The sequence below is a fragment of the Cuculus canorus genome, chromosome Z (assembly GCF_017976375.1).
Source record: "Cuculus canorus isolate bCucCan1 chromosome Z, bCucCan1.pri, whole genome shotgun sequence".
Lineage (NCBI taxonomy): Eukaryota > Metazoa > Chordata > Aves > Cuculiformes > Cuculidae > Cuculus > Cuculus canorus.
The window spans coordinates 41958002-42100939 of record NC_071441.1 but is presented as its reverse complement, the minus strand read 5'-3'; the positions used below and the strand labels follow the sequence as shown (position 1 = coordinate 42100939).

Genomic DNA, 142938 nt, shown 5'->3' with positions numbered 1-142938 from the left:
CTGTATTGGTAGCAGTAACAAATAGTTGTTCTGTGCAAAGCAAGAGATAACTTTATTTGTAGTAATATAGTAGAGAGGAATAAGAGGCCTGGTGTGATAGCAGAGGCCTCGAGAAGCGGGTACACAGATACAGTGTGGAGGAGTATGGGCACAGAATGATAAGAGCTGAGACATGTGCTGGTTCTGAGGCTTCCAGCCCACCAATGACCAGGGAAAGAAACTCAGACCTGCAGCTGGGCAAAGTTCTTTGTAGAAGTAGGAAAGAGAAAAATTACAAGTATTTCACATATATAAAAATAGTAATGTATAGTAAACTCAGATGTAATATTAACTTGCAGACCAGCGAAGAAAGATCAAGGTGTGAAAGCATAATAGAGATCATGTAGGTGACAGGGTGACAGAAAAAGGGAAGGAGAATAGGAAAGAGAAATCAACATCATATGCCTCCTGGCAAAGGAATTTGGATGCTGATGATTTACTCCACCCCTTCCTCTCCAACTAAGTGGAAAACATTGACATCAGGACCCAGAGGAACAGTAACAGTGAGTGTAACACCAGGAAGAAGCCTAGAAACTAAGAACTATGTGTTTTACATTTTAAACTATATTATTAAGGAGACTCTCTTCTTTTTTTTTTTCTTTTTGTAGTAATTAGATTTGGGCTGATAATAGTTTTTTGATTAGACTATTAAGGTTTCATTTATCCTATACATAAATCCTTATATTTACATTTAAAATGTATTTACTTTTTTCACATAAGATTTTGAGCATAGCTTATCTTAAGCGTGACCACTTAACAGAACTTAATCACATCCTGCCCGGACTTACCTATTGGTGACCTCGGCTATCTGGCAAGGAAAAGCTTTGTAGAGACTCCCTGTGCATGGAACTCCAAAATAAACCTCTTAGATACAGGGAGGAGATTTTTAGTCTGCTGATGGATGACAAATGCAATTAGAATTTTTTGGTGAGACATCAGGGGAGATAATTTTACATTGGTTCAAAATTATGGCAGTGAACCTCCTCATATGATTCTGCTTGATTTTCATTATAGCTTTTTTCCTATAAAGTGTTATGCAGGAGGACTTCCTGTGGCACACAAGGTATAGATCAGAGTAGAAATACATACTATGCTTCTGTTTCGCACTGTCTCTACCTACCTGAGCTTCCTCAGTTCTCCATTTAGCTTCCAGTAAATTCTGAATTGTTTTCCAGGTACTACGTGTTCTTGGATGAGTTTTTGAAGCATCACAGGGATTCAGTGCTTTGATTTCCATTAAAATTAATGGTTGTTGTGGGACTAAAACCCTGCATAAGAAATATGGAAAAATGAAAATATGTCTGTCATCTTAAACATTCCATTTATCTTTTTTTTTTTTTATAAAATGCATTTATACACAGCTAGAAAGAGACCGAGTATTTCTCTTTCTTTATGAGTTACTAGTAATATAGCGAGGCTTTTAATACTTGTGGTTTACCTTAATGGCATCTGTTTCTGTGCAACATCTTAAAAAAGTTGGTCTTCCTGCTATTTCCAGACTGATGCGGATCAGAACCAATAATAAAACCATTTATACAGAACTTGGGAAATAACTTTCTGTACAATTATATATATTCTCATAGGACCATGAGGCCCATTAAATCAAGCCCTTATGGTGCTAGCTGCTGTATAGAATAGTAAGACAGCCCTGGCCCTGCTAAAAGGTATTAGTTGGATATAAAAAGTACGTGTGAGGAAAGATAAGGCACTGAAATAATAATCTGCAGATCTTTTGGGTTCTCAAGACATGCAGTTCTGTGCTGTATGTACTGTCTTACCTGAAAGAGCCTCCACATTCCTAAATCTTTCCTCCTGAAATACCAGAGCTGAATGAATAGCCATGGCAAAGGGGAACTCCAACAGTATATCTTCAAAGTCTAAGGAAAACTAACTTCATCACTTCATCACTTCCCAGAAACATGCTTGCAGTTAGATTTCCACAGTACAAGTACCTGCAAAATCTGTGATTCACTTATTTCCCACAATGGAAAATTAAAATCCTGATTGTTCTCATAGAACATTAGTGGGCCTACTTGCTCCGGATAGACAGGGGTAAAATTACTACAATGTTCTACATGTGTACAAAATCAAGACTCTGTTATACCATAAACACAAATCTACGATAGCCAAAAGCACGTTTTAGACACATAGAAGGTCTGAGACACGTTCTTGTTGCTTAGTTACAGAAGTTCTCCAATAGAGAACAGAACATGTGACTCCAATGAACATGACTATAAAAACTGAATATTTGCCAAACTAATCCTTGGCATTGTGCCACCTGAACCCTAAATATTCAGGAGAGTGTGAATAAAACTTTGAAATATGAAAATTAACTCTGAGCGTTAAAGACAGATAATATGCAGAAGCTAAGTTCATGAGCCTGTTATTTGTTACAGAAGCAACACTTTCAGACTGAAAAAAAGCACCATGAGTTGTTCTCTAGTGCTCCCTCTGTTTGATACCAGGAACTGTGGCATCAGGGGAAACACGTTTGTAACTGGAAAAGGGAGAATAACTGAAATTTAGATGAAGTGAAGGGCAAAATGTGAAAGATAACAAAACTTCCTGAAAAGCCAAAGGTGTTATTTTTCCCTTGGAGATAAATTATTCCAACAGGAGGTGACAATCAAACCTGTTGAAGCAGAACCTGTTCCAAGACTAAACTTGACCGCACCCACACATGTCCTTAATGTATGATTAATGAGCCATGATAGACACATATCAGGGTCAGTGATGCTGACACTGGCAGATGGAGATTTTTTTTTCTTTAACAGAACTCCCTGAATAATGGTTCATCTGTGGTAAATGCAGCAGAAAGGATTACATTTCACTAAATGCAACTGGACGTGAAGAGTGATAGGAATGTGCTTTAAGGGATTGACTCATTTATTCACGAGAAGGAAATTAGACTAATCTATTTTTTTGTTTAGTATCCATAGACTTTTCCAGACTTATATGTGTATAGGGCTAACCTGCTTATATGCTTAAGACTTGAGAAATAAACCCAAACACAGGATGGGTCAGAAGAAGAAAAAAAACACAAATTCATGGGAACTTGTCGCTCACAGGAACTCTGGAGTTTATGGTTAAGCAGCTCTTTTTCTGCCCACCTTAATATGCAGCCAGAGGCCCTGGCCCTGTTTTGGCATGCTTCTGTGCTGGCAGATGTGAAGGATTATGTTGGAGAAAAGAATGTTATGGTGTATGCAGGTAATCCCAAAATGTATGTATATGAAATAAAAAAGTATTAAGGGGCTGCAGCAAAGGCCACATATTCCCAATTGTCTTTGCTAGCAGGTTTTTGTTTGTTTGTTTGTTTGTTTTAGTTTGGAATAAAAAGAGACTAATTACTCACCTCAGCATAAGGACAATACAAGAGGTGTTTGCACCATTCTCCTTGTTCCAGTCTCCTTGTTCCAGCCTCCTGATTCCCTGCCACTGATTCAATTGCCAATTTAATTTAATAAACCAGCAGCAGTGGTCAGGTGTATCAATGAAACTGCAGTAACGAGCCAAAGGGCACAGAGGAGTCCTCCATAGCCATGTTGCAACAAAACTACCACTGCACAACCTTCATTGCCACTCAGCCTTCCACCATTCACCACGTTTGTGAAGGCACTAGAGGAAGCACTCCCCTGTTTGAATAACTGGATATTGTCTTTGCAGTGAAGTTTGACAGCACCATTCAAAGCAAGGAGGTTTGGAGCCCCGAAGGACAGTGTTTGGCTGAGGTGAAGGCAAGGATATACATCAAGTGACTGTGGGATGCCACATATGAGTCCAACAAGTATAACCAGTCTAATCATCTTCTGGAGACAGTGTGCTGTGTCTGTTTGGAATCAACACCTCCTTCCACTGTGAGTTCAGACTCTTTGAGCTAAAGATTAGCCTCAACCACAACATATTTAAAAGACAATACCTGTGACTGTGGCACTCCTGAACTTCTTGGAGAAAACAGCTTTTAGTTCTAAAGGTGCCTTTAGTGTTTGGAATCACTCTGCCCAGCAAAGCAACCGAGCCTCTCTAAACAGTTCTTTCCATGAATCGTGTTTAGATTTCAAGAGGTTGTCCAATCGTGTTTAGATTTCAAAAGGTTGTCCTTTTGGTTTGCTTGGAAAATCACACTGTGAGAAAAAAAAAAAACCCCTACAGGAAACAGCTGTTGCCCTGATTTGGTAGGTCTCTTGAGTGCACCAGGGTTGCTATTAGAAAATGTCATCAGTAAATGTAAGGCTAAAATCTTGCCTAAGTTGAGATCAGGCAAACAGAGAGATTTAAAAGCTTCTCTTTTTCCACACTGCTTGGAGTGTTACTGCTGAAAAAGAGGCACTTTAAAAGCCCTGGGCTACTAAACTACTTTTAGACTTCATTGTAGAGGACAGCCTTTAAGATACTGACAGAGGCAGATGAAAACCCACAAGCAGTTGTGTCAGTAAGTCCTGTTCGTCCACCCACTGCAAACCTTGTATGGTCCCACCACAGTTCGCTGAAAGCACTCTCCAGATGCAGATCACAAAGTGATCCTGCTAATAAACTTAGGAGAACTACAGGAACACACTCTACAATATCTCCATACCCAGGCTGGAGAACCATGTTTACCTTTGGGTAAAAGCACAAAGCGTTTAGGAGAATGAGGAGGTCGAAAAGATTTTAGGGAGATATTCTAGAACACTGAACTAGCTTTTAAAATTTGGCTTTTCAATCCCAGGAAAACTCAAATTTGTACCTAACAAGTAGGTCGTAGTTCCAAGATGATGCCAGCATGTTTCAGAACCCATTTGTCCACTGCTGCCTCTAATATATATTACCTCGCAAACCAGATGCCTTTTTTGGTTGTCTAATGCTGAAGACAGAATTTTGCATTTCCTTATTTCTGTGACTCAAGGCAGGAAGATCTAGTTCTGCTGTGTGGTCTCTTCCCGCACTTGTAATAATAAAAGAGTTCTCCAGTGAGGTTACTTCAGTTCACAGCCATTACACAAGTGCAGCGCGCTGCCTTATCGCCCAGCAAAATGCAGCCACTTCTAGGTTGAAATGGAGGGAGTGTTTTAACAGCAGAGCACAGAGGATACCTGAGAAGACATCTGAGTTAAAAAAAAAAAAAAAAGAGAAATAGCCTAAGTGTGTATGAGGGTAGCATGTACCTTGAGCAGCAGTCTGCCAGCAGTAGCTACAGCCAGAACCAATAGTACCTCCATGGTGATTTATGTAAATGCAGATAGCATTTGGGGGTTTTGCTAAAGAAGGATCAGGAAGGGCCAAGTAAGTTCAAATAACAACAAGCACTCTCGACGCAAATCGGAGCTCCCAGTCTTCTAGGAAAAACTGGAAAGATCAGAGATGCAAAATGTGAGAAGCAGTTCCAGCAGAGCAGATACCTGCACGTTAGATCAATGAGGAAAAGCATGAAAGTACAGCTGCTTCAAACAGAGCAGGTATGTGAAGCTCAGGAAACTGGAAAATTCTCAGCGTGCACTGATCCTCAATATAACACACTTTGTAACTGTCTGACAGGGCCTTCTGGTAAGAGCTGAAGATAATCTAACAGAGCAGCTGTAATTATGGTACAAATACTTCAGGGAAAAGGTACAGACTTGCTTCCTTTTCTTGTTTCCTGGGCCATGCTAAAGTGAGCAGGCATTTGGGAGGAGCAAAACCAGGGCAAAAGAGACATTTTTATTGCCATCCCCACTGGCATACACTTCAGCTTGGCTACTTGCATTGCAGTCTCCTCCCCATCAAGTACCATGGTCGGTGTTCTTGCAGCTGTAGGACCAGGAACACTGTAGAACTTTTGAAAAAGCTGATGCCTCCAAGAGATATTTAATCAATGGGCATCATAAGCCACTTCTACGTGGAACTCACCTGCAACGGGATGATAGTGTCAGCAAACATGGACTGGGGCTACGCTGAAGGAAATGAAGTGTGGGTACTCACCAGACTGCACCTATTTATATATAGGCCAGACTCCATCTATTAATTAAAAAAAACAACAAGACAGCAGTTTTGGAGCTCTCCAGAATGGAACTATCTTTCTTCTTCTGTCAGCCACTCAGTAGGGATGTGGGTTAAGTCTGAAAACTAGTGACAGTGAGTCTGATGCTGAGCTGAGTGTGGTTTTGGAATCTGGTTCACATTTCTTTTGAAACCTGAAAAGACATAGAACGCATGTAAATTCTTGGGTGTGACAGATGACCTATTACACAGACGTGTTGGCCTATTGAGCCCCTAAAAACTCATCATGACTTTGGAGATACAGTGCCCTAAGTAAAAAGGAGATTGAGTGAGAAACAGCAGTAGAGGGGAAGGGTGTTGCTTCCCTAAGGTAAGAGTGATGCTCAATTTCATCCAGTAGGTTAAGGGGTAGAAATGTTCATAGGTGGATGTGAGATTATAGCCCCTTCCTCCTGTTTTCTCTAAGTACAAGAGATACTAATCTGCAAGAACTTAACCAAAGCACATGCAGCAGATGCATGACTCACCCCATTTTTGCTACAGAATTAGTTCTGTGCCTGTCTTGTGTCAGCCTGTTCTGTGAAACCACTTCCTTAATTTACTTTGTCTAGATGTCATGGCTTAATCACTTGGTGTTGAAACCAATCTGGGGTTACAATAAGTCATTCACCTTATGTTTGAAAGCAGGCTGTGTGCGCAGAGTAAATTAGAGGGAAATTTTCAGATTAGCATCCATATGACTTCATCAAGAATAATGTGCTGTGTTGCAGAATACATTTACATTATGTAGGGCGGATTTGTTAAACAGCTTGGTGCTAAAAAGCTCTGGAGCTCACTGAGCAATGGGCAGCCACACGTTTGGGAGGATATGTAAAAGACTGCACCCTCTCTGCTCTGCTTTGTGCTCTCCTCATGATGCAGTGAGCAGAGCTCAAGAAAGGATGAGGATCTAGCCCTTAAGTCTAGCACTTATTAGCTGCCAGATAAGAACTGAGACCTGAATTTAATTTCCATTAGGTATTCTCTTGCACACTTACTTACCTCCCTTTGTCATGCTTTTCCAAATACTCTTCTGTGATTGCCTGGCTCAATTGTTGATGTTGCCATTCTTGTATCCCAGTGGTCTTCCAAGTACCACAACTTGGAAGGAGGCTTTTGTGCAAATAAAGACCTGTGGTATGACAGACTTGCAAGCACTGTGAAAGAGCAGGCTGGGGGAAGAAGAAAGCTCTATGGGGCAGTCAGGAAGTCTGCAGCCCTCTATACCCGGGAGGCCTAATCTCCTGGATGCTACAAAATGCTGCTTGCATCTGGCAGGAAAAATTGACTCTTGGGAAGGAAGAGGCAAGAAGGGGTGTTTCCTGAGCAGCAGGAGAGTGGTGGAAGATTTCTGAGGTTCTCTGAAGGCACAGGGTACATGTGAAGCAGTATCAAGCAGTACTGGGACATGCTGAAACCAACTGAACTATGGGTTTGATGTGCTAAATCGAGCAGATGATTATTGTCTATGTGGCTAGAAAGCAGAAAAAACTAGTGGCCTGTGAGGCACACGGTCTTGCAACAACTGTGGGCGGCCCGTAGTATTCAGTGACTCCAGTGTTTCCAAGGTCTTACCCTCAGGTATCAAAGTGAGCAGGCTTCAAATCTAACTTAAAGATCAAGACTTCTGTCTTGAAGAACAGAGCCACTGAAAAACAAAATCTTTGCGAACTATCTTGTGGCTATCTCACTTGAAAAGGCCCAAAATTAGCCAATACATCTGAAAACAATGGCCTTCAGGTTCTTCGGATTAGGCTGGACAGACTAGATAGAGGTGTGTGCACTCAAAAGGAAAGCTAGTTTTTGAGGGATTCAGGTTGTTGAGTGCAGATATCACTCCGTTGTCCTCTTTGAGGCACAAAAAGCAGGCAGAAAGAAGAGCAATGTGTAACCCTTGAAAAAGAAGTTATTTCTCCAAGTGTATTGCTTGCATCATCCGTTCCTGGCAGTGGAAAGACACGTGCCAACTCCATTTTGTCCCTGCCTGAATACTTGTAGAAATCCTCTAACAGTGAGAGAGATCATAGCAGGAAGAGATTTGTCAGAAGACAAAAACAGCAGTATGACGCTTAAATAGCTGCAGTCAGGTATGATCAATCTGAAGGTGACAGAAACAAAATTCTGCTTAAACTAAACTTGTCTTTATAAAGGGTCTGATTTTAATGGGAAAGGTCAGGTCAGGCCTTCATCGTATAATGGGGTAATAAAGAGGTAAACAGTAAAGTTAGTAAAGTTAGGGTGCAACTTTACAGGTATATAACAGGTAAACTGCAATTCCTAATACTTGAGATTTTCAGCAGTAATTTCAGCCAGATCATCTCCTCTCTTACTGACTTCGGTGACAATTTAACCATGGATTCAGGGAGCAAAGCATGGTGATCACTTCCAGAAGTGGCTGCCCAGCTTTTGTACAAACCCAACACCGAATCAGTGCCCTGAAATGAAATGATAAAATGTCTGCCATTTACCACTTCGGACTGGATTTAACATCAGCTGCTCCAGTGTTAGGAAAACGGATTGTAAACACTTTAAGCCAGAGCTTATTTTCAAATTGTACTGTGAGGTATCCAACATTTCTAAGGGTGCTGTTAAACAGAAATGATATGCTTTTAGGAATGCTATTGTCTGACCGCCTGGACAAACATGAAAGGTTTTGAAAGAATACGTTCTTCCCTGCACACTTTGAAGGTTCATATCAACTTTATCTTTTCTTCTCTATTGAAATATACTTGCAGCCTCTGTGCTGTCCTCTGGGTCAGTTGTGCTGTTTCAGCATGTTCAGATTATGGGAGAGCAGGGCGTTCTGTGAGGTGAAACACACTTATCTTCCCTAGGACTGGGCCACAAAGTATCTGGAACAATTGTTTCTGGGGTGAGGCATCCACAGAGAAGACTAGTCGACCTAGGAAAAAAGAAAAGCAAAGTGCATGGTGAGTTTTCATTAAAGAAACAACAAGGCAATGTCAGTCTGAGAAATGTAGACCGTCGCTCCACACTTAAAACATAAAATGGAAGAAATTCATATAGATGTAATTGAAACATAGGGACCAAGTGAGCAATGGCATCATGTTTTCTCCATGTTGTTACTGTCTTCACACCTACTGCAGTTTAAGACACGCAGTTAAATCACGCAACGACCCCATATTCAGTCAGATATGTGTTTTGAGATGAAATCTGCCCAATGATAACCTATACCTTGTGTTTACAGAAGGCAGAAGCGGTGGCATAGGATAAAACCACCAGGGTTTTCACTCATGTAGCTGTCTGTACATGTGTAGAGCACCTGCAGAGTTCCTGGCACTGTAGTTTTGTTTGGTTATAATAATCACTATCCCCTATCTCTGGTTATACTCAAGGCTCAAAAAAAAAAATATTAAACCAATGCTCCCTGTGCTCTGTACAGTTTGAAGCTTGCAAAAGCTGCAATAAATTATTCACAGTTTATGGGAATTAAATTCCAGAGGAGGGAGAGGAGACTGTGAGATGCTGCAAGCCTCTATTACAGCATCTGTGCCTTGCCATTCTTGACATTAACCACCCTCCTCCTCTCTCGCAAAACAAAGGCCCCCTACAGCACTGCGCAAGGGAAAAAAAAGCAAGGAAGCTGGAGATCTCTTGGCTTCCCCGTGGGATGTCAGGTTTCTTGCGCAGCTGTTTACAGAACAGGCTGCTTCCCAGCTGGAGCCCTCCAGTCCCATCGTCACTCCTCCGCTGGCTGGCCCTGCTGTGGCACGCCAGCTGGCCCCGGGCACCAAGCTCCCCGGAGCAGTTTTCAGTCCTTAAAGCTGTTTAGGAATGTGAACTCTAGCACCTACCATGCTGACTATTATATATATGTGTATATACATATATGAGTATACTCCTATAGACACAAATGCATACATTATAAAATTCATATATATGTATATGAGAGTTGACGGCTCCCTGTCACGAGCTGGGAACAGTAAAGCGAAGGTCAGAGCCTCTCTGGGTCAGTACCAGCATGAATGACCCAAACACCTCAAAGGAGAGCATCAACGGATGAACAGTGAGCCTGGAGCAAAGCCATTTGTCTCGTTTGTCACCTTAGATACCAAAAATCTCTTAAAACCCCAATATATTCGTTAAAATGACACAGCCTTGCCATTGGTAAGAATGGCTTACAGAAATTAACAGCTAAAGGAAAGGGGGGGGAGGGACCCCAGCACCCACCCACCGATCGCCCCAAGCGTGGGAACGGGCAGAGGGGACAGGAACGACCTGCGGGGGGAGAACGGGACGGAACGGCGATGGAATGGAATGGGATGGGATGGGATGGGATCCGCGGCGGGAGGGCTGGTGGTGGTGGACGAGACCTGCGGGGGGCGAGTGATGGGGACGAGAGGGGACCTGCGGGGGTGGGGGGGGTGGGTGGCTGGGTGGCTGGGGGGGGTGGGGTGGGGGGGGTGTGTGGGTGGGGGGGTGGGGGTGGGGGGGGGGGGTGTGTGCGCGCGCGCGCGTGTGATGGGACAAGATGGGACCAGCGTGGGGGTGATGGGACGGGACCTGCGGGGGGGGACGGGGAGGTGAAGGGGACGAGACTGGACCTGCGGAGAGGATAGGAGTGATGGGTCGGGATGGGACCTGCGGGTGGGGATGACGGGGACGAGAAGAGTCCTGGGGAGGGGCTGTGTGGGACGGGACGGGACCTGCGAGGGGAAGTGGGTACAGACAGGCCACTCCCCCCGCCCTGCATTCCCCCCCCCCGCATCCTGCCCCCCCCGCGCCTGCGCCGCGGCCGCCGCGGGCGCTGACACCGAGTTACCTCTCCCCCAGTTGGCGGCGCCGCGTGCCGGCGGGGTCACTGCCGGTCAGGCTCGGCGCTGGGCGCTCCCCCCCCGCCCCGCACGCAGCCCCCGCGGCGCTCCGCGGAGAGCGGCTCTATTGCAGTGTCCGCCGCGCCTCGCTTCACGTTAACCGCCCTCCTCCTCGCTCGCAAAAACAAAGTGTTCCAACCCCCTCAAGAGCACTGCGCGATGGATTAGAAACAAAACAACAAAAGAAGCTGGTGGTTTCTATGCTCCCCCGTGGGACGCCAGGTTCCACACCCGCCCCCCCAACCCTGCCTGTACCCCGCCCCAGAAACGCAGCCCCCGGCGCTGGGACCCGCGGGGAAGGGGCATCGGGGCGACACGCAGGTGGCGGTGTCGCTTAAACGGGTCGCGAAGGCTGCGCAAAACACCCGATGGGAGTTTGGCTGTTCGGCTATATTGGCTGTTTGGGCGCCCCCGCCCCCGCCTCTCTTTATTTTGCAGCTGAAAGGTTAGGCGTTCGCAGGGCTCGCACTGCAGATACCCCAGCGCTTGCTCATCCCGGCGCTGGCAGGCGAGGAGCGTGTTTTCTCGGCTGGCTCATTGCGGCTGTGCGGGGTTACTGCCGGTCACTGCCGCAGGGCGTGCGCGCCGCCTCCCCGGCCCTGCGGCAGAGCAGAGGAAAGGGAAGGGAACTGGGAGGGGGGTGGATTTCGGCGCCTCACATCCTGCACATCGCGGCTTCTGGCTTTCTTCTAAACGCTCGGGTAGCCCTGAGCCCGGCCCGCTCCACACAATTACCTTGCGGAGTGATTTTCGGCAGTCCCAGGGATTGCGCAGCGTGAATGGGGCTTGTGTTGCCCGCAAAGGTCGTACCAGAGCCGTGTGGATCTTAGCGTGAAAGGATTACCTCTAGTAAGAATTTTGATCATGGATCGAGCTCAAAGAGACTTAAGAAACCTCTAGAGCAACGCCAGACCGTTCTTTCTGACCTGGCAGCGTGTGATGGAGAAAGGAATGGAATCACAAAATCACAGAATCATAGAATCATAGAATAGTTTGGGTTGGAAGGAACCTTAAACATCACCCAATTCCAACTCCCCTGCCATGAGCAGGGACACGCCCCATTAGATGTGGATGCCCCATCCAGCCTGGCCTTGGACACCTTCAGGGATGGGGCATCCACAGCTTCCCTGGGACACCCGTTCCAGTGCCTCGCCACCCTTATTGTGGAGAAATTCCTCCTCCCACGATTTTATGCAGTCTCTTCTAGAAGCAAACTGAGATGATCACTCACACTGGAAGAGCTGGGTGTTGCTACAGCCCTAAAACCGCAGTACAGAGGCATGCACAGCAGTCTTTAAAAGAGGGAAAAGAAGTTATGTTGTAGGTTCGTCTACTGAGAGCTGACGTGTGCATCCTGCAGCTGCATTCAATTTTGTGCTTGGAAGGCTAAGTACATACTGTTTGTAGGTCTCAGTTGGGCCACTTGCATTTATTCTATAACTACCTTGTGCTCATTAACTAGAAAAATCAGATGAGGAGTTTGTTCCTCTGTGTCATATGTAGTTACAGCACCAGCGTTCTCCGTTTCAAGGACGTTGTTGTAAATGATGGTGAGGATGACCCTAACTCACCTGCAGACTGAATACTTGGTTTGTCCTTGGGGTTTTTAGCTCAGTTTCAGGAATGTTTGTAGATTATGATGATTCTGTGATCATTGTCCTCGATTGCTGGGTTACAAATCCGACTTTTTGTTCAACATAATTACTTTTTCCTTTTTAACTGTCTTAACAGCAGGATAGACTCTCAGAGCACAACCCAGCAGTCCTCCCTGGGTCTAGAAGAGACCAAAATTGAAGGAATTTAATGCTGCCAAAATTTGTAACATGATACACATTCCCATTGTCTGTATACCACTGCATAAAAGCAACTTAAGTACAGTTTAATTCTCATAAATACCTACAAAAGAGATGCATGATTTTTTTTTCACGACTTACAGATTGTTCCTGTTTAGCTACTTAAACTGTAGCATGCGCTTACACAAACTACATGATATTGCACAGCGATGTAAAGTTAAGCATTAGCAAATTTAAGAAGAATGTTTCTTTACTCTTAGAAGCAGCTTTGTGATTTGCTATAGAGTTAAATGCTTCCATTGTTTTTCCTCCCCCTTTTGGTTATTTTTGGTGTTTTTCACTGGATTCCTGCCCATTGTCCCCGTGCAGACTTTCTTCTCTCTGCTTCTGAAGCACTGGTTGAATTCTCTCTCTCTTAGTACTCTGTTGTTACCAGATTGCTGAGTAAAATTGCTTAGTGGTCTTCTCTATGCTGTACGAAGGCACAAAAAAATTAAGGAGTAGTTAGATTTGCTATGATAAATTGGAGGGGAGGGGGAATTAACCATTTTATCACTTTTACAGCCTTTGAAGTTACCTTTTCCACTCTCGTCACCATTTACATTGCCCACACCTGTTGATGTAGATTTTCCACCTGCATTTGTTATCTTTCACTTCAGAGATATTTAAGGGAAACTGCACAATCGCTGTTTACTGAGTATTGAACTCTCTGGGGGCCCATTATACATACCAGTGAATCTTCTGACTTCCTCATGAATACAAAGTTAACCAAAGCTATATTTTTTCTTTCTCTAGTGGGATAATGAGACTATTTTACTTACATTTACTCACACAGTTTTGTCTCCTGAATTTTGTAGTAGCTGTGAGCTTGTGGGCTTACATACATACCAGAGAAGAAACAGTTTTTATACCTTAAAGATAAGAGAAGTGTCAGTGTGCTTGAGAGGACAAAATTAAGAGCTAAAATGGGTCTAGATACAGCGATCTTTTGAAGATTAGCATATCAGAGCTAGCACTGCAGTCCCTTCCAAAAGACCCTGACATCTGTGGATTACCTTCTGGAACTGTTCTTGTGCTTCCTTTCCCTTCTTCCTTGTCATCTGTCATTACTCTTCAGGTCTTTGTCTCTCCAACTGTGACTTCAGTAGTGACTCAGAGTTGCAGCCAGAAATCTCAGACTGCAGCAGCTGAAGATGTTGTGCTGCAGGCAAGAGCATCACTCCTCATCTGTCTCGAAGTGTTTGTGTTTGAAAAGCAGATAGACACATAGACAACACTTTCAAATGGCATTCCTGTCCTCCTGTATTTTAAGATGGTTTTACATTTTAATCTAGACAGCTTAAACTGCAAAAGAACTGCTCTTGAAAAGGGTATTTTCTGCCCAGGGGTAGAAAGCTCATGCTCTTACAGTATTTCTAACAAGATCAGACATGTCTCCCCAGCTTGGAAACTAAGCCAGTTGAGCTGGAATTTTACTGTAAACTGGATTGTCTTTAAAAATAGCACAGATTTCCAATTCATTTTCTTTGGAAGTGTAATTGGAGGCTTGTGTAATGGAATATTCATTATGTGGCCTACAAAGGCAAGAACTCCGATTATACTTCGTGTTGTGACACCTCAAAAGTCCTGAACAGTGAAGACAGCAGTTAAGATCCTTTAAGCGTTCATTTTCGGGTTCCCTTTTAGAACTAGGAATTTAGGATTAGGAACAAGAATGACACTCTCTTACCTCGAATGTGGGAGTATTTTGGTCAGATATTTCCACCATTAGCAGGGGGGGATGTTGTCTGCCTCCTCACGCCCAGGTTAAGACTTCAGTCATGTAACTAGGATTTCATAGGCAGATTTCTAGTATGATTTAATGAAATCATATGTGTGATAAATAAGGCTGAGTATGGAACTAAAGTGACTTAATTTTTTATCAGATGTTCACAGTCTGCAAATGCAGTGCTCCAGTTATGCGAAGAATGTTTATATGCTGCAATAACTGTCTTCACAGTTGGTATTTACACAGTACCTGATTACTGTCTGGAAGTCTTTTATATTACTGCAGTAAGTACAATAAAATGTGGCACCTATCTTATGTAATAGGGATAATAATAATGATGCTTTTGCATCGGGCTGGCGGTAAAATCATAAATATCATGAAGAATGCAAAGTAAAAAAAGAGAATAAGTGGAAGTTAATTGTTGTACCATAAGCTTTTGTCTCCAAGAAAAACGGAGTTCTCAGTTTCTTTGCTTCCAAATGGATGTCCAACATACGGTGAAGATAAGTGGTGACTGTTTCTCTGTATGTGTGAGAAACTGAGTACTTTCTCAATGGATCTCCCTTTATAATTTCTTCAAATGCTCAGACTGCGTCCTACAGTATACACACAGGCATGAGGTAGTGAGACTGACAAGCATACATCCGTTTGCATTTGATTGCAGGAGTAAAGTTTTCAGACAATCTGTTTTTGTTGTGCACGGCTGCTGTTTGGTGCTTGTGAACACAGTGGTTAGCATGGTGGAGATCTAAAATAACAGTAAACTGCAGAAGCATGGCTATGAAAGCGTTCTACCTTTTAAATAATTCTTCTATTAATACTGTTCAGCTTTTTTTTTTTTTTTCTTTCATTCCAAAATGGTAACATGAACAGATGAGCACAATGAACAAGCTAAATTCTCTGGCACTAACTGTTCCTTACAGCTTACAGATCTGCCCTGTGTCTAAACAGCCTTGTGCTCTGAACAAAAGCCTTCCTATGGGAAAAGTAACTCCCTTTGACTTCAAGAACTGCACTGAACTCAATAATCTCTTCCTGTTTTATGGCTGATGAATTGAGAGGTTTAATATTGAAAGAAGACAAACAAACAAAATCTCTGCAACAGGGCAATTTGAAAACACATCCTTATTTCAGTATTGAAACAAATGTGGAGCCCAGCCCTCTACCTAGGAAAGCAAGCACGTTCATTTTTATGACAGTAAGAGCAGGATTATTGCTTTACATCATATGCTGGTTATTATATTCTCCCTTCAGAGCCTGTAGCATGCTCTGGGCACTATGTAAATAACAATGTATGTAAAAGAAGCGCTGTTCTTTTTACATGTAATTACCTGTGAGCAATGACTTAAAGCCTCTGCCTCAACCTGAAACTAGGCTTTACAACCCCAGCTGATTAAAGAGACTAATTAGTACACAGACAATAAAAGCAGCTATCTAGGAGTTGAAAACACTGGGATTTTTCTTTTCTATAATGATAATATTGTCTTGATAATTGTTCCGATTGCCATTAAGACATACAAATTGGACATTTTAGCACTGAACTGAATAAAACTCTTAAGTCATATGGCTGAATTGCTATTCTTTGAATTCAGCCCAGAGTCTGCAGTACAATACAGGCAGAATCGAACAGTCTCAGACCTTTGTTCCTCTGATTTCCGTCATCATGGCACTAGTCTGAAGTCATCAGAGCTTGTTGTGTCGTACCAGGGACTGTTTCAGTTCAGCTATTCCTAAAGGAAATACTGGATAGGTGGAGAGGAGCTAGAATGTGAATGTTTAAGATTTGTGGGTTTAATGTATCTTTCTCTTATTTCTATTCAGTTGTTGTTGGGGAGGGGGAATATACAATGTTCCCGCTGTTACATTATCTCATTATAAAGCATATTAATCCTAAGTGTGGTGCTTGATACAGTCAGATGCAGGACATGAGTCTTGGCTAGGACAGTTCTACGTGCCAATGTCAGTGCCATTAAAAGAAAGGTGCAGTATGTACATTTTTCTAAATCTGATACTAACAAAAACAAAGATATGAACCCCAATGCAAATGGGTGAAAGGAGTCTGGGTTTGGCTGCTTCGCTGCACGTGCTTCTGATCCTATTTAATCTACAATTTAAAGATGCTCTAATTACGAGTAATTTTTGGCATTCCTGACTTATTACCTAAGCAGTTCTTTGAATAGGCCTCTAACATGCTAAGAGTGTACAGTGAAGTACATAAGAAGCCTTCCCAGTTGTGTCCCCCTCAGGGTCACCAGAATGCAAAGCAAAATTCTTTTCCTTAGGAGAAAAAGCCAGCAAAACTTGCCTCACCTGAACATGCCCAAAGGAAGAAACTGATGCCTTTTCTGTGATTCCTGCTAAGAAAGAAGGATATTGACTTCTGGCTGGAGATACAGGTAATATTGATTACAAAGGTTGTCTGTCAGAATGATTCTTCACTGTCAGAAGATTTTATTTCTATTTTAATAGTAGCCATGCACATTTTGAAAGAGAAGTTCTGCCCGGTTTTAGGCCACAGAGGCATTTTGAATTAAGTGGTGCTGAAGCCTTTGGTGGCAGTTACGTTTTGCATTTTATAGCTCAATGCTTTTTTTCCGTACCTACACCAAACAAAAGCAATTAACTTGCTTTGCTTGCCTATGTCCATCCTGAAAAGTGCTAACTAGAAGTGGGTTTTATGTAATTCAAGTTGATCATCTCAGAAGCTTAACTAGGAATGGAACTGCACTCTTCACTTATGAAGGGCACACAGCATGACTAAACAAGTGATGATAAAGTTTATGCTGTTTTAACATATTCATGGCCTAGTGTTGTGTGCGTTTCTCTTGGTGAGAATGAAAACTCCTCTGTAACTGATGCTAGTGGAGTAGGGATATTTTTCAGACTATGCTGTTATATCTTGAAATGATCACCTTCCCATTGAGTATAGGTCTTGAATTGCAACCTTGTTTTGAGAAGGTTTAACTGCCTTCCTTAGTCAGTATTAACTCAGAAAGGATATGACAAGAAGCAGAAAAGGAAGAAAACTTGTCAAATGGGGCATAGAAGTGCTGATGTGTAGAACAGCTAACCTGAAGATAGGAGAAGAGCCAGACCAGTAAGAAGGGGTTGGTTGATAAAGAACTCTTGAGGTGAGTTTTAGGAAAGAGAAAGATAGAAGGTCAGAGGATTTTGCAGTGCAGCACAGAAGAGGAAACATCAGGAAAGTTTCCCTTTGAAAAATGCAGTATTTCTGTTAACAGCTATCTGACTAACAGGAGAACACACCTTGTGTATGCACGTGTGTGTGTGGTACAGTGAGGGGCTTTGTCCAGCCTGTTTAGGAGTTAATCTTCCAGTAGTTAACCTACAATCTGTTTCACAAACTACAGATTCATATCAAGAATAGATTACTGTGGGCAATAACCACAACTTTGCAGGAAAGCTGTGGTTTTTCTTTCTAAGATCATCACTGGATCTTACTGCATTTCTTAGGTCTTGTCAAGAGAAAAGAGATAAGACAGTGTACTCTAAGTAGATTCTCATCCATGTATAATTTACGTAGTTGCATTAACACCAATAGATGAGCATTCATCCACTTATTTAAAGCTCATTAAACATATAAATAATTATTCAAGGTTGTTAGAATTAGAAAAGCACAAACTTTGAGGGACTTTGTTTTAGCCATCTCTAATGTTTTTTGTAGCTAGCTAGAGGCGTGCAAGATTTGGATGTCATTTGCATGTGGCAGAAGGAAGCTCTTCACATAATTTGGTTTGACAGAGAGTTTGCAAAGATTTTCCCTTTAGTTTGTGCACGTAAGGCTCAAGTTCTCTAATGCAGCTCCATATAAATCAGTAGTGTAGATGATGAAACTGCAATTTTTAACTAGCAGAAAATACTGCCATCTTGATCTATGAATACATGAAAAGCTGAAGTTAAGTTTAGTGGCAGTTTATCAACTAGACTTGAACTGATTTTGTAGGAGACATAAGGGCTGACTTTGAGGAACTTGTCTCAAAGATGAGTGACAGTGATTTGTGGAAGTGCCTGAAGAGGGGTCATGTCATGCATTGCTTTGCAGCCTCTTTCTCCTATACCATTATCTGTATGTACTGTTGCATTCAGTCTCTACTTCATGGCCACACACGGCTCCAGGTCAGTTGGTGCATTTTACAGGAGGGAGAGGGGTCTACCATCTGCTCCGTACTGCTGCTGCCAAAATTCCACAGAATACTAACAGCAAGACAAAGCTGAGCTGCTGGCAGTCTGCATCTAGGAAGCAAAGGGGAATGCAGGTAAAAAATTACAAATACAAAAAAATGACTGCAAGTCAGTCCCGGGAATAAAAACCTGGAAAAGACAGAGTTTTGAGATTCTTAGGAATGTCTGGGTAAAATAAATGCATGCAGTGTTTGCAAACAGTTGTGATAACTCACTGCGTGTAAGGAAACATGTAGTGCAAAGTATATTACTGTTGATCTTTGAAGACACGGGTCAAAAGCAGAGTTTTGTTGCTGTTGTTTAAAAAAATCAGCCTTTCAATATGTCCACCAGATTTTTTTTCCGACAAATGATTTAGGTGTGCAGGCCTACATGTTCTCAAATTTTAGGCAAATGCTAGAAGATTGGTCAGTGAGGATGTTCTCCTCTAAAATTGCAATATCAGTGTCAAGGGAGCGTGTTCGACTTCTATTACATGCCAATACCAAGCGGGTAAGCTCCATACATTGAAAAAGTTTTTAATGCATGGCAGGTAAACTATCAAACAGGGAGAGCATAGATAGACAGCGGTGGGCAATTCAAGTCTCCAGGGTCAGTTCCAGTTGGTCGGGGAGCCAATAACTCCTGTACTGATAGTAAAATTTTGAAACCTGAATTGCAGAAGCTTGCATAAAGCTCTGTTAGTGGTGACAGTAGCCACCTGTAGCCTTCAGGGTCACCTGCTCCAGGACAAGAGCAGCTAAGCTGCTTAATGCATAGAGGATGCTCAGTTCTCTTTGAAAACTGACCCAAAGAAAACCCTGAAAGAGCATTTCTTTTTTTTTTTTTCCTCTCTGGAAGAGGTTTGTTGGCAGGATTGGAATGCATCCACAAATCACTGCTGTTTTCATTTGTCCACATGCAACAAGCTAATGAAGAACAAACTAATCAGACAGAACTGATAACAAGTTTAATAATTCTCTGAAAGCTCTGATTTGTGGTTAATGCGAAACCAAAAAGTTTGTTACTTTTAGAGGCTTTTCCTGTTTGTTTGCCCTCTTATTCTTCCTAGCTTTTCTTCCTCTTCTTTTTTTTTTTTTTTTTTTTTTTTTTAATTATGTTAAAGTGGGGGTGGCAAGGACAAGGGAAAGGGAAAGAAAGAACAAGGAAGGTGGAGTCCTCTTATGCCTGTGCTTAGGATTAGAAAATATTTTTTTATTCTGTAAACCGCAGATATTTTTTCATTCTTGCTTTGCTAGGAAACCCATCTCCCATTTTTAGAGGCCAATTTTGGGGACAAAAACACTTTAGTGAATTTCCCAGTTAGCTCTGCAACCTTGGTTCCATTTTTGCAGCCTAAGATTTCCCAGCTGTAATACCCTACGGCTCACATTGCTACATATGATCTTGTATGCAGGAATCAGTTTGGGGCACAGTATTACTTTATTTACGCAGTGTTACATGCTTAAATGTCTGAAGTGTAATTGCATAGGGAGGAGTTTTGCGTAAGTTTTCTCCCATCAGAGATTTATTTATCATGAATACTGGAGCATGTATAAACAGATCATTAATATTACCTTTCAACAGTACCCTAATCACTGTGCACAATGTTTAGAAGTAGAAGATGAAACAGGTAGAGACATTGCCAGAGCTATTACTCCAGAGTGTCCCAAAGAAATGCTACCAGTTGTTGACAGTTTTGAAGGTACTCATGGCTAAGAAAATGAAGACAACTTAGTAAAATTAAACTTGAATGCCCAAACTCAAAAATTTCAAAAGCAGTGTTAAAGATCAAGAGTGAATTTCTGAACCTGTTGCTTTGAGTAGATTCTTTAAAGTGGCTTCAGAAACTGGGACAACCACTGCCCATTTAATTGAAGTCCAAAATCACCAGGCGGCTTTTAAAATGTAGCCTTAATTTGCTTTTCAGAGTCAGTAAACTGCTTTACCTTGGCAGCAGAACATGCAGATGGACTGTGTAGAATCTTTCTGTTTGTGAGAGAAACACCCTAAAACTGATAAGCAGCAGGTTGAATCTGAAGATGAATAAAGTTCATCTGTGCAAGAAACTTGTGGATAATGAAATATCGTAAGCAAGATCCCTGCTGTACATCAATAGGCACCCATGTAGTATCTTGTCTTTTTAAGACAAAAAAGTGGTAATGGAATGGAGAAAAAAAAAGTTAATAATGACCACATGGGCCTGGTTCACCATTAAATATACTCTGTGAAGAAACTGTGGAACTGAAGCTGAGCTACTGAAGTAATAGTTAATCAGCCTAGTCTGTGTTTAGAGGGAATACAATCCTGTATGAATGGATGAGACCCAAAGCCCATCTAATTAATCTCTAAAAGCAGTAAAAGCCAGATGTGTTATAAAATGGCATGTAAACACTGAAGTAGCTCTACGAAGCTATTTTAACTCCTAACTCCCTATGATTAGCACATGTTATGTATAAACTACTACAAGCTCTACTGGAAAAAATGTTTTTACAGAAATGAGATTGTATAGGATTCCTCTATAGTTTTCTTGATCATAGTCTTTTATGAGGTAACACTGTTTCTGGTACCTGGATTGCAAGAATTTGTCAAGGTTATATTTAATTGATTTTAATAAAGAAAATAGAGTATAGCAAAACCTAAAATGCGTGTTCATCTTGTGGCTAACCTTAGGAAAGCTTTTAATGACAACACAGGAATTAAACTTGTCTTATATCTATCTGTATGGTTTGCATCCTCTCCTCTTAGTGTTACATACCTATCAGTTTTCTCATGCCTTCCATTTCTTAATATAGCTCTTTTGGAAACTAATAGTTTAGGGCTGATTGCTAGGAATCATTTTCACTGCAGATTTCTTTCTGGTAGGCTGCACTGATGGCACGAGCCTACACACCACCAAAGAGGAGTCCTGGAAATCTCGATCAAAAACTTGTCCCTGACCATTACTTCCTTTGGAAGGATATGTAAGTCAACCCTGAGGAGCAGCTTAGGGAGGAAGCCTGGGCAGAGATCACAAGATATGGCAATTGTAATAAAATTCTTTCCAGAATGTGCAATAAGAAAGTTTTTTACAGCTATCAAGAAAAACAACACCGACAGTTATCTCATTGCTCTATCATTTTGATGTGGCTAATGATGAAGATATTGCTTTTCCCAAGGAAAAGAAAATATTTTATTGGCTGCCAAGGAAAGGCCTGAGCTAGTGGATTCTGACTTAGCAAAAGAATTATAGGAGTGTTTTGTTCCTTTCAAGATAGTAGAGTTAGTAAAGCTAACTAATTCCCGTACAACTATGTGTGATGTTCTGAGACATAAAAAATGGAGGAGACAGATAATTGGAGAAATGGGAAGACCCCAAATACTAGTTTTTATGGGAAGTCTGGCAAGCATGACCAATGAGTGTGTAAAGACTTTGGGACAGAGAAGTGGAGGCTGATTGTCTTGTCGTTTTCCGTAAGTGTTGCGTTATTCTTGCTGCAGGCACAGGTGGGAATGTGCTGAAGCAGAAGTGTCAAAGTGAGAAGGAGGTCCTCTAAGCTGAAGAGACACAGAACCTCTTTCAAAGAAGAGGAAAAATGCTTAAAGTCAGTAAGTTTTGATGCTAGACCATAAAGAGAAAGCAACTCACACTTAGGCATGCTGTGTGGGAATAAACACGAAAATTGTCCAGGAACAATAAGAAAGGATGTAGCTTAGGTAGAGGAGCCCCTGACCCAGGAACATTGTTGATATCCTGACCAGTGGCCTCAGTCTCTGGCACCTGTACTGGAGGCAAATTAAAGAGAACATTTGCAGCAATGGGATTAATCTCTCCAACTACCTAATGGGATCACACAGTAATGGATGGGACAGATGGAGAGGCACCAGAGAAGGTTAAACTGAAGCATGTCCTCTTGCTGCAGATGCTGGGAAGATAATTAACAGGCACAGGGATTTCTTCTGATTAAGACAAAATGAGCAGAAGCAGGAACTGTCCCATTTCAGAGCCAAGAAGGGGACTGTGTCTGCCGAGCAAGCTGGCTACACCCTAGATCCAGCCCCGGATGCCTGCAAGTAGATAGAGAATGTAGAGGTCAAACATGCTGCCTTGATAAAAGAACTGGAAAAATTCAGAAAGCAGAACTATGTCAACAGGGCAAAATGTAACAGCCAGCAAAAGCTGCCTGTGACTTTATGTAAAAGCACAGTGCAAAGCAAACCCCAAACTGAACAACCTAGTGACACGAAAACTAGTCGGGCTCTACAGAGCAGACTGCAGTGAGTGTAAGTTAGTGTGGAAGTCAGCTGGCAATTTTGGACAGCTCTGGAAAGATTTTGGTTTGAATAGAGATCCTTCATGCTGCAGTATGAGTTTGAGGAAAACTCAAGATTTGAAGATACATCTTTAAATCTCAGCTGCAGAAGGTGCTTCTCCAGCTGTATGAAGAGAACAAAAGCAAAACCTAGTCTCAGTCCTCAGTGGAAAAAGTCACTCCTGGAGAAGGAGGTGTAAAAGAGGTGTTTCTGGGCTCGTGGATAGCAAGGATGGTATAAGCTTTCAAATGCTATGTAATGCAGGATACCCGTGAGCTCAGTAGAGGCTGCAGATAGGAAATGAGAAGGAAATGGTTCTGACAGAAAAAAAAAGGAAAAAAAAAAAAGTGCAACTCTTTTTTTTAAGGGCAATGTAGTTCATGGCAGACAGGGTTCCTACATCATCCCTTGTCATAGATGTGGAGATGCTATCAGGAAAATGAATGAGATACTTTTTTAGCTCCATCCTAGATGTTTGATGGGTATAGTGAGCCGGAGGAAGATGCTGTCAGGCTGAAGAGCCTAAAGGCAGACCTTTGCTTGGGTGGAGGCCAAAGGGCTCACTGGCCTGTACAGGCAGTGAGACTAGGTAAATAAACCTACCAGGGCCTGAGGATGACTTGCTCTGAGTCTACCTCTCCACCACTCAGAGGTGGCGGACAGTATACTGTCCTCCACAGCCTCTGGTCATAGTGGTGATGAAGCAATCTTTACAGTTACGGAGCAGTCCCCTCCTCCCTTTCTTCCTGGTTCACAGGCTGGTTTTGAACGCTTGACAGTGCATTTCCTTCCCTTCTTGTGTGTCATTATCTAGTGAAGGAAAAAAACATCACTTCCTAAAATTGCTCCCCTTGGCACTGAGATTTGCTCTCAATGCTGTTGTCTACAGCTCTAGAGAAGAAAGAAGATTTGAAATCGAGGACTGACTTTATCTACAGTTAACCTTTAAAGGGGACACTGCCAGCCTCTTCATTCAAATTCCCAAGTGCACATCTCCACTAATTTAATGGAGCTACTCTAATGCATGTTCCTTGTGTAAATGGCTGAAGCTTTACTAGTAACAAGCCCAGTGTAGGAATTCTCATTCAGGTAACAGTTCCGTTGAGTTTCATGACTATATTACATAAGGATTTAAAACACTCACATTTTGATTTCTCTTAAATCATTGTTTAAGAAACTGGATGTGAAGTGATGTGAAATGGCTTTTGTCTGGCCACAAGGAAATTTCAGGAATTGAACGTTTTAACTTACATCTCAGGGATTAAGTTGGTGAAGTTTACATCCTGGTTGGTCTATTTTACACCAATAAAGATTTGTCCATCAGTACCTAAACTGAGGTTAGATAAAATCACATTGTGTCCTTTTATTTGGCTCTTACTGCATTTCATTGGATTTTGTGTCTGCTAGGATTCACTTCTATTTTGTGATGATTTTTTGCTCCCTTGTTCCATGCCCTAGAGATCCTATTTGCATGAATAATTTTCATGGGAAATGAAGTGCAGAATTTTTAAAGCATAGACTTTGTTTACACTGAGCTTTTACACTCTGTCTATCTATCTGTCCAATCACACTGCTTGCACAGAAACCCTGCTTAAGCAGGCCAGTATATCTGTATAAAAATTGTCTGGCAATACACATGTAATGCAGATGGGAATGTTTCTGAAGGAATTCTGATTTGGGCTGATTTTTAAAAGACAGATAATTGCACAGAGGAAGGTTGAAATGTTAACACAAAAATACCTACATGCTTCATGCCATTATACAGTATACATCTGGAGAATCTGAGAATGGAAGAAAGTATAAAAACAAAATTGCTACCTCACATAAGCTTCCAGTATTTTAATTGTAAACTACATATTTTCTTTGCTCTTCAAACTATAGGTTAGTTCCGTGGTTGGGAAAATCAGCTTATTTCTGGCAAAGTCACAGAATTTTTACCAGCTAAGTAATTGGTTGCATGTGTATTTTACATACACAATGTTTTAATTTTGTTATCAGTGAACACCACAGTACCTTTCTGTGTACAGATAATTGCAGGTACAATTTTGCTTATATTTAATGTTAAGGGTTTGTGAGAAATGTCAATGCTATCCTTGTGGCAATGGGCTCTTCTTTAAATAACTGCAGTAATTTGGCAACTGTCTCTCACCAGAGATAGCTTTTAAGTTACTGTTCTTAAAAATGAGATATGTAAGAAATGTTACATGTAACTGCTTAAATCATGGCTTGTTCATATTTGAGCTTCGATATATACATTTTATTTAAACAACTCAGAAGCATCTTATTAATGACTGAAGGCAGTTTGAAACTTTTGTTTATATTAGAAGATGGAAAGGATGAGAGCAAGCTCTTTTGCCCTCACCAGGCATGGCACAGGCCTGCAATGTTCTTTGTCCAGAGGACAGTAAGTTCCCAGAATCACTGCTTCGGGTAGCACAGATAAGCACTTCAAAGCTTGCCCACTGCAGGGCACAGTGGAGGATGTAAGGGACATTAAACCTTAGCTAGTGCTTCTGGTTCTCTCCATGTGGAACAACTAAACAGCAACTACCTGTTAGCTAGGGTTTTTTTTGTAAATAGAAGGATAGGAAGAAAAGTGATTGTGGCGGATCGCAGTAAACAGCATGATACAGTCTCTTGTACTCACTGGGCTGTAAACCAGGCCGGAATGACTAACTCCCATGTTAGGAAATGGAAATAGAAATAGAAGCTAGGATGCTCAGTGAAAGCCTATGTTGCTATAAAATAATAACAAGGCAATTATTTCTTACTAAAAGTCAGGAAGCTCCTTCCAGGAAGACCTTATGAAAGCTGCCACCATCCCCTGACTCAGATATTGCAAATCGAGTGAGAGAGTAAAGCAAGACAGAGCAGATGCTTGAAAAGCATCTTCAGTGTATACCCCAAGATAGAGCAGTGAGGAATCTTGAAGCTATGGTTGTGCTACTAAACTGTCAAGTAATAGAAAAGAGGAAAACAATTTTATGGATAGAAGTGTTACTGATCTGCTATATTTCCTGCTTCTTGAACTTAATCCAAACTAGGTCATCTAGGTCTAAAAAGAGCTTGGTTTTCCAGACAAAATATCTTGACAGCTGACTGCAAAAGGTCCGTTAACCTGTGGCTTTCTTTACTGCTGAAGTCTGTCTTAGACCTCCTCATTTTATAGCAAGGCGCTTCTTGATGTGATTGACTAAGTCCACAGTCTTCTCTAGTACCCTGATGTTAGGAGCAGACTCCACAATGGTGCTTTTTGCCGTGCAGAAGTTACATGTTCAAGGAAACAACTTCCTCCTCAACAAGAACACAGCGTGTATTCCTATTTTCAGTTCCACCCTTTCATTCTGTGAACAGCAATTTACATGTTCTCTACCCTCTGAATATCTGGACCAGCTAAAGGTCCCTTTGCAGCCCTGTAGCTCTTACTTTGCACCCAGCTTGGGCCCTAGTGTGCCCCAGCTTGGGTAGTTTGTTCATACTTAGTAAAGGACATTGTAGTGAGGGAATAGGTTTAAGAAGACTAACTTTTGGAAAAGAAGAAAGGATCAGGTCTAGTTTGAAAGTGCATGTCATGTCAACTAGGTATTGGGCATACTGTCAGGCTTTTAGTAGCAGAGGCCTGCAAGAGAGGAGGCCATGAACTCTGTGCCAGTCACAGCTGCTTTTAGCTAGCTTTGAAAGGGATGAAAACAACCCGCAGTATCCCAAAATCTCAACTAATGAGTGCAGGACATGGCATCTTTGCCCAAACATATTAAAGAAAGAGCAGCAGCCTCTAGGGCAGGATCTGTGGGGAGATGGTGGAGGAGAAAATGGAGAATACACATGGAAGAGAGAGACACAGTATGGGAAGTAGGCAGTCTATGCCAGAGCAATTACACCTTGGAGGGCATTGTGCTTGATGGAGGACCTACTGTGAAGCACAGGAGTAGTAAGAGGTGAGGAGGGCTGGAGGAAAATGAATAAGAAGCAAGCAACATTAGATGGAAACCGTTACAGACTGGACAAGGAAGGGAGTAGGAAAGGTGCTTAACTGGAGCTGAACTTGGGGAGGGAGGAGTTTCCTAGTCCAGTGGACACAAAAGGCAACATATTTTTTGTTGTGGATGTAAGACCTGGGAGGTACAAATATCTCTGACAAATCTAACTTGGGAGCTGCAGGTGCTCATTCAATCTGAAAATTCAAGCCACCCAAATACAAGCATTGTCAGTGGAGGGGATCATTAGTCTTATAAACTATTCCCAGTGTGACTATTGACTTTGTACCACCAGCCTTCGGATCTGACTGCGCCCTCTTCCCTTGTCATCCTTCCTTGTCAGGGCTTGTCTCTCAGTGACCCGATGCCACTGTCATGCAACCTGGAGAATGCAAAAGCAGAGAATTGCTATCCAGAGGTGCACAAAGATGATTTCCCACCAGCCTACAAGTATTTTAACAGAGTGAACAACACTACATTTGCTTCTCATGACAGCTGTATATTAACTACTTTATTGGAAAATGTTGTCAAAATGCTTTAACAGTTAGCACAGATACTAATCTCCAGAATTTAAAAAATACAGCCTTCGATGATATTGAAAAAGCCTAAACTTTTGTTATAGGAACTTGGTTTAAAGAGGCACCAGTAGCAGGGAAATTCTCAGCTCTTTGGTGTTGATGTAGTGCTGTTTCCACTGATGTCAGGTCACTAATTCTTTTGAAAACCCTGTCCAGGTACACCCCGTGCTCTTTCAACCTCCTTACTATGTGGGATGAGCTCTAACATTCTGCTGATAGTAAACTAAATGTACTCTTTCTCTGAGTAAACATGCTGAAGTTATTTCTTATACAATTTGAAATCCTGATCCAGTAGATGTCTGGAAATGTGTAAACATGGAAAGCTCTTGTACATGGTGAAAAATGCAGCTGCATTTCTACATTAGAGACACAATTTTTATTTCAGTTTCACAACCAAATGAAGGTACAACCAGAGTGAATTGTGAGTGCAACCAGCGTTTAAGTCAGTGAAGTTACGTAGCAGCTACACTACAGAAACCAAGATCTGAACCAAGAGCTTTTTCATTTTGTCTAGATCTGAGCCTCGCCGTGAAATGGTGACTAAGGGAAGGAGCTTGGGTCACTGCAGAAATGAAAGTGTCAGCTTTCATTCAGTGTAGAAGGGTCTGCATTATTGATTTGAATATTTACTGCTATCTGTGAGATTCCAGTGCATAGTATTATTTCAGATCACAATCAGTCCGAGCCCTCTGGAGTTTGCTTTCAGGAGTTGTATTCCTGTGCCACTCAAATAAACACAATGGTGATAGGCTCAGCACTGAAACACAGGTCAGGAAACTGGAAGATGCAGTTCCTTCAGTAACCATGTATCATCCAGATTGCTTATAATAAGGCAAAGCATTAACAGCATGCACCATAACATCAGCCGCTTCACAGCAGAAGAGCAATGGCAGCGTCTGTAGGAGAACCATAATTTAGGATTGCCCATTGTGCCTCACTTGTATTCATTCACAGAGCATTTTATGCATTGAAAGTGCACTTTTATACTTCCAGAGATTGCACTGCAGTGTTTTTAAGTGCCCCTGCTGTGTACCAAGCAAAAAATTTGGAAGAGGTTGTGTGACGGGTGATATTTCTAGGGAAGGAACCCTTTTCAGAGGACAAGAAACTATGACACTCAGCCATCTGAGAATTTAATAATCGCCAAGATCAATAACACAAGCCATTTCTCAGTCAGCTAAAACACACCATTGTTTATGGATTTTGCCTTTGCAGGAGAGTGTAAAAGCAGAGAAACGCTATCCAGAGGCGCACAAAGATGCTTTCCCACCATCCTACAGATATTTTAACAGAGCGAAAAGGCACTGTAAACCTTTAAAGATAAGTAGAGGGTTGGAATTTTTTAAGATTGCGAATAGTTGTCAATTTTTTCAAGAAACGGCTCAACTGAATTCAACCTCATTTACTGCGAAGTATCAAAGGACTGGCTTTCAAAGTCCCTTGCCTTTTCCTTAGCCTAAGCGACACGGAGGACAAATCCTGGTCCTGCTGAAGTTGGCTATCAAGGGGTTGGTTCCTGCCAGGTCAGTGCTCTCCGTACACCCTGCAGCCGGGCAGATGGGGATGTTTTGAGCCCAACTTCTGCGAGCTCAGCTCGGAGGGCGCAGGCAGCGGAGCAGCTGGGAGCGCGGTGACCTCGCAGGTGAGTCGGTGCCCGTGTTTCTGCTCCTTCTGCCCTCAAACCTCGGAAGGGCCGGGCAGTGGACAGGCGTAGGAGGCAGATGCGAGGGGCTGCGAGGTTTCTCGCACGCCGGGGAGCTCGGAATTCCGCAGAAAGCCGAGATGCCACGCGTGTCTCCCGGCGGCGCGTTCGGCTTTTTGGCTGCAGCGTCCGCGCCACGAAGCTTGTTTTTGGCTGTGAATGTGCCCGCCCACATCGCGTCCCCGCCCTCCCCTCGGACAGCCGCCGCTGCGGAGGGAAAAGAGGGGGAAAAAGACGAATAAAAGGAAAGAAAAGGGGGAAAGGGGCAAAGGGAGCAAAAAAGAGGTAAAGAGGGGAAAAAGGGGCAAGATTTAAAACAAGACAATGCAGAAAGAAGGGAGCAGGCTAAGGGGAAGGCGTGCGCTGGGCGGGGAGGGGCGGGCGGCGCTGCTGCCGCCCTATAAGAGGCGGTGCGGGCGCGGCGCGGGCAGCGGGGCCGGCGCTGGGGCCGGAGCGCGACGGGCGCAGCATCGCGGGGTGTCGGCTCCCGGCGGAGAAGAAGGTAGGCGGGCGGCTTCGGGAAAGGCTCCCCGCAGTCCACCAGGAGCGGCTTCCCTGCTCTGCTGGGAGCGGCCGCCGGCTGCAAGCCGGAGGGGATCCAAAACCAAACTGAGTGCGTGCCGGGAGCGCGGGATAATAGTGGCGCGTTTGGGTTTGTGTTGGTGGGTTTTTTTTATTTTTTTTTCTGTGTGCTTAATATTTTTTCTTTTTAATAACTGTTCATTTTAGTTTGCCCTGAGCGAGGCGCCCCTGGCCGGGCAGCGCGCTCGCAGAGCATCACGCCTTGCCGCTGCCGGCTCCAGTCCTGGTGGGTGCGAGAAGAAAACGGGAGGGTTTTTTTCATCCCCTTCGCCCCTGTGGGGAATCCGATGAAGTCGCGGAGGGCCTTGGGCTGAGGGAGGGTGGGGGGCGGGGGATGTGAAAATAAAGCGATGGATCAGCTGCTTTTGTGTTAGGTGGGAGATTCGGTTGCACGCGACGAATCTTGCTTGCGCGCTCCAGTCGGTGGATAAGTCTGGGCTGCTGCGTTGCAAGCTAAACCCGCTACAAGATACTGCTGCCTACTTCTGGGGGTGCCCAGATGCTCAAAATGCATCAGGAAAGACAACTCCAATGATAAATAAAAAGTTCACGTTAAGCAGTGTTTTTGTCTGTTTTAAACATGAAGCAAGAGTGCCCCCTTCTCCGCCTCCCTCCTTCTCCACCCTCCAGCTGTTCTGCTGGGAGACTTTAGGGTTGTACAGATAACTTGCTTATAGATATATATATATCTTATAGATAAGAGAGGACCGAAGTTGATCTTCAGTGTGTTGGAATAGACCTTACTGAAGCTAGAGTGATGTAAACACTTGTTTACGTATTTTTAAATATGTTAAAGTGAATCCGAAAGAGGAGATGGACTTCTTCAATGTTGCTGATAGGGATTAACATTAAAATCAAGTTTGGAGAGTCAGTTGGTGCTTGTACAGCAGAGAACAGACAAGTCTTGGGGATGTTCCATTAACAACAGATGGCCAAGTGTGCTGTCGAAAGGCTTTTGTAATTGAGCAATCTCACTCAGTTTTGAAAGGGGGTCATGGTAGTAAATATTCAGTGCAAACGTCCTTTGTGCTTGGCCCTTATGGCACAGCTTGCTTTCCTAACAAGTGGGAACAGTGGTGTGTGTGGACACACTTCCTGTGTGATCAGTGAGTGATTCTGTGGGCTCTTGCTGTGTGTTAAGCTACATGGGTACTGCCTGGGACTCTTGCAGTATGTTAATCGATGTAACACGTCAATCCTGTTAGTGGGTCTTCACAATGCATTGTGCAAATCTGAATTGTGATGTATGTAAGGATGGTGAGGTGCAGTCTGTATATGGCATGGTCTGGACCAATAAGGGTAGGAGTCCAGAGGCTTTACTCGTGACATGGAGCACCTTGTTTCTCATACAGTCATAATTTTGTAGGGCGGATTATTGTAAGAAAAGTCAACTCTTTACTAAGAGCAGATTAAGGTTTGGTAATGTGAAACACAAGGTGTATAGTAGAATTTAAGTTGAACTTTTTAAATTGAGAATGCCTAGCTTTAAAAAAAGTAACAGACATTAGTTTTTTTTAATGCTTTTGATGCTATTTTATGCTCTCTGTAGGTGTTCTGAGGACATACCTGTTGGCCTCTGGGTTGTGAGTGGTCACAATTGCTGTCATCTGGGGCTAGAGGGTAATAAAGCAGCTAGCTGCAAGCATTCACAGTAACTTTTCCCCCGATAAATTGGTGCTTACGTACACTTAGACACGTAATATTTACGTGAAACAAACAGCTTGGGTGCAGCTGTGCTGAAGATGCTGGCATTTGCAGGAGTCATGGTAATCTTCTGGTTATCAACTCAAAATTTCCTCTGTATGTGACTGCGTAGCAGTGCAAGCAGGTACATTTAAAGTCTCTTAAAGATTTCTTCACCCAGTGAGACTGAGGCAGTTAATCTGAGTTAATCGGTTTGCTAGATGCATCTGCTGACAAAACTTTTTTGTAATGCTAAATTTGTTTTAAAAAATTAGTAGCTCATTGCTATTGGTGTGAGCAGAGACTAGGTCAGCGCCTAATTTGACATCTACAGTCACAGCATAGATAAGAGTGGCTCCTGGTGAAATACTGAACTACGGAAAATGAAATGCAGTGAGTTTTAAAGAAGGTGAGTAAAGCTGTTTTGGCCCTTTCCAAAAGGACTAGCCTTTTCTCCAACATTCCTTGGGCTGAACTTCTCTCTGCCTGTGTGTGAGTGAAACAGTCTTCAGTGGTGGAAGCATAAAGCTCAGTGGCTTGAGGAAAATGGGTTTGGACCTTCTAGACAGATTATGGGCTGGAGCATGCAATGTCTCATGCATTAATCAGATTGAAATACAGAATTCTGGAAGCAAATTTTTCTTTCCCTTCATCTCTACAATCCTGTTGCTAAACCAATGAGTTTAGCTAGTAGCGGTAGACTTGCAGACAGAGCAGGAGCAGTCCTGAACTCATCCATCTGTGGCCAGATGTGATCAGCTCTGCTAGTGTTTATCACATGCATTGCACCATGCAGGCACAGTATTTCTTAGGGTGTGGTTTCTGCAGAACTTTAATCCAAAGTAATTGAAGGTTGCTAATGAGCAAGGAATGGACCTGCTTGGTTTTTACCAAATGCCTGTTCTCATTTTCTCTTACCTGTTTCATCCTCCTTGCTTGTGCTGGAGTTCTCCAATCCAGCATGAGTAATTGAGAACAAACTCTCCTCTTTTTGCTTGGTGATTCTGTGTTCAGCATCCTGTGTTCACAGTCCTCTTAGGGCTTTGAGCACTAGTGTCAGCACAAAGATGATGACAAGAGCAGAGCAGAAAGGGAACCAGACTACCACTTTGTTTAAATAACTATGGAGCAAGCACCCTTGGTGTTTATATGGGTTTCCTAGGCTAGGTTGGGCAACACACCAAATCCTGAAATAAGTCTGGAGGCCACGGCTGACCAAACCCCAGTGTGTTTCCATTAGGCTGGTTGTTCTTGATGACTCCTGTTTGAGAGGGGCTAGAGTTGGAACCTACTGTTTCGTAAAACATGTTCTATGCATATAACACATTTTTGTTGTTCATCTGAAGCAGCTAGGACTCCACCTGCTTTCTCTAGGTCTAACACAGTAGGAATTTGCTCTCTTTGAGGTAGTCTCACATATATGCCAGCTGACAATTCGAATTCTGAACATTTGAAAGTTTTGCTGTGTAGTTAAGCAGCATGCATATCTGCAGCTACTGATATTAAGAGTATAAATAAAAAATTAGCATGGTAAGGCTGTACTTCTATTCAGAAGATGATCACCACAAAGTTATAATATTTCATATTATGTAGCTGCATATCTTTTCTTTCTGTTGGTCATACAGAACTCATATGGAGCAACTGAAGAATTGCCATGATTTGAAATACTGACTGGAGTATGCTGTTCTCTGTTCTTTGATATATTTCCCTAAAATAGGTAGCAGCAAAGCTAGTCTTGTCTTTTTTAGCATTTGTCATTGGGGAAAAACATGTGAGCTTGCCTCAAGGACCAAAAGCAAGACAAAGTAGGATGGAAAAACGTTGATGCAACTTTCCTGCTACAGCAGGCTAGCACTGTAGGAAAAATCGGAGCATTCAGATTTTTATTCATGGAGTTATTAGTGAAAAATCTTGATCACAGACTACAAGAATGCACATCGGTTTTAATAGCATGAATATCCATATACAAACTGACTTTTTTACTCTTCAGTTATTTTCTGGAGGAGTGTTGCTTAGCAGAGCGTTATCTAATGTGGTAAGAGATCAGTTTGCATTACACTAACTTTGTTAGGGAGCAGTTGGCATTAGACAGGAAAAGGAGAGCAAAAGAGCGTTTCCAAGACTGTTTTGGTTTGGGCTAGATAGCAAGGTCATTCTCCAGGAAAGAATAAACAGTTAGAGCCTTTGTCCACACAGTTCAGAGATCATTCTGGAGGTCTGGTTTCCTTTTAACAAATGGCAGTCACGGCTGTGTAGAAGGTAGAAGTGGCCAAAGCCTGTTACCACCCTGTTTGCTTGGCTCTCTGAAACAACCTGCGTTTTCACTAGCCTGTTTCCAAGTGAATGATTGTGACCGGGAACAGGAGAGCAACCTATATGACTAATATTCATTAGTATTCTTGGTTGTTACCTTAGTAAAAGCCAAAGTTAAGCCCCATGGAAGATCTCGGAACAGCAGTGGTGGTGTTATAGTTGACAAGATCAGGACTAGGAACCAGGAGAACATGACTCCTAGCACTTGTGCCTGTTGCCTTTCATCCTCATCACGACAATGAGATGACAAAAGCTGGTACTTTTGACGGTAGTGAAGGTATGTTTTTTCACCTGCAGCAGGTAACAAATCTTTTAAAGACTATAGGCTGTGTTACTAGTTTCAGCAACCTCGGTCAAAGTCCTAGGGTTTCAGTGGTATCTTCCGTTTTTCCAGGTGAATTTTTGTGCGTTCAAAAGAAACAAGCAAATTAACACATATTCATGGGTAATATACTGATATTCTAGGGACCTGTTGGTGGCTTTTTTTCGCTCTTCCTCAAACGGTTCCCTTAGCAAGAGTTTGGCTATGGCTGCTGGTAAAAGCAGAATTGGCACCAAATTTGAATGGGTTAAAAAACCCGAAGGTCTCCTCACGCAAGCAGTAAAGCAGCACCAACTTTTTCTGAGTGCAAACACACAGACCTTTCATTCTGGTATCAGTAGTGCAGTCAAAGTTCAAAATTTACTCCCTTAAATGAAATGTTCCTGTTTAATAAGCTAAATGGGGAATGTGTTTTTTATCCAATTTCTTTGTATTTTATGTGTTAATTATTCTTTACCCTTTACCTTTATTAAATTAGAGTTGCAATTCTTACAGCTTTTTTCCCCAGCTCTCTCAAACCTGTATTTTCTTCCTAAAGTAAGGAATAAGACTTTTTCTACTGTCTTTGAAGATATTTGGATCCACTTCTAGCAAACTGATACCATCACCTTTAGATCATCTGTTTTCAGATTTCTTCAGGTCTTATTTTTCCTATGTTATTTTTTTTTTTTTGTTCTCCCAATTGTTATGTATTCTAGAGCTTCATTCTGAGTTCTTGTGACAGGCTTTTAGTATTCCACACCACTACATCTATCTTCCCAATTGTATTTGTATATAAAACCAGATGTAATTGCAGTCAATTGTTTGTGGGAGTATGCTTTGACTCCAGGGGAACTTTCTCAGTGAGCACCCGTAAGGATATCCTAACCTAAACAAGAAAAATGTATGTTTTGAATCCTATCTCCATTAAAAACTTGTAAAACTTTTGTTCAAATTTCTCTCTTGCAAGCTAATTGCTTTTTCTCTTGGCATTTCATACCTCTTCTGTGTGTACCTGAAGCGTTTCCTGTCTGGTTCATTTGGTTGAACGAGTAGACTGCAGCTCTTCATTTCGGTGCTTGGTCCTTCAAAACTACTGGAGAAAACTAGCAGAGCTGTGTCCTGAATCCTTCTGCATCAGGAGACACAGCTTAGGACATGGATAAATTCTGTCATCCTTACCTCTTTTAGTCTTGATTGTGAGTGATGTTAAAATTGGAATATCTTAGCTTGCTTTGCTTGTGTGTCATGCTGACCCTAAGGATTGAAGTTTTGGCAACATTGTAAGGACTGTGCAGCTGGAGCTAAAGAATGTACAGCATGTGGAACAACTGTTCCCTCTGTGTGTTGGGCAAAATGAGAAAGATCGGCGCAGACTGTCTGTCAGCACTCCTTGCTAGCTGCCCTATGCCACACCTGCCATGCTTCCTTATCACCTGGGCCAGTTATTTTCATATTCTTCTATCAATAATTGTAGAGGTAAGTGGTTGTTGAACTGTGTCTGTTGCCAAGACTGATCAGAAATTCATTCATCTTCATAGCTGACACTCACTGTTATCAAAGTACTTGGACATCTGTTTATCACTTTAGTCAATGATTAGATTCCAAATCCTTTCGGGGAGATGGTAGCCTTGTGGGAGCCAAGATCTTCTTGTGGGTATGTGTGTTGTAGGCTTTAAAGGATCAAATTATGCTCAAGCTGACAATTGCTGACAAATACTACCTTTGCCAGCTTTTTGCTTTTTTCAACAATGTCACTTCCTTCCATTGTGCTAGAGGCTTTTTCTTGGCTGATGTTTTTCTGCATAGTTCAGGGATATTTTTTTCATCTGCTGTTACTTATACCTATGCCACAGATATTAGTGCAGTTGTGTAGATATCAAACTTAAAAGTTGGCAATTCACTGGCACAAAGAATATGCAAAAGCGCTACGTGGATGTTATTCTACAGTATAAGTCACGTTGTGTTCTGCTCTGTTACTGAGTACATGCACTGGTTTATGGCATTATGGTCCCAAATGGCAAAGATCAAGAGGCAGGTAACAGTAAACTTTCTTTGGATGTTATAGGGCAGGCATCCGCCTCAAACTTAATTTTAATCTTGTATTGGGCATAGTTTGTGTCCATGTCTTCTCCCAAGACGAAGAGCATGCTACAAAAACAAGACATAGGAGAAAACATTCCCTTGCAAAAAAATCATTTACCAATGTGGTGGCAAAGCTGCAAGGCTAGGTAACTTTGCTCAACAGAAGGTACAAGCCCCCCAGTAATGCTTCAACCACTCTGCAGTTGGACCATGGAGTACCTATTGGTGTTGCACTTTGTTGAACTAGATCTATTGCTGCTTTGTCTAAAGTGATTCAATGACCAGGGTGTGCTGTGGACGGGGTTGTGGTCAAAAGTGTTTCTGGCTTAACACCCTCTGAGCTCGTGGATTTCTCTTCCTTAAAGCTGATGAGGCTGATGGCTTTCTTTGGGGAGCCCTGCCTGCCTCCTTCCCCTGGAGGATGCAGCCAAGCAGGAAAGTGCCTTTTGCAACGTGAAGCGCTTCACCTTTTTTTCCCAGTTGCAAAGATAATGTCCTTAAACAGGATACATCATCAGCTGGGAAAAGTAACTGAGGCTGTGTAACAAGCTTTTTTTGCAGACTGTGTACTGATGATACTATAGGTGCTCAGAGATCAAAGCTTAATAGCATGAATTGAGCTCAGATGTCGCAATTATTATTAGCAGGATGTTCTATTATTACTAGATTCCACTAGAGAAGAGCTCATTCTTTCAGAGCCGAAAAAAAAAATGCTAATATGGACTATGGATTTTTGGACATTGGCCGTGATAAAGCAAATCGGCTTTTGTTTGCTTTTACCAGAGAATGGACTAGATTTTGGCTTTTTTGTTATATGAGGAAAGTAGGGGACGTTCAGTTGCTGAAAGCTGAAATGCTTCACGTATTTCACAACATCCCAGTGGAAGCTGTGTTTTTTTATAGATGACTGCATTTCATGTTGAGTATTATACTTAACATTTAAACAATTCCTGTTACTGAAGTGCACATCAGTCCTTTTCTTTGGGTTGGTCCAGCTGTGGCGCATGCAAGCTCAACTTCTACCATTCCACTGGAGCTGTGCTTGTTTTCACCAATGAGCCCTGTGAGCATGCTAGAAGTAATAAGAACCATTGTGGTCATTCTGGTCATTATGTCACCTGGGACACGTTTTCAAAACAGCTTGGCATATTGTGTCACGAGGGAAGCTTATAAAACAGCAACCATTCCTGCAAGTGTGGCTTTGTATAAATGGCTAAGGAAGTACTGAGGGCTTTGGAAAATGTATAACAGAGTACTGTGTAAGCTAACACTTGACTCTTTGGGAAGCTCTTCCCAAACTGATTTATTTCTGATTGTTGGGGATGGGCCCATCTGTAATCCAGAGATTTGTCTTAGGTGTTGGGCTTAGAGGAGGAGCATTGGATAGTGTGAAGAGTTTAGAGTCAGGCATTTTAGTACTCATGATGATAGTTCTTGGCCAGATCTTTCAAAATAATCATCTACTCAGCTGTTCATAATGGAGCACTCAGAAAGGCTCAGCATGTAATATACTGACTTCTGAAAAACCCATTTTTTCAGTCCTGCTGCTGAGGGTAGATAGCTTTAGAACTCCCCTGCCATTTTGCCTAAATAGTTGGGAGGCCAGATTTCTGCCCCTAACATCCCACTATTATTAGCTCCAGCACTTGGTAGAACAAGGTCCAGGCTCCATTCTCTGTGTTGTACCTTGTACAGCAGGCTCAGCCTAATATTTGGGCTCAGGTTACATCACTAGTTGCTTTAATAGCAGCATTTGAAGCAGGTTGTGAATAGATATTCTCTTGTCAGCTTTTGCTAGAAGTCCTTTTCCACTAGTTGTCTCCAGTCTTCTGTGAGGTCGGCCCCCCTTAGACAACAAAGGGAAGCAATTTATTTGGTGTTTTATAGCTGTGTGCGTGCTGCCTTAAGGACTCTGTGAATGAGCGAGATGGTGTGTTTTGGTTTTGTCTGAATCTGAGGTGGCAGGTCACTATAGGGATTCCATGAGAAAGATTCATCAGCTTCATGCTTCTCAAGGAGGGAAAATGAGTCAAACTGAGGATTATTATGAAGCTGGATCTTAAAGTGCTTCTGTTGTATGAATCATTGCTGTTTAGAGGGCAGACAAATGGCCATGTTGCAAGCATTGTGCCAGTTGCTTTCACTGTTAGTAAGCACTGGAGAAGAAGGCCAGAACCTGGTTGTTAACAAACCTAAGGCCAGGTAGTCGATGTGTGTAAAGTGATGGACACTGCTAGAGGATTTTGCCAAGAACTACCACCCAAATATTGTTGTTTGGGGTTCTAATTAAATTCTTGCCTGCTAACCTAGATGCTCTCTGATCACATGGTTAGTAACAAGGAGTTGGTGTAAGCTCTGCAGTGTGAGCTGGGTGATGTTGAAGAAAGCATTTGTAGTGGAATGAAACTTGGTGTCCAGTATTCGTTTGGCAGGTGGGAAAGAAATGGAAGTCCTTTGTAGGGAGATTACGAAAGACTTACTTTTAGTGTTTGTGTGGCTCCACTGATAACTATCCTCTGTCCCAGGCAGCAGGCTGTAGGTTCAAAGCTCACGCATCTGCTGCTGATCCTGCATTGCTTGTTGCCGCACAGTCTAGTGGTACTTAAACCAGGAGACAGACGTGTAGGATCTGGTGGTTGTAATCTCATCTCTTAAGTTTGCTTTGCTTGTGGTCTCAGGTGAGTTACTTGAACTCTGTGCTGCTAACACGTTTCATGGCACCTTTTCGTAACTTAGGTCAGGCTCTTTGGGTTAAAAGTTTACTTTAAAAGAGCAATACTGCTATTCCTATGAAAGTATCATCGTTTGGGTGTCAGTTTCCACTCTTTTCTAGGGCTCCAGTAGATGTAAAGTTTTTTTTTGACTTCTTGAACATTCTAGAGATGGCGGTGTCAAACTTGCTTCCATGGATTTTGCAGGCTTTGTGTGAGTTGTTTTGATAGTCCAATGGACATTACTTCTGATTCTTTGTGCTCTGGCTGTTTCTGCATTTGATATTATCTTCAATTAGATCTTTAGCAGGAGGATAAAAAAATGATTGCATTTGTCTGCAGCTGCTCTTGATCTAGCCTAACATCAACAGAACTAGGATTAATGTTGTTTTTCCTCCTTCTTTCATCTCATTTGAAGTTGCACAGATGCAAAGTGCTTTTTCCTTTCTAGGAACTGTGAAGATTATGGTGAAGATATTCTCCAAATACTTAGACCTTGAGAACTTCTTATAGCCTGGAACAGTCATAGGTTGCCCATAGATGTAGTTGTGTTACAGTAAATCACTTGGTTGTGACTACTGTGCTGGAAGAAGTGAAATTCTGGTACTCCGCAGGGAAGTGTCCAAGATACAGGGCCTTAATTTGGGAGATGTGAATTGAATTTTAGACTTCTGGCTTAATCTGCTTCTCTGTTGCCCAAATGACCACCTAGGCCACTAATTCTGTGATGGCTTGTTTTGTGTGAGTCAAAATGTCAGTTCACGAGGCAGACACTTTTGTCCTGCCTTAGTGTTCACAGAGCTCATGGAGAGATAATCTCAGGTGATGGAACTGGGAGACTTTGGCCTTGGATCTGGGCTTCGTAGTGTTAATGTGGCTCATGGTATTGTTTGCGCCACAAAATGCAGCCTGATGCTGCCTAAGGGAAATGAAATGTTAAGACATTTCTTGGCATTCGCGAAGAGGGGTAATTTCTCCTGAAATCTGTTGTTTGTGCTTCAGCTGCCCCTTTTCCTCTAATGTGACTCTTGTTTGACTTGATTCCTACATATGCAAAAGCTATTGGAGTTTAATAGATGTACAGCTTTTTATCGGAGGCAGAAAGCGTCAAGTGCTGTTCTATATCTGCTTGTGGGAGAGGAACAGCACTGCCTCTAGTAGTTCAAACGCTCACTGTGCCCACCAAATGCCTTTTTTCCGCTCATAATGGCATCACCTCTAGATATTGGACTGGTACTGTCCATGGCTGCTTGGTCTTTGAAGAGCTGCCAGTGACGGTAGGTTTTGTGATGTGGAAATCTGACCGAGATAATGGGACAGAGGCCACTAACAGATTTAAATGGAGGAAACTTAATCAGGTACTGAAGTTAGCTCTGGTGACCAGGACTGGGTTTAAGCTATTGCTGAGGACACAAAAGGGCTGTAACCTATTGCCAGAATCCTGAAATGTTGCATTCTCATAAGGTTTGGTAAGTTCATTTTGTTCCCTGTCTAACTAGTGATTTCTTCTCTAGGGTTAAGGTTTTTTTGCCCCCAAAAGAAAGCAAACAGCTGCATTGTTTGCAGAGAGCTGCTTTTGAAGGCTGTTTTATGTTTACTTAGTCCGGACAACAGGCATGGGGGTGGGGAATTGATTCTCTGCCACTTGAGCTTTTTTCTTTTTAAATCTACAGCTGTAAAAATGTATGGCTTTCTGCTTAAGATGGATTGAGTCTGGAGACTCTAGGCATACTTGCTATTGGGCAGCATTTCCTACTTCCAAGCGGTGGATAGTAGTGATTTAGAAAGGGTTGGTCAAAGTATGTGTTTTACTCTCAGCATTTTCAGAGATTGCTTTAGAGGTTAATTTTTTGCTCTTAAGACAAATTTTCTGACTTGCATGCTGAGATGGAATTGCAGCCCTAATGATGTGGAGACCGAGGTTTCTGCAGGAAGGGTAAATGCCATGTTCAAAGAATCTTCTGCAATGGCAGGCCAGGGAACAAACATGTGGACATTTCGCTTTAATTGTGCTGGTGGGTGTTGTGGTTGCTGGTCTGTATAAGAAGTGAAAGTACTGGACCAGGGTTTGAACTTCACTAAGAACAAAGCAGGAACCCCAAATCGGATGAGAAGGTATGTGCAAATTGTTCTGACTTCCTGCCCGTCCTCTGATGTCCACTGATTCTGCAGGTTGAAGAAGCTTTTTTGTAATTGTAAGGGTCAACTTCTCCCTAGAAAAGACTAGGGAAACTGTCAAAAGATCTGGGGAAGTATTTGAATGCCCCTGTTACTTGATAGTTCGTTTGGAATTTGGAAAACTTGAGACACCTAACTAATAGCATGTCAAGTGTGTACAAGTCTGAGTGGCGTGTTGACAGAGCTGGATCCCCACCATTTTGTTGTTGGTAAAATAGAAAATGGCTTCTTAGTACTTACATTTTTGCTGGCTGGTTATCTGCGTGCTTATTGCTATATCTGTGTTGCATATGGCATATGCCTGGGCTCGGGATATTTTTCCAAACGTGCGTTGCTTGCTTCAATTAGTGGACAGTTCTTTCTGACTATACCTGTTTATTTGTGTTAAAGTAGCAGTTTGAGCGTGCATCAGAGTTACTAGGGAGCTGCCAGGTGTGTGCCAGAGTTGCGGGGCATTTGAGTCTCCCCCGGTGTGCTCCATGTGTTTTAAGCTGTGCACTTGTGTTGCATATGTTGATAGAGGTGGAGAAATGCTGAAGCAGAGCTGGACAGAAATAGATTTGTAGGTGATGAGAAGTAAGCCTGATGCCTCTAGGCTCAAATTAACTGTATATTGGTATCCGCCTCTACTGGAGAACTTGGAATGTTCACGCAATGAAAAGATTGAGTGCGTAGATTGATGTCTTGCACAAAGACGTCTCCACAACTAAGTTGCACTCTTTCTTGGGGATATTCTTTCTACTTTCAGGGAGTAAGGGCTTTATAAAAGTAAAGGATTGCACTTATAAAGAATGAGTTCAATACTGGCAGCTATAAACCCCCATTCTCTTCAGCAGAGCTATGGTACACGGAAGACTTAAGCTATGATGATGAATGCAGGCAGCTTTTCTTCTAGATAGAAACAGTAGTACTGTTTATCGATGGTTCTGGGTAAGTGTCAGGAGTGATCACTGTACCTGTTGTTGGTCTTGAGCTGTAATTGCTGGTAAGCATTAGAAAGTATGTTGTTGCGGAGTAGTTGAAATTTTTGTAGAAAGGGGAATATGGAGTGGGTACTCTGAACACCCTTCTGAAGATGAAATCTGTTGCATTGTAGAAGGTTGTGCGAGTCCTCTCCTGTCCTCTACTTCTGTGTGCCAGACTTGTTGCATGGCTGCAGGACTGGTCTCGGTGAGAAGGGCTTACGTTGCACAGCAAAGGAAATGGAGGTCTGTGACCCACAGACCGGTATCCTTCCAGAAAAATGCTTGGAGAAAAGCAATTTTTTTTTTTTTTTTTTTGTGAAGGATTTTTGCGTCACGCTGTTCACAGAGCACCTGTGCACTATGTAAGTACCAACCCAGGTTGCTTATTAGGGCAAGTAAAAGTTTTCTTGCCAAATCCCCTGAATCTGAGCAGAAATGGGTCAGTGGAGGCGTACAACGGAGGGGTGATAATAATTCCTACTTAGTTTATCTGGGTTATATGTCAGTAACAGCTGTAAATGTGTAATACTGACATACAGAGAAGATGCTTCAAAGCCCCCTTGTATCCTAGCCTGTAAGAAAAGTTCTGCTTTGGGTCCCTGTGTCCGCGCAGTCTTGGCAGACAGGACTTGTCCTTTGAGAGTGTCCGCAAAGAGTGAGTTTTATTTCCCTGCTGTGGATGTTCTATTAGCCTGTGAAGTACCTCACTCAAAGCGTGTCTGGGAATTGACTGTCTACCAGCCATATCTGCAGGCAGCTGGAATGTGTTATGGTAGGGGAGCTCCATCCAGCAGGAAGATTTGGGCAGGGGAGTAAGGCTCTCCGGTTTTATCAGTTGAGCATGCCTCTGAAGATGAGCATCTGAAGAGGTCATTTCCGTGAATTATGGCAGTAACTAGCAGAAGTTAATGAACCCGTGCTGACTGTACGCTGAACTGCCTGTGTACTGACATGAGATTCAATTTGTAGGTTTTTGTCGGCATCTGTTACTGTTCTTTACTTCCCTGTTTTGGCATTAAGAAGAACAGTTGTCCTGTTGTGATACTACACTGTAATTATCTGTAGATTTTGGTGTAATGGGTTTAATTGCTTTTTAGTCATGTTAGGGATGTTTTTTGTAACACATCCTGTATTATTAGGACAAATTTTTATTTTTGGATGACACTTAAAGGCCACATTAACTCAAGGCTCATGTCCAGAGTTGCCATTTATTATCTACTTATCATTTATTATCTATCTTACTGGTCAGAGCATTTCCTGAGGAGGTCTTAGGTTCTTAGCACATTTATGGATTTTGGAAACCTTTTCAGTGCAGTTTACAATCAGACATGCGTCTCTGAATCATTGGACTAGAGTACTGGTATGTGGAACACTAGAATCAAAAACATGTGTTCCTGGCCTAACGGATGTTGGAGGGAAAGAGTCTCACTGTGTGTTTGAATAGGCTGTGAGCTGTCCGGTTAACACTAAGCCAGCCTGTTGACACACTGTATTCAAGTATATAAATCGGAATTAATTTGATGTGGATTAGCTAAATCTCTGTTTGGACAGTTAGAATAAAATATAGTTAATATGAAGTGTCTTAAATTGGAAACTAAATTAAGCTATGCTATATTACTTCTGGGGAAAAAAAGGTTTAATGTGCTGTAAACTCACCTTTCCATTTGATTGAGTTTTCCTGGAAGTCTGTATGTACCCAAGCCTATACTATGCAGCTGTTAACAGACACCAGAGACAAATGTGTATTTCAGCCCTTTATACTTTCTTATTCTCTCACAAGGTGTATACTGAATGCATCCAATTCACAACCATGTTGGAGGCCAGGTGGTTGCAAGATCTGACACTGACTCAACAGCAATTTTCCATTCACTTTATCCAAATATGAATGGCTGCAGGGCAATTCTTAGTCACTTACCTTCAAGGAAATGGACTTTTCTTGCTTTAAGTGCAGAGCTTTTTCTTCTACTAGTGGTGGTGGTGACTGGACTTCAACACAAAGTCATTCCTGATTTAGCAGCAGGCTCTTCATTACAAAAGTAAAAATGGAAGTTCACCATCACAAAAGTAAAGATGGAAATAAGCTTTTTAAAAAAGCGTTGTATTGTGCAATTCAATCTCATTGGAGAAGTCTCTAAATTGGCTTTCAGAGCCTACAATTTTTTCCTCTCTCTGGGCTATTCTTGGAATTTTTGGGCAGGAAGGAGGAAGATTGTTGTCCTGTGGGCATTGCATTCTTTTGTGCCTCAGAGCTCTGAGGTAAGAGACAGTGAGTCTAAGTCTGAGCTTACTGAGGCTCTGCTGGAATGCCTGTAGTGAGAAGGTAGCAATGGGGAGTACCATAAGGGTCTGCAGGGTTACATGGGGTCACAAAGTGAACCCTCTGCCCTTCCCTGTTTTTTTGCCTTTTCTGAATAACAGATATTTCCTTTCAACAATTTTTGTTTGTTTGTTTTTGGTTTTCTAGTTAATGCCCAGCCACAACATCTCTGCTGTGTACTGCCACTGCTTCTGCACGGGAGCTCTGAGGCTTTTCTAAAGGAAGATGGCTTTTTGGACACAGCTGGGATTGCTGCTATGGAAGAACTTCACCTATAGAAGGAGACAGACTGTAAGTATTAGCCGAAGGGCTGCTTGAGGTCTAAATTGTACTCTTATTGCATACATTTCAAGCAAACAGGAAAAAATACTGTGTCTTGATGTTTTTTTATCTGGTGGTCCCTGGTAGAGCAACTGGTCTGCCTTCGAAAAGACCTGATTTAAATTGAAGAGTGGTAGGTGGACAGTAACCAGAGAGCCTGGAAGTGCTTAAGACTTCTGTCCTGAATCCCATTGTTGAGAGAGTGTTGGAGTACTGAAACATGCATGTCAGACCATGAAGAGGGGGCGCATGACTGCCCTGTGCAGCCAGCGTTATGTGGACTGGAAACCTGTGCTGTGATCAGCTCTCCTCTGCAGGTGGGGCATTGCCAGGCTGCAGGGTTATACACTTGGGTCTAAAAGCTTTCAAATTCTGCAAGCTGCAACAACAGCAGCAGAGTTCTGCCATTTGCTAATGGCAGAAGTGGTGGAGGCAATAGCAGGCATCTTCAGTCTCTTTAACTGGAGGGAGAAGCCTAAGCCTATTGTGTAACATTACAACAGGAGGTGTAGTTTAAGTGACTGTCATGAAATGTGTTCTTACCTCAGCATGGAGACAAATCCAGCCGACAGCGATTTTTGTACAAAGGTGCATTCTGCTTAGTTTCAGTGCTTACCTCACCATCTATTACCAGTGTGGGAATGTACCTGTTCAGATAGACCAGATGCAACAGGAGTTTCTCCTTCTGGTGGTATAGGCACAGGTATATGAATCCAGTATGGTGTTCTTAAGATTATTCTGCCTTGACATTAGTCAGACCTTACAGGATGCTGTAGCCCCTGCAAACAGCTAAGAGCTGGAGAAGTGCTATTTCCTCTCCAGGAACTTAGGGGATAACTGTGTTGGACAAGGGCATGTCCTGCGCAACAGGCCCATGCAGAAGATCTGTCCTGTTAGATCTGACCTTGAGGAGGTATGAGTGGGGAATGCGAAGGGAACATGAGTTACTGAGGTGGTGAGTAGAAAGTGGTTTCACTGATAAGCTTTCTGAACCCTGCAAATGTCAGGGTGCTTGCCAGCTGGCCAGGGCTGGGTCATTTTAGAAACTCTGAGTCACAAGGGGGGGGGGGGGGAGGCTATCATATTCACCACCGAAGATATTGATATGGAGAGAGATGGAGTCTCTAAAGTCTTTGCTCAAGTGTCTGAGGCTTATCTTCATAGGCCTTGTTTCCAGTGAATTCAGAGCTGGAACTAGTCCGTTCTTAAATAAAACCAGACAAAGGGGGCTAACGGCAAGTTTTACTTTTCCTGTATGCTTTTTCTGTGATTACAGAGCTGCCAGTGATGGCAGGGAATTGTCTTTTACATGTTTCTGTCCTTACCCTGGAAGCTTTTCTCTCCCAGGACGGCTCACCTGAGGGTCTATGGGAAGTGTCAGCCACAAGGAGGAAGGCTATGTGCTCTCTGGGCATATAGGCCAGTATCCTGAACAGCCTCATAATTTATGAGGATGTTGCAATGGAGCTGGGGAAGATGGTTCAGAACTAGCTATAGTCCCTAAAAAGATGGGCAGTAGTTGAAAACAGCCTACTTAGCCTGGTCTTTTAAAGCTGAAAACAGTCTTCCCTTGCCGCTAGAGATGTTGTACTTGACCCCTCTCAAACTGTCTTTAACAACTAAGGGAACTGGTTTTCACTGCTTGGAAGTAAGGGAGCTCAGACACTGATAGATCATCTGGAGCAATACTTAAACTGGTTAAACCAGGAGGAGATTTCAGAGGAGTTGAATTTTGAAGTGAAGGTGATGGCTTATTGAGGGCCTTCTGAAATAAATGCATCAAATTTTGAAGGTTATTTGAAGAGTTCTGAGTCTAGCATGACATGTCAAGTTAGCTATAGGCTAGCTTGCTGGATAGCAGAGGTACGTTCAGATCCTTTGGTGGTGCCACAAAAATGTGGCTAAGCATGTGTCAGTGAAAGAGACCTTCCTGCTTGTATTCCTGTTAAGATCTTGGATCTGCTCAGCTATTTCTCAGTACCTTCTGGCAGACTCTGTATCTGTTTCAGTCAAGTTGCCCAAAGGGCATAAGGCTGCTCATTCTCTGTTCCGCGCTGATATTAGTAAATTCACAATGAAGGCCTGAGACATAGCTTCGTTTTGTGTGGTTCCTATACATATCTCTGGTTTTTTTTTCTTGTTAACCTTTCCCATTTGGGCTTGAGCTGAAGATGTTAGGAGGGGAAGACCACTTAACAGAAAATGGCAGAAAAGTAGCAGAACATCTCACCGCACTTACCATGACTGCACAGTCATTCATCTATTTGCGTTACAGTGAGGAGACTGATGTCCTTGAGCCTAGGTGTGCTGATGGTGGCTCTCTTCTTTTAGTACATACTGAAGACGTAGCCCAGAAATTGTTTGATGGTGTGGGTTAGCCTTTGCCTTCCCACTGAACATGCTCCTTGGCTGCTGTGAAATTTTTGGGTTGTGTTGCGAAAGCTGGGTTCAAAGCTCAGCCTGACGTGTGCAATTTGAGCGTTACTTTGTACTGAATAACTTCCAACAGCACTGGAATGGGGGGAAGGAATTTACAGGGCAAGAGGATGTAAGAAAAATCATGTTCAAGGATCACAATGTGAAAACATTTATCTGTCCCTGCTGTCTTATAGATGAGGAGACACCTCAAATTCACATGGAGAGACTGGTGAGCTGCTGGTAATTCCATGCATTGAAACTGTACTGTAAGGGTGAGGAGGATGGTTGACAGTGAGATGAGGTGATAGTTTGGTTAGTTCTTGTTTAATGGATTTCCTGTTGACAAAGCGTAGATCTCAATATTTAATGGTATCCTGCATCATCAGCCAACTGGTATTATATAAACTAGGCATGCTTCAGGGACTAGCCACATTAAAATTAGGAGTAGTTTGTTCTGGGCCAAGTGCTGCCTCTGAATTAACCTATTGTGTGCAAATGGGATGGTTCCATTCCATGGAGCAGGAATGGGCGAGGTCTTGGAGGTTTGAAGCTTCATTTCCCCATTTATCAGGCTGGTCTAGTAGTTGCAGCAGAGAAACGGGTAAGGAGACTTCATTTTTCAGTATCTACCTAGTATGAACCTGAGTGAGACATGTATGCTTTAGTATCTCTGTGTCCTCCTATGCAAAGGCCATAGAGTATGAAAAGCACTGTCACAGGAAAGTCAGGAAGCAGTAGGGGAAGGAACCTATTATTGACCTTTAGGATCAAAAGGAATAGAAGTCAGTTTTTGTTGAAGAGCACAAGAGGGTGGCCAGGGAGTCCAGCCTCAGTGTTGAAATGCCACTGACATGTTGGGCTTGACCCTGTGCAAGCCTCTGGTGCAGCAGTTACCAGCTGTCTTTTGCAAAGTAGCGTTTCAGTGGCTGCCGAGCAGCAGTCTTCAGCTGTAAAGGTGGAACTCAGGCAGTCCAAACTGCATCCATCCTTTCTCTGTCCTCCCTGAGCCTGTCAGTGTGCAAAGCTAGACATGTACATGCAGAGGCATACAGCACTGTGCATGCAGTCCACGCGAGTTCAGCTTCGTGACTGGTTGATGGAGTGGCCTGTGGTGGTATGTTTCAGAAAAGTCCTATGCCATCCTGGCAGCAGCTGTGAGGGGATCTTGAAATGGGAAAAGGTAGAAAACCTTTGTGTCCTAGCTCTGAGCATCTCTGACATCTGGCAGCCAGACTAGTATTTAATGCAGAAGACTGTCACTGTGGCTGTGTGCAGCCACTACATTGTTTATTGTAAAACGAGAGATCAAACATACTGAGGCATCTTCCTAGTGTCTCTTTTTAGCGTGGTGGCCTCAGTGGAGTTTCTTATCTAATAGCCATACAGTGTGTGCATGAAAATAATGGGTCGGAAGCAATATCCTAAACTCATCCTGCAGAGTCTGACAGTGTAACCAATGGGGCCTGAGAGAGTCTGATGCGCAGTTTGTCTTTTGGATAGGGTCACCATTTGGTTGCCTGGCAGCCATTAAGGGTATCTGTGAAGAGCTATCCTTGATGGTTTCCTCTGCTGGATCAAGTGGTATTTGTTACAATTCACTGTTTTTTACAGTGAGGGATTATTTTGAGGTACAGTAGTCACTTCGTCTAAGCTCAAAGTTTGACTGAAGTGCATTGTGCTGAGTATTGAGATCTAATTTTAGCTGTTAATGGTGTAGCATGGGAAAACACACCTGTGTGTAGGAATTCTTTCTCCCACTAGGGGTGCAGATCTTGTCTCATCTGGCTTGTAATAAGAATGATGTAGGCATCTGATTAGAAAAGACTGGATTTTTCTACGGAAGAAGGGGAAAAGATTTCTCTTTACATTCCAGTTTCCCTCTCCCAAGGGAAGGGAGGAACATGAGAATTGCAACATAAAAAGTTTTCAGCTCTACCTTGTCTCGTATATTACTTAAAATGCATATTTAAGCAACCTTTCTGGAGTAGTAAAGGAGGGGTATGGCTGGTGAAGCTCAAGCCTGGGAAACTGCAGCTTGTGTCTCAGAAGATCTAGGCTGTAGTTGCTGCTTTGTTCGCATGCTTCTGTGGGATGCAGCTCATCTCAGAGTTTTTCCGTACTTCAATTTCCTGTCTAAAAAATGCTTTGCATTTACAAGCAGGCCTTTTTTGTATTCTTGTCCGGCCCTTCTAAATAACAAGAGTCCTTTATCCCTTTACCTGATATGCACTGCCTAAGTACTCTGGATTACTGGGTGCCTACCTTTGGGAACAAAATGTACATTAGAACAAGACGGTAACTAGGTGTGAGCTTAATCTTAGTAGCTCTGCTTTCCTGATACCAATATACTTTTGCGCCAGTGAAAAGGAAAGATTTTTCATAGCTGCTCAACAGCACAAGTTCCATGCCTGATGTGTTAGGATAGAAGGTCAGTGATTTACCATAAGAATGGGATGCAACTACCTTCCACTACATGTAAAATGTGAGGCCAAAATTTCAGCTCATCGCTGAGAAGATTTATTGGGAGATTTCTTTCAGTCAGGGGATGAAGCGAACTATAAAAAGAAGTCAAAAATAGTCCTTAGGCACATCCCATTTAGTCCCATAACTAGCACATTCCAAGGAGAAAAGGCTCATAATTCTTTGCTGACTGTCCCTTGAATCTGGAGGAACACAATTCTTGGTCCTGGAATGCCCAGGCAAAGTGAAATGAGGCGGTGCTTGCAAAACTGTCCTGGCTTATAAGTGGATTGTACTGAAACTTCTGTCCTGTATTTTGAACGTGACATCTTAATACTTTGTCTTTATTGTTTCCAGTTCCAGCTGCTGATTGAAGTTGCCTGGCCTTTGTTTATCTTCTTCATCTTGATCTCTGTAAGACTTTCATATCCGCCCTATGAGCAGCATGAATGTAAGTACCAAACACAGCAGCTGCATCCAGAGTAGTTGTTGTTTTATGGTTAGAAAATGACTCTGCAAATGACAATCTTTAGTCTTCATGTTGATTGCCATTTGGTTTAGGAATCATAACTTGTTTATTGTCAACATGGTTGGTCTTACTGGGATTTGTAACAGCCTCCTGCTACCATTAGCTGACTGTGAAAGAGCTCTTTGTTTATTTCCTTTGCTTGATTACTGCAAGGTAAGGGTTGAGGGCCAGCATGATATAATTCTCCATGGCACTTCGAAGTGCTTCATTCTAAAGAACTAGCTCTTACAGCACTTAGCCTGTGATTCTTTGTGGTGTTCAGGGTATTCTATGCTGCTTGCTAGTCATTCAAGCTAGCAGGGATCCTTTCAGAGCTGAAATGTTGATGTTTGCAGTTTCTCATTGCACTTCGGATACTGCTGGTCCCATGTATGACCTATCTGACTTCCTACAGTGCTTGGCAGGATAATTGAAGCTTCCTTAAATATCATCCTTTGCATGACTCTTGAATTGCCTTTTCTAACTGTTACAGTGGCCTTTGGAGAGACACCTGTAATAGGGATTTGAGACTGAAGACAAGCAATGAGCAGTCTACTCAGCTGGTGTAAATATCCAGCAGCCTCAATGATCATTCATTGCAGCTGTGACAATGCTGTATATAAACTCAAAACATAGCAAGAGTGGCCTTTTTATAGAGCTGTTTATATTGGGCTTGTTAGTCACTAGCATCCTTGTAAATCCTGTGCTCTGCCACCCTGGTAGCGCAAGCAGAGTTCCACGTCTTTCACCTGCAGCTCTTTTTCCTTCCTATTTATGTTGACTGTGTCTGCCTACTACTTGTGTCGTCATCAGGAATTGTAGAGTGTAGAGCAGCTGTTAACTTTAATTTACTTTTTTGGTCAATTCCTCCATTTTTCTAAGTGCTTCTGAGAACAAGTAACTAAATTTAAGTCCGGATTGGTTTCATTGAACATTCATTCATGTGCTGACAGATAAGGCTGTGTTGTGTAGTGGAACATGTTTTGCTGAACTATGAACAGAGATAGAAAGAAGAACCTTGAGTTCGTGATGAGCTCTGTGGCAACCCTGTGGATGCCTTGAGGGAAGCAGGATTGTTATCTGTAGTGGCAGTGCTGTATGCTGTTATGAAATGACTTGCAGGTAATGCCTGATGATAGCAGTAACAGCTGCGTGCAAGTGCTTTGTAGCTTCCAGATAGTCTCAGTATTTTAATAGTATAGCTTTTTTTCAAGAAATAGATTTGCAGTTCTGTCCTCCTAGTTAAGGAAAATAGAAGCACCAAGGATTGGGCTGTTTCCATGTTCACTTCCTAGTCAGCTTTTTTTTCTAGGAGCTTGGTGTGGTGTGAGGAATACACATGGGGCAAAATTTTGGTTGCCCCTAAGTGATAGTCACAGGGCGTTCACCAGAATAGCCAGAGAAGACATCTTAGATTGCTTTTAAGCAAAATTGCTGACTTATAGAGCTTGAGTTTCCTATTCCTGTGACCCTTTAAGTTATTCAAAATACACTTTATTTAGGAGAAAAAAAATCTTGACAAAAAGGGGCTTTAATCTGTACTGAAAAGCTAGATGTTTGCAGCAGTGTCATTGAAAATGGTATGCTATTATACCGTGCTTTCTGTGCAACTCAGTGACTTAAAACTGGCTGATTCCTGCTTTACTCTTTGAGAAACTGTTGCATGGGTTGCTATGTAAAAAAGTTATCTTGAATTCTTGTTCTGCCTCACTCTTTTCATATTGCTTTTAATAGTTTCTTTGAGTCTTCAGCCATGTAAAGTAAAAAGCATGGAGGAGAGAGGAGGTGCTTATCTGAGAAGTTTCAGGAAAAGAATCTGAAAGTCTTAGCATTTTTCCTCTTTCCTCCCACCCCCAAGCCCCTCTGCCAAGAACAATGAAAAAGCAAAATGAAACAAAAGCCAAATGGCTCAGGTAATAGTTTTTCTATTTTGAAGAGAACTGTGAACAAACAGTCCCCATGGTATTGGAAACAATGAACCTTCAGTTCCTTCACCTTTCTCCTGAACCAGAGCCCTTGGCTTTCTCCAGAGAGGGCTGATGAGCTCCTAGTCTTTCTTCAGCAACCTACATTAACCAGCCTTGCTGTAATTCAGCAGCTTTGATCTCTCTTCCTCCTGGGGGTTTGATATCTCCATTGCAGCTGTTGAGGTAGGGTGCTAGCCTCCCACGTGATTGCAGAGATGCTGATTTTGTGAGGGCAAGGTGGGCACCAAAGCGGAGAATGTGCATCTTGTGGTCAAAGGCTTGAGTATCTGTGAGGCCCTGACGGACGGGCAAAACCTTCTTCCTTGCTCTCCTCCTTAGTGTAGGGATGAGGAATTGAGCTCATTTACAGAAATCAGCCTGATGGCTTGTTTAACTTGCAGAATTATGTGAGGGAAGCTTTTCTTCCCTTATCCTTGGAAGGTAAGGGATTTGCAAGTGTCAAAGTGATTTGCCAGTGGAGATGTCATATGGGTAGTTTGTTAGTACTTTAGTGCTTCACCAGAATGCAGAACATAAACAGAATGTAGACTCTGGGCTACAACCTAAGGAGGTCTTTCACAGCAAGACTTAGACTGTGATGAAAAAGATTTGAAATATGACGGCAGGTGCTTAAATGTTTTAGAAGACTGTCTGGAAATCAAGCCAATATGAGAGAGGGATAACAAACTTGTCTTAGAAACCACTGTAGGAACCCAACCGATGATTGCTGACCCCTTGTTTGGTGTTCACAGTGAATGCGATTGAGGTGGGCGTTCCTCAGCAATACGTACTGTGTTTTTATTAGTGTGGCCAAAAACAATGGTGCAAAAATGAGAGTAAATAGAACTTCTCAATTAGTGTTGCCCTCCCAGATGTAATGCTATGTAGCAATGGATTCTTGTGTTTATCTCCCAACTTCTTTGTGTTTCTGTTCTAGGTCACTTCCCAAACAAAGCTATGCCTTCAGCAGGAACCTTGCCTTGGATACAGGGGATCATCTGCAATGCCAACAACCCTTGTTTCCGCTACCCAACTCCTGGGGAATCCCCTGGTATTGTTGGAAACTTCAATGCCTCCATGTGAGTTTGCCTCCATTTTTCTCATCTCTGTTCTTTGGGGAACACGTGGAAAGGGATTTTTGGAAATTGCCAGCTGCTTGTGTAACCCTACACCATTGAAGACTTTTCTGTTTCTGCTGCCACTAACGTACCAAGCTCTTCAGTTAGCAAATTTGGAGGGGTTTGCAGAGAGCTGGTAGGTGTGCAAGTCCAAGCAGTTGAATCTCATGGTGAATGAAAAGCTCTGCCTGAATGAGGACTGAGTACATTCTCTTATCAGTTGCTTGGAATTGAGAACACAATAAGACAAGATCTAAGTTCTTTTTTTTTTCCAGGGAGCCTCTTTTCATGGCTAATGAGACAGAGGTGGACAGTGGAGAATGAGAGACAGTCTCAGAGTGGGTTTGAGGGACAGCCTGACATTTGTGTCATTTATTACTGGCTAATGTGTTGCAGAAAGCTCAATTTTCAAGCCAGCTTCTTTATACTTTGCCCAGCTTGCTGCATTCATACTCTCTGGCCAGTTAGGCCTAATGAGTAAAATGTGTCTGCAACCTGGGGAAGCATTTGGAAGGGACAAAGACATACCTAAAGTACTGAGTTTCTAAGAGGAAGCATTTTACAGGAAAGGGGAGGATGTTTCCATCCCAGTCTTAAATAACCACTTTCAAATATGTGGAGGTTCCTAATGTTACTTTGTTTGACCTCACATTAGCAGCCATCTTTTATTAGGCCCCTTGTTTTGTCCCGGGGTGGTCACTGAAGAAAGCACTCATTATACTTGGGAGGGCAGTGGCATGGCTGAAAGTGCCTGAAATTTGGAACTGGTATGTAAAACTGTGGATGCTGGCTCTAGAGCTGATGACAACTGCTGGTTGTTTTTGTGTTTTCCCATCACCAGTGTTTCCCGCCTGTTCTCAGATGCCAAGAGGTTACTCTTGTACAGTCAACAGGACACGAGTATAAAGGATGTCCAGAAGGTCCTGGGAAAACTGCGCAAGTTGGGAAACATCTCTAGCTCAGGTAACAGCTTGGTAGAAAGAGCCTCGTACATCTGGCATTTCTGATCTGGCTAATTCTGCATGTATGTAAATTCATGAAATGTGCCATAATGGAGAGATGCATGGTTATAATTTACAGCTCATCTAACCCTTTCCAATCCTGCAGAAGTACCTTACGCCTCTCCTGTATCACACCTTTGTGTGCTGTTTACCTTCATTTGTGGAAGAGAAAGGGAGTGGTCTGTAATGCCAAGAACAGCAGCTCTTTTGGATACGAAATTACAATCCTGAGCCCACTGAAGTCAATTAAAGTGCTGACTTTCTTAAAGGAGTCTTAAGTAGTGTGTTTTGGAAAGTGCTAGTTATTTGGTTATGTTGTCGGTGGATTAGTGGATGTAATACATCTACAATTTAGTGCTCTGCCCCTGAGCCTCCAATGGGATGCGTGCTGGAAGGACACAGATGAGGAAAAGCTGATATTGGCCTTTGGTTTAAAAACTCAAAGCTGATTATTTTGTGACAAGTCTTCATTTCCCTCCTTGGTTTTTTGTTGTTTTTGTTTGTTTGTTTGTTTGTTTTGTTTTGTTTCTGTGTGGTTGTTTGGTGTAGGATAACTCATCCTGTGCTATTGTCTGGCAGGATTTTGAATGGCAGGATCCAAAAGAAAATGTTTTGTCTTTGGGGCTTACACAACACCATTTGCGATGAAAACTGAGAATCCTTCCATTTTTAGCTTATAGTCTGGTGTATCTTCCTGTCCTATGCAGAGGAATAAGTGACCTGCTGGGTTAGTGCTGCATGCTTCTACTGGAAGTGATGGAAAGTAATGGTTTAGAAAGAAATACAGCAGAGAAATAGAACACGGAACGTGGCCATTGAGTGTCTTAACCTAAAGCTGCTCTCCAGGCATGTGGACCTCTTTGGATGTGAGTGGTATTTAAATGTTCTGTGAAAGTTGTCCCTAGTTTTACAGTTATGGTTCTTCCTAGCTGTCCATTTGCATGGCTTAGGCAGGCTCCTGGAAGAAAAATCTGTCGTGATGTGATTCAAGTAGTTCCATGTCTGTGTCCTCAGCAAATTTTTAAAGAGATGGTATTTTTGCATCCTTTCCTACATTGCTTACTACATTGCAGGTAACTTTGAAATAATCTGTGTTGACAGATGTGTGCTAGCTGTGTGTACAAACATGAACAGTGCAAGGGGGTTTGTTTATCTTGGGGATATAACTGTCTCCCCTTCAGGGCTGTGCAGAATCCTGATGTGATCAGATCTGCAGGTGTTACTGTGGTCTGCTGACTTTCTTTCAGCATTAGCTGATGTTTGCCTTTATGTATAAGGACCACCCTTCCTTGCTGAGCTCAGTATTTGTATCGCCAGTATCCCCTTTTTTTGACTCTGAGAACTGGTAAGTGGCATTGTTGTGCTTTTTACCTGATTCTGCAGCAGGCTTAGGTGCGAGATGATGAACCTGCTGTGCAGAGGTGGGCACACAATGAACACAGCCGAAAATATGTAGCCAATACAATGACCATTTCCCAAGGACGGTTTTAATACTGTTTTGAATGGAGCTCTTCAAACCCTTGGTTTGACCTGGTGTTTTTGTGGGAAAATGACAGATGGTGGTGTGACCAAGTAGCACACAACTTTGTCTCCAGTAGTAGCTGCAAGTTTAACTTCTCCAAAGAGAGCAGATAGTGGTGTTTTGCATTGAAACATGCAGTGAACATCATACGTGGATGCTTTCAAGAAAGCTATCAAAGCCATAAGCTGAAGCTGTCACTGCTGGGAAGGTTTGAGGGGGAGGAGTGATTCCAAGAAGCATTTTGCATAGGGAGTATTGTATAAGTTGAAGGTCAGAAGGCTCAAGTTCCTCTAGACTATAAAGACTAGCAGACTGCAAAACTAAGTCTCAGACCAGTCATCAAATATCACATTTCTATAGTAAAATATTCCAAATGTGTAATAAGAAATCAAGCCTCTGTGATTAGAATGACAGACTGCCCATTGTTGGTAGGGCTTGTAGGGAACAAAGCCTGTTTGTCCCTCTTATGATACACACATCTACAAAGCCTCCAACATGGGGGTCCCTGCTGTCTGCTTTTTGGCTGCCTGACTCGTTTTCTGACAGCGCGCATGAAACAGCATCCTGTAATGTTACAAGTACTTGTGTATTTATGCTTAGCAGTGCTTATATCCTTGTGCAAGGAAGGGAACTACAGGTCAGCCCTTCAACTGCCTTTGACAATGAGATATGAGATGCTTAAATCCTTTACTCTCTGGGGCTTTTCCTCCAGTGACTCTCGGGACTTAAGGAGACAGTAGAAGTGGATGTCAGATGTGAGTACACCTACAAACCTGAAAGCACTGCCTTCGTTCATGTATTTTCCCACTTAGCAGTAAGGCTAATTATGTGATGAGTTAGTAATCGAAAACACTAGTAACGGTTTGTCTGGTCTAGCTCTGGCCTGTGTCTGAAGCCATGTGAATTGGTGGTGCAGACATGCAGCTTTGCAGCTCATGTTTCACCAGTGGGAGTGACTGTATGCTCCCTGTTGTGTGGTATGGGCTCTGGAGTTTCTGCGGCTCTTATCCATCACACTGGGATGTCCTGCTTCCACACACAATTCCTACTGCTGCCTGATGGCTTTGAAACAGGCTTCAGGAGGTGATCTTCCATAACTAGTGTAAAATTGGAGATGTAGTATAGATTTTGGTTCTAACACTAGGTTGTTCAGAGCAGACATGTCTGTATTTGGCTTCGGATGTTTGAATCTCTTTAGACAGTGTTTGCCAAAGTCCTTTCACTTCAAGGTTCTTTAATACAACCCGAACAAATTAAAGTCCAAGTTGTGACTGTTAGTGTTGTCTGATCTGAAATTAGGCATGTGCTGAACCCTGAGGGAGACAGACTTGCATAAGATGGCAGATTGCAGGATTGCCTGCAAGTCAGTGTCTTAGTTAACAGCTAGGTAGGGCACTAAGGTTGTTTATGTGCTCATACCGACAGGCTTTGTATCTCAGTCATTTCTTGATAAGATGGGAGCTTAATCCTTGTAACAGGGTTGTTTATCCAGGAGTTTGAGGAGTGGCTCCTGTTCTCTGCTGCTTTACTCTAGAGGAGTACTTCAGCAGAGAGAGGGGAAGGTGTTATCAGTAGGGAACAGCCTATCCTGGCTTCATGTAGCGCCCTTTCTGGCCAGAATGAAGTACTAACTGGTGGTGTGAGGGAGTTCAGAAGAGGCAGCTATCGCACTCTAAGGACACTGCTGTTGCATAGCTGCTTTCAGCAGGTCTTGAGCAGTAAAGTTTACATGTAGGCACACATGTACCTTAACATAATCAGTCGCCAGTTACCCTCTCCTTCCCAGCGCTTGTTACATCTCTGTCCAGCAATGTCACCAAGGTCTTCAACACTCACCATAAGGCAGAATGCAAATAAGAACTGAGTCAAAGACCTTGGTGATGGCACTTCGAAGAGTATGACGTGGCTGTTGGTACTGCCACCTCCAGTAGGCTTACCTCACTGCTTGCAGGCACTGAACTTGCAACTGGCCTCAGTGCTGTTTTAGCAGAGGATAAAGTGTTTGCAAGAAACAAGCTTTTCTCCTCTTTTGAAAGATGGAGATGCAGCTTGTGGTTGGCACCAAGGCACACTTTATTTCTTCCTTGGTTCTGCAGTACTGTGGGGTAGTAAATCAACAGGTAAAATTAAAGCCACCTTCTTTGGTTGTTGCTGATAGTTGCATGTGTAAGCCAGTCTAGCTGGCATTTACTTCATTGCTGTAGGTTTTCGGTGATCCTGAGCACGTTTGAAGGGCATATTTTTATTTTTCTTGAAACCAACCAAAGCAAACACAAGTGGAACAATGAAATAAGCAGAGGGAAACAAACACAGCCTAAGAAATTGCATCAGATCTCAGGCTATTATTCCACGTACCCTGCCTTTCCCATTTGTTTGCTGGGTTAGTGTTGCTTATGGTATAGGAGAATCAGCTGAGTGGCATCCTCTGCCGATGTTACACCCTTCTGCCCAGACAGATGTTGTGGCTGAAAGAGATTACAACTTGTCTGGTCAGTGCTATAGTGCTGCTTTTGTTTCAATAGGTAAAGAATGATGAGGGCTTGGGCTGAAGAACAGTCTTGGGAGAGGCCTTCTGGTGGCACGTGTCCTGCTGTATGGTTATCAGGGTGCTCAGGGGAACAGGCTTTACATGGTCTGCTAGATGACATTAAGGTGATAGCTAACACCTTCCTTGGTGTCTTCTCCCTAATAAAAATGACCCCGTGTCCTCAAGCTAAGCATTCAAATGGATTCTTGTATCTGCCTACCCCTCCCTAATGAAGCTAGTCTTGTTCCTGGCTTCTCCTGTGAAGTGTCCTAGCAAAAAACAGTCATTCTACAAAGAGGATTAATAAACCATGTGTCCAGGTGGCCTTCACTCCTGGAAACACCTTCAGACACCAACTGCAGGGTGGCATTCCTGCCATTGCACAGTGGCCTGAAAATATGCGTCTGGACCCTCTGATACTGTGCTCCATAGTGAAGTGCAGGTCCTTGCCTTCCTTTGGGCTGGGAAAAACGTTGCCAAAACCACTGCCCTATGGTATCAATAGAGAGATCTTGACCAATAGGAGTGAACAGGAAAGCTGTTTTACCTTTGTCTTGTCAGTATGGATTACTCTGTGTTAGCCCTCTGCTGAACTCTCTAGGGCATTCTTGGCGGCTGGCCCTCTGAGCCCAAAGTAACCATCCAGAAAGGGGAGAGCAGGGATTAGGATTGGGAACCAATGTAGTTTCTGCTTGGCTCTGATGCAATCTGTTGGGATGGAGCAAGTGGAACAAGCTGCCAATGCTTGATACATGGATTGCACAAGGCATTTTGTATTGTGCCATGTTGATCGGTCAGTTAAGAGATTTGGGTATACGTGGCAGTTTTCCCACACTTGCCTAATTTTTTGTTCTTCAAATCACTGGGTCACTGGGCAGGCACAGACTTGAGTGCCCTTAGATTTTTTTTTTTTTTTTTTTTTTTGTGAGGGTGGGTGGTAAGAATGAAAGTTGTGCAGGCAACTGCAGGTCTGGAAAAACCTTTCCAGAATGTTCTTGGATGGGCACTTAAATCCATTACTACAGGCAAATATGTGAATCCAATGGGTCCATTACTTTTTCTGTCCTGAACTAAAACCAGGAGGTTGACTGTCAAGAGATGTTCAAAGGTAGAGAAGACTTATGGTGGTGTGGGTCCCTAGTGGTATGTTGGGCAGTTAGCTGAGCTGCTCTTATTAGTGAGGTGACACGGTATTTGCTGAACTACTTCTGTTCAGTTACCACTTTCAATGGAGTCTAATGCTTTCCTTAACATTTTGAAGCCAAAGATGAGGTTGAAGTAATAAAACTGTGTTGATAGAGGTTTAGGCACGAAGGTCTCCTACAGCGTTCAATCTGTTACCAGGAGAATCACACTTGTTTCCCATGGGGCTGTCTGTGAACTTCCAGAGGTTTCTTTGTCTGTAATAGCATTAGTTATGTGATTTTGCTTAGAGCTTGAGATGGGTGGATACAGCATGACGTGCATCGCTGTCCTCTGATTCTGCTGAACTGATCTCTGGTGCCGGATTTTAGTCTGAACTTCCCTTCTGCTGAGATATTTGTTTAATGAGAGGTTTAGAATTATGCCGTCTTGGATTCTAGGTAGGTGTGTATGGATGTGGAAGGAAAAGACTGAAACGCTTTTTGAAGTGGAACTGAAAAAAACCTATGCAGTGTTATGTTAAATCTGGCCTTTGCTGCAGTGTCTGTGCTATACTAGGTGACAGGAGCTTGACCAAAACACTTCTGGGAATCCCATCGCAGGAAACAGCATGAACCTATTAAAAACATTAGGAGAATCACAAGCATGCCAGCATCTAAACTATTCTATGATTCCATGATTCTGCACAGGTGAAGGGTTGCACTGGTAGTCTGGTTACTTAAAGACCAGCTAACCTACTAGTGGTAACTAATGGTTTGACCACATGCAGAGAGGCCAACCTTGCTCATGTCTAAAATTAGCAACATGGCTATTCCAACAGGTACCAAATCACTGTATCTTAAAGGCACCATCTTTATCTTGCTGTGAACTTTTGTAAATAAAGAGACAATGATAAAGAATACAAGAGTTGCTTATTGTTCTAGTCACAGTATAGGTAGTATTGGCATGTGCTAAAGAAGCAGGACAGTATTAAAGAGGTCCGAGTGCTTTCTTTAGTCTCCTAAAACTCATCAGCTTGGTGTGTCAACGCTTTTATTTTGAACCAGAGAATAAAATGCAAGTGTTAAGTAAACAATTACACCTTTCACACTCTCCTATTATGTCTACCCTTTTGTATGCAGTTTTCTAAGTACGGATTGCTGATACCAGTATTGTGTTCCCAAAACCTTAACCTCAGTGTTAACTTTAGTTTGCGTTTATTTTCTATGTTTTCCACTCTGACACAATTTCTGGATTTGTTCTCAGTGACTTCCAATCTCAGGATCTCAATAAATTGCCTGATTTGTGGAAAATTGTGTTTGGTTTATTTAAGCTACAGTCTGCGGTTGGTGAGAGAGCAGGGTAGTGACTTTTCACACTAAGCTTGATGTTAGTGGTCCCCTAGGAAATTTGTACCACTGTCATCTGGCGAAAAGTTGAGCTTTCTCAGGGGATTTCTGTGGGGCTGAGCTCTAAAAGGGGTGATTATGAAATTGCCACAGCTTGAAAAAGCCCAACCCCGTCTGTGTTTGACTTTATATTGAGGCTGGAGTATCTAATTTGTATCTGACCTTCATCAACTTAATCAACTATCTCTCAACTTAATATTTGGCTTTTGAACTTTCTCTAGTAGTAATACATTTCATCTTTAGTGTGCATTATCAACACTGATTACCTGACTTGTGTGGCTTTCCTGCGAGCTAGATAGATAAACAGCTGGCAGGGGGGTTCCAGTTCCATTCTGAAACACAGTAGGATGTGATGGTTTTCAATACAGTCAGAATGCAAAGAGGTGATGGCTTTTAAATGTTGTTGAATCAAAATTCATTTTTACTCAGGCAAGGGGATAGGGTACTGCTTGACTTAATTTTTTAAATTCCATGGAAGTTCAGTTTTTCTAGGCTGCCTTTTTCATGGGAAACAGGTGCTGTTCTGTTTAAATGGTTTTGATCATAAAATAGGCAAGTGTTAATGCTGGGATCCTGGCTCAATTCAAACAACATATTCTACCACCTGTTTCTAAATTTCTTTGCAGCTTCAACAAACTGCAGACGTTTTTCGCTTCCAGCCCTAAGATGATGTTTGTGTTTTATCAAGTAGTTAGTGGTTGTTTGAGATGTTTTTAGTTCAGGTACAGGTTTTATGCTTGTATCACACTTCATGTATGTTTTGTTTCCAAAAATGTGGAAAAATCCTGTGAAATTAATTATAAAAGCTACAATATTAAAAAACCTACATATTTTTATTTAAGTGTTAATAATTAGCAGTTTGTTAAAACTACATATTCCTTATGCCTGTGTTGCATGGAATCATCAGCTGATGAAAAATTGTTGTAGCTCTGAAAATTTAGTGGAAGGTAGCTCATCCATTAGCTGAAGATCTTGCCCTAGCTTTTTTTTATGCTGACCTAAGTTATATGTGATGAAGATTTGGGCTGATCTGTAGCACAGATCTTCTGTAAACAGCCGAAGTTTCCTTCCCCTTCTAATTTAGTTTTAAGGATGGTGCAAAATTTGAGAGACCATTTCCTGTGGGTTGTGTTATGTGTGTGGTATTCTCCCCCAGTTCTTCTAAATCTATTTTTTTAGAGGCAAATACTGCCCCAGTTAATCCTTGTATACTTTTTTGTTTGATGCTGGCAGAAGGTTTGAGAGACTACAGACGGTAGGATTTAATAAGCATAACGTAGTCTCAGGAGGTCCTTTCTTTGTCGTTTCCATATATTTTAGCAAGTGCAGCTGAAGCCTAACTGGACGGTATTTGAGGCTGATTCAACATGCATACATGCCAGAAGGGGATTTGCTGATGGGACAAAGACAGCTTATTGCAAAGGTAGCAATAGCTCAAGACTGAGTGCTTGTTCTGACTTGTGCCAAGCAGCTGCTCAGGAAAGAAGCAGCTGTTGTATACCAAACAAAATGCTACTTCAGAACAGTAGAAAAAAAAAAAGTGTTTTGCCACTTGAGGTAAGATGTGGATTTGTAAGTGTGTTGTCCCAACAGACTTTCCTCATAGCAAAGATACAGCTCTAATGTCATGGTCAGCAGACATCAAATATTGCTGCTCACCTATGTTATTACCCTGCTCTGTTCCTATCTTTGCCCACTACTCAGCAGGTAGGGAAAAGTGCGCTGAAAAGCGAGAGAAAGAAATCAAGACAATGGAGTAGCCCTTTAAGACCACAGGTGTCTTCACCTACCCGATCCCTTTCCTTGCTTTGTGTTATCTCTCACTGCTATTTGATGAAAGTGCAAAGAATCGTACCAGTGCATCCATGTAAATAATACAGAAGACTGCATCAGTACAAACCCAGTTTTCTTCAGGTTAACTGCAACTGCTTTGAGACTGTGGTGCACAGGTTCAGGTTCCTAATGCAACAAAGTGCACTGCTCTTCTGTGTCTATTAGTAATGTTCCTGTCCTCTGTATAAAGCACACAGATGCTAGTGCAAGTACTCTGAAAGTGTAATTTTAGCCAGCAAGTAGCATCAGTACTGAAGGGGAGGAGTGGTTGGTATAGTGACAGTTCAGAAGAACACCAGCCTGGAGAGTAAGCTCCTCAGACTACCAAGGTGTAGGGTCTTCTGGGAACAGCAGTATAGTGTTATGCTTAAGATATGAGAAATAAAATTGCTGACCAAGAGTATGTGAATTTGATCAATCCATATCTGCTTAGTGTCTGCTTTTCAGTCTTTCCCCAAAATTGAGAAAGTTCTTTAATTATTTTGAAGTGCAGTTGGTCAGCAGTCAGGTTTATATTAGTGAAGGGGCTGAATGGTTGCAAAGGTTACCCTAAACTAGGCACTGAAAACAATCCCCTGTTTCAGTGCTGGAGCCTGATTTATTTCTGCCCCCCCCCCCCCCCCCTTCCCCTTCCTTTGGATTTGACTCTTAGAAGCAAAACCAAACTACAACCCATAAGGATAACTTTCTAATGACCGAATAAACTGAAACATAAGGAGCAGTCATGGGAGGCTGAAATAATTTAGGTATGTTTTCATCATAAGCAGTGTGATCTGCTGACTGCAGACTTCATATTGCGTTAAACTTTAAAAGAAGTTAGATGCGAGTCAGGGTCCCCAAATCTGTGATGAGTGAGAGGAAGGGAGCTATGGTAGGATGAGACCTCACACTCAAAGAAGAGGTGGCTTTTTGCTGTTCTCAGGAGCCTTTCTATGTAAGGTGAAACAAATAAAAATACAGGATGGTTGGGATGCTTTGCTCCTGAGCAGCTCTGCCTGGGATTTTGCTTGAGGTTCACCATTACCTATGCCACTTTCATGGGAGAAGCTTTGCAAACTGGATAGCTGGTGTTGTGTAAGTTTCTAGTAGCATAGTACTGCTGGAGTGGTTCTGGCAGCTTGTTTTGGAGTTTTGAGATGGTTATGATACAGGTGTCTTCTGTTTGCATTTGAACCAGCAGTCTCCCAGATGCATGCTCATGTAGGCAGCTCATGAAATCCCTTCTGTTGTTAGTAATTATCATTTGATTAAAATGTCCAGTCCTACTTCTTCCTGTGATTTGAATTACCACTGAATTTAAGGTCACTTTCTCAAGTACAAGGAATTCTGGACAGGGTCCTCCTTGGGGACAGCTCATACTTTCAACTTCTGGTTAGCTCCATGCTTTTTAATAGCATGATGTCACTTCTTGTATGCTCACAGTGGTGTTTGTGATTAGAATAATGGTATGTGGCTGCATGTGACGATGCTGTTTGGTTTCCAGTCTGTCTATTGATTATTTTTTTTCCTTAATGTATTTTACTGTGTCCCAGTGATTTTTTTTTTTTAAAAAAGCCTAAAATCTGCATATTATCTAGGGCATAATGTTTATAGTGCAGTTGATATCCAGTCTTGACAGCAAACCCTTAGCTTCTGCCTTTTTAGAAGGCATTTCTGTACTCTGAGCTGGATTTGACCTTTAGAGGTGTTCTCTATTGCCTGTATCAGCCCTAAATGTGTTTTGTGTACTGCTCCTGAAAATTAACTTTGTTGCAGTTATGGAGCATTGTATGTGGTCAGATCTGAGGTCCCTCATCTCTGTGGCTGAAAAGCCAATTCAAAGGCTAAAAAAACTGGCCGTTTGTCCTTGTTTTGTGAAAATTAGTAGAAGAATTTTCAACTAGTTTTAATTGCCATGTGATTTGTAGCGCTGATCAAGATTTGTTTCTTAAAGCAATACCGTGAAGATACTTAGGATGTTTCCTTTAAGCCTGCCTCATGTTTTGCACTGTAAGAAGCCTAAATATTTTGTTTTCTACTTTCTTTGGCATGCTGTATGCCATTATTGTCTGCTGATAACAGAATTTGGCTTACAGCAGGCAAAGATGTGAGAGTATCTCTTCTGTGGTGTTACACAGGCCCTGGTGACGTGGGTGGGTGCGTCCTTTCAAAGGCAGAAGCTCTTTAGGCTGTATTTGCTGGCAGGACTGCTGGTGACCAGCCAGTGGCTTTCACTTCTTAAGTGAAGTCTCTGCCTTCTTATGCAGTCTTCTGTTGTCATGTATGTCCTACAGGAGGGGGAACCGTGGCGATTGGGACTTTTAAGTACCACCCAAAAAGAAGTTTGAGCCTTCTTTGCTGACTTTCTGTACGGGCTGGAGGCGGGAGTTCAACTGGCTCAAATGGGCTCTGCATCTTTAATGTCAACATATACCCAGTGAAGGCTGACAAGTGGTTTCTTGCGTGTCCACCATTGCATGGTGTCACCTTTGCTTCTGCCAGAGTAATTGTGCTGAACGCTGCTTTTGAAGCTCTTTTATGTAAAAATAGTGTCTTGTAGAGGAATGGAGATGGTCGCAGTGTCTGCAGTCCCAAGATGAGAGGGAAGGCCTGGGCTGTCACACCCTTCCCTTTCTCACCGGTGGGATCCTAGCTGCTAGAGATGGATGGCAGACTGCCTCCCCTCTAATCATATCATTCTTTGGCATGGCAAATACATGAAGATGATGGGCTCTGGTTAAGTGAGTGCTTACTTGTGTATTATCTTATTTCTGCAGAGAGAGCAGAACAAAGCAGAGAGCCGTAGCCTAGCATAAAACCAGGTCAAGCTGTGACTGCAGAAGTAACAGCACTTTGACTGGGAGCTAGTTATGCCTGTATTTTCACACTAAATGATCCTGCTCAACAGGCCTGCTGAGCTGCTTGATTTCTTGTCAGTGAATCAAGGTATGGCTGTCCAACTTGTTCAGAAGACAGTTGAGCTCCTGCCAGCATCGATAGGGATACAGGCAGCTCTGAGATCTGTTCCCACCACACAGGAGAAAGAATGCCTTTTAAGGAAAAGGAAAATTAAAACCTAGTAATTCCTAAAAAAAAAAAAAAAAAAAAAAGCTTAAAATGTTTTTTAATGTTTTTTATTTTGCTTTCTGGGTGTATTGTACAAAGTTAGGAATATAACGAGGGCAGGTGAAGATTTGCTGCCTTGCCAAGTCCAGTGCTAGCCCATCTGAAAGGTTTGCTTTTCATATTGTAGATCAGGGTCATTGACTCAGTAGGGTGCAGTGCTGTAACAAGGTTCAGCATCGGGACATAGCAGTTTCATCTGGTTGATTGTCAGTTCACAAGTCATTCAGTCTTTAGTTCCACTGTTGAACTTGTTTCAAAGGGTATTTCTGCTGTTATGGGAAGTAGCTACAAATCGGTGATGGGTAATGAATGTGTAAATCAGTAGATGTATTCAAGTGCATCTGTCATGTATTCCTCAGGACTACTTCCCAGATACTTGATTGAAAAAGTAATATAAAATTCCAGTGTATGTGGTAATTCTGTGGCAGCTCTTGGTTTGCCTGCCCTGATTCTCTTACTATGTGAGGGGCTGCTGAAAGCTAGGGCAGGTTTTTAGCCAAAGTCCTTCTAGTAGTCCAGTGCTCTGCTCGTTAATGCTTTTAGCTGCTGGAGCTCCAGCTCTTGGTCTTAGTTTTAGCCTCCTCATGTGCTTGTGTGTTGCAAAAACTCCTGTTGCTGGGAGTGCGAGTGGTGAACAAGCAGTGCCCTGGGTGATGCAGACCTGCAAAACCAGGTAGCCTTGTGACCCTGTCTTCTGGTTGTGCCCAGGTGTGGTGCAGCAGTGTTGTACAGGCTTAACACAGCTATGTAGTCAGATTGGCGTGGTGTCTGAGATACTGCACTTACATGGGAGCACTACGGAGATGCCACACACTACCTCCCTTGCTGTGGAAGTGTGTTTTACTTGCGTGGGGAAGTGAGAGCTTTGAATCTGAACCCTTTGTGCAGGGAGAAGAAAATGCCTTTTTTTGCTCACTTGCTATCCTTCCTTGCTTTGTACCTTCTGTTAACTGGTGGAGACAGGTGCTTCTAGCATTGTGCTGGGAGCCCACTTGTCTGTCTTGTCTCCTTTGGGCACTTGTGGAAACCTGCTGTCTCTGAAGAACAAAGCTAAAGCTTCTCATAACCTGTCCTGTCTCACTATTTAACCTTGCTGTGATGCCTTAACGCTGCTGTTGTGAAAATCCTTGAGTTGCCCTGTGAGCAGTTTCTGTGATAAGAAGTAAAGGGTCATAACACGAAATTTCTCTGTTGCTTTGATGCTTGGCTGTGAGGAATACAGCCTTAAACAGAGGTGGCCAGCATATGTTCCAACTGCAATGAATATATAGAAAACAACTTAAGTTTCTGTCTTGCATGTTCCATCAGTCGGGAGTGAAATTCCCTGAAGATAGTCACATAGATGGGAACATACCTGCCCCATTTTCTCTCTTAGCTTCTGAATTAACTTATGGCATGAATCCCCCTACTTGCCCTTCCTTCACTCAGTTCCTGGAAGCTGCAAAATAAACAGCGGATCAGACTGTCACATTGTTTTCAGTGAGCTTGTTAGTTTTACTAACTGAATGAAAATGTGGTTGATTGTAGATTATGGGCACAAACCCTTTGGGCAGAAACTCTACAAATTGAAGTCAGACCTGGTGAGCTTTGTACTCTACGTTGTATGAGATATGCTGAAATACCACTGGCATACCTTTAAATTTTAGAAGACAGTATTCAGGATATGAAAGCTGTAGCCGCAATTTCCGTGGGGTTTTGTTTTTCTACCCTATTGTTTGAGTTCAGAAGACACTGCACCATTAAGCTTCTGAAGGCACATATGAGCCCTCTGTGCTTCTAAGTGAAGCAAGAAAGAATGGGAGAGAAGCGTGAGGAGAATAGCCTTGCTCAGTAAGCTGTTTCAACAAGCTTTTTTGTCCCCCTTGTCTGTGGATCTTCCTGGTATTGCTGGAAATAGTAAGATCAGCACATTAGAACTATTGCCTACATATAGTTTCTCTTGCTCTTTACTGTATTGAGCCACTTTTTGAGCTTGTGAAAGTAACTGGGAATGTGTTTCTACAATGACGACACCAAAAACCTCTAGCTGTGGAGAATGTGTGGACCATGAACACTTTTTTCACTGAACAATCGGTGCTTCAGGTCTGACCTGCATGGAGTGGAAAGCTGACATAGCACTGACTTGCTAGTTTTTATAATGAACACTTTTTGGTTTGCTGTTTGATTTAACCAATAATGTTGCAAGCGTGGAGGTTCTGTTTTCCTTTGCTAATTCACGTGGATGTCTTGAGCTCCTTGAATAGGTTGCGGTTGTTGTTTTTTCTGTTGTCACAATGTTTTTTTTCTTAAGCAAGGAATGACCAGCCTAGCTCTGTGCTCAGGCTTTAAGGTGCTGGAAAAGGTTGAGCTGTCACGAAAAGATAGATCTTCAGGATTTAAGGCAGAATGTCAGTCCTATAGGAGATGTAGTGCAGTCTGAAAATCATGAGTTTCTAGTTTCCATGCCCAGGATTCAGTCCCCAAGGTCAGTGGAAACAAGGGACAGCTGTGCCTTTCATGAAGTCAGTGTCTGTGAAATGCTGCCATGTGCAGTTGTCTAATTCTGACCTGTGACTTCAGAGAGGAAGGGTGGGTTTGTGGTTAAGGCACAAGACCTCCAGCTCTGGGAGCTCTTGGTTCTGCTGGAGGCTTCCTTATGTGACTGTAGGGAGGACCTTTTTTGCTGTCCTGCATGGGAAATGGACTTCTCCTGCGTGTTTCATGTGCTTTGTTGCGCTACAGTGCCTGCGTTGGAGCTAGGCAGAACAAAAGTGTTTTGGCCCCACTGGGTCTACTGGCATTGGGGGTTATTTTTGTAGTTTATGAGCAAAGCCTCTTATGTTTTTTGTTATTGCTCCCTTGGGATCAGGACTGAAATCGTAAAAGTGCCATGAGGACAAGCTACCTTAGTATTTCTTCAGCAGAGGTGCATCCTTCCATCGAGTCGTGGGGATGGTTCACATCAGACCTGACTGTCTTTGAGTGTGGTTGCTCTGTCTGACAAGTTCATCTCCACATTTGTGCCTGGGGCTTGTCTCAGTTGTTGGGACCTGAGGCTGCAACTAGGAGTCTGTACCGTATGGTGGTGAGCCCACAAGACTGTGGCTTCCCTGGTTTTCTATTGAAATGTGCTGTGTGAATGCTGCAGCTGCATTGCTCTGTGCCAGGCAGCTTACGGTGGTTGACCATACCAATACCCTTGGTCAGTTTCAAGTGTGAGAGAAGATGCACCAGTTAAATCAAGTTTGAGCTGATGTATTTTGCCTCACGTTTTTTAAGTAACTTGAGAGAGTGTCTGAACTTTTATGGCAGGAAAATATTGCAGTAGTATGCCTCTGGTTGTAAAATTTGTTCTTCCACTCCAAGTGTTTGCATTATTAGGTAAGCCTGGTATTAGCCTTCAAAAGACTTGCCTATTACTTTTGTTTACTAATGTTGGAGTTCTTTTAACTAATGCTCTTGCATTTCCTTAGGCCCTCGTGGGCAAGCAGTGGTAGAGGAGATTGGCTCTTTTCAAGAGGAAACCTCTTAACTCTTGTCTTTTTGAGGCATCCAAGGCAGGAACTTAGACCGATTGCAGTGTTTGGTGTTCTTCTGTGGTTTCACGTGCAAGTCATTATGTTTGTCTCCATGATTAAGGGGGATTGCATAAGACACTGAGCCACATAGTGGAAGCAGGGCCAGATGGGGTGTGGGAGAAAATGCAAGGTAAGGAAGGCTGGCTGTTTGCTTAGGGCACTGCAGCTGGACCATGGTGTTGGAATTCAGTCCACTGGTCTCTAAGTTTCCATGTGTGGTCTTGGGCAGGCAAGGGTTATGACCAGTGAGCATGCGTTCCTGACTGGCTGGCTGGAAGCCAAGCATTGTCCCACAAGCAGTTTTGGTAACTTTATGTTCTGTTCCCTTTGTGTTTTCCTTCAAATGATGATGACAAACTCGTTCAGCTGTTTGTAGGAGTTTCCTTGAAAAGCAGCTTCGATTTTCAGCAAACTTCAGTGATCAGGATGTTTGAAAATGCCAGAAAAGCAAGGGAGAAAATGCCCTGTTAATGCTGGGCTTGTTAATTGCAGCTGTGGAAGATGGCAGGCTCTTTGTTACTCCCCCTCATAATTACAGGTAATGCAGCAGGAATCCCAATAGGTTACTTTCCTGCAATTACCTATAGAATATGTCCCCTGCTTCCATAAGGCAAAAAAAAACAAACCCCAAACCAAACTCATAAGCTAAAATTCTTCAGCAAACCTAAAGGCAAAACAATGAAGAAACAAAAAAGGAGAATTATTGCTTGGTTACAGTTTTTTCTTTGAAGTGTGTGGCTCTTTAAGAGCAGCTTGAAAAATATTTTTAACAGGGGCAGATTAAATGAAAAAGCTTGCAAATATCTGATCTTCGTGTGCTGTGTGCCTGCCGCTAGCTACCGTTTTGTCCGTCTGAGATTATGAACTGTTGATGATCTAGCTAAAAAAAATAGAAAAGCTACAGAACTGTTTAAGAGGTTCAGTGTATTTAGGAAGTAACCAAGGAATCAGTATGAGGGGAGTTTTTCTTCCAGTTGTGGTGAAGCAGGGTGCTTCATCTTTTGCTGGAAAAAAGGACAGTTTTGTTATTGGCAGAGCCAGCTCTTTTCCCTGCCTTTCTCCAGGCTAGGAGAGGGAATGGTGATTGATTTTTTTTTTTTTTTTTTTTTTTTTTAAATTTTTGTTTTGGGATGCGGTGGGGCATTTGCACAGCATGGTCAAAACTGATGTATTGCTGGATAGTCCCGCTGAGGGTGAGAGAGGAGAGCAAAGGAGAAACTTGTGTCCCAAAGTAACCTATGCTTCCCCTCAGCAGAGCAGGGTGATTTACATTTTTGCCTGGAACAAAAAGGCAACAGGGAATTTGTAACTGGATATGTAGACAAGAGAGCAATGACCGTCAGTAACCCCTGTGTGCTTGGTGCGGCATGAACAGAGCGCGTGGTTTCCTCCCCTCGATGACTGCTCTGCCAAGCTGTGGCAGTCCAGGTGCTACTTCTGTTCCCTGGCGCCAGAGCTTGGCAGCGCAGCCACCGGTGGCACCCTGAGTGCCTAGCATGCTTTTTCCTGAGGAGTGGGCTTTCTTGGGGGTGTCACCTGCTGAACTAAGCAAAAGATGCAAAAGAGGGGAAAAAAATTTCTATTACACTTGTTCCCTATAGGAGTGGGAAAATACAAGCTCCTGGGGCTCCCTTGCATTACTTTTCCTTTAGAGCTTATTCTTTTCCACTATTTAACGTGGGCTCGGGTGTCCTCTCTTCCTAGAGTAGAAAAGGCAGTGTGACACCTAGCTGGCTGACTTGACTTAGACTGGAAATTTTCATCCTGGTAAATGCCATGAGACTTGCTCTCTCAGCTCCTCCTGACATAGCTGCTGTCCTCGATGTTGCTTATGTAAGTGTAGTAAGGCTGGAATTGTCCTCACTCTTCAAAACCAAAACAAAACACATAACCAAAACAACACAAACCGGTGTGAGTGTCAGTTGCTTAAACTCTAGGTCTGAACATTAATAGTGCATGTAGATTATAATTTCCAGATGGTTCCCCTGTGCAGTAATCAGGATGCAAATTTGTTTGAAGTCAAGAGCTGAAACACCAGTGGCTTAAGATGAAGCTATGGGGAGAGAAAACAGAACTACGAAGTATTTGCAGAAATTTTGCTGTTAAGTTTGCTTTCTGGATGTGTGTGTGATTCTGTATCATGTTTGTCTGCATATGTCAGACTATGAAGTTTACAGCAGAGTACGTCTACTATTAACATAATTAAATACAGGGTAGTAAATCCCTCAGTGGTACCAGCTCAGTCCTGTGCTCCATAGCAAAACAGGGACTGCAGGAAGCTGAATGTTTGTGCAAGGCTGATACTGGAGTAGGCTTCATCCCAGATCAGTCTGACAGTTTGGTGTGCCTTGTTTCTTTTCTGTATATAGATGCAAATTGAGCTGAAGTAATCATGGTAAAAGGAGTTGTTTTTAAAGGCTCTTTTCTTTAAAATCAAGACGTCACAGATTGGCATCTCTGAAAACTGCCAAGTTTCAGAGCACGTTGCCAGCAGCTCATCTTTTCCCTTTGTGCTATGATTTGTGTAATTCCCAGTCCCCCATTTGTCAGCTTTCCCTTTCCTGTTCAGACCTCTCACGTGAGTTTCCTTTTGGCTTTGCTCTGACCAGTATGTTGCTTGTTTTGTCACTTTCCAGACTTGAAGCTTCGGGATGTCCTGATTGACAATGAGACGTTCTCAGACTTTCTTCACAGTAATGTGTCCATGCCATTGTCTGCAGTACAGGAGCTACTGGATGCAGAGATCAACCTCCAGCAGGTAAAGAGCACATTCAAACAATAATACAGTGTTTGTCTATTGTTTAACCATGGTGCCAAGATCCACAGTGCAGGACTCCTCTGTGCTCAGTGGTGTACAAACAAAAAAGAAAATGTAATCCTTGCTTCTTTCTTCCATCTTATCCTCAAGTTGTAGTCTTATTTGGTTGTAAGCTGTAAAAGGACTCTGAGACCCACCATGTAAATATTTTGTTATGTGTAAGAAAATAACCTAGTACCCTTCAGGCTAAACTGAATTTCTTATTTCCTGTTTTTTTTGGGGGGGTTTGTTTGTTTGTTTGTTTTTTTTCACCTCAGTAGAACATTAATTAGATTGCTAGTGCTTTTTGAACTGTTTCATGTTGACTAGAAATAAAAATGGGGTGGGTGGTTGGTTGATCACTGAGCATGGACTGTAGCAGAGTTTGTGTTGCTCTGCCTTAGACTCCTGTGCAGCAGAAGGAGGCATGAGTTTTGGTTTGTGGCCAGCTCTTAAAGACAGCCAGTAAATGTATAAGAGTCCTGATCTCAAGTGAAACCCCTAAGTGCTCCTGTGATTGCCTTTGTAAGCAGTCTGTCATGACAGAAGCCCCTGTCTTGGGATGAGCGTCTGCCATTGTCAAACTCAGAACATCTTTTTTGCTAGTCTGGATGAATTAATTCACAAGCATGCTTTCTAATGCAGAAGTTGGAACTGGTTGTTTCAGACTTCAAAGGAAAGACCTGTGGTTCTTTTAAGGTGGTGCAAAAGGAGGAGGAAATGCATTCTGCTTCCCAGCTCCAGATCAGATCTTTTCTTTGAAGTGGAGTTGGTTAATAGTCCTTTAAGACTTTGTTTTGATGTAGTTAGATGTTGTCCTTCTTCACATACATTGTCATCTTCTTCAATGAATTCTATTAAACCACCTGTTATAGTGCAGCTTGATAATTAATCCTACAATTTAAGTATATGTTCCACTAAAAAAAGTCAAATGGAAAAGAAAATCTTAGCCGTTTTAGCCTGCAAGTTTTGTTTTAGTTGAAACTAATTTGCCTGGAATTCATGCTAGATTGAGATGGAATTATGCTACAGATGGCTCTATGAGAATGACCAAAAGGCTTCAGCAGCAACAGAGCAGTCATTCTCCCCGAGTCAATAGAAAGGCAGAAAGATTTTCAAAGGGGCAAAAAGCTAGCTCTGAACTTGTATTGTGTGATTACCGTGTTACTACATAGTGGTTGTATATGGCAAAGCCAGTGGAAGGAGAAGAAAAGCTTAGTGTTTATCTGTATAGCACATCTGAAGGGTGGTGAAGGGGTGTAATCAGTCAGCCAGTTCCTACTTGAATGCTTTAAACTTTTGTTCTTGTTTGTAGAAATCTTGTGCTGATTCTGCCAGGACACTGGGATTGATGATATTTAGTCTTAACAGCCACTAGTGCTCTGACATGGCAGGAAGAACTAATGAAGCATCAGGACAAGAAGCTGTAGAGGGCAGTGGCCCACCAAATCTTCTTTTGAGGGCTTTTTTTCTAATACAGATATCTGAGAGGCACAGCTCTCTTCCTGCAGGATGACCTTATCTAACCCACGAAATGACCCCCTTGATTTTCTTGGAGATCTACGGTGGGGATCTGACCTCACTACTGAGCTGCATAGAGATGACAGTATTAATAGGCAATATTTGTTTGGTCTATATGAATGGGTCGCAGCTTCATTCAAAATATCATGTAGAAGGGACTATTCAGAGTGTGCAGATGTCTCACAGCAAATACAGCCTCCTTCTGCAGTATTTTAGTGTCCCATGGTGGTTCAACAAACCAAGAACTGATGGTTTACAAGAAAATAAGGAACTGGGATCACTAAGGAGAGGACAGTGTTCACTGATGGGATTTGAAAGGAGCCTGGATCAGCAGTGGGCTATGTAATCGAGTCTAAAATGCTGCTGTTGTTCAATTATGGCCAGACAGCTGTAATGTGGCTTGGATGGCAGGAGTAAGTCCTATCACTGTGAAAAGCTGCAGGGGCCCAGTGAGCTCCTGGGCCAGAGCTCCAGTCTGATACATTGAATGGCAGTGAGGAGTAAATAGTAATGGCCAGGGTGTGCAGTACCTGGAACGAACCTGTTTCATGTAACAAGGACATTCCCAAGAGAGAACATCGTGATCTGTGAGCGCAGAACAGTCACCTGTGACTGCTTTCATATATGAGCTTGGCATTTTGAGAATCCTTAGGGAACTTAACCTGACTTTTAGAACATATTTGCCTGTTGAAGACGCTGTGGCTTCAGATGACTTGAAATGTTTGTGACTGTGTATTCTAGTTGCGGGAAGCTGGCAGGGATTTTGTTTTGTGGTCATGTGCTGTGGACCTCACTGTGTTTGGAAAGAGTATTTTCTCCAAAAGAGCTTAAAATCTGAGTGAAGAAAGTAGGCAAACACAGGGAATGGTAATAGGATTGTTCACCTTTGCTTTTCTGAGTGAGCACCAAAGTACTGAGAGATAGTGTTTTTCTTTGTGTCTGCCCAGGGAGGCTGCTTTAGACTAACCCCAGCTCTCATGAGTGTCATTCCAGTGCCACAGGAATTGTCTCCTTTTCAGCATGGTTACAATGGTAGTTGATGAAAACAGCACCCAGACTTTTTCAAAAGGCCAGCCTTTTTGATATGAGAGCTGTCAGGTTTATTCAACTGAGTGTACAGCATGCAAGCGTCCTGGGTTTGGTGTATGGATGCAGTCTAAATTAAAGTTTGTATAAGTGTTGCATTATAAATCTCTTTCCTCTAAGTTCCATCTACTTGCTTTCTGAACATAATACACATCTCCCCCTGGATTGTTGATGCCCTTTTGATTTTGAAAGATGAGAAAATTCTGAAACTTACCAGTGTGATTCAGGAACTGATAACTTTTCTGGGGTGGAGAGCAATCCTCTTTAATTCTTGCTGGAAATTGGGCAGTGGATGTTGTGTATTACAAAAAAAAAAAAAAAAAAAACAAAAAAACAAAAAAACCCCACCAAATAAACAGAAAAGACTATATGAAGTGTAAAGCTGTTATTCAGTCTGCTTTTGTAATAAAATTATTCCCTCTAGCCCAAAGGCAAACAAAAAATTCTTTCCAATGGAAGGCACTGGGGTTTCCTTGTTTCTCATCTGTACGGTGTGAACCTGTTTGACGTGTACCTGTTCATTCAGCAAACCTAAATCCTCTAAGTAACCTTACTAAAAGAAAGTAGGCCATCAAGTCTGAAAGGGACGGGTGATAGTTCAGAGGGATTTTATTAATTTCTTTTATCAATAAGTTGGTTATTGTACATTAGGAAACATTATTGACAGGTAAATCATCACCTTAAGTAAAATAAGCCCGTGAAAGGAGACTCCAGAATCTTATCTCTTATTTATTGCATTCAATGTGATTATTTTTTTCCACTGGTACATTATCTGCTCCAAAACACTGCAAAATGTTTTTGTTGGCGGTTGGTAAAAAGAGACTTCCAAGCTAAGGGAGAAGGTGATCCTGATCCAGAACAGCACAGAAAATGTCTGGCAGATATATTGAAGGAGTTTGGGACATAGGTCTCTTGCCCTTCACATACATTTGCCAGACTTGTCTGGTCACAAGCCTTGTTTTGTCTTTGTGGCTTAGTTCCCAGAAGACTGAAGATTGGGCAACGCGTGTACCCTTGGTTGGGAGAAATGGCTGCTGTGGTGGGCAGGGTAACTGCTGCTCTATACATGTGGGGAAGTGAAGGGAGACCTGTGCCTCCCAGGATTCTCCCCCACCTACTCGGCAGGGAAACATGTTTTTCTTGGAATTGAGTTGCACGTAGGGCAGAGCCACACAACTTGCAGAGAAAAATACTTTCTTACCTCTACCTGGAAATGTTACGAATGGTTAGTTTTGTCAGGGTGATGACCAATTTTGTGCTATTCAGCTTACAGGAGGAGAGACTTAGATACTTTCTGTGTTTTTCCAGGTTGTTGTGTCTGGTTACCGAATGCGACTACGAGATCTCTGCAATAGCTCAACACTGTCTGAATTTCTTGTAATTCAAAATCAGACAGTGGCTATGGACTCTGAAGCCTTCATCTGCAACTTGCCAAAGGAAAAACTTCTTGCAGCTGAACGAGCTTTCCGTGCTAACCTGAATCCTTTGAAGCCCCTTCAGGTGAGTCTACTGGTCCCAGCTGTGAGTTGCTGTCATTGACACTGTGATATTTCCTAGGGCTTTCAATCTAGGAAGTCATCCCTATATTTCTAGAGTGAACCATTCATTGGCAGTAAGAAAGAACAAAGATGGTCTTTATCACTGGAGCATGAATAACATAAGTTCTTTCTGTCATTCTTACTCTTCCTGTTGCAGTGTGGTACTCACTGAATGTCAGTGTGTGGTCCGCAATTCACTTTGTCGAGAGGAAAATGTTTATGCTTTGCTGTAACAAACAGGCCCTTGGTTGTCCTGGTGTTTTGGTCAGATACTGTGTATTGGCTGGAATGAGCCCAGATGTTAGACTGGCCTGTGCTGAATGATAAAACTGTTGCCCTCTGCTCGTACCATGGGGCCACTGGATGCAGAATTTTCTAGCCAGTAGCAAGCCCCAACCTTTGAGTAGATTGAATTTGTAGACTCCAGTTCTTAAGCCGTGTGTTCTTGCCCCACCTGAATGGGTTTTGGGGCAGGAATTTAAAGAACTTCATGAAAATATGTTATTTAGGAGTGATTGGTGACTGGAGCAGACTTAACTGCTTATCTAGGAAACTGCAGTAATACTTTGTTATAAGTCTATGATGTCTGGCAAAAAATACAAGTTTGAGGAAGTTAGTGCTGGAAATACCAGTATAGAGAAGAAATGACCACAGGACCCACTTTCTTACCACTAAAATAAACACTTCTGTTTGCTGTGAAAGAAACAAACACTTGGCTGTGTTTTTCCAGATTTGATGAGCCTTCCAGGTCCAAAAGTTGTGTACTGCTTCCTTGGCTTTGTCCCCAGTTGAAGAGAGTTATTATCGAGTACTGGAATCATACTGCTCTTCTGCACAGCACATAGTCGCCAGTTACTTCTCTCCACAGCTCATCTTCTGTTTTTCATGTCCTCCATCTGCATTTTTTCTTTCCTGCTAGAAGAGCAACATCATCATATGCGTTAAGAGATGAGGTAGCAGCACCAAAATTGTCCTCATTACAAAGATGGACTGCTAGAGAAGGAGTGGATATAAGTAATTTCTTGTGTTTACTTAGATGTACATGCATGCATTTACTTAGTCAGAAGTAAATATCAGAGATGTTAGAATTTTAGGGACCGAAGCGGATGAAAGTAACTAGCTGTAATGCAACTCAGTATTGGTCTTATGAATCCTCTGGAGACTTAATCTTGTTTTTCTTATTTATGGAAGTCCTTACAGCTGAGCTGACAGAAGTGGGTGCTGAGTGTATCTGAGTTCTTACATCTATCTTGTTTATTGGTGAGAGGAAGCAGTGCTAAGTCACTCTGTGCTACTTGGCAGCAACGAAGTAGATTAAGACATTAAGTGCAATTTTGAGGGACTTCTGAGAAGCTGGCTCATGATCTTGGTTTTAGAGGAAAAAAAAACTAGAGTCTGGAGCTAGGTGCTCTAAACCTGCTGTGCATTGTACGCTGTCTTGTAAAGATCCACAGTTTTCCTCAGAAAAATGTTGCAGGCTGCCTTCCAATTAAATTGCTGTAATGCATCAGTGAGTGGAAAAAAAAAAAAACCCAACTGTCTTCAACGTGGCCAGGCAAAATTAATTACCTCTAGATCAGGATCAGCATGTTTGAAACTTAGTGTCTTTAAAGGCTAAAAAAGTGCCTTGACCCGTAGTAACATCTTTGAACAAAGGGGGAACTTTCAGTTCATGAACAAAGGAGGCTTTTGACATAGCTTATCATTAACAGCACTGTAGATCAAATCTTTGACATGCTAGTGAAGCTAGCATGTGCCATACAGAGCCTGGAAGCCAACGCCAGCAAGTGACCTAGAGATTTATTTTTAATTTTTTCGCTTAGTCCCCTTTCTGTACTTTGTAGCATGGCATTTCAAGAAGTAAAAGTAAGGCTCAAATCAGATCTAGGTACAACTGCAATTCAGAGGCGTTTTTTTGGCTGGTGTAGTGGGACCTGTACTCCACTGGTTTTAGCATTCTGTGATTCGTGGAGAAGCAGCATCTTAATATGCTTAGGCAAATATAGTTGAGGTGAAAGGATCCGCAACTGTGCGCAAGAACTGAATACGTTCAACATTTAGGGCTTTAGTCAAGTATCTATGCAGTTAGAGTGGCAAATTTCTGAGCAACTTGCCTGTTGCTGCTGCCTCTGTGCTTTCCCATTTGTTGTTCCTTCTGCAAGACGGTGCAGTAAATTGTATCACTGGATTGCTTTGGACTAAAAGTGACTGACCTGACTGTGTGCTTACAAAAAACATTTGTGCTGAAACATGGAGGGGTGGGTGCAAAACTGAGACTCTAGTGGTTGAGGTGTTTGTGGGGGCTGAGACCCTGATGTCAGCACCTGCTTCTGCCAGTTTAAAGTGTTTGTGCATTTGTGGCCTAAGGGAAACTAAGTATTTTAGGTAACTCACTGCAAAATAGTAATTATTAGCAAATTATGGACAGAACATAATTTTAAAAAGGAAATTGAAGTCTATGCACAATGAAATATGTGAACTTTAAATGCCACAGCACTGTTACGGAAATTTTTTTAACAAGAAAGGCAAAAAATAAACACTTCACATGTGTGCTCGTCGGTTCTATCCAGAACAGCTTGGGCACTGCCCAAAGTGCAGTTGCACAGTTAAGACAAAGCAGGACTTGTAATTAAAATATTCCATTAGGGTTTATAGCTCTGCACTGATTCTTTGCATGACTTCGAATTAACCTGCTCTGTAGGATGAGAAAATGGAGCCAAGCACATAGAGGTGTGATAGGGAAGTTAAACCGTCTCTTATTCTTTCTTATGCGAGAACTGATTTGGTGCTGCAAGCCGTTTAGACCAAAAATGAGCAGAATACCTGGGAGTCATCACAGGGTGCTAAGACAGAGGCTCAACTTTACTTCTTGACTGAGCATCCACTCCACTAGAAGCAACAAGTGTTTCAAAAAGTCAAATTCCCTTTTCCAAGAGCTATATCTTAATTTTCATCTGTTCTCTGAAGCCTTTTGGCCAATGGTAAGTACTATAGAGTGTGGCCATCTTGGAGAAGACCCTGGTGGACACATCGTCTTGTCTTGAGGTTTGCCTTGCACTGGGTGTAGTCAGTGAGACTGAGGTAGCAGGAGGTGGTTTGAGAACAAGAGAAGCAGTACCTCTGATTGCATGCACACATCTTGTTTTTGGCTTTCTCCCTGTGATAGGCCAGCGGTTGTCTCATGGAAGAAATACTTAGTTATGGGAAGGTTACAGGCACCCCTGGTTAGCAAGAGCAACGGCAGTGAGTCAAAAGTATCCTGCTTGACTGGTGGTATAGTGGGCAGGGACTGTCTTATGACACAAAAATACTTGTCTGTGGGATAGTTTCCCCTCTGTGAATCTCCCCAGTTTTGAAAATTATTCGGGGGAAAGGTTAAATGATAAAGACATTTCAAATTGGTCCTGTGGGATTTTGTCTGTGCAGTGGTGCCTAAGGGCTTTGCCACACTCTCTTCCAATGGTGTGAGTCTGTAATAAGTCATAAATACGTTGCGGCTTGCATGCTATAGTGGTCCTTCAAGGAGTGTGGGTGAGCACATGAAAATCTGATTGTTTCTGCCTCTTTAGTAATACAGATGGTATTTTGTCATATTGTTAGCATGAACTGAGCGTTGAATAATAAATGCTTTCCAGTTGAAAAATGGCTTTAGGAAAGGTCTCTTAATGTAAATACATGCTGCAACTGAACTTGTGGCTTTCCTTGCTCTTTGGAGAGTTGTTTTCAGTCAAGCACAATACCATGCTTTTAAGCAGCTGAACTTTGGGACTTCCACTCCCAGAGAACAAAAGCAGAAATTTAAAGCATTTGATTTTTCTGCAAAGTTCAATGTAAAATTTCTGCTAAGATAGTATAAAGTTGTAATAACTATTTCAAAGCAAACATGGCAGAGTGGACTCAGAGTAGAAACAGCCAGCTGTATGATGCAGACAGCAGCTGAATTTTATGACCTACCAACACTTCAAATACATGCATTCTCCTGCTTGTTAGAGAAAGAGTTGTCCACCTCTTCTAGTGGGAGCTTCTGACAGGCGAACTTATTCAAGGCTTATCCTGATTTTGCAGGCAACTGTAGTCATCTCAGGTATTTGTCTCTAGCTCAAGTGTTGTAGCACGGACATACAAGCAATCTATATCTCAAGAACATTATGATGTTGACTGCCCCAAAAAGACAAGTCTAGATGATGACATGCCTTGCCAGTCACAAACATGTAATTGTACAGGGCAGTTCTGTTCAAAACCTGCTAGAACTTGGTCTTTCCACAGTGTGGCTAAAAAGGACAAGTGATTTTTTTTTTTTTTTTAACTGCATTTCACTGGAAAATGTCGTTGCTGCACCCTTACCCCACAATGTACTGCAAGCACAGTAGGACAAATCTTACTCCAGCTGCCCTGAACCTAGAGGGCTTTTCTGACTATAATAAGGTACTTAACTCTTTGCAATGGCTCATTGAGAAATTTTCCAGGGAAATTCATAACATGCTCATCTGTGACTGTTGTCATTGTCTCTGGAGATACTGTGTCTCAGGAGGTATTGTCATTGCCTTATGGAGACTTCTGAGAGGCTGTATGAGTGGGTGCTAGTGTGCAAAGTGTGGTGGTAAAGAAAGCAAAATCGCTTCCATAGCAATGCCATCAGTGCACTTTCTGGTGAGAAATTAATTTGGAGTGCTGTGAATTTCTTAGAGAAGAATGGTCAGGGTGATGAAATGTAAACAGATACGTAGGTTCTTCTCACATTTCAGGGGAAGGCTTGCAAACTCCTTGAATCACATAAAACTTGCATACTGAGTCAGACCAAAGTCCTGTTCAGCTTGGTGTCCTGTGAGCACTAGTACAGCAGTGGCCCGTAAGGGAGGTGTGTGAAAGAACGCAGGCATTTCCTCAGTGTAATGTCCTGTTCTCCGACAGCTTGCAACTCAGACTTTCTCAGCTGCTGCTGGGGTCTTAGTGTTTAATAGCATTTGGTAAGCTTTTTTTTAATGCATTTTTTTGAGACTTCTCCAAACCCACGTTAACTTTTGATACATTCACTATTGCATAGTCGTTACAGAATTTCTCCATTTTGGCTAAGTTCTGTGTGCAGTATCTCCTTTGGTTTTTTTTTAAGCCAACATTTTCACTGGAAGCTCTCTAGTCCTATACGATGAGGCACAGCAAGCAATCATTCCCTATTCGCATTCTCAATCCCACTTGTAATTCTACAGACCTTTGTTAGAACCTCTGTCATTACAAATCCCACTGAAAGAACTGTGGTCTTCCTTCAAAACCATTTTTATCTTGAATCATACTTGTGGCCTTCTTGTGTATTTATATTCCTTCAGAGATGGAGAATACAAAACTGCACATAGTACTTGAGAACCAGTATTGCACCATGGGCTTACATTAATGTTGATCTGTCCTATCACTGTGATTCTAAGGTCTCCCTTCCTAATTGGCAGTAGCTAGTGCAGAGCCATCGAAGGCTATCTTAAGACAGAACTGTCTTCTTTCTGTGTACTTTACCTTGCAGCACTGAATTTTGTCTGGCACTCTATAACAGTGTGTCAGCATGAGGCCTTTCAGTAATCCTTTGCAATTGGCGTTTGAATTTCACTGATCTGAACCAATTAGTATCATCAGAAAACTCTTCCTCAGCCATTCTGTCCCTGAATCACCTCTGAATACAGTGAACAACACCAATCTGTGTAGAGATTGATGAGTTATATGGAGCTGAACAAGCGTGTCTACTGTTCTGCATGAATCTATGACTTTGTACCACATCCTGTTGCTGAAGTGATAGTGCAGCTATGTAGTCTGATATTTGCTGAATGTGTTTCTTTGAAAATGTCTTGAAGGCCTTACCCTGTGGGGAGTTGGAGTTGCTTTTCTTTTTGCCCCAATGAGGTATTTTGATTTATCCAAACCTTAAGGACTGTGTCCAGTAGAAAGCCATAGAAGTTATGGAGACCCGCCCTGAATTTCCAACTGGTTTTGGAGCACGCACTAGCTATGCACTCAGCAAAGTTAGCTGGATCTTAAATGCAGTAGTAGCGGATGAGTGGAACGGTTCCCATTTAGGCCAGCTGGCACTGACTAAGTCTTATCACCTTTCAGCAAGTCAACTGGAACATATGACAGCCTCCAGTATTTGCATCTAGAAATTACCCCAGGAAAGATATGGAAATGAAAATCTTCAGCCTGAAAGATGTGTACTAAAATCAAGAGCCTTGGCTGTTCCTCTGTGTCACAGTGCTGTAACTTTAGCATGCTTTCAAGTGCTGCAGCACATTGCTGCTAATGTGATGTCTTAATTGTTTTAACCTTCATTCCCTTGAAAGAAATAGTGTTCAAGTGTTGCCTGTGCAAGGTAATCCAGGTATGTGAACAGAATGGAAAAAGAACCCCACGAACCAAAAGTCAGGCCCACCAGTTGCTTGTAGAGCAACTGGAAATGAGGAGTTGTCTTCAGTTTGACTCGCTGCCTAAAGCAAGTAATTTCCTGAAAGCTGTGCCTTCTGCTCATGTATAACTGTCAGTCTTTCTCTTGTGATGATAGTGAGTTTCAGCTGATTCATGGAAGCTGGTTGTTTTAAAATATACCCTTGATTTAGATAAAAAAATGACAAAGTTTGGTGGGAGGACTTGAGTGATGAAGATGTACACTGCCAGAGTTCTCTGTATCTGAGCTGGTATCTGTGGAGTCCTGCAGAAAGCTTGTGTTTACCAACTGTTTTTTTCCTGCCTTTGCATCCTCTTCTTACCACGGGCTTGCAGGATTTCAGGTCTGTCTACATGCTGTCCTGTAGACTGTGCTAGTTTTGTGACCTGGAATGCAAGCCATCTTTTGCACCGTAAGTGTACGTGCATGCATTTAATGTTTTATTGGGCTGGTTCTGATTATGTCATCTGGGTACCTAATCTGTGAGGAAGAAAAGGGATATACCCATTGCGTTGTAAGGCACTGAAGCCCAGGGTGTTTTGAACTCGAAGTTGCACAGAAAGCCACCTCTGTCTTCCCCATCAAGCACTCTGCTGTGTAAATAGTCCTTTCTACTCTTCTTTACAAGACTGTTTACAAGAGTTTAATTACTTTGTTTGTACCTCTCAGTGACTTGTGGTTTTCTTTTCTCTTTCCCTGCAGAGACGGATTTCTTTCAATTCCTCCTTGCATGATCTGTCAGAAACTGTGGAAACTTTGAGGGAGAGCCTTGGGAAGCTTGTGAAAGAGGTAAGGAGCCTTTGTGTCAGGAGAGCACATCGCTGTGGTTGTTTTCTTAGCCTACAGTTGAGTACAAGAAGCACAAGTCTCCTTGATGCAACTCTCAAGTCAAATTCCTGGCTTGTTTTGAAACTTCCCCCCATCCCATTGCCGTTGTCTCTGTGTCAGTAGAGGCAGCATGCACTTTGCAACGCCTTGGCACTCCGAGTTACAGATACCATAGAAGTTTACAAGTTGTGAGACTAAAGACTGGGTTCTTACGGGAGGAGCAGGAATTAAGATGTTTCTGTGGGATTAGGCAGTGGTACAACTGTAGGACTTGGAATACGTCTGCTCCCCTGCAAACTCCTTCTGGAGGTTTGCCTCCTTTATAGCTTTTTCACTCATTTGTCAACCATGTCAGGGGTGGTACTTGGTTGTATCTACTGTTCTCTGGTACAGCGAGGGTACGGCATGTGAGAGAGATGCTGTGGTTGTTCTTATCTAAATTAGTAGCTATAGGCTACTCTCCACAGTTTGTGTAGCTTTTGCGGGCAGAGATTGTTTTCCAGTCACTTGGTGCAAAGGCATCACAACACTGGCTGAGAAAGGCAGAACGTAATATCACTTTGCCTCTGCAAATCGCTGTTTATAGAGACTGGAGGTATGTTGTTTTTGCAGGTGAAACATGGATTCAGGGGGAAAAAAAAAGCCCTGCATGCCTAGCATGAGTCAGAAACCCAAAACTGTGTGGCAAGGGGGGAGCTGAGGGGTGGTAGTGAGGGGGATGACACAATACAGGATGACAGACTCTGACTTTGAAGTGCTGCTACTAGGCAAAGACATTCTCTGAAGCAGAAATTGCAACCATCTAAACTAAACAATACCGCCACCTCCTCCTCCCCTTCGCTAGTGTTCTGTCGTTGCATCAGAGCAAGAAAGCTCAGAGCCGTGAACGGGAGTAACCTCTGAGAGCACATAAGAATGGGTCACTTCAGGTTAGAGTGTGCTCCACTCCCGTGGAGGCTTGGCTGCCGGGAGCTAGCACCATGCTAGCCAACAATTCCTGGTACGCATACGCTCCCCAAGTCCCACGACCTGCCACCGGGTCCCATTTACGGTGAAATTAAGATGATTCCAGGATCAGCTTCAGTTAAGACCATGGCAGAGCTCTTGCTGCTAGCAGGGAGGCTGCCCTTCAGAGTTTGATTACAGCTGTTTCCCGTTATGTTACTTAAGCTTGCCTTTTTTCTTGTCTGGGATAAAAATAATTGAAACCATGTGATATTCAGTTTGCTGATGTGGCCGAAAAACGTTGTAGGGTAACGTGCCTTTTGCTTGGCAGCTGTTTTGGGTAGGACTACCTTTTATTCTGCCCTATTGCTGTGCAAACAAAGGCAGCTTTTTCCTCTGCGTACTGCATGAGCTGCTCCAGATGGCTTGACTGAAAGTTACTTCTTATTGTCTGGCAGACTGATTTCTGCGTGAAAAGGAGGGACTTGCTCCCTTGTTTTGAAGGGCAGCAGCTTGAGGGGGTGGAGAGAACTATCGTTTAGGCTGTGTCTAGGAGTCTTTCTAGCAAAGAGTTTTAATTGCAGAATGGTTTGAACAATTTATTTATCTCTGAGTATGGGGGTTGATTGGATCTGTAGCCTGGGCTCTTTAACTCAACCTAGGAGAGCACTTTAAAGAGCAAGGGGTGACTATCAAGAAACTCTTGAGAGCCAGGTCTGATGTTTAAGAGAAGTAGCTCAGTAAGGATACTTGCTTCCAGTGGTATGAACAGAGCAGCCCTGTGTGTCAGTTGTCAAGTTGCTAGTGCTGAAGCTGAAACAAAGCTGCTTGCTCAAACTGCTTTAAAATTCTATGTAAAAATGTATTTGCTAATGCAATCGCTCTGCAAGATGGTTAGTGCCTAATACGTCTATGGGAATTAGCTGCACTCTTGCTTGTGTACCTTTGCTTATGTTAGGGGGTTCACGGCACTTTAAATAAACCAGTTGACTTTTTGTTGAGGAAGAATCTGTTTTACCTAATGTACGAAAAACTCCCCAACAGGTCCTCTTTGAATTTTACACTCAAACTGTCACACCTGAAATACAGCCTTGGCCTTTTGGGTGAGAAATCATCAAATCCAAAAATCCAGATAAGCATACGTAACCAACAAAAGATCTTGTGTTACATTTTTTCCATTTGTGTCCTGTCTGTCACCCTGAACCTGTAGGTCCAAATCGAGTGGAACCAAGGTACAGACAAAGGTAGCAGTGAGTAGTTTGGAAGTGAATGTACACTTGGAGCTATCCCTCTGGACACATATACTGAATCCCCAGACTTCAGCCATTGTGACAGCTGTCTTCCATCATATCATTATGTCATGTATTTTTAGGCAGCTAAAAAAAGAAGCTCCTTGTATATGTGACACATGGTAGCTGTTGTTTAGCATCAAGAATTTTTGTCCAGATGTTGGCACATTTATAAGATGTGTAGTGCTACAGATGAACACAAAGGGTCAGGTTTGCCTCCCAGTATAAGGCCAGAGACTCTGGGTGTGCTTTCCTTGAGTGAGTTTGAGTTGAATTGTTCCAGAACACCTTTGCTCTCTGTATTGTTGCTAGTTGGCTTTGCCAGCTGTCCTTGACTTTAATTATCTGCATTTTATTTAAACAGAGGTGACAGAATCAATGCTCAGTGATCAAAACTGGCAGATGGTCTTCGAATGACTCTGTCATTGTCTCTGAAAACAGGGTAGTTGGGCCACAGCATCTAAAGTTGTTTCTGTGATGCAGCTGATGACTAGTTACAAATAGGTGTCTCAGCAGCTCTACTTGCCCTTATTAGTGCATGTTGCTGTTCTGGGCAGCACAGCAAGAACGTGCAAGTTAATGTGATTTGGTATTTCAGTAGCAGTCAAATCAGATCAAATGCTAGCAAAGATTTAAAAAGGGATAGAGAACCAGCTGTAGGATGTTACCTCAACACTATATAAAACTCTGAGTTGCCCTCCTGTTCAATATAGAACAGAACTAGAACCTTCCTCTCAAAAAAAGAGAAGCAGTACTGGAAAAAGTTCATAGAAGAGCAGTGAGGACATTTAGAAGTGTAATGATTTTCACATCAAGACAAAGGGAGTAGGCTGGGACTTCTCAGTTTGGAAGAGAGATGAATTGGGGATAACAGAGGTCTGTAGAGTGGAGTTGCCCAGAAAAAAAGATACAGGGGTTGTGTGTTCACTGTCTTTTCCACTGCAAGAAACATGGCAGCAAATAGAGCTAACCATACCTAAGTTAAGGAGAGGGAAGAGAAAGTCCTTTCCAGCAGCATGTTGGATGTTAAATACAAGTCGATGTTCAAAACTCTTATGAATATACCATGGAATTAATTAATAGATGCTTAGGAAATAGAAGTTCTCTGAGTTGAAAATGAATGGAAACTGGATGATTATCACGGGGTAGTATCCTTCTTTCTTGTCCCTGCCTTATTTTTTCGTGACAATCCACTGACTGTCACCATCACAGATTTTACTGACATAAACAGACTTGTTGTGTGTATGGACACACCTTTGCTGATCTTCTTGCATCTCCAGACAGGGAGTCTGAAAGCAATGCTTGAGCGTAGTGTGAAATTGGTGCTCATGGAGATGTGTTCCTTTTTCTGTTGTGGCAAGCCTGGCCATGCCTCTGAGTACAGCTGTATTAATGCAGTGTCTCAGACTGAGAACTTGGTGCTTTTTTTCATGACATTGTGAATAGATGCTTCTGCCAGACAATGAGTCTGAGGGTTCCAATTGTCTCAATCTGTTGTGTTGTCAACTTGACTGGTATCAGATCAACTGGGCAGGAGAAGGCTTCTTGCTCTGGCTGACTATGTGCACAGCTCATGCTGTGATTAGTTTTACTCTGTAACTGGACTCATTTTAGAGGCTTTTCTGAGAATGCTTTTGACAACAAGGCATGGAGGTATTGGAACAGGGACAAGGGATAATGATCTAGGAGATTAAACTGGCTGCCTGGTAGAAATCAGTGGAGACTTGCTGATCCTGGTGAAATTGTGCAAAGTAACACTACTGGAGCCTACAGCTCATCTAGCCTGTCCCCCATGAGCTGAACTCACTTTGTGTTGTTCCCTATTCCCTTTTCTTACTCAATGCACTCCACTCATTGTGAGGGGGTTCCACTGGAATGTGAGCTGTTTTGCAGGCAGGAGAAGTGGCTCGCACTTGAGAGGGAAAGAACTACCCACAGCACTGGTGGAGAAGACTTAAGAGTAAAGAGTTTTTGTCAAGGGCACATTCTGTGTGTATGCACAAAAGAGACTTCCCTCTATGTTCCTCCACTGCAGCAGAGGGAATATGCCCTTTCTTTGGTCTTTACTGAATATTGCATTCTGAGGGTTTCTTGCCTATTCAAAAACAGATGTGTGTTTGAAAGAGTGGCAAGATCTCATTTGCTAATCCTGTTCCTATGCCTGCTTTTGCTCTCTTCTCCCACCTCCCTGTCCAGTTGCTGAGCATGAAGAGCTGGAGTGACATGAGGCAAGAGGTGATGTTTCTGAACAACGTGAATGCCTCAAACTCCTCCACAGAGATCTACCAGGCTGTGTCACGCATTGTGTGTGGTCATCCTGAAGGTGGAGGGCTCAAAATTAAATCCCTCAACTGGTATGAGGATAACAATTACAAAGCACTGTTTGGAGGCAACAGCACTGAAGAGGATGTAGCTAACTTCTATGATAACTCCACAAGTAAGCATAACCCTGGTGTGGTCTGAGGTCCACCAGCATAACCCTGGTTGTCATCGTCAGTGTTTCCCAAACTTCCACAGATGAAAGTAGATGGTCCTGATGGGTGTCATATCTTCTGCTTTTCAGAAAGGCACGTGCATGCTGCCTCTGCTTTGTACCTTTAAGGCTAGCAAGGACATCAACATTTAAGGGGGTCCCAGGGGCCTTGGGTAGTGTCCATTGACTGCTGGATAGTGGCCCCCCCCTCAGGGGTAGTGGGAGCAGAGACTTATGCAGCCTTTGGAACTCTGGCTTTTACTGAACAAAATTTGCTCTGGCTATGCAGTGGGGTTGTAGGAGCAGTGCAGAATTAGTTGGGTGGCTCTTAATACTAGAGGCTACCTGAATGCTCCATGTTTACTGGGCAGACTATGGAGGCTTGGACTGAAATGGGCTTTTTGTGGAGCTTTTCAGTAGAGATTTTTTGTTGTTTGAGAAGTGCAGTGCTCTCAGCTGTAACTGTCCTCAAAGCCCACACAAGTGGAGCATATGGTTTCTGCAGTTGTCACCATGCTCTTCAGCCACTCACCCATGTCCTCTTCTCCTCAGCACCTTACTGCAATGAGCTGATGAAGAACCTGGAAACCAGCCCGCTTTCCAGGATTATTTGGAGGGCTTTGAAACCGTTGCTGATAGGGAAGATCTTGTACACACCAGACACACCAGCTATAAGGAAGGTCATGACTGAGGTAACTCTAGCCCTATCTTCTGATATGTAGAATGAGGTATGTCCTCCGGCTATGCAGCTTAGCTGCTCTGTTTTAATTTGTGTCCAAACATGAGCCTAGAAAGGACTGCCTGCAAAGCATCTCCCTAGTCTCTCACATCCTGTGCACTTGCTGATGAAGGCTCAAGGAGAAAAGACCATGCTGGATTCCTCTAGACTTGGCTGGAAGCTTTCTTGGTTTTGCCTTTTGATTATCCAAAGGTTTTGCATCTGTGGTGTGGAATATGGAAGTGGGAAAGACCTTGATAAGCCTTCAAGTGTCCTTCCTCTCTTCCACTGCAGGCTGGTCAGAGGATCCTTAATCATTTCCGATTGTGGTTTACCTAAAGTGCTCTGTAATTCCCAAAGCTCACTCAGCAAGACTCTTCTAGCATATAGGGAGGAACCCTATGTTCCCTTCATATGTGCCCTTCATCTCCAAGGCAGAGTCATTCTCCACCAGACCTTAAAAGGCAGTGGTCACAGAAAGCCACAGGCATCCACACTCCCTGTTGATGTTTTCCTTCCAAGTGCACTTGATTTTTTTCTGTTCTGGTCCTTACAGAAGTTGTTTGAATATAAGCAACATTCAGTACTTTGCTTGAAAGGCAAATGCAGCCTCTCAGCCTGTTGTGGTTCTCTGCCAGTTTTTGAAAATAACCTTCCTTTCCTTTTTTCCAACAGGTGAACAGAACGTTCCAGGAGCTGGGTGTGTTTCGTGACCTTGGGGGCATGTGGGAGGAGATGAGCCCAAAGATTTGGACATTTATGGAAAGTAGTCAGGAAATGGATCTCATTCGGGTCAGTATACTGTTCTTGCCAGAACCACCACTGTCATCTTCTGCAATAAATGCTGGAATATTTGTTTTAGATAGTGCTTCAATGCTGAGCTGGGCAGATAAATAGTATGGATGGGACGTCTTGCAATACATCGTGATTCTACCGATCTTGCATTATGCTTGGCACTCCTTCCTTCATGTAACAACCTGCTCCAAAGAAGCAGTGCATATTTAACACCCATTTCTAATCTGCTTCTGTGGGCAAGTAGGCCATTTCTTCCACAGTGTTGCCCTAATGTGGTATGAATATCTGGCTTGAGGTATTTTAGTAAACTGGGGGCCTTTAGGTTGATATATTCAGTTGCCTGTGCTGTGTGCACTTCTTCAACAGTGCTATCCTGTGATAGCAGCAAAGCAAGCAGTCATTTACCTAGTTCAGATCCTGGAACATGCCAGGTGGCCTTGGGCCTCATTGAGTACAGTAGGAATTGAATGGTTACCATGCCAGAGCTGAACCTAGATGCCTGGCATTGACTTGGCACAAATCTTGTAAAAGCATGGTATGCTTAATTTCATAATACCTGGGTGCTCATAGGAGAAGGGCAAACATCACCCTGCGGCTGATCACTTTATAATGTGCCATGCATACCATGCCATGAAGAAGGAGTGGGAGTCTTGCTTGGATTTGAGAGCTTTCTGCTAGTGTATTGCCTCACTGGAGCATTGTGTTAGGTGTTAGACCTGCATAACTGGGGAATTATCTGCTTCAGTGGCTTAGTTCACTGTTGCATCCCTCAGGTGCCACTTTGAGGGGTGGATCATTGCACCCTGTGCTGATGTCTTTGGAAGCAAAGACATAAAACTGGGATTGCACAACAGAGAAACAATTGTAGAGTACCTTTTCCTGCTGTCTGTGCAGGGCAGAGTGGGTCATAGCACAGCTGTTATATAGAGAACTCCTCCGGTCTTTTCAGCCTTGAAGTTCATTCTTTGTTTGGTCCATTGTGATGCTGTAGTGAACAGTTGCTGATCTATCCTGACGTACTTGCCTATTGACATGACATCCTAGAAGGGTCAGAGACACTTTCATGGGTCCTGTGCCTCTATTTGCTTTATGAAGTTAATTCTGTAGAGATTGGCATCAGGGAGGTGAGAATTGGGGCCATCAACTGTAAATTGAACTGTTTGCCGCAGAGAGCAAAGACAGAAGGTCAGGGTTTGGATATTGGTTTGCAGCTGTGTGTTTTAAAAAGTGTGTGTTGTTGCATTTTTTTTTTAATTTTTTTTTTTTTCTTATAGTGAACCCCAGCCTTTTCTGGTTTTTCTTGTTAACCCTGCTGGCTCTGGTATTTAATTCTTGATCTTCCAAGCAGTCTGGTCTCCTCTTCTGTATTGGCACAGTAGCAGGCATTCACTTGTTATCACAGACAAACAGGAGTACTTATTGTCCATGTCTGGGCAGCTTCTAGGCAGCCTCCTGTTCAGTTTAGAGGTGCAGCATGGATCACTTGTACCTGAACAGGCTGAAACAGAGTTGCCTGATGGTGGCTGCCTTCGATGGAAAGGGATCAGTCCTTCGTTATTTGTTAGCCCCTGAGGCTGCGGTGCTGCTAGGTCGCCAGTCACCACCTCCCAGCTTTCTAGGTTGTGCAATCTATTTGACATATTGCTTCCTGCTGAAGGAAAGTACTTTTCTTGCCCATCTCTGACACTTCCAGCTTGATACTAATGCAGTTGCAAGCTTCATGGACAACCACGTGTGCCCCTGAAGTTAAGGAGCTTTAATACTGCTGCTGAATGTGATGAAGCTGAGTCCCTTCTTTGCAGGCATAGTGCCCTTACTCCTGAGGATGGTGGTGCAAACCAGCTTTTGGAGACCAAATGTGAAGTGCAGTTGATCCGTGTTTGCTTGGATTTCCCTTTCACATGTTCTCCTTCACCAGCTTAGTATGTTCTGTTTTCCCAGTTCATGATGCTGTTCTTGTAGCTGTGTGACCCATTACTTTCTGGCTTGCCGGTAATAGCAGGGAGGAATCACAGAATCACAGAATCACAAGGTTGGAAAGGACCCATTGGATCATCGAGTCCAACCATTCCTAACACTCCCTAAACCATGTCCCTAAGTACTTCATCCACCCGTTCCTTAAACACCTCCAGGGAAGGCGACTCGACCACCTCCCTGGGCAGCCTGTTCCAGTACCCAATGACTCTTACTGTGAAGAATTTTTTTCTGATATCCAACCTGAACCTCCCCTGACGGAGCTTCAGGCCATTCCCTCTAGTCCTGTCCCCTGTCACTCGGGAGAAGAGGCCAGCTCCCTCCTCTCCACAACCTCCTTTCAGGTAGTTGTAGAGAGTAATAAGGTCTCCCCTCAGCCTCCTCTTCTCCAGGCTAAACAACCCCAGCTCTCTCAGCCGCTCCTCGTAAGACTTGTTCTCCAGCCCCTCACCAGCTTTGTTGCTCTTCTCTGGACACACTCCAGAGCCTCAACATCCTTCTTGTGGTGAGGGGCCCAGAACTGAACACAGTACTCGAGATGCGGTCTCACCAGTGCTGAGTACAGAGGGAGAATAACCTCCCTGGACCTGCTGGTGACCCCATTTCTGATACAAGCCAAGATGCCGTTGGCCTTCTTGGCCACCTGGGCACACTGCTGGCTCATGTTCAGTCGGCTGTCAACCAGCACCCCCAGGTCCTTCTCTTCTGTGCAGCTCTCCAGCCATTCTTCCCCCAGTCTGTAGCGCTGCATAGGGTTGTTGTGCCCCAAGTGCAGGACCCGGCATTTGGCCTTGTTAAACCTCATGCCATTGGTCTCGGCCCAGCAGTCCAGCCTGTTCAGATCCCTTTGCAGAGCCTCCCTACCCTCCAGCAGATCGACACTTCCTCCCAGCTTAGTGTCATCTGCAAAGAGGAAGAGGAAGCTGCTCATCTCATCACTTCGTTCTTTTTTTGTGGCAGAAAATCCATTCTCGTTTTTGTGGGTTAGGATTCGTGCAGTTTTCTTCCTTGTGCAGGCTTTTTTTTTCCCCTCCATTACTTCAGTTTAGCTATGTCCTTTGCAGTTAATGGTCCTCTCTCACCTGCCTTTGTGTTGTTTGCCCAGAGGACTGGTTTCTGCTTCAGTTTCAGGTTCTTCTATCTGGACTGCACTTGTGTGGAGTATTATGCTTACATGTGGTGGGGCATTAGCCTATCAGAAAGCTGGTAAACCAGGTGAAAAAGAGCACTGTCCTAGATAGGAGAACAGAGAGGCAGGACATCATGGCTACATGGGGTTAGCTCAGCCAGCCCTGATGGTGCAATAGAAAAATATATAAGATAAGCCAGCTGGCCTCTGGTGCTGGTATTTCAGCTCAGCGCTGTAACAATTCAGCCTCCAGCCGTGCCACAGCCCCTCTCTATCCCAGACGGGAGCAGAGTTTTTTTTAGGAGAGGTGAGCGGATCTTGGCAGCCACCAGGAGCCAAATGCATTTCTCCTGAACACACGTCTCTTCCCTATTTTGCTGTTGTGGAGACCTGGGTTGCATGCGGCAGGTGCAGAGCTGTGCATGGCTCTCTGCTGCCCTCTGCTCGGGAGAGGGGTGGCAGGGCGTGGGGGCAGCCAGCCAGCCTGCACAGCGCACCGCGTGGTGCAGCTATACCGAGGCAGGCACATCGTATGCAATAGCAAGGTAAGAGGAGAGACCCCAGCATGCTGATCTTCTCAGTATGGCAGAGAACCTCTCCCTGTGCCTTTAATAGAGCTGTTTTATCTGATAGTACTCGTTTTCATGAGGAGAGAGGAGATCTAATGTTAATTTTCAACAACTCTTTCTCCTTTGAAAACAAAATACCTGCAGACACTGCTGAAAGGCAAAGCTCTCTGGGACCTGCACTTGCCAGCTTCCAATTGGACAGTGGAGGACGTTGCCCGTTTCCTGTCAAACCACCCAGAGGACTTTGAGGGAGCAAATGGAACAGTGTATACCTGGGTGGATGCCTTCAATGAGACAGACCTGGCTATTCAGACGATATCCCGCTTCATGGAGGTGAGATCCTGCTATGGTGGGCAAGGAGCTGGGTAAGAGCAGCAACTTGCTCTCCACTTGTGCACTGAGACTTTCCTGGAAAGGGAAGATGATGCTCCTTAGTCCATTTTCTGTAAGCAACCAGGCTTTAGTAGGACTGAGTGCACAGCGTGTTATAGAAAATATCATGTATTCTGGTGTCTACATATAGATACACAAACCTAACTGTAGGCCTTGTTCTTGAAGCTCTTGCTTTTTAGGCATTCCATGTGGTTTCCCACCCTGCTGTTACCGGGTGGCTGAGAGCTGCTGCTTGCTTTGGTAGTGTAATAGCTCATCTTTCTACCTGGGATTTTAGTTGGGGACTGCAATGAAAGCTAGCAGCTGCTTTAAGCTCAGGAAAACAGCAAATTATGAAATCTGTTCTATTTCCTACTTGATCATCTTGGCAGATGGGTGCAAACAGAAACAGGCCTTAGCTTGTCAGGAGACTGGTCCCAAAGCCTTCGAGTCTCTCCACTGATTTTTAGAGGCTTTTGAATTGGACCTAATTTATTAGTAACAGAAAAAATAAATACCTGTCAAAACTGATGGTTCCATGAGATCTTGTAGATACTACTGTAATGCTTCCTTGCATTTTGTTCAGAAAATACCTTTTCTGGGGTATTTCTTAGTGATATGTGTTTGACTGGCAGGTGACCAGGAAAAAAATGATATCTTTAGCAGTTTGCTGGGCTACCATGAGCCATTGCAAAATGGTCCAGAGCTGCAACCTTTTCTTGGGCATGGCATTATCCATGCAGACTTCTTTGTTGGTCCCTCCCAAATGTAAACAAAGTACGTTGTGATTTGTTCTGGTTTGGTAATTTATCCCATAAACACTTTAAAATCTGCCCCTATCTAGTGTGTTAACTTGGACAAACTGGAACCCGTGGCCACAGAAGTCCGGCTTATAAACAAGTCCTTGGAGCTCCTAGATGAAAGGAGGTTCTGGGCTGGCATTGTCTTCACTGAAATAGCTCCTGACAGTGTAGAGCTCCCTCAACATGTGAAATACAAAATACGTATGGACATCGATAACGTGGAAAGGACCAACAAGATCAAGGATGCGTGAGTCCTGACATCTTGCCTGATAAACAATTTCTTATGGAGGATGTGGTCATGAGGTTTTCTAATGGAAAGGTCTTGTTCTCTTGGTGCAGGTACTGGGATCCTGGTCCCCGTGCTGACCCCTTTGAGGACATGCGTTATGTTTGGGGAGGCTTTGCCTACCTGCAGGACGTGGTGGAACAGGCCATTATCAGGGTGCTGACAGGCACAGAGAAGAAGACAGGAGTTTACGTGCAACAGATGCCCTACCCGTGTTATGTAGATGACATGTATGTATGCAGGCTGCTTCGCAGCCTCACAGGGAGATTATGGCTTAGGAGGCATGGGCTTTTGTCACTCTTAAGTAATGGTTTATGTCTCTGCTGTCAGTAGGGGAGAAATCTCCTTAGTGTTCATAACCTGTGGAATTGGGACACCTGCATGTAGGATTTAGAATGTGATGACTTGCAGAGTCCTTTGCAGGTGAGGTACTGTCCCTACAGGACTTTGACATGCAGAGTACCTTCCTGAGATGTGACTATACCCCCAAACGCAGTACAGGTGAAAATAGCACTGGGGGGAAAAAAGTCTGAGACCTGGGCAAGGGAGAGTGGAAAGAGGATAGCTCAGAGCAGTCCCGAGGAGATGCAAGTTCTTTGCACCTGCTCTTCCACTGAGCAACAGTTGCACCAGCTCCCACTTTGGACCAGTGATATGTGCTCTAGACAATAGGCTCAACTCATGGTGAGACGCTGACTCTGTGTTATGCTCTGCACATTGGCTGCTTTGTGCCTGTCACCCCGGCGATGCTCTGCTAGCCCTCAAGTGGTACCTGAAGTTGCAGTGATGTTTCTCACTCTGTTCTCTTGGCCTCTTTCCTTCCTTCTCTCAGATTTCTGCGTGTTATGAGCCGCTCCATGCCTCTCTTCATGACTCTAGCCTGGATCTACTCAGTGGCTGTGATAATTAAGGGCATTGTGTATGAGAAGGAAGCCCGGCTGAAGGAGACTATGAGGATTATGGGACTCGACAATGGCATCCTGTGGCTAAGCTGGTTCATTAGCAGCCTCATCCCTCTCCTCATGAGTGCAGGCCTGCTGGTGCTAATCCTTAAGGTGAGTTGACTGGTTTGATCTGTGGCCGCAAAATCTAGAGCCTTGAGAGCCTGCTAAACAGTGGTCTGTGTTGGCACACTGGGGAGGAGTTAGTGAGTGTGGATTGATCAGCAACGTTTTGGGCACAGGGTTTTGGAATGGAACAGGGTTTTGGAACAAAACAGGGCTAAGTGGGTGAAAACAGCAGGAAGGGCTGTAGTAGATGCAGTGCTCTTGAAAACATGCTCTGGTACTGCTCCACTTCTTGAAATGCTGTTGTGCAAATTGCATCAAGCTCAGCCTCCCCTGAGCAGCAGCTCTGCAGACCTGCTTGCACTAGAGTCACTTTGGAGAGCCCTTTCAAAGCCTGATGCACCTTTTGTTCTCCTGCCAGATGGGGAATCTGCTGCCCTACAGCGACCCTAGTGTGGTGTTTGTTTTCCTGTCAATCTTTGGAGTGGTGACCATCCTCCAGTGCTTCCTCATCAGCACAGTGTTCTCCAGAGCCAACCTGGCAGCTGCCTGTGGGGGCATTGTTTATTTCACGCTGTACCTACCTTATGTCCTCTGTGTCGCCTGGCAGGACTACATCAGCTTCTCACTGAAGATATTTGCGGTGAGTCTTGAGGAAACTGTCCTGGGTATTGGGTCTGCACCAGTATGGCACTTGGCAGCTCTCTAGCTGGACACTGGTAGCAAAGTGGGACGGTGCCAATGGGAGGATAATTTACCATTGTAAGGGGCTATGGGGGCTGTGCTTGGTGAAGGGGTTGACTGAGTTGCTGGGAGGGTTTTATTTGCTTTAGTAGTCAAATTCATTCAGTCAGGCTAAGCCACCTTGATCTCTGCATGCTGTGATGCTGTACCACCGGATATGCAGGCTGAAGGAACCAAATACTTTTCCTCTGCACAACGCTTCTTATTTGTCTAGATGGGATGGCTCTTAGTGATCTCTTCCTTTGCATAAAATTCTAAAGAGCAGGGGAAAGAAAATGGGAAAGCAAACAATTCTGGGTGTGGTATAGCAGAGACTTCAAGCCTTTCTTGCTTGCTGGAACCCAGACTGAGTCCCACTTCCTCTCTGCAAATAAGGTCGTGCACCTTGGACCTTTTGACTTTTCCTATAAGGCTTCTGGAGCATTTCTCTTAGCTTTCTGCTAGAGCTGAGCTGCCCAGTCAGAGAGCAGTGATGAAAAATGAATGCATGTTCATGCCTCCCATTTGCAGAGCCTGCTGTCTCCGGTAGCCTTTGGCTTTGGTTGTGAGTACTTTGCACTGTTTGAGGAGCAGGGTGTTGGTGTTCAGTGGGACAACTTCTTTGAGAGCCCATTAGAAGAAGATGGCTTTAGCATCACCACATCTGCCGTCATGATGTTGTTCGACACATTCCTCTATGGGGTCATGACCTGGTACATTGAGTCTGTCTTCCCAGGTGAGGTCTGCTTCTGAGGGTGTATCATGTCTTAACATTTTTAAGTAGGTACTTTCACCCTACTTATTTGATAAGGTGCATGTTGGGCCTGTTTTTAAGCAGGGCTGCAGAAAGGCTGTAGAGAGAAACCTCAGACCAGCATCACAGTAATGTTGTTGCTACTTAATAGTAATGAATGTTGTGCAGCACAGAGGCTGTGCACCTTTGTGGCAGTGGCTGAGCTAGTCCCAGAAGCTTTGCTGCACTTCAGCTGTTCCAGTTTCTCTGAACTGCTAAGTCTACAGACCCTGCTGCAGTGGAGGAATTGAGAGTATCAGCACCACATGTGACTGCTTCGTACCTTCCAGCATAGGGCTTTTAACACTGAAGTGTGGTCTGGGGAGAGATGTCTCTTGCCCACAAAGTCTTGCAGAGACTTAATAGAAAAAGATCTCTTCGTAGTCCTGCCTAATCTAGAGACGTACTGTGCAGGGGAAGGGAAGAGAGGAGGAAGGAGTGAGTACTTATCTTCTTGTTCAGAAAGCTAATGCAGTAAAAGGGACAGATGCAGTGAGGCTCATGTAATGCTTTACTCCTTAGGTCAGTACGGGATTCCCAGGCCCTGGTACTTTCCTTTCACAAAGTCCTATTGGTTTGGTGAGGAACAACAGGACAGACAGCACCTTCATCCTGACCAGAAGGGGTCTTCAGAAGGTAAGTACTGGACATAGAGCCTTTCTGCAGTGAGGTGTTATGGAATCATGGAATCATTAAGGTTGGAAAAGACCTCTAGGATCATCAAGTCTAGCTGTCAGCCCAACACCACCATGCATACTAAACTATGTAGCAAAGTGCCAGATCTATACATTTTTTTAAAACCACCAGGGATGGGGATTCCACTGCTTCCCTGGGCAGCTTTTTCGAATGCTTCACCACTCTTGCAATAAAGAAATCTTTCCTAATTTCCGCTCTAAACCTCCCCTGGTGCAACTTGAGGCCACTTCACCTTATGCTATTGCCTGTCACTTGAAAGAAGAGGCCACAGCACCCTCCTCGTCACAGCCTCCTGTCAGGTAGTCATAGAGAGCAATAAGGTCTTCCCTCAGCTGCCTCTTTTCAATTCTAAACAGTCCCAGCTCCCTCAGCCACTATTCATAACGCTTGTGCTCTAGACCCTTCACCAGTTTCATTGCCCTTTTCTGCACATGCTCCAGCAACTCGATATCCTTGTACTGATGACCCCAAAACTGAACACAATGTTGGGGTGTGGTCTCATCAGCACCACACCATACAAGCCAGGATACAGTTGGCCACCTGAGCACACTACTGGCTCATAGTCAGATGGCTGTCCTTTTCCACTATGCACCTTTCCAGCCACTCTTTCCCAAGCTTGTAGCATTGCATGGGGTTATTGTGACTGAAGTCCGTTGACACTTGGCCTTGTTAAACCTCTAACAATTGACCTCAGCCCATTGATCCACCCTGTCCAGATCCCTCTGTAAAGTCTTCCTACCCTTGAGCAGACTGATAAATTTGGTGTCATCTGTAAACTTCCTGAGGGAGAATTCTATTCCCTCATCCAGATTATTGATAAAGGTGGTCTGCCTTTTTGGAGGGAGAGCTCAAGGACAGCAGGACTGACATGGCTGAGGTGAAACTGGTCATTCCTTTATTGTCACAGTCTGGGTACACTGATCAAGCGGGTGTATCCAGATAAATGCAAAGTACTTACCTCACCTGCATTCAGGTGGGCTACTCCAGCCTCCTTGGGTTGAAAATTCCTCCTGTCTTTGCTGGAAAATTCCTCCCATCTTGTGACACTGGAGATCCCCAACTTGCACATGAACGCAGTAGAGGGAAAAGGACAACTTCTGTGGAAGGTTGCTGTCCCTGAGGAAGAAATATGGTCTGTTTTTCATATAGCTCATTTTGGTTGGATTTCCACAGGCTTGGGGAATGTGTTGCTTGTTAGAACTCCTGTACAGTTTCTTTTAAAACTTGTTACATCTCTCTACTCTGTTTTCTTCTAGTCTGCAAGGAGGAGGAGCCTGTGCACCTGAGCCTTGGTGTTTCCATTCAGAACCTGGTCAAAGTTTATCGTGATGGCAAGAAAGTTGCTGTGGATGGTCTCACACTGAACTTCTATGAAGGACAAATCACTTCCTTTCTGGGACATAATGGAGCAGGGAAGACCACTACCATGTAAGGACAAAATAATGCTCTAAGACAGTGGGGAAGCAACTTTGAAATCTGTGGTCTCTATCAATATGGTAGAGGTAGCTGTACAACTGCTATGTGCAATCTGGTGCAGACTAGGTGCTCCTCTGATTTCACTGGAGCGCTGCTGATTTATTCTAGTTGTGCAGCTGCTTCAGAAGATTCCCCAATACCAAGGACTGAAACTGGACATAGTTCAGATTGAGGCTGTGCTGAATAAATCTGCTGGCAACATTAATGCCATTTGTGATTATGACTTACCAGTGTAAGGAAACAGGCTGGTACTGAAAGGGCGAGAAGCTTTTAGAGGAAAAATTTCCTTCAAGCAGAGAGATGTGGGTGTACTTTAATCACTGTTAAAACCATTGGAATTGACTTTTTTTTATGTTGGTGAGATGTTTTTCAGAGTACTTGGCTGATGTGGGAGTTCCCCAGGGCTCCCACCTACTCTTCATCCCTTTTGGCATATGCTGCAGCCATTTCCTAGTGGTTGAACTTGCTTATTTGCTGTGTTTTTCCTTCAGGTCCATCTTGACTGGCTTGTTCCCCCCAACTTCGGGTACAGCCTTCATTTTGGGCAAAGATATCCGCTCTGAGCTTAGCACCATCAGGCAGAACCTGGGTGTCTGTCCACAACACAACGTGCTGTTTGATTTGTGAGTAGCATCTGTGAGACACAGGGCTGGTGTTATCCAGGATGGTTTGGATTCTTTGAGAGACAGTAGCGTGCTTTCAGCTAGGACAGTCTTATCTTTATCTGTGTGTGTGGTGTGAGACAGCAGGGTGGTGCGAAGTTGGTACAAGGAGGCTCTGTTTATTAGTACATTTGTGTGTGCCTATGAATTATCAGCAAGAGCCTACACTTTCATCTTTTGCATTTCTTTAAAGAAGTCTACTCTATTAAACTTACTAGGCCAGATGTTTCCCACTGCCTAGTGAGCTGGGGTGTTTAGGGTACTCTGTCAAACACTCTTATTTACCTTGGTGCTGAATAGCAAGCCTAAGTGAGCACATCCAGTCTGTAGCTCCTTCCTGAAACCTTGGCCCTAAAATATGTTTCCTGAGCAAATATGCCTGCTGTCATGCTAATGCAAGGGATGAATCCTAGCATGGTGTTCCCAGCTGTGCACTGACACTGCCCCTGTTCCCTAGGCTGACTGTGGAGGAACACATCTGGTTCTATGCTCGGCTCAAAGGGCTGCCAGAAAAGAAGGTGAAAGAGGAGATGGATCAGATGGCAACAGATGTTGGTTTGCCTCACAAACTGAAATCTAGGACAAGCAAACTGTCTGGTAGGTCAAGCTCCTTTTTACATTTCTCAGCCTCTTCCTTAGCCCTAGAAAACCTCTCTTGGGTTTCACAGAGGAGCTGCATAGATCTTGGTCAGACCGTCCTTTTAAATACAGCTACTGCACAATTAAGTACTTGATAAATAACTGATTCTCATAAGTAGCTGATCAGTGTATATTAGTAAATGTAATTACCTTAGACTATCTTATGCTATCTAATGGTCATAACCAAGTCACTCACTTTCTCTGAGTATTTCGTGCTCGTTTCCATCATGACATAGTCCAGCTACATGTGATATGTGTTCTTCTAATGCTTATCTAATATGTTTGGAGTTTATGGGTTTAGGTGAGAGTGGATCAGACCATAATCTCCAAGTCCATTGCTTTTTATGAACTGTATGTGTGTTTCTTGTGCTGACGTCTGTTTCTTCATTTGGAATCCTGGAGCGTCCATCCTCTTTGTTCAGGAGTGGCAAGTTTCCTGTATTAGTCTGTACCAGCTAGTTTGTCTCCAACTGAACAGTTGACACAGACTGTGCGTTTGACCTTGGGAAAGGAGAGCAGATGGCCACTGTGGCTTTAGTATTGAAAAGCATAATATGATTCTTGCTACTGCTTCTGAGACACTTGTGCAGGAAGGATGTCTCTTGAAGACCTGTTTCTGCAGCTCAAGATGCTCCAGATCCTCAGATTCTGTTAGGCTTCCAAGGTGGCAGCTTGCTACTGATGATGTTCAGATAGTGTTTGCTTTGGGTAGGGTGCAGTTTCCTGCAGTAGGGGGAGAGTGGGACCTCACTGAGGGAAGATGTTCCAGATAAATTGCCCCCTGTCCCAAAGGTCGTAGAACCCTAAAGGCCTGCAACAGTAGCAGTGCTTGGTGTTCTCAGTATGCAATTCTGCTTTCTCCTGAAGTGCTTGTTATGGGCTGTGATGCAGTTATTGCCATTCCCCTCATCTCTACGTCAGACTGAATACCTCTTTCTTCTTGTCCCTGTCAGGTGGCATGCAAAGGAAGCTATCAGTTGCCTTAGCCTTTGTTGGTGGCTCCAAGGTTGTCATTCTGGATGAGCCTACAGCTGGGGTGGATCCTTATTCTCGCAGAGGGATATGGGAGCTGCTACTGAAGTATCGGCAAGGTATGCAGTCTTTTTCTCTGCTCCTAGTGACAGTGTTATGGAAAGCAAAATAAAAGCAATCTGATTAACAACTGTTTGCAATATAGTCATGTGTCTTTGCAAGTTCATTGTTGCCTGCACTGAGGAATGAACAAAAAGTATGCAGGACAAGGTTGTTCTGACCTCTCATATATCCTTCTGTCTCATGCTGTTCATGTCAGAGTTCATGAATAAATTTCCTCAATGGCTGTGAGAGCAGTTGAAGTCAGAAGCTCACTTGTCACGTGCAGAAGTGTCCTGTTATGCTCTGTGCAACCAGTTTTGCTGACATGAAATTAACCTGCCTTTGAGCATGACAAGGGCTTTCAAAGGGAGAATAAACCCATGACAGCAATTGTGAACCTTTTCCATACTGCTAGCCTCATTCAAAGGAGCTGGGGCTTGTGATACCAGCTTCCTACCCAACTTCATGGCAAGATGCATATGAATTGTGGCTTTGACTTGGGAACATGTGTGTGGTTGACTGACTGGGAGGATCTTCCTTTGCTTTCTTGCAGGCCGCACTATCATTCTCTCCACACACCACATGGATGAGGCAGACATTCTGGGTGACCGGATTGCCATAATTTCTCATGGGAAGCTTTGCTGTGTTGGTTCTTCTCTTTTCTTGAAGAACCAGCTGGGAACAGGCTATTATTTGACCCTCGTCAAGAAGGATGTGGATTCTTCACTGAGCTCCTGCCGAAACAGCAGCAGCACGGTGTCCTATCTGAAAAAGGTACACCTGTGACCCTTCCTACTCATATTCTTCCTTTGTGAAATGCTAGGCTTATAGGAAGCAGCAGCTAAGATTTTACGTGGTAGAATGTCTCAAAGATAAATTGCTTATTCTTTAAAAGAAGTGTTATTTGCTTATATAGGTACTATGCCAGATCACAACAGGTGAAACTGTTGCATGGGACGTACACCTCCATTATAGTTTCTTTCAATGCTGGTGGTCTAAAGCTGATTGCAGAGGTACAGAATAGATGAATGGCACACTTTTCTAACACTCACTTTTACAGCTGTGAGCTTACTTGTATGTCAGCTCTTTGCAGTGATATTTCACTGTCACCTTCTGACTTGTCTGTGGAGTATTCAGCATGTTACCTAGAGTGTAGCACCTGGTGAGCTCTTCTTGATTAGACAGCAAGAAATAATGGTTGGCTTTTGTTTTGTGACCAGGATGACAGTGTATCCCAGAGCAGCTCTGATGCTGGCCTTGGCAGTGACCATGAAAGTGACACAGTGACAATAGGTGAGACTTGGAAAAGAATGTAAGATGCAGTCTCAGTGCTGATATTGTTCTGTCTTTGACCTTGGACAACAGTCTTAACCTTGTGCCCCAGTGTATATACTGTCTTTAGACAATTATTAAATTCACAGAGTTTATATTTTTGAGTCTCTAAGAACTGGAGGATTTTTCTATAGTGAAACATCTTGGGTTCAAGCTGTTCTGAGATTTAATAACCAAAGACTACATAATTGCTTGGCCAGCTAGCAATACTGTAATAGTAATATTTGCTGGTAAGCTTTACATCAGTGACTTGCAAGGCTGCCAGTAGCATCTAAAAGCTCTCCCAGATTCTGCAAATAAAAAGAATAGCTATGCTTGGGTCCAGACTTCTGTCCAAGCTTGCAAAGGCAGAGAGAAACCAGACTTCCCGTGGGAATAAGCTGCTTTCCAGGTACACCCCACTTGCCTTCCTCCTTGCAAGGTTTTTCAGACTGAGCAGTTCTTTCCACATGATAATCAGTAGCAATATGAACACCATCTTTTCTTTTTGGTTGTTTTAGATGTCTCTGCAATTTCAAATCTCATTACAAAACATGTTTCTGAGGCAAGACTGGTGGAGGACATTGGCCATGAATTAACCTATGTCTTGCCATACAAGGCAGCTAAAGAGGGAGCTTTTGTGGAGTTGTTCCATGAAATTGATGACCGTCTCTCTGATCTTGGCATTTCCAGCTATGGCATCTCTGAAACCACCCTGGAGGAGGTGAGTGAGCTGAAGACTCATTTGACTTAAGCTAGGCAAAATGAATCATGCCAGAAATAAGAATGAGGTGGAATCTTTTCTCTTCCTGTAAACATTTATTGTGGAACAGGTGGCTTTGCATTCCTCTCCAGAATGGAATATCTTCTGCCCTGTTTAAGTGTGTTCTCATAGAAGCATGCATTAAAAAATATAATGTAGTACAGCCAAGCACAGACAGGTCCGTTGCACTCTGCTGAGATGTCATGTGAAGATTGGCCCCCAGAAGAAGCCCAGTCTGGCTTCTAATGCTTGTGTAAACACTTTTGTGGTATTTCTAGGGATGCTTTATGCTGCACTTGACTGAAAGGATACATTTTAGTACTGGAGACCATACTTTAGAGAAACTTCTTAGATGTTTGCCCTTCTCTGGGATGTTTTTAGGGTTTGTTCCCTGTGGCTGTGTCCCAGCTGACAAGTTTCCCTTTTTTTTATCAAAGGAGTGTCATGCACTTTATCCCTTATAACTTGCCTAATGTGAAATGTTCTTTAAAAAAAAGAAAAAAGAATAATGACAAAGGAATCTGAAATTGTAGTGTTGTCCCTTATTGAGGTGTCCTCTAGATCTTCCCACTGCTGTGGAGGCCTTGGCTGCTCTCTCCAATTTGAAAGTGGTATTATGCTGGTTTGTTCCACAAAGGTGTCTATTCAAGCATGAACGGAAGTGTGAGCACCCTTAAACTAGGAAGGAAGATGGAATTCCCCAAATTTAGTAATAGGTCTTTAGCTGAAACATGGGAAAGCAGTTGTGTTTGATATGCACTGAGAACTGACGCTGGAAAGGTGGAACAGTTGGTGTGTGGTTACAGATTGGCTCCTGGAAGCTGGAGAAAAGTCACAAAGCACACGTCCTTATCATGAGGGGGTAAACCCTGTATCCTCTTTTCCCTTGCTGCATTTCAAGCTTGTGCTCTCTCGTGCTATCCGCTGAAGCAGTCCCCACAATATCATTCCTCTTCTAATTTTCACTGACAGTTATTGTGGTTTTTCAGATTTTCCTGAAAGTGGCTGATGACAGCGGTGTGGATGCAGAAACCTCAGGTGGGTGTTATTATATCCTACAATGTTGAAGGGAAATTCAGGGGGAGGTATGGTTCTGTATAGTGTTCGTGCTTTTTAAGCATAAGGCTGACCAAGTCTAGATATTTCAGGAAGGATCTAGAGGACACCTCAATAAGGGACAACTGCCAGGCTTAGCTTCCAGAGGAATAAGGGGTCTGGTGGCTGTCTCAGATGAGGACTGTTTCTGGTCTCACCAGCCTTGGGTATATGGGTGAACTTTGGGTATGGCAGCGTGTCCAGCTATCAGATGACACCTGCCAAGGTGGGACAGGCCCCATTTCAGACTGAATTGGAACTCTGCTGTGCTAGTACTTTTAGTGACCCCCAAAAAGCTGTTCTTAGTATACTTCAGTTAACAGTATATAAAGGCATGCATTCTCTTGACTCAAACAGCTTGTTAATTTTGTAATACTACAAAGTTTCTAGAGTTTTGAATGTACTGTGAATTACTTGGCTAACAGTGTTGCTTGCTTTGTGGAAGATGAAAAGCTCTTGATAGGGTCAGATAGGGACCTGATGACTTTATCTTTCAGAGAGAAGCTTTCTGTACTAAGTGCTTGTGCCAGCATTTTGTATTAAAATAAGTCTAGGAAAATGCACTTGGAGTCATATACATCTTGAGAATTTTCTTACAGTAAGAGCAACCTGCTGTCTTGTGGCTAAGTGACAAAAAAGCATCCAGTGCACTAGAAAGTGCTTCTAGGACAGCACATGAAAAATGGTGCATAAAATGTGACCCTTCTAGAATGACAGTCTTGGTTTTACTTTTACCTGCATTGTAGTCAGTCCAAATCCGTTGGCAAATCAAGACATCTAAAAAGAAAATGATATTGCTTTGGATTTTCTGGGCCTAATTGGAGGTTAACTGAAGCAGTTCAGCTAATAACTGCTTTGTTTTCAGATGGAATGTTGCCAGCCAGAAGGAACAGGCGTGTGTTTGGAGACAGACAGAGCTGCCTTCGTCCATTCACAGAAGATGATGTGTTTGATCCTAATGATTCAGACATAGATCCAGGTATTGCTGAGGCTCGAGGCTGTTTTCTTCCTGTGGACACTTTCGTATTATAAATACTACATATCATAAGCCCAAGTCTGCCAAAAGAGTGATGATTTATTTACCGTTAGAAATAGTGGGCAGTGCAGCATCCACAGCCTGCTCAAGCCGCCTGTAAAGGCTCAGAGACAAGAGTGAAAATGCATTCATGTGAATTTCCATTGCTATCTCTGCTCACTGTTTTTTTTTATTTGTTTTTTTGATGAGTGAAAGTAGCTGCCCCATCCATCACCCTGTCTCACCAGCACAGAAGCACCCAGAGAACATCTCTGTGAGCTTTTGAATGAGGGTGATTTCCTCTCACTAGCAGAATCCCGAGAAACAGACCTTCTCAGTGGCGTGGATGGGAAAGGCTCCTACCAGATGAAAGGCTGGAAGCTCACCCAGCAACAGTTCATGGCTCTGTTGTGGAAGAGGCTGCTTATTGCCAAGAGAAGCCGGAAGGGCTTCTTTGCTCAGGTGAGAGCACCCAACATACGCAGGGTCCTTCAGCAGAGACAGCTCTGGACAGTGCGTTGTGTTCGGAGATGAAGGTGGGCAGAAAACCTCGAAGGAATACAGATAACCAAAACCGATCTTCACTGCACATCTGAGCAAAATAGGGCCTAAGCAAGTAGACGGAGTTAAATGATGACAGAAGGTTACAGTATTATTGCACAGCAAGGATGCAGCTGAGGTTCAAATCCAAGTTTGGCCTTGAGAGCAATATTTGCAGGCTGAATCTTCTGCATCCCAAGTGAATGCCCTGATTGAATGCCAGGATAGGTCTTGGTGTCTAGCAATGCCTCGATGCCAATAGCAAAGGCCTTCCTAGGAAATTTTGAGAAACGTGTAGCTCCTGATGCCTCTGGAACATTCACTTTAGAAAAGGGTTGCTCTTTCTTTGCAATTTCAGATTGTGCTGCCGGCTGTCTTTGTGTGTATTGCTCTCATGTTTAGCCTGATCGTTCCTCCCTTTGGGAAGTACCCGAGCCTGGAATTACAGCCCTGGATGTATGATGAGCAGTACACTTTTATTAGGTATGTTTCTTGTGGGCTAGAAATGGTGTTAAATGCTACAGTTCTGTTGTTCTTTGCTAATGTGAGTTACTGAGTTCCTCACTAGGTTGTTTAAATTTTTTCTTTGTGCTTAGCTCAGAAGCACATTTTTAGTAGAGTAATGGTATTTTCTTATGTATTTAAATGCCAACTCTAATTACTGGCGAGGCTATATCTGTTTCTGAGTGGTGTTATTACTCTAGTAATTTTATGTACAAAGATCCAGAGTGTGTGTGCTCCTAGGTCAAGCATTCTTTGAAGGGAGGTCTCCACCCCTATAATTTTCCTGAGCTCTTTCATTCTGCTGCTGGTTTTGCTGTGTGCTTGTTATCCCACTGACCTGATGGTGTTTCTCTGCTGTACCCATAGCAATGATGCTCCAGAAGATGCAGGCACTCAGAGGCTTTTGGACGCCCTTCTTGATAAGCCTGGTTTTGGGACACGCTGTATGCCAGGACACTCCATCCCGTAAGTAGAACTCTAGGCTGTGAAGAGGAAGCTCAGCCTGGCTTCTGGTCACCCAGTAGATTTAGCTGGCATTAGTCAATGACAGTCAGGCATTGGCAGAGCAGGATTTAAGCCAAAAGTTGCAATTACGTTGTTTTTCTGTTTGTGATCTTTTAGAAAGTTACCAGCCCTCAGCGTAGTGAGGGAGTGAGGTGTGAGTGCACATCCTTACTGAGAGTGTCTCTCTCAAATTACTGTTTGGTCCTGAACATGGGAAAAGATCTAGTCATGTTGCTGTATGTTGTTGACTGTAGCTATTTCCGTTCCACAGTCCTCTGTTTCTAGCTGCACTTGGAAACCTAGACTAGCATGCATTCAAAGACCATCAGAAAGAGTGAAGAGCTAGACAGAATTGATGGAGTTTCCTTGCTGTGCTGCTGTCTTGCTGCATGGCCATGGGCACATGACTGAAGATCCAGGCCCTGAGCACAGAGGGGTATGCAGAGTCCAGGATAATGTGTCTCTAGCCTGGAGAACTGCAGCTAATGTTCACAGGGTGATGATGAGAACAAGGGGCCCTGTGTGCTCCCCAGTGATGAAAGGGAAGCTGTATGCTGCAAAAAAGGATGCAGAAGCTCGTTTACTTCACCCATAGAGCTTGGAGAAAGGCTGTACACTGATGCTGCCTTGGGGAAGACCAGTGTTCTTGTGCCCCAAAAATGGGGATGTCATTCAAGAAATACTGCCTTGATCTTAGAGTCAGAGGATATCTCAGTTTGGAAGGGTTCTGTAAGGGTCATTGAGTCTAACTCCCTGGACCTCATATGACTGAGACCATTGTCCAGATGCAACTTGAACTCTGGATGCTGTGCATGCTGGGAATGACTGAAATAAAGCTCTAGCGTGCTGCAGAGCAAATGAAGAGGGGAGCGTCCAGTACTACTCAGTGTTGACTAACTTAAATCTCTTTGGCACTGTGAGCCTCTTGGAAGCTGCAGAGCCTTGTCTGTTGCTCTGAGCAGTTTGTCTCAGTGAGGTCAAGCTCCTTTGAAAAAAAAGTCTGCCTCTCCTCTGACTGTGATGTCTGTTATTTAAATGGTTGGTAAGCAAAGGCCATCATAGTTGTTTTAAAAAATGCATTTGCCTTGCTTCTTTCCTGACACAGAGACACTCCTTGCACCATGGGGCAGACAGAATGGACCACTGCTTCAGTCCCAGACTCGGTCTTGGATGTCTTCTTGAAAGGCAACTGGAGTATGCAGAACCCTTCGCCATCTTGTGAGTGCAGCAATGAGAAGATCAAGAAGATGCTTCCTGTGTGCCCTGCTGGTGCAGGCGGGCTGCCACCCCCACAGGTAGGAGCGAGCTCAGTAGTACTGCAAAGAGGGATGCTTCTAGAGAGCAGACATGCTGTCTGTGATTCTTGTGTGCAGCACTGTACACAACTTGTTTGACTTAATATCTGTATTTTCTGATGGGTGTTATCTGTGTTTTCCCCGGTGACACCAGCGTGAGCAAGACACTGCTGACATCCTCCAGAATCTGACAGGCCGCAATATATCAGATTACCTAGTGAAGACCTATGCGCAGATCATTGGAAAAAGGTAACTGTTGAACACACTCTCTCTCTTCCCTTCTCGTGGAATGCTGCTGACTGGGGCAGGGGGAGGGGTGTGTGCTCCACAAATCAGGCAGATTGGTCTAGGCAACCCAAACTCTTCAGCAGTGGGCCATACCCATTTGGCTCCTCAGACTGTCCTAATCCACAGTGCAGGTGGTTTTTCCACTCTTAGTGATGCTGTAGCAGCTCTGATGGGGTTGTCCTGAGCCTTGCAGGCAGCGTATGGGGAAAGCCTGGGCACCAGCTCTAGGGATGACACTGGTGGAACATGTGCTATGTGAGAGGTCATTGCACTGTCTTCCCTGGTCATGTGCCGGCAGCAGCGATAGCTGTCTCTCCTTTTGTTCTATGTGTTACACACTTTCTTTTCTGTCTCTACAGCTTAAAGAATAAGATCTGGGTGAATGAGTTCAGGTGAGTTACTGACTTTTCTCGAGCTTGTATGTGTCTGCTATCCTTCAGCACTGCAGGACAGACCCACTCTGCTTCGCAGTTTGTTTTATGTGACTTATGACTTCCCACTGTGGGAACGTGATTCATGATAAACTGGGACAACCCTAGATCACATCACCGGAAAGCATACCTGCTTTTTACAGAGCAGTATTGGCTTGGAAAGATTTGAAGGACCAACCTACCAATACTTAATCCTGGGAGGTGCTGTTCTTCCAAGCAAGGAAAGCAAAGGGGTGACTTGCTTTGCTTTCACTGGCAGCAGATTACAGCTGCATTTATTGAATGGAACAGCACACCGAGCAGTCATAAGATGAATATTTAACCTCAGGAACATGGAGTAGGGAGGCATCATGGCTAAGCAGCAGTGTAGGAGGATTGCCTTGGATACAGTGCAAGAAGAGGGAGACCTCTGGGGTGGGGGAAGAAGTGGCATTTTCTGGAGGCCAGTGAACAGTCAGGTCTTAGCATCACTTTCAATCTGAACTTTCAGGTATGGTGGCTTTTCCTTGGGAGCCAGCAGTTCCCTCATGCTTCCTCCAAGCCATGAAGTCACTGATGCCATCAAGCAGGTGAAAAAGGTCTTGGAGCTAGCACAGGTGAGTAGCTGTCCCACCTAAACCTAGGATACACTAATGTCAGAGTCCTGTTACTTGGGATATGACTTGGAAGCCGTAACGTGTGTATGTTAGCTGTTTCCAGTGACTTCTCCACATTGCTTCTGAGCTGGGGTTTCCTATCCTAGTGTCTAGGAGAAGCAGAAGGCTTGGGGATATGCTCAGCTAAGGCTTATGCAGCCCACGTTGTTCATGTGGGTTCTGTCCAACACCAGTTGCAAGCCAGTGGGGATGACAGACATCTCTGAGTTTTGTGGCAGGACACGGCAGGCTTTTCGAGGAAATTAACAAGTGAGAAAGAGGCTGAGGGGGAGACGTCATTGCTCTCTACAACTACATGAAAGGAAATTGTAGGGAGGTGGGTCTCTTCTCCCAAGTGACAGGTGATAGGACAAGAGGGAATGGCCTCAAGCTGCACCAACGGAGGTTCAGATTGAACGTTAGGAAAAAATTTTTCACCAGAAGGGTCATCAGACACTGGAACAGGCTGCCAGGGAGATGGTTGAGTCAGCATCCCTACAGGTATTTGAAACTCGGGGAGATGAGGTACTTCATGGTTTAGTGGCACATAGGTGTGGTTGGACTCGAATTCAGAGGTCTTCTCCAACCTAGTGATTCCATGATTCTAAGTGGTTTCTACCTCCTTTAAAACGTTAGTTGAGCCCTTCTGTGCTGAGTATGGCTTGACTTAGAATTTGGGCCACTGCTTTCTTCTGAGACTGCCTGTGGGCTGCAGTGTCTCTGAAGGGTACCAGCAACCCTGGTTAATACTTACTGCTGGGAAAAAAAGCAGGCCTAAGGCTGACCTCTCTCACTGGTGGGATTGCAGAAAGGAAAGGAAGGAGGAAAGCTGCAGTTTGTCAGCCTTCTTACTGCCTCTGACTTGGTGGATGCGGGCTACATAATAAAAGGAAAACTGTCAGATGTGAAGAACGTAATATAACCTCTGCTAGACTCCAGAACATAAATAAAGGTACTCCCAGAGGGAAAGTAACTGTTTCTACTGTTTGCAGGGGAGTTCTGGAGATCGGTTTCTCAACAGCTTGTCAAGTTTCATGAAAGGTCTGGATACAAAGAACAACGTGAAGGTAGATTAACTGCTTCTCACTGCTTTGCTTGCTGTTTGAAACTTTGGTAACCCAGGATTATTTTTAGTTAGCAAAATCCTGGCAGTTTGCTTGGAGCAGCTGCATAGTCCGAAGCTGTCTGTATTTGCTAGTGTGGCAAATACAAGCTGCATTCTTGTGTGGGTTTCCACAAAATGTTTCTCCCTTGGAATCTAGGTTTAAGGTCCAGGAGTTCAGTACTAGCTTCCAGCAGCCTCTTGTGGTTATTGATCAAACTGCATGTTGTATCCCTGAGCAAACTAGCTGTAAAGATGTAGAAATAAAGTATATGCGCTGAAGAGAGGAAGGCATGTTCTGCAGGGCTCAGGAGTCTGTTGGGTAGCTGATACAGCAGTTTCCTTCCTAATGTTGTTCCGGTCTCTCGCAGGTGTGGTTCAACAACAAGGGCTGGCATGCCATTGCCTCCTTCCTGAACGTGATCAACAATGCCATCCTTCGGGCCAACCTGCAGCAGGGCAAAAACCCTAGTACTTACGGAATCACTGCCTTCAATCACCCACTTAACCTCACCAAGCAACAGCTCTCTGAAGTGGCTCTGTAAGTCATGACACGAACACAGATGGGTTTGGGCTCATCAGCTGCTCATTACTGGAAAAGGGCAACGTGGGAAGTTTTAGCCTCAGTGATGGAGACTAGGTGGCATTTAGTGTCTGATGTGCTGGCCTTATTTTCAGTGGTCTCAGCAGGCAGCAACATGCACTGTTGAGCAGCACTGCTGTACAAACTTGCAATGTCCTTGAGTCCCTGGAAGCTGCAGTTGTTAAGAATGAGTTTAATCTCCAGACCTTCTGCTGCTTGGGAAATTCCTCTTGGCTATATCCAGAAAGACACCTGCTGTTAATATCATCATTCTTTTGTCCCAAGGTGCCACCATTTTGACTAAGAACCATGATAGACCCTGTTCAGTTTTGCCCATAGTCTCGGCCTGGGGAGGCTCACAGTGGTGCACAGGGCTTTCTGCTCTGAGCCATTGGTTAGTCCACTACTGCCACAACTAGAGGTAGAACTCGTAAGCTGTCTGCAATTACGTGCTTCAAATTGAAGAGTAGTTTTGGATGACAGCTGAATGTGTCTGAGATTTAAAGGAACACAAAAAAAGACAAGTCCCCAAGAAACACATTGAGTGAGAAGCAAAGCAGTAGTGATAAGGAAGGCAGAAAGCAGACTATTATGCTGAAGTTAGCAACCAATGATGTGATGCTGTCCTTGAGATGCCAACAGGCTGCCCATAATACATTTGCTCTATGGCTGGAGAAAAACTGTCCAGTTAGGACAGGCTAATGTGGTTATCCTTTACAAAGCAAAACAAGGACAGCAGCAGAAGGAATAATTTCCACACCACCCTGCATGAGCCCCTTTGTTTCATCTCAAAGGAGCCAGTGCCAGCATACAAACATTTTGCTTTCTGTTTTTTTGTCCAGAATGACCACCTCTGTGGATGTCCTGGTCTCCATCTGTGTGATCTTTGCCATGTCCTTTGTTCCTGCCAGCTTTGTGGTCTTCCTTATCCAGGAGCGTGTCAGCAAGGCTAAACATTTGCAGTTCATCAGCGGTGTGAAGCCGGTGATCTACTGGCTAGCCAACTTTGTCTGGGATATGGTAAGGGCTTTGTGACTCTGCTAAACTGTCCTCCGTTCTGTTTGCAAGTGCCTTTGCACTGAAGTGCAAAGTGCAGTCGGGGCTGATGGGCACTGCATTAATTCAGTGAATAACTACTGTACCTATGACTTCTGTTTTTACTTTCTGCGGGCAGTTGTTCACCTCAGTGGGTCAAGAAACACCAAACAGGATGAAGGGCAACCATGAGCTCAGTCATTGGCATTTATTATGTCATTTTTTGCTTGTGTAGTCCCTTCTGCTCTATTCAAAGGAGGTTTTCAACCTGTGGTCTTGAGAGAACCTCTGAGAGTCAATTAACGACCCCTAGAGGAACCCAGAAATGTAAATTTGTGTATATACTACATTGTTGTTCACACATGGGACACTCCTGAGTGTCCTATTGGAAACAGTTTTGGGAGCACTGAAGAATATTTAAAATCATTGGTCCGGAGCAGAAAGACACCTTGCTTTTTTTTCTTTGGTCATCTGGGAACAAATCTAAAGCCATATTTTTCATCTTCCAGTGCAACTACATTGTTCCAGCCACACTAGTCATCATCATCTTCATCTGCTTCCAGCAGAAGTCTTACGTATCCTCCTCCAACTTGCCTGTGTTGGCTCTCCTTCTGTTTCTATATGGGTAAGGGATTTCTCATCAGAAAGATGACTGAGAAGGCATTTAGACATGAAAGGTGCTTACCTAATGTGGTTGGCTTTCTTCTTGCCAGGTGGTCCATCACCCCTCTCATGTATCCAGCCTCCTTTGTGTTCAAAATCCCCAGCACGGCGTATGTTGTGCTGACCAGCGTGAACCTCTTCATTGGCATCAATGGAAGTGTGGCCACTTTTGTCCTGGAGCTCTTCACCAACAATGTATGTTTCCTCTGAATCTCTTCACTTGTCTTTTGCTGCTATGATGTAGTTCCATGTTTGTAGAATCATAGAATGGTTTGGATTGGAAGGGACCATAAAGGTCATCTAGTAGTCCAACGCCCCTGGACATCTTCCAATTCCATCTGGTTTCTCAAAGTCCTATCCAACCTGACCTTGAGTGTTTCCAGGCACGGGGCATCCGCTGCCTCTCTGGGCAGCCTGTTCTAGTGCTTCAGTGAAAAAAAAATCTTTTTAATAGCTAGTCTGGGCTTCTCTTTTAGTTTAAGATCTTGACCTCCGTGTTGGTGCCACTTTGCCTTTAGCAGCCAGTTCTTCGGAAAGGGTACTCCTCAACCTGTACCCATTAGCTACTGCAGCAACCTAAGTGTGAGTTCTTATGGAAATCAGTTAAAGCACACTTCAGCAGTATTCACAAAATAGTTAAGGTGAGAAGGGGCCTCCTGAGGCTGTCTAGTCTGACCTCTCAGCAGGGTCAGATAGAGCACGGTGGTCATGGCCAACAGGATTTGAGTGTTTCCAAGGATCCACAGTCTCTTGGGGCAACCTATTCTACTTCTTGATCATCTCTGGGGTGAAAAAAAAATATTTTTTTATGTTAAAATGGAAATTAATTTGTTTTTCATAAGGGGCAGTTTCTGTCTATTACAAGCCATTTCAAGGACTTACTCAAGCATTTAATTGCCCTCAGTTTTGCTATCCTGTGGTAGATACCTCTCTAAAGGTATTGGGAACTTAGGTATTTCACTTCAGTTTTTGCAAAGCCAAATGTGTACTGGGGAAGGTGCAGTTTCCTCTCATGCTTGTATGCAACACAAGATGTCTTAGCAGGCCCAGTTTAACCCACACTGGTGTGAAGTTTTCCTTGTGGGAGGAGGTTGAGGAGACCCTGTGGAAGTTAGCTGTCAAGTTACCACTGCCTTTGGACAGTCCTCGATGATAGTCCATTTTGTTACAAGGCTTGTTTTAGCTCAGTAAGAACACGTACAGGCTTGAAGCTAAGTGCCTGGCATAACAGGACCCTCTCTTCAGGCTGCTATCGGTCCAACTTGAGGTCTAAGGCAACTGGAAGACTGAAAGAAAACAGTTGGAGCCTCCAGTATGGGATGAGGAGAGGTTACCCACAGCCACTGAGGTAAAACAGTCAGTGCAAGCACAACTTCCCTGTCTCCTCAACCTGTAGCCTTTCTGCATGTTACTGCTTGCAGGTGCTACTTCTTAGACTGTAGGTATTTGAAGGAATTGGCGTGACCAGCAGATCCAGGGAGGTTATTATCCCCCTGTACTCAGCACTGGTGAGGCTGCACCTCGAATATTGTGTCAGTTCTGGGCCCCTCGCTCCAAGAAGGATGTTGAGGCTCTGTAACATGTTCAGAGAAGAGCAACAAAGCTGGTGAGGGGGCTGGAAAACAAGTCTTATGAGAAGCGGCTGAGGGAACGGGTTGTTTAGCCTTGAGAAGAGGAGGCTGAGGGGACACCTCATTGCTCTCTACAATTACCTGAAAGGAGGTTGTAGAGAGGAGGGAGCTGGCCTCTTCTCCCAAGTGACAGAGGACAGGACGAGGGGGAATGGCCTCAAGCTGCGCCAGGGGAGGTTCAGACTGGATATCAGAAAAAAAATTTTCACAGAAAGGGTCTCTGGGTGCTGAAACAGGCTGCCCAGGGAGGTGGTGGAGTCACCATCCCTGGAGGTATTTAAAAGACTGGTGGATGAGATGCTCCAGGGCATAGTTTAGTGGTTGATAGGAATGGTTGGACTTGATGATCCAGGAGGTCTTTTCTAACCTAGTGATTCTGTGAATCTCTTTTGGTGCAGTTTGCTTGCATTAATAGCATCTGAGGAACACAACGGCACTCACTGTCCAGAGGAGCCATAGCTCTGTCTCTTGGGAGAGCATTTCCAATCCTTGGATTTTTGTGGGATTGCACTGTCGGAGGAGGAGTCAATCACAACATGGGTCACACTTGGCAGGTGGTGTCTGCATTCTGCACAGATGGCTTGCTAACCCTTGATTTTTGTCTTAACAGAAACTGAACAATATCAATGACATCTTGAAGTCGGTGTTTCTCATCTTCCCCCACTTCTGCTTGGGACGGGGACTCATTGATATGGTGAAAAACCAGGCCATGGCAGATGCTTTGGAGAGGTTTGGTAAGTAAAATTGTATATCACAGGGCGCTGCAGGCTGAACTGAACAGGGAAAGCTCAAGTCTACTCCAGATAAGCACTTCTTGCTTCTCTGGCTTTTCAGGCATAGAAAGCGCACAATTTGTAGCACAGATCTCATCAAAGCTGGCAAGTCTCCACAGCTGTCTTCTCTAGGCTGTTACAAGGACTGAAGAGGGCCTGGCAGATACTTGCTCAGAGTGTTGAGTTACAAGAGGCATTAAATAAAACTGCATAAAGCCAATTATATGAAGAGGATCACTATGCCAGGTGTAAGGAATGGATGAGATTTGTGGAAAACTGGATTTTTTATTTTTTTTTTATGGGATGTAGGTGCCAAGCCTGAGTCACAGTTTTTTTGTGCTTCACTAACCTTTTGGGAAGGTGGGCCAGCTCTTTTTCCACACACTGAATTCTCTGGGCCCAAGTCCCAAATTTGTTACAATGAGAAATATCCATGCAGCCACTACTAGTCCCTTGTGTGGTCTATTCCTTCCCTCTTTCCACAGGCTGCTTTCCAGTTGCTGTCATGCCCAACTTGGTAAGCTCTGCAGGAAGAAATGCTAGCCTGCTCCCACTGCTCTGGAAAAGTGACTGTGCTCTTCATTTCATTTTGGCAGGAGAAAATCGTTTTGTGTCCCCTCTGTCGTGGGACCTTGTGGGGAGGAACCTCTTTGCCATGGCAGTAGAGGGCGTTGTCTTCTTCCTCATCACAGTGCTCATCCAGTATAGGTTCTTCATCAAACCTAGGTAGGTTCTGTTCTCTGTAGGCAGGTGACGTTTTCATTGGTGTTTCCCATGAAGGGCAGAGAGTATTGACTATAGAGGCTCTATCATCTTGTGCTAAGGCTTTATCATGTTGCTGTCTCCAGGCCTGTCTATGCTAAGCTGCCTCCTGTGAATGATGAAGATGAGGATGTAAACAGGGAGAGACAGAGGATAATTAGCGGAGGAGGACAGAGTGACATCTTGGAAATCAAGGAGCTAACAAAGGTGACACATAAGTTTTGCATTCTTTAGACCTATTGGCACAAAAGAAGCAGTTCTGTAGAAGCCTTATTCAGAAGAATTTAGTGGGGTCAAAACTGGAGTGTATTTGAAGTGTTGAAAATGTATTGCTCTGATTATAGTTCTTTCTGACATTGTCCTTCTCATTCTTGTTTGTCTGGTTTCAGATTTACAGAATGAAACGAAAACCAGCAGTTGATAGGATCTGTGTTGGAATTCCCCCTGGAGAGGTAAGCTTATCTGTCAAATTCATTGCTTGGCTATTACTGCAGTATTTACAAGCAACAGACAGCAAAGGGTAGGGTAAGATCAGAAACACCTCATGTTCAAATTACATAAAACCAAAAAAAAAGTTGAAGCAGTTTCAGATTCTGCATCTCTCTGCCTTTCAAGGAGGTACTGAACTGTCAGTCTGGGACCAGAGGCCAGACTCTGATACCCTCTAAAGTCTGACACAGATACGCTGTGGTAGCACTGCACCAAGGTGACAGCACAGTTCATTACTCTTCCCAGCCTGAAGTTCTATGCTTAAAATGAAAATGCAGACGGCTTTTTTTTCTAAAAATGCACTGAATGCTCCCTCTAGCTGTCCTGAGGGTCAAGTTTGCACCCTCCTGTCTCGTTGGTGCTGAAAATGGTGCAGCTGAATTCTGTTTTTAAACACACTGTATTCATCTGTTGTTTCATATCCTCAGTGCTTTGGACTCCTGGGAGTAAATGGTGCTGGCAAGTCATCCACTTTTAAGATGCTAACTGGTGATACAGATGTGACAGGAGGAGAAGCTTTCCTCAAAGGAAACAGGTTAAAAACCATGCATCTTTCTTCTGCTTTGTCAAAGCAGGTCTGTTGCTGCCTTCTCCCCAGCTTTCAGAGTCTTTGTTTCACTTACAGCAAGTCTAAATTCAGCTTTTCCCTTTAACTCCTGGCATCTGTTCTAGCCCTTTGCCAAGTCTGGTAAAGTACTTCAGCAGCTCAGGGAAACTAACTTAATCTGGTAGTTACTTATGAATACCTGTCCTCATGTTTAAATGTCATACTTAAAAAAGAAAGAAGGTGAGGAGAGGGAGACAGAGGAAGAATAATTTGGCCAAGATGAACTTCTACGATTCTGTATTTTTGTTAATTCAGTGATTCCAAAACACTATTTCACTTTCCTCCTTTTAGCACCTAAAGTAGCAGCACATACTTATGAAATCCTAACAAAGGTTTTTTTCTTTTATAGTATCTTATCCAACATCCAAGAAGTCCACCAGAATATGGGTTACTGCCCACAGTTTGATGCTGTTAATGAACTGCTGACGGGGCGAGAGCACTTGGAGTTCTTTGCGCTCCTAAGAGGTGTTCCAGAGAAAGAAGTTTGCAAGGTAAACAAAACACCATAGGACCCAGTGACCAGTTATTCCTGTTTGCCCTCCCTGCAGCACATGCAACGCCGTGATATGAAGCTGTTAAACTGTCCTCTTTTCTTCCGAGGCAAACCAAAGTTGCTGTGGTTTTTCAGGGCTGCTTAGAAAGTGTACTACATGGAAGGGCATTCTCACAGTGGTTGCACTTCTTTGCTGAATGACTTACTTCCTTTGAGTTTAAGGGCTGTGGAGCTGCGGGTCATTTAGAACTTCACCTGCTCTCAAGAGTTAATTCTTCAAAGTCTCACGGAGCAAGAACTCTGCAGCTTAATGAGCCTCCCACTGGCTGTTGCATCCTTTCCAGCTGATCATGCTGAATCATTAAAGTGCTAGTATTTCAGCATTTAGACTTCAGGTTACACTAAGAATCTTCAGGCAATTAGCTGAAGTACCATAGCAGCTGCTAGTACCATACAGCACCCCTCTCAATGCTGTTTCTTTAACGTCAGTTTTCACTGTGTGTGTCCTGGGTGCTGCAGAACAGGAATTGCTGTAGGTACAAAGATTGAAGTCGCCATATCTGGTACCTAGGGTATGTCCGGGTAGCTTGAGTTGATCTTTGTGAGTAGTGCTGATGCTGCAAGCTCCTTTGTAGGTTGCAGGCTAGTTCCTCTGTATGATGTTCCCACCAGCCTCATATAAAAAGGAATCTGGTTGTGGGCATGATCCAAGAAGTAGCCGAAACTCTCCCCTCTAACACTTTTTAGTCACCACGGCTCCGCCCACTATTGGCACCAATATCTCCTGAATAACAAACCCCATACTCTTCACCTTTCTGAAGGACTAAGGGGCACCATAGTGGGATTGCTGTGTGTCAGTAGTGACTATGTCCCTGCTGTAAGCCTATAGCAACTGGAAACTACCTAAAGCCAGTGCTGTTAAGATTGCTACACTGGTGGTTAATATGGCTCAACTGATCTTAAACGCATACTTACTGCCAGTAAGCTACAACCATTTGATTTTCTGGCCTCTCAGAGGCAGGATTGCATATATCCTCATCTCAAGATGAAGAGGGTATTTCAAAATCTATATCAACGCCACATTAGATCCTCAGACGAGTGGACTACTTAGAAATGTTTTTAAAGCCAAGACACATAAGGAAAATCTCATGCGTAGATCATAGAATCACAAAATAGTTAGGGTTAGAAGGGACTTCAAAGATCATCCAGTTCCAACCCCCCTGCCATGGGTAGGGGCATCCCACTGGATCAGGCTGCCCAAGGCCCCATCCAACCTGGCCTTGAACGCCTGCAGGGATGGGGAGCCACAGCTTCCCTGGGCAACCTGTGCCAGTGCCTCACCACTCTCATGGTAAAGAAATTCTTCCTAATGTCTAGTCTAAATGTGCCCCTCTCCAGTTTATACCCATTCCCCCTCGTCCTATCCCCACAAGCCTTTATGAATAGTCCCTCTCCAACTTTCTTGTAGGCCGTTTTCAGGTACTGGAAGGTCACAAAGATGTTTGTGCTTGATTCAGGATGGTGGTGTGCTGTCTCTTACAGGTTGGCGAGTGGGCAATTCGCAAACTGGGCCTTGTGAAATATGCAGAAAAATATGCTGGAAATTACAGTGGAGGGAACAGGCGCAAACTCTCCACAGCCATTGCCCTCATTGGAGGACCACCTGTGGTGTTCCTGGTGAGTCTGTAACCTTTGCTATTAATGTTTTCCTTGGAAACATAAAAATGAGGTTCAAATGAAGACTAGATATTTCCTGACCAATAAACGTTTAAGTAAATCATTGGTCACTTAAAAAAAAGGCAAAGAGCACCTGGAAATCATGGTTGCCTACATCTCCAGGCTTCTGAAAAATCACTGAGGCAGAGTGGATCTCAAACACAATGCCAAACTGCCATCTGTGTAGCATGTTCATCACCTTAGTACTGCTGCAAACATTTCTGTAACTACAAAAAACAGAGCTTTCCTGTTGGACAAAAGTGAATCTTACTGTACAGGAGACTCAGTCTTGCTTTTAATAATTCAGTGAAAATTGGAAATAAATATTTGAGGATTCTTTAGATTTAAATCAAGGACGAACCCTTAGGATTACTGAAGTTCATAGTGCAAGAGAAAGTCTAGTGCTGTTTTTAAACAAGCCTAATAGACTTAAACAAGCCTAATAGAAAACTTTTTTTAGAACTGACTATTTCAACATGTTGTAATTGCAGAAAAAGCAGTACTTCTCAGTTCTGAAAAAGGTGTTTGCTAGTTTAAAATTTGGAGCATAAATTATTTATTTTCACTTTGGAAAATAAGTCATACTTGCTTATTTTTAACATTTCCGTCATTTCAGAGATGAGGTATTTCTAGTAGACTGTGACATCATAGCCTGTTTTGGTATATATTTTGCAGGATGAGCCAACAACAGGGATGGATCCCAAAGCACGCCGTTTCCTGTGGAACTGTGCTCTCAGTGTAATCAAAGAGGGAAGATCAGTGGTGCTCACATCTCACAGGTAAGTAGCAGTGCAATTGTATCATATCCTGGCTTTTGCATCTACCTAGACTGGATGGTAAGCTCTGCTTGTCTGCTCTGCCCTTCACTGCTGCTTGAAGTGCTAATGAAGTTACTTATGCCTACAGCATGGAAGAGTGTGAAGCCTTGTGCACTCGAATGGCAATAATGGTCAATGGACGATTCAGGTGTCTAGGCAGTGTCCAGCACCTAAAGAACAGGTAGCTATTTTCTTCTCACTTATACCACAGAGTTGTCTGCGTTTTTAGGCAGATACAGATACAGTCAGACTTAATTCCTCATGCAGCATTCCCATTGCTGTTCTGGCTGTGGGAAGTGTTGCTGGATTTGAAGTTCCACTTCCATTTCAAAGGCACTTAACTCCTGTGCTGGCCCTCTTGTTTACAGGTTTGGAGATGGTTACACCATAGTGGTGAGAATTGCAGGGGCAAACCCAGACCTGAAGCCTGTTGAGGAGTTCTTTGGGCATGCCTTCCCTGGAAGTGTCCTGAAGGAAAAGCATAGGAATATGTTGCAGTACCAGCTTCCCTCTTCACCATCCTCCCTGGCCAGAATATTCAGTATTCTCTCCCAGAACAAAAAGAGACTCCACATAGAAGACTACTCCGTTTCTCAGACTACACTTGACCAAGTAAGTTTTTAATAGCCTGTCTGCCAGAAGCTTCTTTGTGCAGAATTAGGGAAGAAAATCACCCATTTACTGGACCTATCTTTTAAGGGCATTTTAGCAGAGTAAAGTATTGAATCCTAGGACTAGTTCAGGAAACACAGTGTCTTAAGTGTCCTGAATTGATAAAAATCCAGGGTGATGTGTGATGTGGTCTTTTTCTTGTAGGTATTTGTAAATTTTGCTAAGGACCAAAGTGACGACGACCATACTAAGGACCTGTCACTGCACAAAAACCAGACTGTGGTAGACATTGCAATCCTCAATTCCTTCCTGCAAGATGAGAAGGTAAAAGAAAGTTGCGTGTGAGTTAATTTCAGCAAAGAAATCAGGAGCAGAATGCGAACTTCCTTTTCCTGGGATAGGATACTCCCAAAGAAGAAGCTAGAGGAAGATAAACTGGACACTCTACTGATAACCATTCAATGCAATGCAATACAATGCAATGAAAACAAAATTCCTTTACAGGGGCGGTGCCTCAGAGTCGTCTTGTACTGTTCTCAAGTGAAAGACTTGAACTTAGCTCATTACAGTATAACTCTGAAGCTGTGGTAAAGCACCCACCAGATGCTGTGGGCTTTCAACCATACTGTATCTTGTCCTGTACAGTGTGTTTTTACTAGGGTGGCAAAAATAGTTCATTGTTTAATTATGGCCAGTGGTTATTTATAGATATTTTAGACATGTATGTTTTAGTCTTAAAAACATACATGTCAGGAGTGGGAATTTCTTGGTGCTACATCCATTGCTGGCAATGAATGCACCAAGACAGTCAGTGGCAAGAGAAGTCACCACCAGTGTTGTAGCCTTAGGTTGTAAAACCTTACCTGACCAGCTGCTTTTCCTAGACTGGCATAGGTCTGTTGGTGACAAGTACGGGGCCACAAAGCACTACTGTGCAGATGGGATTGCAAGAGACAGGTCTTCACACCCATACATCTCTGTGAGTAAGTGGTGATATGCAGAACTGTGAACCCTTCAAATGCACAGGATTGTCCCACCAGCATCACAACCAATAACATACTCTTGACTGGGTTTTTCTGTAGCTGAGTACTCTCCTGCTCCTTTGAGGTACTGCAGCAGCTGCATGAACGCCTAGTAGGAGGAGGTGGGTGAGAAGCAGACCTAGGGTTTGGACCACAGCAGCAAACTCAGTAGTTGTACAAGCTGCTAATGCCAAGAGCAAATTCTAAATCGTGAGATGTCACTCAGATATGTAATATCTGCTCTTTAATCCCTGCTTCGCACCAGAAAGGTACCATCATCTGAAGTTATTGCTTAGCACAAGCATGTTATCATTTCTGGCTTTGCCAGAAAAAACTAGAAATGAGATGTAGATCTTTTTTTTTTTTTTAACAGTATTATTTATGACTTTAAATAGGTAGGTAGCATAATTAGGGATTGAAAGTGCTTTCAGTTGATCTTTGTAGCCTCAGTATTTCTTTACATTATGCCTGCAATGCTATGCTCTTATTCTATCCATTCAGTGATAGCTAGATTCATGATCTGACCAAGTTCCAGGCTCTAGCAATCAGCCACTATCTGCGATTACTGCAAGTTGTTCATCTAAAATTTTCCTTTTTGGAAACTCGTATAACATTAGATTAACGTCTAAGTTTCTGCTTCTGTTGTGCAGTGTAATTTCAGTCATTAGGTGATCCCTAACTGGAGAAAACACCTTTATTACACATGTGGCAAACTACTTCAGTAAAAATCCCCTTGAAGAACAAAGTAATTTAAAATAGTAGTGCTACAGTTACATGAGTCAGTTTTACAAAGCCAGAATAATACTACAGGGGATATCATATAGTAAGAACAACCAATTCTTGTTCACATTGTACAGCAGCCATGGGAGAGTATGCTTTCATTAATACACTTAGGGGCCCCTCTGTCTCACTCTGATATTCAGAAGTAGGTTCAGTAATGTCGTTGGAAGCCAAGTGCAGTTCCTGGGCTATCCTTGTGTGTCATGCCTTCACCTTTAGATACCCTTACAGGTTCTGTGCTAATTCTCAAAGCTATTCTGCCATGAATCAGTCATGGACCATTTTCTGTGAGTGCCTACAGCAGCCCAACAAACAACAAAGAGGCTGGCGTGAGCCTAGAGAATGTTGATTACGTATTTCCAGGTATAGTTGGTAAACATTGACCAATTCAGCATTTTTAAAACACAAACAGTGAAATATTTAGCACAAGTTTCCAGTCCCTGCTCTGTCCTGTCTTGGGATAAAGTAAGAGCTTACTACATGTTCTGCTGAAGTGCCTTTTTCATACTATTTTTTTTTTTTTTACCTATGTAATACATTGCTAAGGGGATTGAGGAAGGAGTGTAATGGGGATTGGTATACCTCACTTAAAACATCCATTGTTATTACCTTTATGGCACCATCACCTTATGGGGATGAGTTACAGGGTGATGAATACACCAGAGTTCCAGGTGCAGAAAAATTATGAAACAGCTGAGCTACAGTCATGACTTCTCTGTAACAGGCTGCAGGGGTGTTACAGTATCATTCAAACAAGTAGTGCATATTGAAGGCTTAGCACTGCTAAAAATCACTATTACAAATCAGCATTAAGTTACTAAAGTGAAGGCCTTAAGTTTTGCACTGCACCAAACTAGTGCATGTAGAACTAGAATGAGTTCTAGAGGGATTCAGATTTGGTCCTGGAAGGGCTGTGGTTTGCTCTTTGTAGCTGCTCATATAAATGATTAATTTGGCAGGAAACAACAGTTACATTATAATCCTTTTTCCTTAGCCCACTAACAGTGATTCTTGATTCTGTTGCCCTGTGACTATTGTGTTCATATAGTCTGCTCTGTGACAGAATGTCACAATAAAGATGGATATTAACCAAACTATTTCGCAACTGTGGTCTGTCTTATTTGTACTGAACAGACAGCATAATGCCAACTCTCACATGAAGATTTGTCATGGAATAAGTTCAGACAGCCACTAATTTACTCTTTTGTTTGTTGGGGAAAAATCACTCTTAGTCATATACCATATGTGAACCACTCTAGATAATGAAACTGCTCTGAGGTGTTAACTTATTTTAAACTTTATTACTATTGATACGTTGCATCCCTCTTTGTAGTACATTTGTATTTCAGCAAGGAGTTGTATTTTCCCTATGGTTAAACCACCACTTTGTGCTTATCCTTCCCTCCTGAATTATAGTTGGTCCTTCATTCCGAGCACTTTATGCTATCTGTAATGGGATCTATTTTTGCACTGGAATATCTGTTAACTTTGCAAAAATCTAGAGAAATTTCACAACTGAAATTCCTAAGTTAAATCCTTAAATGGAAGTTTTCATTAAAAGCAAAAAAAAAAAAGTATATATTTGTATTTGCTAATAACTGTTATGTGAAGTATTAAAAGGCACTCTAATTGCCTTGTATTAAGTAAAAAATAAAGCTGTTATGGCACCATTTGTCTTCAAAGTGTCATTTTTCCTTATGTTCTTCTGAGGAGTGCTGTTAGAAGTTCTTGTTTTGCCTGGTTTTGTTTTGTTGTGAGCTTTGATGTGAAATGTACAAGCATTCCAGTATCTCTATGAATTATCATGGGGCACATACTATTTTTCAGGTAAGTGAGCTGATGCAAGATTTGAAAGGCAAGTGCTACTTTAATCTTCTAAAGTTAGTAGATAAGGGCCCCAGCAAGTCCTGGAGAAAGTGATGAGTGTAACTGTCAAATGCAGCTGCAGAGCATGACAAGCTTCATCTGGATGTTTAAATCCAAAGTCAGGTACCTGCCTCTGACTGTTCCATTACAAAGACACAGTTAAGTTGAAGGTGTTGGTAATTGCTCCTCCTCTTTGCTGAAAACACCCTGTACCTGTTTTCACTGACAAAGAAAAATGCTGCTTTTCAGTATAAAGACTGAAATAATGTAAACTTAGTTAATCCTTAATATCAAATTAAAGGAAGATCATTTAAACTAATACTGGGTTGATTCTGAACAGCAGTTTCCAAATGAAAGCATAATAACGGTCCAGTTACTCAAAGGAAAACTTAGGTTAAAATTTTGTCTGCTGCTATCATTTTATTTAATTCCAGAATCCAGCCATTCTTGAAGTTACACTCATCAGCTAATTCATCCTTAAATAAGAAGCCAACTAAAATTTCCTGGGTTTTCTGTTTTAATCTAGTGTCCAGCTGATGCTTTGGGTAATGTGTTTATTTATCAACCTCTTGTCAGGGAACAAACTTTGGAATAAAGCGCAACACTCAACATTCTGAGTATTTTTTACTCTCAATGCTAGTGACAAGGAGAAGTTTTACTTTAAGTTGATTTGTAAAACTTAAGACAGTGGTCTGTGAAGAGAGTGCTGAAAAGGGCTCTCTTGGGGAAAAAATTAGAGATGAGTACAGGAGCTGGGACTTGTTATACTCCCTTAACTACAGCAGCTTGATTCCAACCACTCACGTTGGACATAAGCATAATTGCCTACTGCTGTTATTTTAGTGCTTTCCATGAGATCTTCTCCCAGGTAGTAAGCAGTGATAGGACAAGAATGCCAACTTTGTCCTGGGCTACATAAAAAGAAGCATGGCAAGCAGGGTAAGGGAGGTGATTCTCCCACTCTACTCTGGTCTTCTGAGAGCCCAGTTGGAACAGGTCCAGAGAAGGCTCTGCAGAGACCTTACAGCAGCCTTCCAGTACCTGAAGGGGGCCTATGACAAAGCTGGAGAGGGATTTTTTACAAGGGCATGTAGTGACAGGATAAGGGGGAATGGCTTTAAATTGGAGGGGGGAAGATTTAGATTAGACGTTAGGAAGAATTTCTTCCCGGTGAGGGTGCTGAGACACTGGCACAGGTTGCCCAGGGAAGCTGTGGCTGCCCCATCCTTGGAGGTGTTCAAGGCCAGGTTGGATGGGGCCTTGAGCAGCCTGGTGTAGTGGGAGGTGTCCCTGCCCATGGCAGGGGTGTTGGAACTGGACGATCTTCAAGGTCCCTTCTAACCTAAACCATTCTATGATCCTAGTGCACTTTAAAGAGGAAATAATCATCATTAGGCAGACTGCATAATGATACTTCAGTAGACAAGTGAACAGAATTGCTCACTGCAGGTCAGTGATTAACCTGTGGAAAAGCCTCTGAATTGTTCCGCCAATTAGTGAACTCTGAATTTCAGAAGAGAGTACTTTGTACCACTCTACACAAAAATAGAAGTTTAACTTCTGAGCCCATGTGCCCTCTGCCCCGCTGCTATCCACCCTAGCTTACTGGCTTTAAAAAGAAAATGTTACTGAGACTGCTGTTGACAAAAAGGCAAGACCTGCGAAATTCTGTACTCAAAGGGTTTATTATTTCACAGTTTAAAAAGAATAAACACTAAAAAGTGATGCTCTATACAAATATATTTGGCTTTTAACAGCAAAACATATTTCAAAGAATGTAAGACCAGGCTAACCTACAGTTCTGAAGAAGTCTTTATTGAACAAAAAGAGGAACAGGCTGAAGCAAAATATAGCAAAATAATGAATAACTGCTTGTGTTGTGGCAGAGGTCATCAGGGGACACTACCTGATCAGCTTCACTGTAGCACTTTCTATGTGCAAATCCATCGGTACTGATGCTTTACTAATATATTATTATTAATATATTAATTATTATATTCATTATTATTAATATAAAGCATCTCAGTGAGAAGTGTGATTAAAGTATAACTGGGTAACCAATGAGGGGGGGCATTCCTTCTTAATTCAGTAGGCAATAACCAAGATGTGATAATTAAAAGTCACCAAAGTACAATATGAAAATTATATTGGTCCTGAGCTGTGACATTGGAAAATAGCACTCATTGAACCTTTTAAATAAAGTGATCTATGCAGAAAAGTATTAAGAACTGAGGGGTTAACATAAAAGATTGGTGAAGTATGGTTTATGCCACAAGTGACATGATTTGAATTCTTTTTCCTCGGAAGGAAGGAACATCACCATAAAGTTCTGTTTAGCAATTCCTGTCGGGGTGCAAAATTTTACTGATTTACATTGCTACTGACCAGCATTTTGCATCTATTTATTGTAAGCAAGAACAGCTCAGTTCGCAAGAGTATGATGATACATGTGATGGCACTTGCTGACAGCACTTCCATCTTGTCACTGCCACTGGTTACATCCTTTAGAAGAAAGTTATTTCAGTGGTGAGCACTGCCAAGGAACCAGGAGCATATTTTCTTGGGAGTCCAAGAATCTGACACTCTCCCTCACTGAAATGAAATGCATATTTAATTAAGACAGTAGTCCAATGGAAATAAAGACTTTTCTTATCGTGCATGCAGGTAACACAAGTGAGATCTCTGAATCCATTATCTCTTACCAGCTGCTACCACTCTGGCGTCTTCATGGGCACTGTGCCTTCCTGCTGCCCGTTGATCTGGGTTCTCATTCCACCAGATCACATGGACTGAGAAAGTACAAATAAAGTCAGCTGAATACTGCTATGCTGCAACACAAGATCTACTGTAAGTCCTAACAGTCTGCCTTTGCCTGCCTGATACCTTGTGGTTAGCTAAAACAGTTCTCGAGGAAAGAAAGTGAGGGGATGATCTTTTGCTGAGTCTTTAAAAGCACTGACTCTAAGATCAGATCTGACAGTCTTTTAAGATAGCAGCTCTTGGCTTAAGGTTATACCTAATGCACAAAGCTCAGTTCAAGGACTATTTACAGACTTTGGTGACATACACCAGTATGTTCACCAAGCCGTCCAATCCTGATTCAGGGTAAATGCTTGCCCCTCTCCCTCCACCCCTTCCCATGCTGAAGTCTCTATCTGAAATCAAGTAGTACCTCTATTAAGTAATCCATACTCTGTGTGGAAAACACCGATCAGCTTGGTGTAGCCTGTGTGGATGTGAGCATTGATTGCAGCTTGAAACGCTTCACCCCACAATGCTGGTCCACCAGGCTTCATCTGGAAAGTAACCCATTCGTATACTCCTGGAATTAAAAGATCACAATTGCTGACACTTTAATAGAAAGTTAGATGCTTGCCATATGGCAATGTATGTCTGGTTGCATTCTCCAGCAATGGGCTGGAGATAAACTAAAAGGAAAACAAAGTGTTGGAAAAGTCAGCTCTCCAGTTTTAGAAGAAAACTAGACTACTTTTAAATTCAATTATAACAACATAAAATTCAGAATCATAAGGAAGCGAACAAAAATTACTGTATGTATACAGCTAAAGCAAGGCCCGTTTGATGTCATTTCATACAACAAAATCTGCATGTTCATAAATCAGGGAACAGTCAATGCTATTAATACTACATTTTCTACAGGGAGAATTAAAATACATAAAGATAGGAAGACTAAACCTCATCTATGAATGTTACCAAGTATGCATGACTTGCATGTATCTTTAAAACAGGGAATTTTTTTATTTTTCTTAAAACTATTATGTGAATGAAGCAGTAACATCAAAGCAAATTGACAGAAGAGAAAAACCTTTGTGAAAGAGAACAACCATCATCTTTAGCAGCTCCAGGAAACGCCCTCCCACTGATGGATGGACAAAGCAAATCCAGTATGATTACTCTTATGGCATTGCCATTTTGCATGTTCATTTAGGCAATTCACACAACTTTTTACAATCTTACTGAACACGACTCCAGTTGGTTATTGATGTAAGTTAGTGTAAAATCCTTCTTACGAACTTCATTCCTCATCTGTGCCATTTCACCTTTTTTCATGTGGCTGTATGTACATGCACTTGTTACATAAATGCTTATAAGCCCACGTAATGCATGGTTTAAACTTTAAGCCATTTTTTGTTAGTTCATCAGCATCAGTAACTTTAATCAGCAAAAGAGAAGATAAGCTCACCCCCTTCCTTTGGAGGCTTCTCAAGTTGACACCAGGGTACCAGATAAGCAACCTCATTGGCCTGCTTTTCTACCAAGGGAAGAACTTGGGAAAGTCTTCCTTGCCAATCTTTGTCATTGGCTAGTGCACGTCGGACTGCTGTTCTGTGGGCAAAATTATCTGTAATAAAGGAAAATAAAGAAAACAAACTCTGAAAAATGCTCTTAATGTAACACCAGACTTAATCAAAATGTATAATTACAAGGAGGCAAGCTGCACTTACATATGTTTGCAACTGATATCTTTAAACAGCTTACTAACTTGACTCAGAGGTGGTAACTTTCCTTTAAATTCTGCAAAAATCTTTGTTTTAGCGCTTAGATTTAAATGGTTTCAAGTTAAACCAAATTTTCCAAGAAAATTTATAAAAAATTTAAAATACATTAAGCAATGTTACTGTTAAGAAAGATTCATATACGGCATCTGCATGGACTAGTGGATGGGGCAACAGTCATCAAGGATAAGATTAAGAGAAAGCGCTGTGAAAAAGTAAGTGCAAAAAAAAAATGCAGAAGGACTATTAGCCTACCAAGAGAAAATTAAGAAGAATATGAGGTTTTGGCTTATATAAAAAAGACAAAATTAGAAGTGTAGAAGTAATGTTTGTTTGTTTAGCTACATAAAAATCTGATTAGATGTCCCATATCTAAGCCCTTTCTTCTTTTTTTTTCTTAATTAAAACCAAATCCACTTAATTAAGTGTGTCTGAATTTCAATTTGTTAGGCTGCAGTGGCATCTTAAGTGGTATGTTTATGCAGACAGCTTCCATAATACGAGACAAAAATCCAGCATCTGAGAAAGGGAAGAAGCTTGAGGAATATAAGTATCTTGAAAAACACACCTACTATTTTTAATTATTGGAGAGATATCATCAGGGATCTGATGAATTGAGAAAGGCTATTGTACCTTCTACGTGTAAACACCATTAAGAAACAAATAAAAAGGATTTTTTCTTAGGTTTGCCTTTTGGAAGTTTCTCACGGATTACTAAAAATGGGTGAGTGTTTTTTTAGAGACAGAAACCATAGACAATGCTAAAAAGTTCTGAGAAGCAGGACTATTTATTATGCATAGACACACGTAAACACATAATATTTCTGTCAACAGACAGCTGGTCTCTTCACCCCTCCAGGACAACAGGGGTGACTCTATTCTAAATGGGTACTGCGAACAGGCTGTATTTCAACGAGCAGACTGGGGACTTCAGAAACAAAATTCCCTGTCTCAGCATAGAGATACACTCTGGACTGCCACAGGTATAAAATGAAATTATACTAGTGTACCTTCCCACCCGTCCATAACCCAACTATCACACTCCCTTGGGCTCCACAAAAGGCAGAGCCAGCACACCTAGCTTCTTGCATAATTGTAGCTTTTCTTGGCTCACTAGCCCCTTCCAGGTCAGTACTGACACTAACAACATATAAAGTTGATTACACTGCAAGAAGCCTGTTGCTACCAAGGCTGATACAGCAAACGCTTCCTGCACTTGGGAAGTTGGAGCTGGTGGAGCGGCTTCCCACCTCAGCCACAGTCCAGCTGCAGGAGTTTATAAACATTCAAACCTGTTGTTTTAGATGAGTGACTATACACTGAAGTAAAATTTGGGAACACTTATCCATGCATAGAAACACGCACAGGCTACATATAGAGTGTCTGCAATTACATATGTTATCTAATGGTCTTGACCTTTTTTTCCCATACATTTTGAAATTTTGAAGACATTTGTGGTTCAGGAACTAGCCCTAAGTTAAAAATATTTACCATGAACTAAGCCCTCTGACACAGTTGCTCTATGATACCTGTTTAAGCAGAGATCACTGTTTAAGAACAAGTTGTAACTCTCTCATCCCAATATGTCAAAAATTGCACTGACAGACTCTTCTGTGTTCTTTCCAGTAATCAGTACAGGAACAAATTTTTTTTTTTGTAACTTTCTTACTGTAAGAGGAACACATAAAAGCCAGCTAAGGGTTTTCCTTGCCTTCTTGCAAAGAAGACAGGAAGCAGAGAAAGAGCAGAGCCATGCAAGGGGATGATGAGCATACCGTACTTCCAAATGTGCAACACCTTATTCATTGCGCCCAGCTCCGCAGACCAGAATCCCACCAGCTCTGAGTGAGCTGTGCGAAGGTGAAGGTACTTGTTGATCAATTGCATAAACTCATTCATCTTTGATGGTTTAATATCATATGTGCGAATTTCGTAGAAAATGCCATTATTTTGTCTGGGCCCTGTAGCAAGGGATGCAAGTACCTGAGAGAAAACATTAAGAAAAATAAGTAGAACTTATTCTCAAGCTACAAACCTAAATTCTGCCTAGTTTCTAGACTTTTTTTTTAAAAACAGTGATATACTATATATGGGTTTTTTACCGGTGGGAGAAGGGATACTTCATGATCTCCACTACAAAACCATCTTGCGACTTTTTGTTTTGGAAATCGTTCCCATATACACTATTTGCTGCAACTCCTTCTGGCAGTGGAATGGACCACGGAGTGTCTTTTATTATTTGCACTCATTTGTTTAATTATTAGCTCAACAAAGCAGTACTTTCCTTTTCTCATAGTCCTCCCTCAGGAAGCCAGCAGCTGGATGCAAAAACTTGAAACAATAAATCATAGAATCACAGAATCACGAGGGTGGAAAAGACCTCTAAGATCATTGAGTCCAACCATACCTGTCTGCCACTACACTATATCCATAAGCACTTCATCTACTCATCTTTTAAACACCTTCAGGGATGGTGATTCAACCACCTCCCTGGGCAGCCTCTGACAGTGCCTGATGATCACTCTGGTGAAAATTTCTTTCCTAATGTCTAATTTGAACGTCCTCTGTTGCAGTTTGAGGCCATTCCCTCTTGTCCTGTCCCCTGTCACTTGGGAGGAGAGGCCAGCTCCCTCCTCTCCACAACCTCCTTTCAGGTAGTTGTAGAGAGCAATCAGGTCTCCTCAGCCTCCTCTCCTCCAGGCTAAACAACCCCAGCTGTCTCAGACAGTCCTCGTAAGCCTTGTTCTCCAGCCCCTTCACTATCTTCATCATTCTTCTCTGGACATGCTCTGGAACCAAAATGGGCCCAAAACTGGACACAGTATTCGAGGTGTGGCCTCACCAGTGCTGAGCACAGGGGGAGTTTTCCTATCATTTAACAAGAAACCTTTCAGAACTCCCAGAATACACTTACCTTTGTGCCTCTCACGATAGCCTGGAACATGCTACTCTCAAATAAAACTAGAAAAATTAAGGCCAATTCAAATCTTTGGCCTTAGTCCGTATTTACACAGAGTTGACTGCAGGATGGATTTTGGACGTGACTGACCTCACGGGCACCAGCACACACGCACACCACGAGGCTCAAACCACCAAATACAAGATTAGCCAAGACCAAAGGTCATGTTTTCTAATGGTCCTTTGCAGTATTACACATCAAGTTTTGGTGGCCATGTGCCACAGCTGCTAAAAGCTGTAATTTCCAAGTCCCCACAGGACTCCGAACATTAATCCTGCACCACTAACCCATTCACTGCTGGATCTCTGCTTGCCCAGGGAAGCTGTGTTTCCCCATCCCTAGAGGTGTCTAAGGCCAGACTGGATGAGGCCTTGCGCAGCCTGGTGTGGTGGGAGGTGTCCCTGCACATGGCGGGGGGGGCTGGAACTAGATGATCTTTAGGGTCCCTTCCAACCCAAACCATTTTGTGATTCTATGATTCTACACCGCGACAACTCAACCATTCCCCATCGCCCCAACTCCGCCCCCTCCAACAAGCCCCGCCCCCCGGAGGCAAACCCTGCCACGTCCGAACCAACCCCCTGCCCCGCGCCCCAGGCCGCGCCCACATCGAACGAGGCCACGCCCCCGTCCGCCCCGTCCTAAGCCACGCCCCATTGCCCACACCGCGCCCTCCGCACAAGCCACGCCCCCTCCGAGCCACGCCCCCGCCCTCTCGACCTCACGCCCCGCCCCAGCGTCCCCACCCTGCGTCCTCCAGGCCACATCGCCCCGCTGCCCCGCCCCCCCGCCCCCAGCCCCCGTCACGGTCCCGTTCCCCCTCGGTACCTGCGGACGCTGCCGGGCGAGGCGCGCGGCGGCGGTGAGGGTCCCTCGGAGCGCCCCCGGGGCCAGCATAGCGCGCGGCGCCGAAGGTGGCACGGGGCGGTGGGCAGGGCGGCAAGCGGAGCCTCCCTCCTCGGGGCGGGCCGCGCCGCCGCCCGGATTCGCAGCCGGGCGGGCGGAGCGACTGGGTAGAGGCGGTGCCCGCACGGGTTACCCGGGTGTGGCGACTGCGGTGTGACATGCAATGTCCCTGGCCGCACGCGATAGAATCACCGGGCTGGAAAAGACCTCTGAAAGCATCAAGTCCAACCATACCTGTCTGCCACTAAATCGTATCCTTCAGTACCTCATCTACCCGTCTTTTATACACCTCCAGAGAAAGTGACACCACCACCTGCCTGGGCAGCCTCTGATAGTGCCTGATAACCCTTTTGGTGCAGAAATTTTTCCTAATGTCCAATCTGAACCTCCCCTGGTGCAGCTTGAGGCCGTTCCCCTTTGTCCTGTCACCTGTCACTTGGGAGAGGAGGCCAGCTCCTTTCAGGTAGTTGTAGAGAGCAATGAGGTCTCCTCTCAGCCTCCTCTTCTCAAGGCTAAACAACCCCAGTTCCTTTGGCTGCTCCTAGTAAGACTTCTTCTTCAGCCCCTTCACCAGCTTCACTGCTGTACGCTGGACACGCTCCAAACCTCAATGTCTTTCTTGTAGTGAGGGGCCCAAAACAGAACACAGTATTAGAGGTGCTGCCTCACCAGTGATGAGTATGGGGCAGAATCACTTCCCCAGCCCTGCTGGCCGCACTGTTTCTGATACCAGCCAAGATGCCACTGGCTTTCTTGGCTACCTGGGCACACCACTGGCTCATATTCAATCAGCTTTTGACCAACACCCCCTCTTCCCCAAGCCTGTAGCATTGCACAGGGTTGTAGTGTCCCAGGTGCAGGACCTGGCACTTGGCCTTGTTAAACCTCATCCTGCTGGTCTCAGCCCATCAATCCAGCCTGTTCAGATCCCTTTGCAGAGTCTCCCTACCCTCAAGCTGATCAACATTTCCTCGCAGTTTAGTGTCACTCAGTAAATCGCCCACCCTCCAGCATCTGCGAGATCAGATTTCAAGTGGTATGGATTGGATACAAATCTTGCACCCACAGCTTTGCTTCAGAAGAAACCCCAGTGGCTTTTTTTTGTGTTGCATTCCTTGGGGTAAATCTGAGCTTTGTGCTGGGGTTGTGCAGTGCCAAGCACTGTCACCCTGTTCTTATGCCCAGCTGCATAGTTCTTACTAGCATGCAGATACCGAGGGGTGGGGTTTTGTGATGCCTGAGACTCTATGCCTTTGTGAAATTAAGTCTTGGCCAAATGAGATGTAAAGGTAAAACTTCCACTGGTGTCAGCGCATCCACTGCTCCTCCCGTGGGAGATAAATCAACCCCCTAGCAAAGGGTGATTTATGGAAGACTATCTAAATTAGCAAGGCAACAATCATAGAATCGCTGGGTTGGAAATGACCTTAGAGATCACCAACCGCACCTGTCTACTACTAAATCATGTCCCCAAGCACCTCATCTACCATCCTTTTAAACACCTCAACCACCTCCCTGGGCAGCCTGTTCCAGTGCTTGATAACCCTTTCTGTGAAGGATTTTTTCCAAATGTCCAGTGTGAACTTCCCCTGACATAGCTTGATGCTTCCATGATTCTCCTTAACAGGGGCAGCGCATTCCTTCCTCCACCCCGAGTAATTGATTTCAAGGGCCTCTGCATGGAATTAAAATTACGAGAAAAATGATGGATTCATCCCTATGGAGCTTTCGTATGTTTTTGCTTGCAATTACAGACAATTTTTATTTTTGTTAAAGAGAAACCCAAGAACAGACATTATCAAAATTAAAATAAGGTATAAAAAGTAGTTCTAAAAACACATTAAAAGAGCAGTCTGGAAAGAATGAAGCATCTACACTGCATGTATGTTATATGTTCATCTAAAAGTGGTATTCTTGGTTATGTTTTTTTATATCAGAACAACAGCATGATACATGCTAAAGTGTTTTTGCAATAGGGCATGAATAATTCTGTTACAGTAGAAGCACATACAAAGTGTGATTACTGATGCAGTTATTGCTGGTTTAAGGTAGGTTTATTATGTCAGGTTTTTTTAGTGAACAAATTGTATTTGAGCTGAACACAGGGAATGACGTGCAAAACTCTGAAATATTTAAGGTTCTCGTCTGTTTATCTTATTATATGGATGAAGTATTATTGTTTGTACCCATATTGTGCTGAAATATTGCCTCACATTTTTAAAAATCTTTTATTGTTTGAACTTTTCCTGTGTCTGCTTTCTCATGAGGAATGATCACACAAGCCAGAATTTGAATTGAGTAGACATTAAAAGTAGGTTTGGTTCTTACTAGCCTGAATAGTCAAGAAAAAGCTTTGATTTTATATTTCTTTTGTGTAGTCGGGGAATAGGAAAGTCAATGTGATTTTCATATTTGAGCACAACAGTTCAACACAGTGCAGCGCTAAAATTTACTACAAGCTGCACTGGAACTCATGAAGGCGTGAAATGATTCCCTGAAAAAATTCAGCAATGATTTTATACAGCAAGTAAATTTGAGGAAACAGCTTATGAGTGCAGCTAAGGAAGTTCTATTGAAAGGCTATTCTCTCAGCTGTGCATTTTCTCCTGGAACTTGAATTCACCATACTCCCTGGTATTTCCCTTTCTGTGTATGCTAGAAGTCCAGGGGTATAGTCTTTCCACATTGATGTGTCAGAGCCAACGGTGAAGTGCGAGGACTGTCACCTCAAACTATTGCCTGCCACTCACATGTCTGTCTACCAAGACACAGAATGGTAAACAGCAGCTGTGCTTCAAACATAAAAATCACAACATATTGGACACCTAGGAATGACAGTATTGGTCTTTCAGAAGAAATAATGGTAGACAGTATCTGTTACAAATACTTTCTGATGTGAAGTTTTAATTTTCATACTGAATTGATGAATAAAATGAAATTTTCAATTTCTGTAGCAGTGACTACCAGAGCTGCCCGAGTTGGAAATGGTTTATTAGGAACTTTTGTTACTAATGGAACCCAAAGTTCCATGGAGGCAAAATGCAAGAAGGCAATTTGTGTGCACTAGTGTATTTATGTATTGTATTTCCTGCATGCAACATCTTCATCCATTTTCATTTTACCATGGAAGAGGAAACACTTCTAATCTGATCTGCGTGTGACTTGTGAATATGAGCAAGCACTGGATAGGATTTTTAAATTTCTTTTATACTCTAAATGGAGATGGTGATAATGAAAGAAAGGTAACTATCTGTACCAAAAGACTTAATGCTTTCAAGAGCAGCTTAAACTTATTTTGTGATATTTGCTTAAACACAGAGAAAGTGACTCAAAGTTTTGGAAAAGGAGAAAGCACACTACCTGCTTCTTTGCCAGGGATCACGTTCCCACTTGTGTTACCATTTTGCAGGTGGAGGTGGAGAAAAGATGTAGTCCTGGACAGGCATAAGAGAGTGAGGTGTGGCTAATAGGGACCACTTCCCTTTCTTGGGCAATTTCTTTTACCCTCTCCCACTTTGGATCCAAGATGAATGCAAGCAGGCCACTCTCTGATCAGTGTATCCCCTCACACTGTCTTGTTGCTGTGCTTGCATTAGTGGGAAGCCCTGACCAACTAGCTAGCCCCTTTTCCTCATGCTTCCCTGCGGTGCCTGACCGCTGCAATGCCCACTGTGGAAGGAAAGTGCTGCTGATTCACTATGGGTCTTGTTAACCTGGGTGGAGAACCATGCATGCTGGCACATAGTAAGCATGTAATTTCTAGGTATGTTGGGTTTTATCTCTTTATCTGTGACCCACTGTACCAGTAAAACTACTTGTGGCATTGACCCACACAGCCTGCAGTGAAAGTCCCAATGGCTGTGTTAATGAAAGGAAGTCCTTGATGGCTGTGCTTGGCTTCCTTGAGGTCACAGGCAGCAAATCTTGTTGCTGTTTTGTTGTGAGCAAGTTCCTCTGCCCTAATTCAGCTCCTGAGTTTGAGATTAGGTCCTGGAGGATTTTTCATCAACTAAAAGCCCAAAATAATGAGTGAGATTTCTAAGCAAAGCTGAGTTATCAACTCTGGTAATTTACCTCTCCTAATTATCGATCCATTGCTTGGATAAACATCTCTTTCCTGTAGAAATACAGCCTTGTCTCACTTGCATGAAAAAGTTGTTCCCTCTTACAGTCTCCATAAATAACACCTTTCAAGGCGTCCTTTCACTGGAGTTGCATTGAAATGAGTACTAATAATAGGCATCTGTTTCTGCCTTAATTGCTCTTCCCTCAAGCCCTAGAAAACTTGCTTTTCTTGGTACTGCAGGTTACGCTGTGTTACATAATGTCTCTTGCCAAAATCCAGGAGGCACTGTTGCTCTGTAGGGTAATGAGCTACAGGTCTGTGCTAATCACACAAGGGAAATTTGCAGCAGTACTTGTCAGCTACCTCCACATCTGTCCAGCATGGTGTTGTCACCACCTCTGTCCTTCCAGTGTGAATCTTGGAGCAATAAGCACAGTTGAAGGCCAGGCTCCTTCATCTACTTGTGAGTAGGCCATGGTTAACACAGGTTGAATATGCTGAACAGGGTATAACTTGGTTAAATAAACTGATGGCCTAAGAAGATGGAAGCAGAACAGGCAAGTTCTGCCACCATGCTCCTCAAAGCAACCCCTAGAGTGGCACTTGGCAGCAATCGCTATAAGATATACCTTGGCATTCCGGCTACCACTCAGGAGTCGACTGTAGCACTTGAATAAACTACAGATATGCACTGAGTGGATGTGCAGCCTGAAGAATGTTTGCAAGAGGGCTTGGCTCACCTCGAGCTTGTGACTTACACTAGGGCCTCCCTTTAAAAAAAAAAAAAAGAAGGGCTTCTTTTTTGTTTGCCTACATCTACCCAGAAGACACTGGTTCTTTCAATAAACAAGCAACATTGGTGTCTTTTAATATGCCCACACCATTTCAGAAAGTGCTTTGGAATGGTGCTCTCTGTTATTGTTATCATAGAGAGATCTGTCTTATAATTTAATTCATCAAAACCAGAAGAAGCCTTTTTCTTTTTCAAGTCAAGGAGCCTATAAAACTTTGATGCAGAGTCCCTTGGCCAGTACAACTAAAGGAAGGTGATTGTATAGAAAGTTTCAGTCAGTCTGAAGGAAAACTTTTTTCAGTAAGTGTTTCAGCGACTCCATGTGGATCTCTTCTGCAGTGAAACAAAAATAAGAACACCGGCCTGAACCAGAAAGCATTCTGATACTTGTAATCATCTTCTAGGAGGAGGAATACACCTACTGTAGAGAGAATCCTTCCAAAAGGCTAAGATGGCTTGGTACTAGGAAACCCATGAGTCACAGTAATGTTGGGCAAATTGGTTTAATCATTCACTTAGAGGGCTTCAAATATCAATACTTACCTATGGGATTCCTGGTATTCTGAAGTCCTGCACTTCCCCACATGTACTTGGAAGCTACTGATATCCCAGCAGCTTGATGTAGTTACTCTGGAAGAACTTTGATTTCTATAGACACCTGCACTATTTCAGAACAGAATTTTTAAAATAACTTCTAAGAGAGAACACCTATCCACACGGAGGTCTGTCATAACAGTGAGCTCTTCCACCAGTCTTTACAATACCTGTGCGATTTCCAACTTCATATTACTTTGGTCATGCTAAGTTAAGCAAATTGCTGTTTCTAGACCTGTCTGTCAGGTGAACTGGGACTCAATTTGCATAGGACTGGGCAGACTGGCAGCGGCAGAACATGGATCTGAATCTAGGTGTTTCTAGCTCCAGGACCCAAAATGTATGGTCTATAAGCCTGGAACATCTTCACACTCAGTGACAAATAGCTGCAGTAATCACTGCTCAGCTCTAATAAGAAAGCGGACTGTTGCGTTTTTGCTTTATCCAGGAGGTAGGCCTATCTCAATACAAACAAGTTACACAGGCAGCAGGACTTGCAAGGAAAGCTGAACAAAAGCCAAGGTTGTTTTAGCTTGGAGAAGAGGTGACTTGGGGGTCAAATGATCCTTTTTCATGTAATTACAAGAGCGCTTCAGGAGAGAAAGGTGTAATCTGTTCTCTCTCTGTCCATGGTGGATAAGATAAAGCAGCCAGCTGAAATTACAGGAAGGAAAATTTAGATTAGATGTTTTCCACTTGTTAAGACAGTGAAACATTTGAAAAGATTGCCTAGGACAAAGTAGGATATCCAGGCCTGGAAATAATAGGGATGGTTAACATGGTGTTCATACATTCATACAGCTGGTATGGGCTAAATTAACATTTTTAACCTGTGCAATGCAGACCACAGAGTTAACAGTCTGTGACACATGCCAGGTCCATGCAGCATGAAAGGGCAATGGGAAAACAATTTAGAAAAACCCACCCAGTCCACAGTGAGGAGGGATGAGGTAGATCTCTGCTCTCAGTTCTGAGGGATTATTTGATGTGTTGGGGGCAAAATCAGTAAAAATACCATTGTGTAAAATGGTAACACTTAGACTAAATGCTGAGTAACGTACTCGTGCGTCACCATCCCTCCTAGTTGCCATCAAGATGACTTGTAGCCTTTTCTTTCCTGATTAAAGAAGGTTGAGATATTTTTGATTAGCTGACTTTCTGGGTTCCCCTCAGACATCTTGTCTAAGGTGATGTCAATTTCTGAGAGAAAATAACTGTTACTTACACCTGGAGATTTTTATGGTGTGTTGATAAGAAGCAGCTACTGCCAAAAGCCAGTCCTTTGTCACTGAAAGCCAACAAGAGCCTTCCACATTTTGAATGACTACTAAAGCAGCCAGGGATGCCTTAGGATTAAATATTGCAATGCAGCTCTGCCCCCTGTATGCCGTGAAATAGTTGTTGCTGAGATTGATACAGACTAAGGAAAGGGTGGACAACGGTGAATGCCATGACATAACTTGCTTCATATGTTTGCCTCATAATTCTGTCTCTTTCTGTGATGTCAAAGCAGCAGCCTGGGTATCTATCAGAGTTCCTCTTTGGTAACCAGGACCTCTTCCCTCAGCCAGCAAAAAAAAATGAAGGTGTCTTCTAGTTAGAGATGGCAGAATTTCAAATGGACCAAGCTGTGTTGTTGCTGTTGAATGCCTCAAAAAACTATGATCTTGCTTGCCTGCCAGCAAGGGAGATAAATCACAAATTTCTACCAATGGTAACAAAAAGAGTTAAGTCTTTGTTCCTACTATCTTTTGGCCTTACCTCATACACTCCTTTTAGTATTTCCCATCTCCTCTTTGTGTCCTGGTTAATACCTCTAGCAGGCAAAAATGTGCCTAGATGAGTGGACCACCTGCCAAGGCTAACTGCTGCCCAACAGTATGTCCTTCTCCCTGTCTTTTCCTTGAAACAAACATTAATAAAGTGCCGATTTCCATTCATCTGATTCTCCCCAAGACCTATGTCCTACTTTTGTTTGGAATTAGCTAATTGTTTCAAAAGATTTTACAGGAAGCAGAGAGATGAACAAACAGATAACAGGTGGCATAACCCTGTAAGCTCTTGTTTTCTTAGAAAACCAGGCTAAAACAAGCACTGTTTAATCAAATTGTTGCTGCCTGTGCGTTCCTCACATTAGGCACTCAAGAGAAAGCCTGAGCTTCAAAAACCAGGAGACCAAATACAGCAGACTCCTTGGGGACTCAGACTGAATATAAATCCCTGCTCAAGCTGGTCCAATTGAATCCTCATTGATCCAATGTTCAGCACTGCTCCCAGTACTGCTTCAGCAGACTGGGAGCACAGGAGATGTAGACACCTTTGTGGCTGAAGGACGGAACTGAGTTCAGAAGCACTGGGGGTAGTCCCCATCTGTGATGGTGCCTTCTTTTGAGACTAGATGGAGAAGCTAAGGTGATGGGTTGGAAGATTTGGCAAGGGGAAAAGCACAGAATCTTAGTACAAAATAGTGCCTTCTGGGACAGCTTTGTTAGACTCCTTGTCATGTGATTCATACCAAAACATTGGCTTTTAAAAGACCATTACTCAGATTAAATTTGGAACTTTTTGGGTAAGAAGCAAAGCTTAGAAAGCATTCTGCACATTTTGTTCTCTCCCATAGGGTAAACAGTAGTTACATTAATAGTTTTGGGTGGTCTGTACTGTACCTTATTTACTGCAATATGCTCTAGTATTCAAAAGCATTCCACTATGTTCATCTTCAGAATGCCTTTCATTCTCCAGTCCACTCCAAGGACATGAATTTTTCCCATAGTTGTCTACTTTGTCATGGCAATGTCCTTCGAATTACTTAGTGCCATCCCTTAAGGATGATTCCAGTCCATGTAGGGAGTTTTTGACTAATGACTAGTCTTGCCATCTTTAGAGAAGATCTCGGTGGCTTGAGAGCCATTGATTGTAGACAACAGATTGTGGGGTGTGCATACTAGCCTCCCAAATCTTCTATGGGCTCTGATCGACAGGAAAACCCATGCATGTGGTGGCTGTTAAGACAGATTATGTCAGTCTGTCTACTTCCTCTACCAGATCTCCACACACACAGTAAATTACTGGAGCCTATGCCCACCCCCTACCAATTCTTGTAAAGTATCCCTTCGATCCAAGAGATCTGGCATTATTAAATTCAAACTTGACTTTCTAAAGAGAAAAAAAGAAAGGGTCTTTGGCAATCTCTTGCCAGGTTACCTCAGTGCTCATAGCACAATGTTTCTTTTCATGTGTTTGAATGTTTTATATGCAGAAATGAACCTTGGTGAGGTACCTGTGAATCCTCAAACTGCATCAAGTGCAGCTCTATGGCTTGGGGCCCATAGCCTTGATACAAAGGTTGCATTTTGTGGGTGCAGGAAATGCAAAAAGTATTCTTATCATGCCACCAGATGATATGATGGGTTGTGTCATCAAAAGCCCACAGTATTTTTTTTCTTTGGAGATTAGGGTCATTATTTAAGAAAGTTATTTTAACAACAATCACATTTCCATTATGGGAAGTAGAATGGTTTTCCATTGTTCACTAGGCTGTTGCTAACCTCCAGTGCAAATCCATATGCCTCCCACAGGTCTGTCTGAAGAACTGCTGCATCAGGAGTTATTTAAAAAGATAGACCTTTATATTTTACCTACAGAAAATGGTGAAACAGTGATCTTTTGTTGGTATCAAGGAAGCTGCTAGCACATTGACAAATACTGACTTGCAGAAAGAGGCAAAAATCTCCTATCCAACTCAGATAATCACATCAAATTTAAATCAAAGATATGAGTTGGGTTGAAAAATCTGAGGTCACTGATAGAATGGTGTTCCCCATTCTAGCAGGAGGAAGGAGGGACAAACCTAAGTGCCTCTGAATATCATTCTCTTTCCCCCCAGTTCCAACAGCTCAGGCTCAGGGCACAGGGCTCAGTTCAGCAAAGTTTAATCCTGAGGCAGCTGGGCACACTGGCTATTTTGTGCCCACTTTGGATGTGGTAAATGC

The 142938-nt window shown here is 43.2% G+C and overlaps 2 protein-coding genes across 6 annotated transcripts; one reads left to right on the top strand and one right to left on the bottom strand.

The window, feature by feature from the left end:
• The first annotated feature begins 29573 nt into the window (after window positions 1-29573).
• On the top strand, window positions 29574-122673 carry ABCA1 (ATP binding cassette subfamily A member 1). Of its 4 annotated transcripts, none has more exons than XM_054053472.1 (50): window positions 29574-29663; window positions 44444-44587; window positions 49853-49946; window positions 52908-53049; window positions 53930-54051; window positions 71801-71922; window positions 75877-76068; window positions 83230-83316; window positions 87786-88026; window positions 88615-88754; window positions 89456-89572; window positions 93392-93580; window positions 94464-94669; window positions 94762-94938; window positions 95541-95763; window positions 96137-96358; window positions 96970-97174; window positions 97754-97867; window positions 99184-99355; window positions 99895-100026; window positions 100523-100662; window positions 101658-101795; window positions 102332-102552; window positions 102999-103071; window positions 103611-103813; window positions 104842-104890; window positions 105813-105926; window positions 106276-106424; window positions 106861-106985; window positions 107373-107471; window positions 108616-108805; window positions 108960-109054; window positions 109453-109485; window positions 110015-110120; window positions 111152-111226; window positions 111633-111802; window positions 112687-112864; window positions 113389-113504; window positions 113593-113737; window positions 115784-115907; window positions 116543-116672; window positions 116795-116915; window positions 117098-117160; window positions 117626-117732; window positions 118154-118295; window positions 119840-119974; window positions 120689-120792; window positions 120920-121012; window positions 121200-121443; window positions 121648-122673. In XM_054053472.1, the coding sequence occupies exons 2-50, from the start codon at window positions 44522-44524 to the stop codon at window positions 121786-121788; spliced, it is 6786 nt and encodes a 2261-aa protein (XP_053909447.1). In that variant the 5' UTR covers window positions 29574-29663; window positions 44444-44521; the 3' UTR covers window positions 121789-122673. The 4 variants fall into 4 exon arrangements, with proteins under 4 accessions (XP_053909447.1, XP_053909444.1, XP_053909445.1 ...); XM_054053469.1 differs by having other exon boundaries at window positions 106273-106424; XM_054053470.1 differs by lacking the exon at window positions 29574-29663 and adding an exon at window positions 29951-29969 and having other exon boundaries at window positions 106273-106424.
• Window positions 122674-122816: 143 nt separating this feature from the next.
• Window positions 122817-133572, bottom strand: LOC104062629 (protein NipSnap homolog 3A). Of its 2 annotated transcripts, none has more exons than XM_054053474.1 (6): window positions 133416-133572; window positions 131404-131611; window positions 129316-129474; window positions 128284-128433; window positions 127814-127900; window positions 122817-127703 (listed from the first exon to the last, which is right to left on the bottom strand). In XM_054053474.1, the coding sequence occupies exons 1-6, from the start codon at window positions 133482-133484 to the stop codon at window positions 127627-127629; spliced, it is 750 nt and encodes a 249-aa protein (XP_053909449.1). In that variant the 5' UTR covers window positions 133485-133572; the 3' UTR covers window positions 122817-127626. The 2 variants fall into 2 exon arrangements, with proteins under 2 accessions (XP_053909449.1, XP_053909450.1); XM_054053475.1 differs by lacking the exon at window positions 133416-133572 and adding an exon at window positions 132543-132670.
• Window positions 133573-142938: the final 9366 nt, after the last annotated feature.

Bases quoted from the DNA above. Each gene is read 5' to 3' on its own strand.
- ABCA1 (XM_054053469.1), top strand. From the start codon at position 44,522: ATGGCTTTTTGGACACAGCTGGGATTGCTGCTATGGAAGAACTTCACC. The intron at 108,806-108,959 runs GTAGGAGCGAGC...CGGTGACACCAG, and splicing joins GCGGGCTGCCACCCCCACAG to CGTGAGCAAGACACTGCTGA. The intron at 113,738-115,783 runs GTATGTTTCCTC...TTGTCTTAACAG, and splicing joins TGGAGCTCTTCACCAACAAT to AAACTGAACAATATCAATGA.
- LOC104062629 (XM_054053474.1), bottom strand. From the start codon at position 133,484: ATGCTGGCCCCGGGGGCGCTCCGAGGGACCCTCACCGCCGCCGCGCGC. The intron at 127,901-128,283 runs GTACTACTTGAT...GTACTTTCTCAG, and splicing joins GTATGGATTACTTAATAGAG to TCCATGTGATCTGGTGGAAT. The intron at 127,704-127,813 runs GTAAGAGATAAT...ATTTCATTTCAG, and splicing joins CGCCAGAGTGGTAGCAGCTG to TGAGGGAGAGTGTCAGATTC.